The 116777-nt window shown below is 41.9% G+C and overlaps 11 protein-coding genes across 15 annotated transcripts; 6 read left to right on the top strand and 5 right to left on the bottom strand.

Moving 5' to 3' along the window:
• Window positions 1-1317: 1317 nt before the first annotated feature.
• On the top strand, window positions 1318-7922 carry patl2 (PAT1 homolog 2). Of its 3 annotated transcripts, none has more exons than XM_085283389.1 (19): window positions 1318-1424; window positions 1630-1780; window positions 2719-3005; window positions 3092-3154; window positions 3243-3296; window positions 3379-3543; window positions 3689-3763; window positions 3850-3989; window positions 4458-4535; window positions 4612-4735; window positions 4835-4952; window positions 5278-5384; window positions 5471-5524; window positions 5618-5760; window positions 5841-5997; window positions 6351-6491; window positions 6817-6914; window positions 6994-7134; window positions 7230-7922. In XM_085283389.1, the coding sequence occupies exons 1-19, from the start codon at window positions 1401-1403 to the stop codon at window positions 7261-7263; spliced, it is 2154 nt and encodes a 717-aa protein (XP_085139515.1). In that variant the 5' UTR covers window positions 1318-1400; the 3' UTR covers window positions 7264-7922. The 3 variants fall into 3 exon arrangements, with proteins under 3 accessions (XP_085139515.1, XP_085139516.1, XP_085139514.1); XM_085283390.1 differs by having other exon boundaries at window positions 3847-3989; window positions 4461-4535; XM_085283388.1 differs by having other exon boundaries at window positions 3847-3989.
• Window positions 7923-13475: 5553 nt separating this feature from the next.
• On the top strand, window positions 13476-30285 carry cmn (calymmin). Its single transcript, XM_085283387.1, has 44 exons — window positions 13476-13586; window positions 17571-17621; window positions 17722-17775; window positions 17862-17909; window positions 18147-18194; window positions 18275-18319; window positions 18402-18452; window positions 18637-18672; window positions 19421-19462; window positions 19556-19606; window positions 19701-19760; window positions 19839-19922; window positions 19997-20077; window positions 20175-20225; window positions 20332-20379; window positions 20457-20501; window positions 20988-21029; window positions 21140-21181; window positions 21520-21567; window positions 21662-21724; window positions 21837-21887; window positions 21982-22059; window positions 22191-22247; window positions 22501-22929; window positions 24493-24546; window positions 24891-24944; window positions 25190-25234; window positions 25613-25666; window positions 25822-25878; window positions 26084-26128; window positions 26218-26256; window positions 26943-27014; window positions 27099-27155; window positions 27553-27615; window positions 27740-27802; window positions 28537-28602; window positions 28691-28762; window positions 28861-28908; window positions 28996-29058; window positions 29163-29228; window positions 29309-29347; window positions 29466-29711; window positions 29968-30024; window positions 30113-30285. Exons 1-44 carry the CDS (start codon window positions 13520-13522, stop codon window positions 30115-30117), a joined length of 2937 nt encoding a protein of 978 aa, XP_085139513.1. The 5' UTR covers window positions 13476-13519; the 3' UTR covers window positions 30118-30285.
• A 558-nt stretch (window positions 30286-30843) lies between these two features.
• paqr4b (progestin and adipoQ receptor family member IVb) lies at window positions 30844-35404 on the top strand. The gene is made up of 3 exons (XM_085284510.1): window positions 30844-31151; window positions 32078-32296; window positions 33331-35404. The coding sequence occupies exons 1-3, from the start codon at window positions 30983-30985 to the stop codon at window positions 33762-33764; spliced, it is 822 nt and encodes a 273-aa protein (XP_085140636.1). The 5' UTR covers window positions 30844-30982; the 3' UTR covers window positions 33765-35404.
• Window positions 34764-44702, bottom strand: pelo (pelota mRNA surveillance and ribosome rescue factor). 2 transcript variants are annotated; one of them, XM_085284508.1, is made up of 13 exons: window positions 44435-44702; window positions 43909-44001; window positions 42913-43063; window positions 39684-39774; window positions 38592-38755; window positions 38072-38132; window positions 37519-37680; window positions 37388-37434; window positions 37117-37190; window positions 36979-37030; window positions 36505-36579; window positions 36294-36325; window positions 34764-35249 (listed from the first exon to the last, which is right to left on the bottom strand). In XM_085284508.1, the coding sequence occupies exons 1-12, from the start codon at window positions 44473-44475 to the stop codon at window positions 36296-36298; spliced, it is 1041 nt and encodes a 346-aa protein (XP_085140634.1). In that variant the 5' UTR covers window positions 44476-44702; the 3' UTR covers window positions 34764-35249; window positions 36294-36295. The 2 variants fall into 2 exon arrangements, with proteins under 2 accessions (XP_085140634.1, XP_085140633.1); XM_085284507.1 differs by having other exon boundaries at window positions 36959-37030; window positions 44435-44686.
• A 278-nt stretch (window positions 44703-44980) lies between these two features.
• On the top strand, window positions 44981-52527 carry ppp1cab (protein phosphatase 1, catalytic subunit, alpha isozyme b). Its single transcript, XM_085284509.1, has 7 exons — window positions 44981-45404; window positions 46369-46500; window positions 47118-47348; window positions 48191-48295; window positions 50385-50608; window positions 51355-51489; window positions 51581-52527. Exons 1-7 carry the CDS (start codon window positions 45350-45352, stop codon window positions 51674-51676), a joined length of 978 nt encoding a protein of 325 aa, XP_085140635.1. The 5' UTR covers window positions 44981-45349; the 3' UTR covers window positions 51677-52527.
• Window positions 52528-64675: 12148 nt separating this feature from the next.
• On the top strand, window positions 64676-76718 carry atp2a1l (ATPase sarcoplasmic/endoplasmic reticulum Ca2+ transporting 1, like). 2 transcript variants are annotated; one of them, XM_085284501.1, is made up of 24 exons: window positions 64677-64955; window positions 65895-65912; window positions 66234-66316; window positions 67459-67563; window positions 68403-68541; window positions 69384-69464; window positions 69553-69638; window positions 69737-70034; window positions 70122-70288; window positions 70383-70471; window positions 70567-70669; window positions 70764-70895; window positions 71029-71145; window positions 71773-71991; window positions 72080-72191; window positions 72351-72574; window positions 72691-72911; window positions 73004-73206; window positions 73296-73381; window positions 73464-73597; window positions 73706-73823; window positions 73934-74051; window positions 74331-74376; window positions 76399-76718. In XM_085284501.1, the coding sequence occupies exons 1-23, from the start codon at window positions 64838-64840 to the stop codon at window positions 74333-74335; spliced, it is 2976 nt and encodes a 991-aa protein (XP_085140627.1). In that variant the 5' UTR covers window positions 64677-64837; the 3' UTR covers window positions 74336-74376; window positions 76399-76718. The 2 variants fall into 2 exon arrangements, with proteins under 2 accessions (XP_085140626.1, XP_085140627.1); XM_085284500.1 differs by lacking the exon at window positions 74331-74376 and having other exon boundaries at window positions 64676-64955.
• LOC146568446 (sulfotransferase 1C1-like) lies at window positions 76496-85453 on the bottom strand. Its single transcript, XM_085284503.1, has 7 exons — window positions 84666-85453; window positions 83910-84038; window positions 82572-82669; window positions 82224-82350; window positions 80195-80289; window positions 78492-78672; window positions 76496-77432 (listed from the first exon to the last, which is right to left on the bottom strand). Exons 1-7 carry the CDS (start codon window positions 84850-84852, stop codon window positions 77320-77322), a joined length of 930 nt encoding a protein of 309 aa, XP_085140629.1. The 5' UTR covers window positions 84853-85453; the 3' UTR covers window positions 76496-77319.
• Window positions 85454-87400: 1947 nt separating this feature from the next.
• On the bottom strand, window positions 87401-93556 carry LOC146568445 (uncharacterized). The gene has a single exon (XM_085283524.1). The coding sequence runs from the start codon at window positions 93554-93556 to the stop codon at window positions 87890-87892; it is 5667 nt and encodes a 1888-aa protein (XP_085139650.1). The 3' UTR covers window positions 87401-87889.
• A 1633-nt stretch (window positions 93557-95189) lies between these two features.
• Window positions 95190-99798, top strand: LOC146568444 (sarcoplasmic/endoplasmic reticulum calcium ATPase 1-like). Its single transcript, XM_085284504.1, has 9 exons — window positions 95190-95264; window positions 95424-95647; window positions 95764-95984; window positions 96073-96269; window positions 96359-96444; window positions 96515-96648; window positions 96757-96874; window positions 96985-97102; window positions 99479-99798. The coding sequence occupies exons 1-9, from the start codon at window positions 95255-95257 to the stop codon at window positions 99496-99498; spliced, it is 1128 nt and encodes a 375-aa protein (XP_085140630.1). The 5' UTR covers window positions 95190-95254; the 3' UTR covers window positions 99499-99798.
• On the bottom strand, window positions 99576-108534 carry LOC146568443 (sulfotransferase 1C1-like). Its single transcript, XM_085284502.1, has 7 exons — window positions 107748-108534; window positions 106992-107120; window positions 105654-105751; window positions 105306-105432; window positions 103278-103372; window positions 101575-101755; window positions 99576-100515 (listed from the first exon to the last, which is right to left on the bottom strand). The coding sequence occupies exons 1-7, from the start codon at window positions 107932-107934 to the stop codon at window positions 100403-100405; spliced, it is 930 nt and encodes a 309-aa protein (XP_085140628.1). The 5' UTR covers window positions 107935-108534; the 3' UTR covers window positions 99576-100402.
• Window positions 108535-110482: 1948 nt separating this feature from the next.
• On the bottom strand, window positions 110483-116638 carry LOC146568442 (uncharacterized). Its single transcript, XM_085283521.1, has one exon. The coding sequence runs from the start codon at window positions 116636-116638 to the stop codon at window positions 110972-110974; it is 5667 nt and encodes a 1888-aa protein (XP_085139647.1). The 3' UTR covers window positions 110483-110971.
• Window positions 116639-116777: the final 139 nt, after the last annotated feature.

The raw sequence follows: 116777 nt of genomic DNA, 5'->3' as shown, positions 1-116777 counted from the left end.
ATGTTGAAAGGGCAGTTTGATAATTTTATTTTTATTTTTCAGTCATAAGTTTGTGTATGATAAGCAGTTGATTTATACAGAATTACTGTAAGTCATTTGCTGTGCAGGGTGAGACGGTAAATACTTTAGTTTTTGACTCCTTTACAATAAATAGAGGAGAAATATACACTCACCAGCTAAGTACACCTAGCTTTGTGAGATGGCACAATAACCAGCTGGAAGCAGAATGCAGAAGATGGTACACTGTGGTGATAAAAGGATGGAGATAGTCAGGAATGATACTCAGGTGGGCTGTGATGTTTAAACGATGCTCAATTTCTACTGAGACCTAACATGTTCCAAGATATCCACCACAACGTTACAACACCTGCATCACTTATGGAAGGCAGGATGGATCCACGCCTTCATGGTAGTTACACCAAATTCTGACCCTACCATCTGAATGTCACAGCAGAAATTTCACTATGTGTTATGCCTGTATAACTATGCATGTGACGAATAAAGAACCTTGAACCTTGAAAGTGAAGCTTCCTGTTCTTAGCTGACCAGACTGGGACCCAGTGTGGTCTTCTGCTGCTATAGCCCATCTGTTCACCTGCATACCTTAGTTGCAACAGCTGAACTCTGACATCAAAATAGGCATAAAGTTATTTTCACACAACAAGCGGCTCCTCACTGGAAATTTTCTCCTTTTCAAACTGTTCTCTGTGAGCCCTAAAGGCAGTTATGTGGGGAAAACCCAGTAGATCATCAGTTTCTGAAACACCCAGACGAACCCATTATGTTTAAAGTCACTTAAATCGTCTTTCTGATCCTCAGTTTGAGGGTTGAATATGTCTACATTCACAAAAGCATGTTGCCACATGATTGCTGGATATTTACGTTAATGAGCAGCTGTACAGCTGTACCTAATAAAATGGACACGGAGTAAATAAACGTTGCAGTCCTTTAAAATGTCTGCTGTGTGTGAGAAAATGTGCAAGGATTTTTTCCCCTCTTCTTCTGGACCATTAAGAGAAGCGAAGGGCGAATAAACGCTCCGTGTGTGAGGGAAATACTGACTTTGGCCACCAGAGGTCACTATTCGCTCACTGAGGATCGTGTGTAATTAATTGTAAAGTAGTTACAGGCAGGGTTTGAACACAAACGCTAAAAGAAACGAAGAAAAGACGAAAAAAAACCACCCAGACGACATGTGGGCGGCACGTGGGCGGAGGCGACTTGACAGCTGCTGGGAGCCGCGTGTGACGTGTCCACGCCTACGCGTCACCTCACAGGTGAGCTCGCTTAAAGGTTAATGAGCGTCACGCGCTGTCAAACGAGAGAACGCGGGTAACGCTGCGAAGGTGGTCGCGATCCGTCGACTTCATCAGGAGAGGAAAGAAGTTGTGAAATGAATTATGAGTGACTCAGAGCAGCAACACGTAAGTCTGCTTCAACATGCTGCTCTTTAATGTGTGTGCTTTAATCAGGCAGCCATCGCATGCCCGGAATGAACAGATGGTGAAAGTTGGATTGAAAACTCCACACGTGTTGTTGCGTGATTTATTTATTTGTTGGCCTATTTGCTGTTTAGAAACACTCTCTTCATTAATAAATCTTAAAAAGCACTCTGTCTCCACGCACCAGGATGTGGTGCAGGTGTGCGAGCCGCAGTGGCCTGAGAATGGAGAGGACTGGAGTGATGGAGAAGGTGGGACGGATATGGACTCGGGGCTGCAGGCCATGGCCGAGGAAGATGAGGAGATAAACGTCCACAATGAGGAGACGTTTGGGATGGGTGTGTAACTTGTGCTTACAGGTGTTCTTCTTTTAAACTTCTTTGCCCCCCCACGTGTCTGTGTGTTAAACGTGAGCTTTTACTATCAAAAAATAATGTAAGCATCCAGCATGATAATTTGGCATTCCAACTTAAAACTGAGGCTTAATAACACTAAAAATGTTTATCTTACAGGTCAGATTAAGGTTAAGTGGAAAGAAATTAGTCGTCTTCTTTCAGCTGCTCCTTTAGGTGTCACACCAACCTCCTTCACTACATCCAAAAACCTCTTTTGTTGTTTCTTCCTCGCTCCATCTTCAACATCCAAACCATCTCAGCGTCTCCTCTCTGCAACTTTGTCTCCAAACCGCTCAACCTGAGCTGTGAAGATCTTAAAATGTTCAGCTCCAGCTCAGCCTCCTTGATCCCTTTTTATTGTGCACAGTCCTCTTTGACGTAGCTTAAATGCACTTCTTAAATGCACGACGGCTCATAAGGTGCTGCCTTTAGGGTTGAATCGGGCTTTGTTGGGTAATGTGTGCTTGTTTGGCTGCTGTGCTCGAACCCAGGGTTGTGAAACATACGGTCCAGGGGCCTGAATAGACTCCGGTCCAATAAAAGTTGGGGAGCTTTACCTGTTCGCAAACCCTGCCATTTTTACTCATACGATACCTTAGAGTAATAGGCAAGGTTATTATAGTTAAACTGAAAAACAAAATGTGAAAAAACACTTGGTTGATTAAAAGAAAAAAAGGAAAAACTTGACTTTTGGGGCCAAAAGATTTCAGGAAACCTCTGCAGCCTTTAGAGGACTTTTCTGGTTCTGACCACTTAAAAGAAATATGTGAAGTTGCATTTTTGCATCGTTTTTACAGGGTTACTGGGAATCTAACCTGTTAACCTATCAGAAAGCAGAGTTTCCACATCTGTTTCTCTTTGTTCCCTGCCTGCATGTCTAGATTTGGATGCAAACGGGACCACAGAAAAGTCCAGCAGCAGCCTTCAGTTTGGAGAGGCTCCGCCTTCGCCGCCGCCGCCGCCACCTGCAACACCCCCTCCCCCACAGCCCAAACCTCGGTCTCCCCGCAGAGCCCCGTCGCCTCCCCGACAGAAGCTGCAGTATTTTCCGTGGGCTTCCTCGAGGCAGCGCGGCAGAAGTAGGGGACAGAGAGCAGCTCTGGGCAGGGGGCAGATGTTTGAAGACCCAGCTGTGATGAGAATAATCGAGGGCCGACCGAGCCTTAAGGTGACAAAGATGAATCTGTGTGTTGTCAGAAAATTGCACTAAAAACGTTAAAATCCTCCGTTTGATCCATTTTTTGCTCTTTTAAGAGTCTTGACAGTGCCATAGTGGACTGCGGGACCACCATGTACCAGCGTCCCTTTGAGGATGATGTAAGTGCCAACTTTTAATCCTTTTACTACACTTTGTTTTTCTTCTGTGGTGCTGATGCTTCTCTTCCATGTTTGTTTTCCATCCTAGATGATGATGCCCTCTTACAGAAAAACCAGAAGAACCTCAGGATCCATACTTGAGGTTATGATCACTTAAGAATGTGTTATACATATAATGACAAGTTCATTGTATTTTTATCTTTGTATCTTCCTGTGTTCTGTAGGACAGTGCTATAGTGTGTGTAATTGGGCACAGAGGTAGAGGTCAGACTCTGAACTCCAACTTTGTTGACTTGCCGTACTCCGCCGGGCCCCTTTATGGGGTCAGGCGAGGGGAATCCAGAGGATTGTACTCCAGAAGACAGTTTGGCCATCGAGGACCCACTCAGGTGGGCAACTGGCTTTTTACCACCTGGATATTTGTGTAACTGGATAGATGCTGTTGTGTCACTGCTTCTAAACAATCAGCTGACTCACTGTAAATTGTGGACTTCTTCCCTTTTTTAAGTTCTACTTTTTTTTTTTTTCATACAGGTGTACCCACCCATAGTACCAAGATCCCCCCTCTTCCCACGTCAGCCACTGACCCCACGCCAGCATTACAATCAGGTTGATTTCAGTATTGCTCACCCCTTCATTTCCGTGTTTTTGTGCAGATCTGATTTGATCTTGACTTTTATTTTGTACTAAAGCAGACCAGGGCATTCATGTTTCCTCCAACCCACCCCTGCCCCTCGACGCCTCAGACTCCCAAAATGATGCAACTTCGCTTCGGAGCCAACTCACCAAGGCCATCCCCTTTTTACAGCCCCTCTAATCCAGTACAGCCTTTCAGGTGCTTGACGTTAATGTTGCTGAAACAGGTTTGGTCAACAAAATGTATAGTCTGTTAAACTCTGACTATAAATTTTGAGTTCATGAAGTTTGAGATGCAAAAGTCCAAGACGAGCATCACGGTGGCTCACTGTTGGGTGTGACCTGGGCGGGGCCCTTTCTGTGTGAGGTTTGCACCAGAGAACATGTTAGTTTAAAGCTGCCTCTCATAGTTTAGGACTCTTTAAAAAAAACAAAGAGACTTTTAATCTGTTTAAATAAAAGTTTGAGTATTGTGTGTCATGCATAAATATCAGTGAGTGGTGCTAATGTTTATCTGCAAGGTACAGGCAGATGTTCTTGGATGTATAAGCCTTCTGGAAATGAAAGATGGAGATTTCATATATATAAATGCATCTTCTCTTTATGTGCTCATAACCAAGCACAGTCTGAGATTTCATGCATACTGATGAGACAGTTCTCTAACCAGTAGGTACCCTGGTCCAGCCACGCAGCTCCATCCCCAACACAAACGACTGCTTAGTCAAAAACAGCGGCTATTCCAAAGGTTGGTGCATGGAGTGAAGAGTTTGATCGTGTTGGGTCATTCGCTATACTTACGGCCAAATCTGACCTGCTTATAGAAAGCCAGAGGGCTGGGATCCGTACTGTAACCTTATGACGGCCAAAGAAAAGGAGTGGATCACCCGGCTGCAGATGATCCAGCTGCAAAGTGAGAATCCTTACCTTGAAGACTACTACTATCAGGTAGGAAATAAAAGCTTTGCTCTTTAATTTTTTGATGGGAGAGGGGAAGCGAAGAAGCATTTCATTTTTGATTGCCGGTGAACCTTTAAACTGTTACAGGAGTACTATCGTCGAATAGAATCAAAGATGGCCGAAGAGGAGTTGGGCATCAGGAGCAAGAGGGAGCCACCTAAGCTCACCACGCCTTACGTCAAAAAAACAGACTCCTACACACCGGGTTAGTGAGGCACAGGCTGCGTTTCTCATTGAATGTTGAGATGCTTGTACCAGAATTTGCCCGTGAGAGTAGGAGAGACATTATCTCCACGCTGCTTTGATTTAACAAACATTTTTCCCTCCAGCTGCTGTTGGACTCGTTTGAGTCGGTGAATAGTGCATGCAGGTAGTCCTGCCTTTTTGAATGTTTTTGGAGGTGCACGAGGCCTAAAATGCTTCCATCCTAAAACATTTGTCTCATAGATGCCTTATTTTTGATCCTTCTGAATGCATCTGTTTCTACAGGGGTTGCTCTGCTTATGTGTAAGAGTCTCTTGTTCTTGCAGTGGTGCACATTGAAGGCTCTTTGGGTCAAGTTGCAGTTTCCACGTGTTACTCTCCTCGCCGAGCCATCAGTGCTGTTCATGCAGTCCAGCCTCAGGGTCTGCTTGAGGTGATTGTGTATTTTGGAGGTTCCCTGTGTTTGAGTGTTTTCGGTCTGCCTTTCCTGCTACTGACCTTTATTTCCTCTCATTTAAGTATCAGAAAGACACCAGACTACAGCGATTAGACATCCTTAACAAAATAGAAAAGGTACCTGATTATGACTTGATTTGACACAGCAGTGAGGTTTTTTTTTTTCTTTTTTTTTTTTTGCCGCCTTGTAAAATGGCTTCTGTCCTGCAGTTGTTCATGGTTCTGTTAGAGGTGGAGGAAACTGAGAGGATGAAAACTCCATTGTTGTCCGAAGCAGAAGAAAGGAGGTTGGTGGAGAAGATTCAGAGGAAAGTGGAGCACATCTACTCCCAGCTGCAGCACCACAATCCCCTGTGAGTCATGCAGTTTGTCATTTAATGCATCCTAACACGTGACTTCATCGTTTTAAACACTTTAAAAAATTTTGATGCAGGGAATCGGAAGGGGACTTCATTCCTTTTCTGCTCGTCTCCAAAGGCAAAAAGCTCGTCGCCCGTCTGCTGCCGTTCTTGAAACACGATTCTGCACTAAAAATCTTGCGTGTTGTCACCACTAACCTACCAACACTGATGAGCAGAGACGCAGACGAGGTAGGGCAGCTTTAGCTGTGCAAAAGGAAATGTAAGCTGAATGGTCTGCTTAGCAACACCACTTGGTGATATATTTATTTTTGGTTCTTGTTTGGTTTCCTGATGTTACTCAGCCTCTACCAGTTACAGCTGGTTTTACAGTCTACACGGACGGGGTGAGATTGAAGAATATATTGAGCCTTGATATATTCCAGTTACAGGAGAGATTTGCAAATGGAAAAAAAACAATTGGTCTTCTACAGGCCTACTTGGCACAGCTCCACCTATAAACACACAAGGCTGGAGTTATGCACATAAATGACGAACATCAAGTGTCTTTATAAAAATGACTGGGCTTAATCTTGTCTTTTCAGACCCTTCCTGTGCTTTACCCACCTCTTCGAAATGTGATCGGTGGGCTGGCGTTCAGTCAGCTCATTGGCGTCCTCAAAGATCTGACCTCTTTGGAGTCTCTAACGACATACGAGTGTCTTGAGCTGGCATGTCAGAACAAGGTCTGTGCTTTTGTTTTTGTGTTCTGACCTACAAGGCCCTGAAAGTTCAACTTACCCAGGATGACATTCTATTTTCTGGCTTCACTTATCCTGACACGGTGGCTTAACTTAACTAGTTGATAGTTAAGTTAAGCCACGGTTCATCAGTGGCTATGAGCACATTTACATGAAGCATGGTGTTGTAGCATCTGACCAAGCACAATATCGTTAGTGTATATTTGAGTAAGCGAGGCTAACGGCAGTGAATCCAGGGTTAACCCTGAAGTTGCCTGGATAGTGGTACAGGTCTTTGTTCTAATTGGTGGATTTCTCTTCTCCCTTTCAGTTCGGCCTGTCCTTGCTGTACGCTCTGCTCTCCCAAGGAGAGAAGCTGCTGTCCTCGGGTGTTCCTCTAGAGCCCAGCATCGGGGACTTTGAGACCTGGTGGGAGTCTTTTAGGTTTTAATATCAAATGAAGTGACGGGTCTAAGCTTACTCCTGAGACTGATGTTTTCTCTTTTAGGACTGACATCATATTCCAGGTGGCAGGACAACTATCCCAGTGTTCGCTGGTGGAGCCGCTCCTTCTGCCCTCAAACCTGCTCACTCTCTTCTGCCGTTACCTGGACAAGCGTACGGTGCATCAGCTGAAAAGCAACATGGAGTAGGTTCTTTTTGCTTCAGAGGATGACAATTTAAATTGCTTTAATAGAACTATTGTGGACGTGGATGCAAACATCACCAAATATCTTCATTCAGGTCTGTTACTGGATGCCTGGCTCTTCCATCTTAAGGTGGACAGCGGTGGCTGGTGTTCTATTGATGACCAGGATGCTGTGAGCACTAGAGTGAAAGGAGGCGAGGCACAAACCCCCCTCGGTGCTCATTGAAACGGACGCTATATATGTGTATATTTAATCTCCTTTGACCTTTTTGATTCTTATTCCCTCCCCTCACCCGTTCCCTCACATTTTTTTTGCACTTGAACGGTTTCCCTGTTTTGTTTTCCTTTTATCTGATCATCTGACTTTCCTCACTTTGGTTTCCAGTAGGTTACATCAGCGTTACAATGAAATCACAACCCTCCCATTTTCCCGATTTAGACCATAAACCTCTACATTTAGATTCAGTCACTTCTAAATGTGCTGTTTCACACTTGGTGACCAGGGTGTGGATTGTATAGTAGTGTATGATTGTACAGCTGAACCAATATGTTGACCATTTGAAAACCATTTAAGGACGTTGTCGTGGCCCATCAATGTGCCGTGCAGTTTGGGGTTTTGTTGAAGGGCTTGCATTGTTTATACTAGTAATGAATGTAATAGGATACATTTGTAAATTTCTATCTGAAGGTTTATGTTATGAAGAGGGATTTTATTTATTCATTTGGAAACAGGAATAATTTAAACTGCACCTTTGTACAGCACTTGCAATATAAATAAAAAAACTTTGAAATTGCTCAAGTCTGTAGAAATGAAGTGAAATTATTTTATTTTTGTGCTCCTTGCAGTCTTAAAGGTTCCTGCTGCTCTCATCAGACCTCATCTTTGTGTTATCTTGGACTTCTTAAATGCTCCCTGGCTATGGTCCACTCATCACAGTGGACTGTCTGCTTCTCTCTGCATGTCACTTAACTACACCCATGAGTCTGTCTTCCTCTTTTCCTCCTGCCTGGCATCTCTGTGGGTCAGTATGTCCACTTTCCCTCCTGTGGACATGTCCAAACCACCTCAGCCTTACTTTTTTTTGTTTCTTTTCTTCCCAGTGGCACAGTATTCAAACCATACATTGCGGCATGTTTCGTTACACTCTTGTAAAGCTTCTTTCGCTCTTGCTGCGATCATTGTCAGAAATCGCCCCTGGCACGCCTCTTCACTCACTCCACCCTGCCTGCACTCCTTTTCACCTTTCTTGTGCACTGCCTGTTGCTTTGGATGGTTTGTTCCAGGTATTGAATGTCACCCACATTTGCTACTTCTGCTTCCTGCAGCTTTACTGTTACATACTCACACTGGAGATCAGTGTTTGCAAATATCAGCCCAGGGCCATTCCCACCTGACCTGTGTCAGCCTGTCCATCACCATGCATACACGAAGGGGCTCGGAGCCGATTCCTGATGTAATCCAGCCTCATCTGTCACTCCTGACTTCCTCATACCACACAGTTCCTCGCTTAACAGCCTGTCATGTCTTCTGGACAGCCTCTGTACTTTTACATTAACACATTCAAAGTAATTGTAACATCTGCATGTTTTATCAAAGACACTTTTAAAGAATCTGTTTTGTAGCAGCCTGATATGGCAAAACGGCGGATTTATGGAGTGAATTCAAATATATCACCTAAAGAAGTTTTAATAAAAAATTATTTAACAGCAGTGGGAGGAGATTCCCAGGCACAGTGATTGAGATGTGGTGTCAGCATCAATCAGGCAAACTAAGTGATTATAATGTGCATTACACGTTTTGCTGTTATTCCTGGTAATACTGTTTGCAAGTGGTTGCACTAGCTAAGTGCTAGACACAGTTTCCTGGAGGTGGAGGCCTGTTGACCGAGCACAGGTTTTCTCTAATTTAACTAGGATGGATGGGGGCAGGAAACATGAACGATGACTCACACTACAGCATTTATAGGCTAAGCTAATTTATCTTGCCTTTAGACATTTCTGCTGGCTCTGCATATCGTTGGGGATCTCACTGCCCCGTCCATCTCTACAGTCTTGAGTATGCAGATCACAGAGAAAGCTAAACTATTAAGACTGGCCCTAAAATTACACCTGAAGTGGACTGTTGCATATATTTTTGTTTTTAAGAGCGCATTTTATTTTATTTGATATCCATCGATCTAATTGAAGAAGCCTTCTAAAACTTTTTAAAAACTGGTTGTTTTCTTTTTTTTAAGTGCTTGAGTGTATTTCAAGTATTTCACATTTGATCTTTCCCTTAAACTCCTGCTCAGACCTCTCACAGCTGTTGCCAGTGATGTAGGGTGAGGCTGGATTACCAGCACCAACTCCTGTCAGATGCTCGTGTTCAAAGATTCCTCCTCCCTGGCTGTTAACCAAACGCTGACGTTGATCCTCGCTGGCCAGGCTGCCTCTACCAGCTGCAGGATCAACATCTGGACAGGAATGCATGTGGCAGACATGGGTGTGTGCAGTCAGAGAATCCCTGCTGAACAAAAGCTGCTCTGTGGTCCCGATCACAGTTGTTATTTTTTTTTAATGGCACACAGAGCAAGACGCCAACATCCTGACCGCCGTGTCAAACCAAAGTCCACCGCAGGAAGTGCAGTAAAGGCAGTTTAGGAATGAACTAGGGGTCGGCATCTGTGTTTAGAGGGATTTGTTTGCTGTGATGGTACAAGTGCTGAAACTGCAATCAATCAGGAGACTGAAGAAACTACTAAAAGAGTCTCTGACAGTTTTTTTTCCCCCCAAGTTTGTTGCTCTGTACGTTATCAGTGTGCAGGGATCTCCTTAATTTGGTCATTTTGAGCACACAGATCTGGTTGTGAGCAGAGAAGGGCTTTTGCCATCTTCTGTTTAAACCTTCTCTTTATGAGGGGCAGCCTATGAGAAGAAAGTTGGCGTTAATATGGAGAGGAGCGGAAACAGTTTCCAACAGTGGATGAACTGTGGCTCTGTATAAGGTAAATAAGGGTGATTCTGAGCTGTGAATAAGCTTTAGAAAACGTTGGGTCTAATAATCTAAAAAGCCTTCAGTTGATCCAAAATGATGCAGCGTTGGTACTGCCAGAGAAGAGAGAGAGAGAGATCGTATTTCCCCTATACTGGCTTCTCTTCACTGGGTCCCAGTTAAATCTAGAACTGATTTAAAAACCTTTCTCCTTACAACTAAAGTCTTGAATAATCAGTGAAAATAATGTCTTAAATGTTAGTTTGTAAAAGTAAAATGTGAGGCAGGTCCTTCAGCTTTCAGGTCTCCTGTCGAACCAGCTCCCAGTTTGGGATTCAGGAAACGGGCAGCTAAAAACATTCTGGCTGGCTCGGTGGCCCTGAACTATCCCGTAGTTATACCACTACAGGCTCAGACTGCTGCAGGACATCCCATCATCCACTGAGCATTTCTTCTGCATCATTAGTCACTCCTCAGCTGTTCATTTAGCTCTTCAGCATATCATTAATGTTTCTCTTCACTCTCACATGGTGTGTCTCCATAATCTCTAACATGATCTCTGGTAATCCCTGTTTCCCCAACAATACTGGGGAAACAGGGATTGATTCAGAAGACCCGATTTACTGCTGAACTCAAAAAAGGAGTACAAAAACTGGAGCCAGGAATCAGAATACAAGGAGTCATCAGGGAAACCGATAATTAATGAGACAACTCCAGATGGCTGCCGGTCCCTGACCCTGATTCCAGTGGATGCTTCTTCCTGTTAAAAGGGAGTTCTTCCTCCCCACTGTCCCCCAGGGCTTTATCATACAGAATCACTTAACCTGAAGTGACTTTTTTTTTTTTTTTTGTGAATCAGCACTATATGAATGAAATTGAATTAATTATTAACATCTTATGGTGGATAAAGTAAATAAATGTAAAAAAATAAATAAACTTGTGGATTAGCTGATAACTATAACAGTTATAAATTGTCTTAATACACAATATGTAAATAGGTATCATATAAGAACATATAAGGCCCTTGTTATTACTAATACTTATCACAAGAACCTACAGGTGAAGCTTTGGTAGCTGAGTGATCAGTGATGAACTGAAAGACACATTCATTACCAGGTGGTGAAAAGCTGGCTCAGTTTGTCCAGAAGCCAAGTATGTGAGAGGTCTGGGTGGGCTGGGAAGTGAGACATTAACCTCTTCTTGACCCCACAGGAAGAGGATTTGGACTTTAGGTGAGGAATCTGTGCGAAAGGTGAGAGATCTTTCTCTTTTTAGTCACTTTAAACACACATGAAGCCGCTCTGTGTGGAGGCCAGGACTGTGAAGACGTTCTAGGCTGAAAGAGATGTGGAAAAAAGCACCAAGCTCACTTCACTCAAGTTTCCATCATCATTATCTCTGCCAGCTGCCTACTCTGCATATGGAAGTGATGTCATTATTGTCCATTCAAAAATAAGGCTTCATTCAGAGGGGCTGCATGTTGAGCTTTCTGTTTGTGACTTATAGAAGTTTTGGTCTGTGGAAATATTTACCGAAGTAACCGTATTTTCTTTCTTTAATCTAAATACAGAGCTATAATGCTGCCTATTCATGTCACTGCATGCATAGCTTTAGTTTGGCTGTGTTCTGTCACTGTGGTGCAGCAATTTGAATGATGGATTATATTTACATTAATCAGTCCTTTCATAGTTGGCTGCACGGATGAGGCTCAGTTCCTGTCCATGGTTGTTTTTATGCTGTACGACGGTGCTTTTGTAATCCAAGAGTGACCGGTGTCGTCGTCTACCTGCTATTTTGACAAACCTTCAGGGAAACATCATTCATGCTATAGACACATAAGTAACTGCACTGACGACTGTTCACCCGTTTACATCGCAAAACTGCAGGCACTGTGGAAATAGAGCGACTTAAAGCCTACAGCTGAATGTTTGTCACTATTAAAGGATTAGATGTGGTTGAGAGTAGTTTTGGAAATGTCACTGATGTTAGTAGGAAAAAAGTTTCTAATCCTAATACATTTATAATTCATAAAAACATCCATCCATATAATTATGGAAAAAAGAAAGTGCACCTCTGTAAGTTCTAATATTTCACATATTAGGACATTAAATATCATGTTGTCCTAAGCAGGTCTTAACTCTCCAGATGAACATTGTGTTATTATTTAAATACATCCTCTCTGCTTCTAAAGAAATTCATGTTGCAGGCAGGTGCTGATAATCAAATGCATTTGATTAACTGATCATCAGTTTGTGTGGGCACCTCTGTGAAAGCAGAGGTTTTGACATTTTGCTCGTCTGGAGCATTCAGGTGCGTGTTAACACAGTGGAAAGGTGAAAAGACATTAGCAGCGATTGTTGGTGAAGTCCATCATTTTATAGTTAGAACAAGTAGTTTCAAGACGGCTGCCAATCTTTACAGGAGTGGACCCCCCCCCCCCCCCCAAAAAAAAACAAAAAAAACAAAAACAAAACTTCAAGGTCAGACTTGCAATACTCAGGGAAACTGGAAAAAACCAAGAGCTACAGCTCACATGTCTCAGGAAGCATGTTAAATGTTAAAGTTCCTGACAGTACAATTATAATAATTAAGTATGGCTTGTTTGGAAAGTGGAGGCCATAATGCACATGTTTGGCAAAGAAAAAAACACAAACAGCACATATTAACTGTCAGACACGGTGATGGAGGGGTGATGGTTTGGGCTTGTTTTGCAGCCACAGGATTTGGGCACCTTGTCGTCACTGAGTCAACCATGAACTCCTCTTTATACCAAAGTACTCTAGAGTTTAATGTGTCCATTAGCCTGAAAGCTTGGCTCATATTGGATCAGCAACAGGACAATAATCCAAACTACAGCAGCAAATCTACATCAGAATAACTGAAAAAGAACCAAATGAAGGCAAAAACGTTTCCCAGTGTACTTTTTTCAGTGTTTTTCACACACTGCTTCTCCATTTTGGTGTAGTTTGTATTAAATAAACGACACTGTCCTGAAACTGAGGGTTTCTTTACTCAAATTTCCTGCATACATCATTTCTGATTCTTTTCTTTCACTTTATACTTTTAAAAATGGTGTATACGTATAGTTTTCAAACTATCAGCTGGCCCAGCCTGTATGTGTAATGCACCCTCCACAGGTCATCAGTCAATGTCCAATCTGGTAATCTCCCTCTCTTTGCTTCTCTCTGTTAAGTGTTAATATACTTTAAGAGGCCAATTATTCAGTTAGTGTGTGCACACCTCTGGTGCATCTGCCAGTAAGTGGGGGAGGGTCCACCACAAACAGAGCTGGTGAGAGGAGGGACGCCTCAGAGCTGAGTGTATATTAGGCCCTCGTAATCAGGTTAGGTTCCCCACTTCGGAACATCTTCATCCTCCCGCTGGGTCTCAAAAACATTGTCTTTTAGGTCCAGCATGATGGGACAACTTCTTCTTCACAGTGCAGTGATCCTTTGGCTGGTGCAGGCAGCACACACAGGGGGTGAGTGTGCTGAAGCGCAGATTATCTGATAACATCTCGTTTGGATGTTTAACGCTTGATTTACATTTATTTGTGTGTGTCTGTTTTTGCCATGTGTTAGTTGTAACAATTCAAAATACAGTCACCAAATTGTTTTACAGGTAAACCATGTTAGGATAAATGTAAATGAATATAGGCTGCAGGAAATAGCCAGAGTAAGTGTAGTCGCTGGAAAATTTCCAGGGGTGTAGTTTAGTGTGAGGAAAACTGGGATTGAGTTATGAGCTGGTATATGGCCAAGGATGATGTAACTGGCACAGAGGAGCCGCTCTGTGTCTGTACATCCGACATGTCTCAGTTTGTATTCCATCATTTCCTTTCCTGCACCTGACGTCCATATTTCCTGATATCAAAGAAGGAAATTTAGTTTGAAAGTAAAAACCTGACAATCAGAATATTTATTCCTAATTTTGGTTTAATTAAATTACTTCTTCCTAAATCTAGAATTTGGCATTGCAGTCAATGACATGGCAGTAAAGCTTTAAGACAAGTCTCCTTTCACCAACAGGAAACTGCAGCTCTTAGAACAATACTGGAAAATGCACTCGCTCTGTTGCTATAGATGAACCGTACCTGTAACTGTATCTGTTCCTTAACTGCCGTGTCTCTGCATGAGTAAAACATAGACTGAACACCTTAATGAATGAAACATCCATGTTAAAAGTCTTTATTTACATACACTGTGTAGTTTGTTTCCATGGTCAGTGGAAACCATATTCTTTGTACTTTGCAATTGAACCTATATGTAATTTTAACCTATATTATTGTATTACCGGAATAAGCTTCCAGTTGATATTCGCATGTCTGAATTTATTCAATCCTTTAAATTACGTTTGTTAACTTATTTATTTAACTTAGCGTTGCAGATTAAAGTGCTCTGTGTTATCTGGTAATGTATTTTGCACTTTGTTATCACGTCCTTATGTCATTTTAATTTTATTTCATATTATTGTATTATTGAGAAGCACTTTGGTGTACCTGTGGTCTTTAAATGTGCTATATAAATAAAGTTGTATTGTATTGTATAAACATCAACCCTTTGAGGGCTGGATTCAAAATGACAGTGAAACCATGCCATGTGCTTCAATTTAATGCAAAATCAGTTAGAGAATTTAAGATTTCCTTTAACGATGTGAGAAGGAAATGCAGGAAAGACATTTTTTCAATTCTTTTAGAATAAATAAAAGTGTACATGTGGTTATGTTTTCTGCAAGACTCTCAAAATATCCTGGCTACACTCCCAAAAACCTCAGGAATCAAGTTATCCGGACTCCGAGGAGTCCTGAAATAACATAAAGTCGGTTATGTTAGTCGGGCTTGCCTGCCAAATTTCTAACAATCGTGTTAAACCAAAATCTGAGCAAGATGAGCCGTAAATCTCTTTCGTCTGGTCGACCCTCTACCAAGTATCCTTGTGATGATGTGAGGGAGCTCTGTATTTAGTTTTGTCTTTACTCGCAGACTCGGTTTGTGAAATCAAAGCTGCTGTGGCAGCAGCGGTCTAAATTTAACATCCCTCTGTGAGAAAGTAAGAGAATAGTTTTACCTCTGACACAGTCGGTTCTCCGTTCTTTTGTAGAGGGGCTAAACTGCAAATCAAATAAAAGTGAACAAGGAAAGACATCTAAACATTTTTGTTGTTATTTTGGATCCTTATACGCAAATTAAAGGAGGACGCTAATTTAATATGTGAACAAAAGCAACTAAAAGCATAAAAATACTTTTAACTAACAGCATCTAAGTGGAATTACACATTTTTACTATAAACACTAAAACATCTAATGTAACTGAATAATGTGAACTTTTCTGAAGCAAATGAAAAATGATCTGATTAAAAATTAAAATCTGCAGCAAAGATTTCTGGCACTTACAACGCAGGAACTCCAGCAACACTTAGCCGAAAATGCGCTGGCAAGTTAATAAAGAGGAACAACTTTATTAACTGACCAATGCGTTTGGGCTTGTGGCCTTCATCAGGGTCATAAAAATTTAAATCTGTCATGCGTGGAAAAACAACCCGCTCTTTAAAAACATGGAAAATACTAATTTCTTAATGTTGCTTACATTACATAGACTCCAAGATGATTTTACCGATTATATAACAGGGTAAAAATGTATTGTCTAACCGCTTCACTTGTCAGAGTTATGTTTGTTTTATATAACACCATTGCCAGATATCTTCTGTGATGTTTTCGATTCTTTTCTTTAAGTTATCATCAACGCGGTGACCATGATAGTGATGAAAGATGGAAACTGGTTTTATTTTGTTTTAATTGGAGTGTCCTTCATCTGAATTTGTAGTCTTAACTTTATCTGAAACACTTTAAGGATGCAAAATATTCAATTCAATTCAATTTTATTTATATAGCGCCAAATCACAACAAAAGTCGCCTCAAGGCGCTTTATATTGTACAGTAGATACAGAGAAAAGTCCAACAATCATATGACCCCCTATGAGCAAGCACTCTGGCGACAGTGGGAAGGAAAAACTCCCTTTTAACAGGAAGAAACCTCCAGCAGAACCAGGCTCAGGGAGGGGCGGGGCCATCTGCTGTGATTGGTTTGGGAGCCAGAGATGAATAATAACTAATGATTAAACGGAGAGAGGTCTATCAACACATAGTGAGTGAAGAAGAAACACTCAGCTTCAAATGTTGGCAGAAAATATAGTGGGTAAGAGCTGTAGGATGACAAATAGTAATCAATTATTGTAAATGTAAATGTTATCAGGAAATGATCAGACAGGAGAGGGTTTTCAGGAAACACTGTTAAATGTTCAGTTTCTATGCCGTATGTTAAAACAAGATCTAGAGTGTGATTAAAGTGGTGGGTGGGTTCTTTTACATTTTGAGAGAAGCCAATTGAGTCTAATAACAGATTAAATGCCATGTTGAGGCTGTCAATTTTAGCATCTACATGGATGTTAAAATCACCCACAATAATTATTTTATCTGAGCTGAGCACTAAATCAGATATAAAGTCTGAGAAATCAGACAGAAACTCTGTGTAAGGCCCAGGTGGACGATATATAATAACAAGTAAGACTGATTTCTGAGTTTTACAGCTGGGGTGGAGACGAGGTTAAGCATCAGGCTTTCAAATGAATTAAAAGTCTGTCTTGGTCTTTCGTTAATTAATAGGCTGGTGTGAAAAATTGCTGCCACACCACCCCCTCGGCCTGGGCTTCGAGGTTTCTGGTAGTTAGAATGACTCGGGGGTGTTGATTCATTTAAACTAACATAATCATCCTGCTGCAACCAGGTTTCTGTAAGGCAGAGTAAATCGATTTGTTGATCAATTATTAAGTCATGTACTAACAGAGACTTGGAGGAGAGAGAGCTAATATTTAATAATCCACATTTCACTGTTTTACTCTTTGGTTCAGATGTGGATACTGTATTGTTCTTTCTTTGTAATTGTTTATGTTTAAGTTGTTTGTTGCTGGTTTTTAGTTTGTTTTTTGTCTGTTTGGGAGCTGACACAGTCTCTATGGAGATGGGTTTTTGGGGGGTAGCAGGAGGAGAGAAGCTGCAGAGCGGCGTGTAAGACTGCAACTCTGCTTCCTGGTCCCAACTCTGGGTAGTCATATTTTGGGGGGTTTAATAAATTTGTCCATATTTCTAGAAATGAGAGCTGCTCCATCCAAGACCAGGTTTCCTCCAGAAGGTTTGCCAATTATCTATGAAGCCCACATCGTTTCTGGGACACCACTCAGACAGCCAGCAATTTAAGGAGAACATGCGACTAAACATGTCACTCCTGGTCTGATTGGGGAGGGGACCAGAGAAAACTACAGAGTCCGACATTGCAAAATAAATGGCTGAGACCAATGCTTTGTATTAGTGGGTTAAAATTTGGTGTGTTCAGAGGATATTTTTGCTAATCCAAATGTTTTTCTTACTATTATTAAACTGGTAGTCTTACACTCAGCGTCTTGTGTTTAAGGTTACGGTGCTGTGGCTGGAGTACATAATGGACAACTTCCACAGCCTAACGGTGAGTCCATCACATCCTGTCCATTTTGTGTCACCTTTGTTGCATTATGTCCATGTAAGTCACAAGCTTTTGTTCACCGGCTCACACTTTTTATTTCTAGGAAGGACACCGCAGAATGGTGGAGGTGTAGGAGCAGTGCTGATGCCATCAAAACGTAAATTATCTTCACAGATTCAAAAACCATGAAGTGAACTGTTTGCCTGATTTTGAGATTTATGTCCTCTTTACTCTTTTTGTAAGGTGTGGGGCCAAGAACTGGATATGCTGGCTATCCTACAAAAGGAGTCGGTCAGTGATAACACAGTTTCATTGCTGTTATTGAGGTTACAGATACAAACAGTAAATCTGTGTCCATACACCTACTGTGTACATTTACCAAATCTTTCTGCTGATGGTTACTCATATTCCTACAACAGATTTTTCTCTGATGCCGGTACTGAAGCACATTCAGTGGTTATGTTACATCTCAGAATCAGTCATTTGTTCTAACATTGGATCTCTGTTGGCACTGTGTTTCTAATTCAGGGGGATATCCTGCAGTTTTATCCCACCAAAATGGAGATAACTCCAATGGTAGACATTTCTCCATTTTTAAAATCCACTTAATGATCAATGGCACAATAAAAATCACTGTGTGAATTTTTTTGTTGCAGGATATCCTGTTAAAGCCAGTCCCACCAATAGACAACAAACTAAAGGTGCTATAACACATGTTTTATAACTAAGGCCTCACACATCTACACTAAATCACATTCGATTTTAACTTTGTTCTTTTTGCAGGTAATGGCGCTCAGGATGGCAGATATGGATGGCAAGGACCTAAAGGCAATGGTAACGAACATGTAAACCAATACAACAGCACTGCTCTACTTTAATAAAACTAGCATAGTTTCCATTTATGCTATTGTCTTGATTATTAAAGCCTTCTTGTGGTGGCTATGTGGCAGAATAACGAGCAAGATGATGATACTGGGACTAAAAAGGTTTCTGAATCTGTTGTGTTGCTAATTTGTAGGTAATGCAGCTGCTGCACATGGAACAAAAGGCAATGGTAAGACAGTTATATGAAAAAGGACTCTCACTTCACAGTCCTCAAAACTCAGAACACCCCATGATTCAGTAGTTTGTAGAACTGCCTCTAGCAGCTATAAACTCTATGAAGTCTCTCACATCTTTGTGGAGGAATTTTGGTCCTCCTTATGTCACTTTTGTTCTTTGAGATTTGAGGGTATTTGTGTTTATTCAAAGCTCTCTTAAGATCTTATGAGAGCATTTCAATCGGGTTGGGGTATGGACCATGCTGTTGCAGATTGGTTGGTGTCCCTGGGATCAAAATCTAAATCATCATCACGTCATGAACTTCAAAATCGAACATGCTAACTGAGAGATGCAGAGTCTGACAAGCAGCTCTTGGGTTTTCTGCAGATTCTCTGAGCATTGCATGATCTCATTTTGAGGTGAATTTGGTGGAACAGGAAGATGTTGAGTTGTGTCTACACACACATGAATGCTCCAGAGCAACAAACTGTCAAAATGTTTTAGAGTGCTGCTCACATTTGCTGCAGAACCTGCAGAAAGGGTGTTTTTAGTTTTTCAGGACTGTACAGAATCATGTGAATTTTTCTTTTTTAACATAACTATATTTTCTTTATGTTTTTATCGGTGGTTAGTGTTTTTGGTGTGTATTTGGTGTTAGTGAAGAACCTGGTTGCGAATTATAAAAACATAACAATGTTTTAAAACTGGGAGGGGTCATGATTAAGGTGTTAATTAAATTAAGAACCTCACATCTGTTGCAGGTTATGGTGCTGGTTCTACTGGAAATGTGCCTAACACCAAAGGTATTCTTTGCAAAACATGAAGTTCAATGCATGAAGATTAAAAAAAGGAAATTAAATAGTTTTACAATTTTGTATATTATCATCACTCTTTAGGTCAAGGAGCTGTAGCTGGTCCATCGACTGGCTATGGGACACGACCAAATGGTAAGAAAGTAAATGGGTCATTTGGGAGCAGGCAGCTGGACTCTTTGACTTTTAAAAGCACACATATATGTTAAATACTCAAAATATTTAACAGGCCAAGGAGGAGCTGGAAGTAAACCTATGAAAGGATATGGCCGACCACCTTATGGGGCAGGTAATGCAACTTCAGTTGCTTTGTTGTCCACAAAGGTGAAAACGGTGATGTAACATTGGTATATCTACATGAATAAAGGACCGGGTAAGGGAGCCTTCAAAGGTCTGGGAATGCCTCAGTTTGCTGGAAGTTATAAAGGTTATGGAGCTCAGCCCATGGCAGGTGAGTCATATAGATGTCACACGCTCAGTCCTACAGGTGTGTTTGGCTAATGTACTGGTTATCTGTGTTTTTAGGTTACAATGTTGGTTATGGCAGTGCTGGTTTGGGTCTGGGGCATCGGTATGGGAATGGGTGGATGAAGGGACCGAAGCCAGGTAGGACAATAACAACATGCTTCTCTGCTTTTCAACTTTATGTCTTCATCTATACACTCAACATAAATGAACTCATGTTGCAATGTTGAAACTGTAGGCTATGGTGCAGCAGCTGGTGCTTCCAATGGACAAGGAGCAAAACCCAACGGTAAAGATCACAGAGTGAATATTGGTGTATAATTGGTGTATAAATCAAAAGCTATAAAATAAAATTCATTATTCATTATTCATCATTGTTATTCATCATTGTAAAGGTTATGCTGGGGCCAGAGCACCTTTCAGCAATGGAGCCATGTCAAATGGTAGGTTAACATGGACAAATAAATATTATTGCCACATGGAAGTTAAATATTGAATTTCTGCTTGTGAAACTATTAAGGTTATGGATCCCAGAATGGTGGAGCTCCCAAGTCTGCAAAGCCAGGTAACTGTGCATCCACAATAAAATGTTATATTTCAACCTAAGTCAGTGTCAAGATAAGTATCAAGCTTTATTCTTAAAGGTGACTTATGCTAAACAACAACAGGATTTTCAAACAGGGTAGAAAACTTTTCCATGCCATTAGCATCAAGCTATCAATTGCCAACGATGCTATTCTTCCTCAAATATTATGTTTTTTTACACTCATGTGTGCATAGGCTGGCATTGTGTAGTGGTTTACACATTCGTCTAACAAAAAGAAGGCCCCTGGTTTGCAGGGAGTACTAATCTCTTTTTCTGCCAAATCAAAAATGTGAAATTACCCACCCCATATTTCCCAAATACTTGAGAGGGGGATTGGTTTCTGACTATTTTGATCCAGGTGCAAAAAAAAAAATCTTTAGCTTTAACTTGAATGAAAGGATCTATGAGTGAAACATGGATAGTGTTTCAGAACAACTGTCATTTTTCTCCTGTGTATTTCTTTAGTCTTCGGAAATGTTCCATACGGGTATGGTGCCAAACCCAACGGTGAGACCATTCCTTCTTTTTCAGATTTCAATTTACGATTCAAAACGTCGATGCACATCTTGAATATCGATTTGAACATTACTAATATTCCTTTTATGAACATTTGACAGGATATGGAGGCTACAGAGGAGGTGCAGTAAGACCACCACCAGGTAATACTTGTGTTGTACGCACATCACAAAATAAATGTGGTTAACTCTGTAAGGATAAGTATATCATACCTTACACATGGGTTTTTGTTGCTTCTGAAAAATCTGTGATTATTTTACCCTGAAAAACCTGAATAAATTACACAAAAATGTCAGATTTACTTAAAATCATAAAGATTAAAACTCATATAGTTTCTTTTCTTTACTTTCAACTTGTCAGAATGTTCAGTAAACATCCCAGTTTCAAAAACGTTTAATTGCCTGGCAGTCATTTCCTGTTTCAGGCTTTACAAGGTTAAATTAAGTTTTGAAGTTTCTTTAAGGAGTTTTTTGATCTCAAGGTTATGGGAAAGGACCTGCTGCCAATGGATATGGACCCAAACCCAGTGGTAACCAATTACTATTTTCTGTTCTGGTGCTCTATAGTAAATGTTTCTGGTTTAATGCCATTGGTGTATTTATATAACCTCATGTTTGACTAAGGTTATGGAGCTGCGGCAGGGCCTGGAGTTAATGCACTCAAAGGATACACAGCCAAACCCAATGGTGACAAGCTACTCTTTATTGTTTATCATTTGCTAATTTCTATTCACGTCAAAATTGTCATTTTTAAACATAAAAATCCGCCTCGAGAAATTATTATTCAATTCCGCACTAGGTCACGGAGTTAGAAATGGTGCATTGGGTGGATACAGAGGAAACCCGTACGGTAAGTTTGAGTTATGAGATGGCAAATTCATACTTGAAACTCCAGCAGCTAGGCCCAAGCTTCAATGCTGTTCTGATTCTGATGCCGTCTACAGGGTACGGAGGGTCAAAACCTCAGAAAACTGCTAAAGGACTTGGAGCACCAAGTGAAGGCGTGAAAACACTCGACAGTGGTACGAATTCTGCAGAACACATACAGCATTTGGGAACCAAACAACTGAGTTGTGGACAATCAATTGTTTTTTTCTTTTTGCATCTGTTGATGGCCCCTCATGTGTTTCTAATGTCTGCACTGTTTAAACAGGATATGGTGGTCCTGCTGGTGTAACTAAAGGGCAGTTGCCTAAAGCAGCCAATGCAGGTAAATGCTCCTATGCATGTGTTCGGTGCAAGGTTGAGATCCCATATCATTAGATAGCACTACAAAAATGCTTCTGTAAACTTAAGCAGACAAATGCTGGGTGTGTACATTTGAACATTTGTACATTTTAATTTATGGTCTTGGAGGTTTCTTCCTGTTAAAAGGGAGTTTTTCCTTCCCACTGTCGCCAAGTGTTTGATCACTGGGGCTCATCTGACTGTTAGGGTTTTAAATTTTTTTGTTTTTTTTTAAGGTTACAACATGCTGCCGAATACAAAAGGCCAAGATGGAAAGGGTGCAGGTGAATTTAGTGGAAAGAGCCTCAAAGGTGGAGTTCTTTCTCCTGAGCAGCCAAGTGTAGCACCGCTGGAGGGCCTTTCCCTCCGACAAGCAATAACTCGTGGCGCAGTGCCTTTTTCCCCGACAGGTGGTGTCCATGCTGAGGTGTCAAAAGAGAAATACCAAAAGCTTGTTTCCCCTTTGCCACAAGAAAAAAACTACAAGCAGACACCGCTGGTCCTTCAGGTTCCACCAGAACCAGCCCCAGCACTTCCTGCCAAACACTCAAAGTCTTCAACCACAGGTCCACAGATCAAGGGAGAGAAGGTCCCCATAGCCAGACCTCCACAGGGGGTTTCCCAGAGTAAACCAGCACCAGGCCCAGCAGCTATCTATCCAGAAGGCAAGTACCATTACCAGGGTTAATGCTAGCACCAATATGTCATATTACATATCGCTGTGGTGACCCTAATGAGAGAGAGAAAAGAAGATGTTTAAATGTAGTACTTTAACTTCAGGGGAAATCTTATCAAAGCTATCGCTGTTATTACTGGAACTGCAAGTGACCTTTTTCATGGAACTGGAAGTTTCATTATGGTTAACAAAACTGAGTAACAAAAAGTTTTTATAATTTAGTTTGGTTTGCATTAGTTTACACACACTGTGGATGCACAAAAACATAGATTTTCGACATTTTCTACACTACAAACGATAAGCTCATTGTCGCAGGTTTAGTCAATTAATCTGCATAAATGCTGATGACATTTATGACCTCTAGGTTATATGACTGGGAGTGCTGTGCCTGAGCAAAAAGCTGCAGAGGCAGAGGTTATTTTGGGGGTAGACAGCACCGGTGAGGGGAACGCTGCCCCTGAAAGCACCAAAGCTGTTCCCGAAACAGAGGCAGCTCAAATTACAGAAACCACCGCCGCCGCTCGGGAAACAGCGACTGTTGTTGTGCCTGAAGTCGCACCAGAAGAAGCCAACATCAAACATGAGGCTGAGGCAGAGATTGATAACCCCGGGGTCAAAGGTCACCCTGCAGGGGAAACTGGGGCAACGGGTAAACTAAGTCTCAAACTAAGTGGGTGTGATTACTAGACGTGGAATGCATGCGTAGATGTTTAATGAATGCTGTGTTTTTTCCTAACTCTCAGTATTCTGATGATATCATAGCTGTTATGATCTCACAGGGTTGACCGCACTGTTCACTCTGTACCATGTTAGTAGTTGAATTCAAACTAGGCTCAATGAACATTTACAGACCATCCAGACCCCTCAAGGTGACAAACACACAAATGCCAGTCGTTTGTTTGAGAGTGAATCGTTGCTGCTGGACCTGGTTCTGTTTCAAAAATGATTGTTGTCGTGTTGCATGTTTTCTTCAATGCTGACTTCAAAAAATTACCAACCTTTTTGTTTGGACTTTTTCTCTTTTTAATGCCAAACCCCTCACCTAAAAATTGATATCTAATGGTTTTAAAGTAATGTTTTGGGAAATTTGCGCCTAATTCAACTTTTAATAAAAACCTGTTTTGCTACAACTGAAAGCTTTCTGCTGAGGTGTGACATGCTGGTGAGGATTAGTGGGTTTTAGTTCCTTTGATTAGCTGTTAGGCTATATTTCTGGACTTTATGCTAAGCTAATTTTAACTAGCTGTACAGCTACAGGAGCAAATATACATATACAAATATACAATTATATGCTTTTATTGTTTGGAAGTACATGACTGAAAAGTTCACCAATATAAAATATGTCATTTAGATTAAAGGGTGTTTTGTGACATTTTAACTTTTGTTACGAATTTAATTACAGCATATTCAGTGCATGAGTTGAATTGCAAGTTTAACCCACTAATCTGATTTTTTTTTCCACTGCTAACTGTTGATGCCGCAACACCTGAAAGAGCGACTGTAGATGGAGCAATGCCAATCACACCCTGACCTTTTGGTTTCCTTTTTTCAGAGAGTGGAAGAGCTTCAGTCTCCAAGGGTCAAGGAGCTAAACCAACCAAACATGGTAAACATTTCTCTCTTTTCTTTGAGTAACAAAAAGAAAGCTTCCAGCTCTGTCAGAACTGCCTTAATTCCTCATGTTAGAGGTTCAATGAGGCACTGAAAGACATCAGTGTTTAATAATCAGTAAACTGTAATAATAATAATAATAATAATAATATAATCAGTTACTGATCAATAATAATAATAATCACCAACGTGATTACATTTAGCAGTCATTTAAGCTGCTGGTGTTACTACTGATCCTCTTTTACGAACACAAAGTCTGCCTGTTTGGTAGATTCCTCAAGTCTAAAGTTCATATATGTGTGGTGGTTGTTGTGCTTATGATACTACATGCTGTTACAGACTGTGGACCATCAGGAGTACCAAATGGGCAATGGATGAAAATCCCTAGACCTGGTAAACTGAGAGTCTCTTACTATAGTACCAGTGTGTCTTAATATGATTATCATGTACTATATTTAAAGCTCTAAAGCTCTCTGTTTGCTAAAATGTTTGCTAAAATTTCCACTGTTTCTCCATGTGAAACGTATGGCAAAAGGAAATTAAATAGTTACAGCAACCTCTTCACTCATAAATAAAAAAGTCAAAATATTAAAGGGAGTGAAAACAAGTCTTAACTTTGGTTTCTGATGTCATTTCAGATTATAACACAGGTGCTGGAGCATCTATGGGCACAAACACCAAAGGTATGTCTAATAATATATAATAATAATAAGACCATTTTGCACAGGTATAGCATTATTTTTGCTTGTTGTTCATATTGATTTCTTGAAGTTGCTTTGAGGTTATGAAGCAGGAGCAGATGCTCAAAAAGGAAATTTAACTGTCAACATTTTTTGACAATTATTGCATGGGTCAGGCTTTAACAGGTTAAATCTGTTAACAGTGATCTTAGTTTTTAGTTTCACAAAACAATGTCAGGAATCGTAGCTTTATTTTCAAGGCGTTTATTTTATAATTCCTCATTTACATGAATGTGTTTTCTTCCTTGGCGTACACACACACACACACACACACACACACACACACACACACACACAATTTGAATTTTCTTTTTCCAAAAGGTTTTATTGCAGGAAGCCAAATGTTCCCTGGACTTGGCAAGGGATATGGAGCAGGTAATATTTGCTAGCAGTAAATGTCTTGATCACAAACAGAAAAATTTTGATGTAATTTTTAAAGTACAATCTGATTTGTGTAGGATTTGGAGTATTTGTTTTGGGGGGGTTTTGTTCTCAGCTGAAGTGAGGATATTTTTCCTGTATTCACTCAGGTTTTGGACGAGGAGGCTACCTTGGAGGTGAATATAGGAACGGACATACTTTTGGAGGTGAACTTTTAAATGGAAACGCGTTAGATTTAGTGCATTGTATCAGTGTGTAAGATGATGAGTAGTTAGGCGTAAGGAAGTTTGCATCTTTAAAAATCTGCCATTGTAATTTTACTGAAATTGCTTTCTCTCTGGAACTGTTGGGCCATATTTTGACTGCCATTGTTGGATATTAACAGCTAACATAGTTTATGTTTTGCTGCAGGTTATGCAAATGGCTACGGTGCAGGTTTACAGCCTGACTATGCAAGTAAGAGCATTTTATGACATTTAGTTGAGAAATGTTGTTTTGCAGAAGTTAATTTTTGTGTAAACGGCAACATTTCCCTGTGTTTCCAGGCATTGGACAAGTTGTGCCTGTTCCTGATGGCAAATCAGGTATGGTAATGAGTAATAGATAAGGGTGGGTAGATAGTTATAGCTAAATATAAGATAATCGTGAAGTATATTAGGTAAATATGACACAAAAGGTAAATATATTCCAGTGATGCTGATTGGACAGGTAGGACAGGACAGATTCCATACAATGGAGCTCCAGTGGTTGCTGCTGGAGTAGATGGTAAGACCATGTCGCCATGGGAAAAACTGATCTAAGCACGTGTGAGCAGAATATCAGACAGAGAAGAAGTCTCCTTTCTCCCGTGGAGTAAAACTTTGGTTGAAATTGAAATATTTTTCATACATTTGTGCAGGGATGAGTCAGTTTGAGCATCAGTCGGCAGGTCTTGGTCCAAATGGAAAATTAGGCAATACATATGGTGCCTAGTAAAACTTAACATGTTCACATGTATTTTATTTTAACAAAATACAACTAATCTTTGTTTAAAATCCACAAAAATAAATAAATTTTAGAGACCTATAAACAGCAGAGTTTTTCCTGTTGTTATAGGAATGAGTGAATTTGCCCTTGGTGGACAGAAACTGGGTGCTGGGAAAGGGGGAAAAAAGAAAGCACACATCTAATAACGTGCCTTTCTGCAATGCACAACCTTCAACCTTCAACAGTATTTGTCTCTCATTACTTATGTCCCATCTGATCACGTGTTCTGCTTGCTCTGATTCAGGTATTGGCATCGGTGGGCTGCAGTTTTCTGGGCAGCCTGTTGGTACGGGAATTAATCGTGCAGGAAAATATGGTACGTCTGTCACCGTGCTGTGGCTTGGCTGAAATTGTGCTCAACAAAGAGGAAGTATAACCACACTTGTCCCATTTTTTCCAGGTTATGGATTTAGCCCCTATGGTGCTGCAGGTGACGGAAAGCCATTTGGAAAATATGGTGAGAACATATTTCTTTTAAGCAGTCTTTAAAACATACACTCACCAGATTTTAGGATTTGATTTCGTAAGTATTTGGACTTTCTGCAAAAACACTTGAAATTTAGCTCAGGCTCCAGTTTCTCTTCATCATTCCTGCGATTCAGAACATCCTCTGAATTATATAAATTCAACACACTTACTGGTGCTGTTAGTGCCAACTTACACATGGATCCTATACCTGGAGACTGGCTAATCATTCTTCTAATCCAACAGGAAACACTCTCTAGTCTATCCAGAAATGAACCAGGAACCCAAGGGGAGAGGAAAATAAATTCAAAACTTACACTTAGCTGTGAAAAGGCTTCCCGTAAAAAGGTTGTGGTCGTTTTAAAAAGTTTTCTTTCCATCTATGCCAGGATATGGAGGGTTCCCCAATGGTGGACAACTACTTGGCCTTGGCAACGCTGGAAATACAGCTGGTAAATATGGAGAGTAATGACAGTCACTAAGTTCTCTTCAGTTTGAATTACCTGGTAAACATCTAAACCTCAGTCACGATCCTCTAACCATTTTTGTTTTTCTGTTTCTTGTGTTCCGCTGAAGGTTATGGAAGGCTGCCTTATGAAGCTCAACCAGCTGGACTGGGCCTGGAAACAAAATCTACCGGTAAATATGATTAAAACAAATAAAATTAATTTAAAAAAAGCCTTTTAAAAATGCTGATTGGCTTGTCGTTAAGGTGAATTTAGTTGCCAAACAGATGGCTAACTAAAAGCTAACTAAACGGCATAATGTGTTCATTTGCATATGATACTAATGATACATTTTCCTCTACTTTTGAAATGACCTCATATCACCTCATCGCTTTTCTTACCGCAGTCATCTCCTATACTCGCGGCACGCCAACATCATAGAGCTCGTGCAGCTTACAAACACTGGGTGGTGCCCCTCAGCAAGCTTGCAGAAGTCAGCGAATCAGAAGAAAGTTTTTGTTGTTTTAGGGAATGGGGTCTTAAAGAGAGAGCAGGTAAATGGCTTCTCTCAAACACAAGTGCAAACCTATGAAACCTTCCTGTAAAACACAAGCGGAAAAATACAGGAATGAAAAGGATTATAATATATAATACAGTATTTTTAATGTAGGTGTTCCCCCTGTTTGAAATCTTTATGCTAAGCTGGGCTGAAGTTTGACTGTAGCTTAGACATGAAAGCAGCAGTGGTTTTCTAAATGTAGCTCTCAATGATGAGTCCACAAAAATGCAGACTACAATAAAGAATAAATAAACCAGAGCTGTGAAAACCACAGGGTGACAGGCTGTGCACAGAGAGAAACCACCGTACACAGCATCCATGCATTTGTTCTTTTATTGTATTTCACTTTTTATGATTTTTCTTTTCAGGTCTGGCTGTGTCACAATATCAACCTGACCCACTCGGGCTTGGACATAATGTGAAAGGAAAATATGGTGAGACTGAGCAAACATGGTGCCACCATGTACCTGTCAGCTTTTATCTGGTTTAATTATCACCTTCATGTTTTCATCTTTGTTTAAGGTGGCGCTGAGGGTCCCTATCTACCACAGGCTGTTGGTTTTGATGGTGAAGCTAAATCTTCTGGGAAATATGGTACATAATATCTGTTTTATGTGTTTTTTTCTTTTGCTTTCTGTTTTAACTGTTTAAAATAAGATCAACTTGATGATTTGGTGATAATTTCTTAACAGATAATCAGGGAGCTTACCAGTCACAGCCTCTTGAAACTGCAGCTGAAGGTAAAACTGGTCATAACTTGTCATTAATTACCCGACCAGTCAGGCTTGAAGTGTACAAATAATTTATCTTCATTTTGGCTTAAACAGGTGCAGCAGGTTTAACTTATGAGCCCCAGCCGCTTGAGTCCAATTCAGCTAGAAAATCCTACGGTGCGTCAGAAAAAGGATTTGATCTCTGAGAGATTCACAGAACATATGGACCCCAACATCACCTGCTTCATTCATCTTCTCTTTCTTTTCTTTTTTACTCACAGTGAAAGGAGAGCTGCCCACTCCAGGGCCTGCAGCTGAAGGCGTGGGGAGATTCATTGATGGATACGGTGGGCATAAAAGCTTATTCTGCATTGGTATCTGCTGTGGCTTCACTCTGCTCACGTCACTGTTCATCTGACAATTTCAGAAAACCTGGGCTACATAAATGGCCGAGTGCAACCACAAGGTAATAAAAATAAATAATAATACTGATATTTAGGTTTACATTTATATATTGTTTTCATGCATCTTTTCTGCCCCCCCCCTTTTATGGCACTGTCTCATAATTGCTGTGTTTCCTGCAGCCCCCACCCCAAGCCCGGCCTATTCGTCTGTCCACTCGCGTCTCCCTGCAGAGTCTTCATTCACAGCTGACGCGATGCCCGGTGATGTTCGGCACTTCCCCGATCTAGAAGGGACAGCCGGCCTCACGCTCGACTCAGCACCCGCTGCAGAATCAGAGGGTACGACTCAGGTGTCCGAGCAACCCGATGACCTGCCGCGTCAGATACACATCCAGCAGCATCTCAAACTGCATTTTCAGCCACAAGGTAAGGCCTGAAGGCTTTAGACACTTCTGCACAGACCATCCAGTCTATATTTCTGCTCTTGTCTTTCTCCCAAGTGTTGACATTTTGTCACCATGTCATCAAAAAAAGGGAGTGTGGAAGCTAATTGTAAAAGTACATTTCGTCATAGTTGTAGTCCTTCTGCATTCGATTGATTTAGTTCAGTATGTGTACCAGCTGCATGGCTGTTGAATTACTACATATTAAATAATAAAATTGAATATTTCTGTCTGTTTAGGAGCAAAGGACAACAAATATGAACTGAATGGCTTCTTTGGGGATACTGGGCATCAAGGTGAGAACAGACCTGTTTTTTCCTATGTGCTGTATTTATCTTAACCAGCCTGCTCACCTTTCTCCTGTATTCTTGTCCCCTCCCACAGGTTAGCTCTACTGAGACAACAAATTGAATCTCTCTTAATTGTTGTTGTATGTGATATAATATAATAGTGATAATTTGGTGTCTTGTTTAGTTTTGTCCTTCACATTTTTGTCCCATGTTTACTGTTATCCTTACAACTGAAATGTAATTTTGTTTAGCATTTTTAATAACCCCTCAAATTAGTTGAAATATTTCTAAAAACAATAACTCCATCTAATTTATTTTACATGAGAAATTCTTTTTTACTACTTGTGGCAATCATGTGTTGTTATTGTACAGTATTTGAGTTATTAAAACTACCAAAAGAACCTCAAAGTGGAAGTTGTTTCTTTACTGACCTGTGCATGTTTTACACACACTGCTGGCTCTGTAATTTGCAAACCTGTTTTCAAATAATAAGTGGACACAATAAGGAATCGTCAGTGCTGGTTAAGAGTCACGAAGAAAACAACCGCCCAGTAAGGATTTGTAATCCTTGAGCCTGGTGCAGCAAACGTGAGTGACAGAAGCACACATGCATTACTGTACATAAGGGAAGTACTTCTGTTTTGTTAAAGTGCGTTACGTAAACCATGAAGCTGGTTAGGTGTGAGTCAGTTACAAGGGAGGAGCAGCTGCAGAAGTGCACATGGCTTTTTCTGGGGGATTACCCAGCTTAGGAATAAAGGCCGTGCGCTGATTGGTCCAAGATCATGCCACTTAGCCAGCTCAACAGGTTGCTTGCATGGACTTATACCTGTCCAATGATGGGTTTTGAGGACCAGAGTTTCCGGCTGGTCGTGGTCAAGACCAGCCCGGGAGTCCCGAGTGCGCCCTTTTATGATCTAAATGGTGAGGAAGCTAAATGTGAGGGCACTGGCTGCAGGAAGTCATGATGGTGCTTTACAAAGGACCGCGGCTCTTGGACTTTGCAAAGGCTCCTGCTCACCTTCAGTTCAACAAATATGTCCTGACGGGTTACCGGCCGGTGTCCACAGCTGAAGAGTGCGTCAGGAGCCTCTTCTACATGCACAATGAGCTGGGGAACATCTACACACACGGTAAGTCCAGCAGTTATGCTTCTTTCAACTGGTGCATACATACCTAAACTAGAAAATGCCATTGCAGCCGTTCTTACTATACCTGAATCATCATTGAAATATATTTTTACACTTTATACGCAAAGCAAGTTTCTCTCACCTTGAATCGTATTAACCCGCAAACTAAACAAGCCACGCATGTCAACTCTCACTTATGGCCAGATACAAACACACTTGATAAGGATGGGTAATGAGGATATGGGGTATTAGCTGTAATCTGCCCTGGGAATCAGAGCCCTGACAGTGTCCACTGGTTAACTGGGCCGTTGAAGGTGACCGACACCTCTGATCTGTAAATGCCCATACGGATCTTGAGTGAAGCATCCAAAGACAACTTTGCACAGATTCTGAGCTGCTGTAGAATAAGATATGTGTTAAGAAATCTTTAAAAGTTCTGGTTTTAATGTGAAACTTTTCAAGGCTGGCTCATGGAAAAAAACTGCAAAAAAGGGAAATTGGTCCATGCACAAACTAGAAACTTCATAGCCTTGAACTTCAGTAGGCCTTGTCGTCTTCTTGCCCCATTTTCAACATGGCTATTCCATAAGTTCATTAAACCTAACACTCTTACTAAGGGGAAGTGAAGCATATTAGCATTAGAGTGCTGCTCGAGCTTCTCTATGTATGTAACCAACTACTCATTTCTAGTAAAAATTACAATTAGACAGAGGAACCGTTTCGGTCCATTGAATTCCTCATATTGTTCTGCAACAGGCGGTACTTCTATGTGTTGCACTAAGGTACTGTGATTAAAATGCCACTACAAATTAAGCTGACACTAACCTACAGCAGTGGCACATACCTCAAAATACTCAACAAATTATTTTTATATTCTGCAGATTTCAGAAAAATAATGATGTTCTTTTTCCATCTTCCTGTCATTTCAGGAATTCCTTTCTTCCTTTTCTTGGTGCTGCTACCTTTTAGTATCCCCTGGAAGGAGGTGGACAGCATCTGGATATGTGTTGTCCACTATCTGGCCTGCCTCTGTCCCACCATGGGATCAGTGGTCTACCATTTGTTCATGAACCACGTGGGAGGAGAACACGTGTACGACACGCTGCTCTCCCTGGACATGGTCGGCGTCTGCCTAGTTAACACCCTCGGTAGGTTGACGAAAGAAAGTAAATGTAACCGCAGAGATTGCTCCTGATGCTAAGACCGGGACCAGAGGGGCTTACTGGTCATAACTAAGATGTTTTCAAGTTTTAAGTTTTTGGAATTCAAGCCATTAACAAGCACTGATAAGTTACAACAAAATTTTAGAAATGCTGAATACTATGGTTTTGATACAATTCAGGGGTGCCCCTGCATCCACATTTCTTTCTTATCTTCTAATTCTTATCCAGGTCCAGGTTGCAGGGGTAGCAGTGTTAGTAGATACCCACCTCCTCCAGTTCTTCTTGGGAGACACCAGGGCATTCCCTAAGCCAACTAAGAGATAATCTTTTCTGGTCAGCCTCAGAGCTTCCTCACAGTGGGACATACCTGAATCACTTCACCAAGGAGGTCCCCAGGAGGCATGCTAGTCAAATACCTGACCCAAATCAACTGGCCTCTTTTGATGTGGAGTAGCAACTCTCTCTAGCAGTAGTCCCACCAACGACCGAGTTTTTAACCCTTTAGTCTAGATCTCGGAGTATTGAGGATTGTCTGATTAGCAGACCTCAAAGCTCTGACAGGAGTGTGAACGTGAATAAGAATGGACAAAATACTGTGGTGGTCTTAAAAACAACCAATTAAGTCTTCAGGCAGATTAAAGATATTGAACATTAAACAGTTCCTCCCAGAATCACTTAAGTCGGTCAATAAGCCTAAAAGTCTCATGTAAAGTCTTTTGCAAAGATAGTTCAAGCCTACCAAAAGTCAAAGTCAAGCCTCATTTAACAGTGCATGGGATTATCCACAACTTTAAGGCTAGACCTCAATAAATATCAGACTGATTGCCATAAAGTTTGTGTTTTTCAGAGGAACCCTGGATCACTCCTGATTTTTTTTCTTTAGTTCGACCTAATGGTTAACATTTGCTTCTGAAAAACAACAGCAAAAATAACAAGATACCAAACGATTTTTAGTGTTGACTAAAAATAACCATGCTGACAACAATGCCAGTAACAGCAACCTTGCATTATCTCTCCAGGGGCAATTCCTATCATTCATATCACCCTCCTCTGCTACCCAATCGTGCAACAGACTGCCTTGCTGGTCTATATCCTCCTGTCAGCCCACGGGATCTACTGTGCCACCACTGCCCGCACTAACGTCCGGCGCCTGCAATCGTTTGTCTGGCAGGCCTTGTTCCGTTTCAGCCTCTTCCTGTTTCGGGTTTATGGCAGCGGGGTAGGAAGCCCAAATTCCCTGCGTCTCTTTGTCATCATGGACTGTCTAGCTTTATTGGGAGGGCTTGTCAACATTGTCCAGATCCCTGAGCGCTTCAAACCAGGATTGTTTGACAACTGGGGCAACAGCCACCAGATAATGCATGTCATGGTTATCTGCTCAATTATCTACCTACACTGGGGCACACTGGAGGATTTAGCCTGGATTAAGAGCTACCAGTGTCCTGCTGAGTGATGCCAAGTGCAGCTAGTTCACGCATGCTTGCAGTCAAGGCTACATTTGAATTTAGCATTCAGTGAGGGAGGAGTATATGGAGGGCCGAAACTGCCAAAATCAATACTCTATAGATATATATATTAAAATATTAAAGAAATATGCCATTAACTGCCCAAAAATAACTACTGTAAATTAATATAGCCATTAATACGTTTATAAAATCGGATATAAAAATAAATGTTTTGATTTATTTCCATATTTACATTTGTATTCCCCCATTTATTTACCTTCCCATTTAATTTTCAATGTATAATTTCTCTAATTACCTAACTTATCAATTTATTTAATTTTCTAGCTAACTAGTTTAGCTAGCTTTAGATAACCCCACTCTAGGTAACGTAACTACGTTAGCTAACTTAGCTAGCCTATCTAAAGTAGCTAGCTTTAGTTAGAAGTTACATTCACACTTATTTAATCACAGCCCCTTATTCAGATAATGAAGCAGAAGTGCTTCAATAAATCTGACAATTAAATACTGATGTGTATAAAATAAGGTTGAAAAATGCAAAGGGGAAAAAAGTCCCCACAAAAAACCCCTATTCTTAAATGTAACGTTTACATAAAAAGCTAAATTAAAAGGGAAAGTCAATAAATATGAAGTTAATATACAGAAGCAAATTGTGTTTTTTTCTTAAAGTTACATTTAAAAAATGCACTTTAGTCCTAGCTGCTGAAATTCTTCACAGGGGAAGTTCATAATTTGACATTTTGCCAAAGAAGAATAAGAGGAACCTACAGTGTTCTAACTGTAAATCACATCATTGTATCTAATTGAAAATCCTGAACATACTTGATTTATAGAGGTCGATATGCAGTAGTTTGGGGGTGTAATGCCCTTAAATAGTTTTTTAAATGAAAGAAAAAAAATAACTGTGAGAAAGAAAATATCTATTTTTATATCTTGGTCCAATCTGTATTTAACCCATGAATGGTGATAAACGAGAGAAATAACAGGAGTAGTTGCATGCTTCTGCTGTTTAATTGCAAGAAAGATATATTGTATGTACACTTGACTCAAGAAGTCACTTATTTTGCTATTGCTATCATTTAAAATGAATGGGTTTTTGTGACTTGGCAAAAAAAAAAAATGTTAGATTCATCTTACTGCCCTTCTTGTGAATTGAGGATTTTCTGTCTTTAGCTTAAAAACCATCAAAACTGCATCAAAATTAAGTGAATTTATGGCCACTTTAGAAAATCAGGCATGTTCATTTGATTTGTAAAAGATGTGGCTGTTACAGGGGTGGAATTTCTCACGACTCGTTGTTTCATAACACATTGAACATTCCCATGTTTATCTGCAAAACTGAGGGCGGGTATCGGGAGAAGTCTGGGGTGTTTGTGTGGATCAGTCTTCATCTGAGCTACTGTTGTCCTCGGCGTCTGAAAGGTCGGCGATGGGAAACCGCAATATGGCAGCCACCCCGCTCAGCTGAGTCAGTTCTGGTGAGACAGTCCAGAATAAATCAAAAGGTGACACATCCTGTACTGCGGACTGGCTTTATATTTAATTATAAAAATCCAATCGGTGCAGTTGTAGCACAAATTCTTGACTTCTTATTTGAGTAAGACATCAATAAAGAGTGAGATTATCACTTTATGTGTGTGGCGTCATCAATTCACTGAGTCCAAATGACAGCGGTAAATTAATCCTACGCTTTATTTTTCATTATTTTACTCTTATTAGTGATTTCATGTTAAGTAACAAACCCTGCAGAAAAAAAGGTGCACAGAAATGCTCCCATTTGTTTCAGTGGTGCTCCGCCAGGGATGACCATACAGGCCAGATACAGTTTTTTGAGGCTTAAGTGATGTAGCTATACATCAACAAAACCAGTGCAGAAGAGGAGAACAAATTAGCAGACATGGATTTAAACCATGATGGTATCAGATTAAAAAAAAATCCTATGCAATCCACTGCAAATGTTCATGTGAAATCAAATCCAGACGAAAATGCTAAAAAAGTTAAGAGGCATTTTTTTAGAAGTTGCCTGATGTAGTTCAAAAACTGTATATTAACATCAACTGTAAGGTTCACATATGAACAACAAGAGCATTTTTAGGTTGTGGCCCAACCCTCCAATATATCCAGATCTGGGACCAGCAATAGAAGAAGACCAGATTGTCACCCCTAGGCGCAAGTAATTGCTAACAGTTAACCGACTAATGTTAACGTAATGACAGCAGTTCAATACTTTAGTGCTGTTGCAGTTTTCCTAAAGTCTTGTTCAGGTTCATGAACTTCAACTACTTCAGCTTTTAGCGAGGGACAGGACTGTGAGAAGTTACTTGTCAAACTGAGGAAGTAAGGATGGCACTGTTGGTATCAGTACTGTGGCTGTAGTGATAGTAATGGGAATCTATGGGGGATTTTTTTACGCATTGAAAACAAACGTGACAGGACATCAAGTTGAAAAACGACAGCTCCTTAGAGCCTGAGAGAGCTAAAGAGTTAACTTCAACTACATGAAGGGAGCAATAACTTACGTTCACCCGAAACGTGAAGGCTTGAGAATATTCTGCATGGAAAAGAGAGAAAAAGTCATTAGCCTGATGTTTTCCAAAGTACTTTAAACATGTTCTAGCCAGCATGTAAATCTACAGGAGCCTGCATTTCTACTTTTAACAAAATTGTCACATATAGTACATAACAAAAATTCAGTTTTTAAGTCTACAAACATAGTATTTACAAAGTTACCTGACAGTGCCACCATTGTCTCTCACATTGTCCACCAAGCGAACGTAGCGACTCCTGGTGGGGATATCCTGATGCCTGACAAAACAAATTAAGCATTGAAATTGGGAGAACTGTGGGCCCGTAATGACGATTTTAAGGATATCCTCTTTTTTTTATAACATAGAAGTCCCAGAAAGCTGTCATAAATCAAGTGTTTAAAGAAGAGCAGTCTAAAGACTGACTGCTCGGAGCGTATACATGTACATATGCTGACGTCATTATTTGATCTTGGCTGTGTTCAGTATGTGCATCCACCCTAGTAACGTTATACTGATATGACAAAAATAAAAACACAGAAAGGAAAAGTTCTTTGAACGTACTCATCAGTATGTTAGTGAACATGTTACACATAAACAACAGCAGCAACGAGGCAGAATAACACTGCCTGTCAAAAGCATCCCTCATGCACACCTACCTGAACAACTTGTCGCTTACCAACAAGGTGTCGACAGCGAGGGCCTCAGCAGCTTTCTCCACATGAGCGAGGCTGTGAGGATGCAAAGATATGCAGGTTGTTTATAATCAGTGTTAACAATATAAGTTAACTGTTACATTCCATCATCAAGCACGCACCCGTAGAAGGCTCGGTCAGGCTCATGCTGCAGCATTTTATAGAAGTCCTCCAGGGCTTTCACCTCTCCGGCTGCCTGAGGAGGAAGACACAAAACAACAGGTCAAAATTATTTATGTCTCCAGTGAAAATAATTCATAATTCCACACAGATTAATACAATTTATAATAAAAAAAAAAGTTTTTTGCTCAGAGTTTAAAAAGCTGTGTGCACAGTTTAGCAATCATATGCACAAATATGCACAAACTCTTAAATCACAGGATGCATAGTCACCTTCGTATCAGACAGCCTATTTGTCACAGTGGGGTCAGAAAGGACTTCTGCAAAACAACAGTTGTCTCAGTGAGTTTTCACCTTATGATGAGATCAATTTAACTTCGCTGTCAAGTAGCAGCAGCTCCTACCTTTGAGTGAGTACTTATGACCTGACGATGAGTGGACCAGCATGAATTTGGGCCGATTCTCCTGCAGGATCTTGTTGTCCTGCCGTACCGCCTCATTAAAGAGGTAGGTCGTAAACTGGTCCTTCACATAGCCTGGGCTGGCCACCAGGATGCACTTCACAACTGGCAGAAAGTAAGAAAGAAAAAAAATCTAAATCTCAACTCTTTTTAAATGATATCTTCTGTAAAGAGAAACTACCTGAACCAGCAGTTTACATCCACATCTGTCTAGATTTATATATGTAGTAAAACACAGAAGCAATTTAATAAAAGGTATTATGTTTACAGGAAAATAGAGGTTACTACTCTAAAACATGTATGATCCCACTGAAAAATATCCAGTGAGAGTGAAAAGTCTTCTTAAGTTATAACATTAATAAACAGTTTCAGGAACAAAACACAATGGTGCACATCACCATGAATGAAAGCTTCACAGCAAACATTAAACTGGAACTGTTACAATAAGTAAAAAAAAAAAAAGGCAGAAGTGTCTACGCGCACACAACAGCCTTACCATCAAAATTGATGTGACGGAGAATGGCTTGCATCACAGCTTCATAAAACTTCTCCAGTCCCTGCAAACAGACACTTTGACAGTAAGCACACAGGATGAAAAACTCTCTCAGTGTTACATCCCCAAAGAAAGGGGACAACCAAATTTTTTGTTACACTATCACAGAAATATCACAGAAAACAAACAAAAAAACTGAGGTTGACTTCCTGAGGCTAAAGAGAAATGTAATCCACTTGAACTCCACTCAATCCCATTTAAAAACATTTAAATATATTTGAATGTGTATATCTGCCTACTTTGTTTTAGTCAGTAAGCTCTTAACTCCCATGACATCTACACCAAAACACTCACGCAATATGAAAATTATAATTGGGTTGGCACACTGTGTACATTTTAGCTGTATCTTCATATTCAGATTTGACACTGTGCCCTTTTCAAAACGTCACTTCATTCCCGTTTGCTTGCTTTTAGAGCTCCCGATTCGCTAACAGCTGATCAGTTGCCTATAAATCATTTTTACCTTGTCGTGCTGTGTGCAGCTTCCTTTTCTCTTACGGGGAATGGTGACTTCCACTTTTGCACGAAGCAGCGTCATGGCAGGTGTCACGAGCACCAGGTTGGCCAGGCCTTCCTGCATTACCACAGCAGCCACATCTGCCCTCTGGGTCGGGTCACATGCCTGATCTAAAACGTAGACAATGATATAATGGAAACAAAAAGAAGAAGTTATATTTAAAACGTAATTGACAAAATTTCCAACATCTTCTACGGTGGTTTTCCTAATAAAGTGTTCGGTGATTTTATTCACTCAACTTACAATTTTTGCCATCTGGAAAAAGCTTTCACTGCTTGACCAGAATTTTAGAAAGAAAAGGTCTTTGTTTTGTTTATGACTGTTTATTTCAAGAATAAAAAAGGTTGATATAAAAATAGTAAAAGCTACTTTGAGCTGATCTTTTATTCGCCTGCTGAGATCGAACTGTGGACCCTTTTTGCGTGAATGTGTAAACCCCTACACTATTAACGATTAACTCAAAGTATATCTTATAAGAGAACTGTTGACAGCCTGTTGAATTTGAACAAATCTGAATAAAATGAGAAAACTAGCCAAACAGCTGCAGAAATTTTGAGAACAGTTACCAAAGCCAAGAAATTTCTATCTGCTATAATCAGTTCAATTTTATTTATTTAGTGTCAAATCACAACAACTGTCACCTTTATGTTGTAAGGTTAAGACCCTTCAATATCAGAGAGAAAACCCCCCCAAATCAGATAACCCCCTATGAGCAAGGACTTGGTGACAGTTGGAAGGAAAAACTCCCTTTTAACAGGAAGAAATCTGCAGCAGAACCAGGCTCAATGAGGGGCAGCCATCTTCATCAGAAAACAAGTAAGATGTTATTTATATATATATATATATATATATATATATATATATATATATATATATATATATAACTTGTATGTATGTATGTATTTATATACAGCTTAAGAGTCTTTGTGACTAGTTGTGGTAGGAAGTACATGCTTTAAAATAATTGACAGTCAGACATAGCAGTAAACAGTTTATAGTTGTTTTGGTGGTCGGAGTACTGAGGTAGCATCTGCTTACCAATTCTATCCAGCACGACGCTGTCCCAGTTCTTTTTAGCCAGAGTGAACTTCCTGTTGAGCTCAAGCTCAATAGTGTGATAAGCCCCCATCTGAAGAGCAAAAAAATACAACACAATCACAACTACTTTTCATTTCAAACACAAGTTAGCCTGCATCCCAGGGTTGGGTGGTACGTGAGATTAAATCGGTTAATTTCTGCTTTTGTGCAACATGACAAAGTCATAAAATCAGAGACCGTAAAAGACAGAAACATTGGTTCTTGAGACAGCTGTTGATGGGGGAGCTTTCTTGGTGAAAAGTAAACAGACAAACCTACGATGCTCTATAAAAGTAAAAAAAACAAACAATGTTCAACCTAAAAATCAGATAATGGATCTGGTGTCAAGAAGAAAACCACAGCAGAAAAGCAGCTGACATTAGTTGCTTCGTTTTGGTGTCACTTATTTTTTATAATTTTTTTGCCTGTCCCGTTTGGCTCTTTTGCCATCAGAATTATTGTCTGAAGGCAAAAAGAGAAGCCCAACAGAATTACTTTACCAAGTGGACCATCCCTGCCTTGCCGTATTGGTCCATTTGATTGACCTTTGTTGTTATTATTTGTTTATTTTATTTTATTTTCAGTTGTTACAGACAGGACAGACATGACTGGGGGGAGGGAGGGAAACAAAGACAGCGGGGAAGAGGAATAGTGATGAAGGGCAAAGAAAGGAGAAAAGAAAGGGGGGGGGGGGGGGGGGGGGCAAAAAAAATACATATCTCTATATATATATCATCTAAATAATATATCATAATAATATATCATTATTATGCAGCACATAAGATTTACAGCACACAGTGTTCTTTGAGATCGGAGCCAAAAAGGGTGTATTTTGTGTCTGTGAGCACCTGTGTGTACACCTGTGAGCATGAGCGCGCTTGTATTTAAAAGGTTCCTTCATGTAATGATCTGCTAGAGCAGGGGTGTCAAACTCAAATACACAGTGGGCCAAAATTCAAAACTGGAACAAAGTCGCGGGCTAACGCTAATATTTATTGAAATATATTTATTCCTCCAGATATAAGAATGAATCTTTTCTTATAGACTCAAACACGTTTTGCTGAAAAACTGAATATGGAACAAGCAAAGCTTAATACTAAACAATATATATATTAGCTGTATAATACCAGTAAGCCAGCTCTAATAGTAATTTGGTATGGCTTGGCCCGCGGGCCAGAGTTTGACACCTACAGTGGGGCAAAAAAGTATTTAGTCAGCCACCGATTGTGCAAGTTCCCCCACTTAAAATGATGACAGAGGTCAGTAATTTGCACCAGAGGTACACTTCAACTGTGAGAGACAGAATGTGAAAAAAAAAATCCATGAATTCACATGGTAGGATTTGTAAAGAATTTATTCGTAAATCAGGGTGGAAAATAAGTATTTGGTCACCTCAAACAAGGAAAATCTCTGGCTCTCACAGACATGTAACGTCTTCTGTAAGAAGCTTTTCTGTCCCCCACTCGTTACCTGTATGAATGGCACCTGTTTGAACTCATCATCTGTATAAAAGACACCTGTCCACAGCCTCAAACAGTCAGACTCCAAACTCCACCATGGCCAAGACCAAAGAGCTTTCGAAGGACACCAGGAAAAGTATTGTAGACCTGCACCAGACTGGGAAGAGTGAATCTACAATAGGCAAGCAGCTTGGTGTGAAAAACCAACTGTGGGAGCAATCATCAGAAAATGGATGACATACAAGACCACTGATAATCTCCCTCGATCTGGGGCTCCACGCAAGATCTCATCCCGTGGGGTCAAAATGATCATGAGAACGGTGAGCAAAGATCCCAGAACCACACGGGGGGACCTGGTGAATGACCTGCAGAGAGCTGGGACCAAAGTAACAAAGGTCACCATCAGTAACACACTACAACGGCAGGGAATCAAATCCCGCAGTGCCAGACGTGTTCCGCTGCTGAAGCCAGTGCATGTCCAGGCCCGTCTGAAGTTTGCCAGAGAGCACATGGATGATACAGCAGAGGATTGGGAGAATGTCATGTGGTCAGATGAAACCAAAGTAGAACTTTTTGGTATAAACTCAACTCGTCGTGTTTGGAGGAAGAAGAATACTGAGTTGCATCCCAAGAACACCATACCTACTGTGAAGCATGGGGGTGGAAACATCATGCTATGGGGCTGTTTTTCTGCCAAGGGGACAGGACGACTGATCCGTGTTAAGGACAGAATGAATGGGGCCATGTATCGTGAGATTTTGAGCCAAAACCTCCTTCCATCAGTGAGAACTTTGAAGATGAAACGAGGCTGGGTCTTCCAACATGACAATGATCCAAAACACACCGCCCGGGCAACAAAGGAGTGGCTCCGTAAGAAGCATTTGAAAGTCCTGGAGTGGCCTAGCCAGTCTCCAGACCTCAACCCCATAGAAAATCTGTGGCGGGAGTTGAAAGTCCGTGTTGCTCGGCGACAGCCCCAAAACATCACTGCTCTCGAGAAGATCTGCATGGAGGAATGGGCCAAAATACCAGCTACTGTGTGTGCAAACCTGGTAAAGACCTATAGTAAACGTTTGACCTCTGTTATTGTCAACAAAGGTTATGTTACAAAGTATTGAGTTGTATTGAATCCTACCATGTGGATTCATGGATTTTTTTTTCACATTCTGTCTCTCACAGTTGAAGTGTACCTCTGGTGCAAATTACTGACCTCTGTCATCATTTTAGGTGGGGGAACTTGCACAATCGGTGGCTGACTAAATACTTTTTTGCCCCACTGTATGTGCTAGAGGGTGTGGGGAGCCACAGCCCCGACCTCCAGGGCATGAAACAGGTATGGAGGAGCTCAAGGCTCCAGACATCTCCAGACATTTTGGTGTCACTTATAATAAAAGACAGACGATGCTTTTTATGTCAGTCCTGACATAACCACACTGACACAGTGGAACAACCAGTCTTCACTCAGATGCTGGAAAATAAGTATGGAGTGTGGTCTAAACCATTTTCCAAAGGCTGCATTGACTCCTGCTATTGCTAGCCAGCTGATCCTACTGTTCTTCACTACAGCGTGCAGAATATGTAAAAGGTGCCAATGATGTCGTTGTATTGTCCACAGACGGAGGGCAAGTGCATTTTTTTTTAATTTAAGACAGGTTCATATAGGAAACAGAAAATAAAAATAGTAAATATTTCACCCAGCCCATTTACAAGAGTGTTTATAAAACTCAGACCTTGACATATTGGTTCTCCTCTATGTTAGTTCCCTTTACTCTCAGCTGGCAGGCCTGGGTGTCGAAGTCGATAGTCTCCACACACAACGTCAGAGTAGTTCGGACTCTCGAGCTGCCCACGCTTCCTGTAGGGGACTCGGTCTGCACCTTTCTGTGGGAAAAGGACAGAAGCCGAAGCTTTAATTGCTGCACTGATGATGAGCTGTGTATTTTTCAGAACAAAACACTAAGGTAGAAGAGTAATGCTGAAAGCTATAACAATCCTTGAATAACACAGAATGACTATAATAAACACAACTTCACGCCGGTGTCAGAGCATCGCTCCACACACTGAGTCACAAAGAGGCATAAACTTGAGTTACAGCTACATCAAAGCTGCCCGAGGGATGTGGGTGTTTTTTTGTTTGTTTGTTTGTTTGCTTGAACATTCTGGTATATCAACTACAATGATCCCACCAACACTGAATGGAATACCGATACAAATACTCAAAAATGGAAACTTGCACTGCAGATATAACTAGAACTTTTATTAAAGATTATAGGTGGAGGGGAAAAATTGACGTGGTGATATTGTATTGTTACACGAAGACTAAATATGATATTTTATTGAATAAATTCCGATACTCTAGGAATACTACAAACAAGAGGCCTGATCCCATGCACCACCATCCTGAGACAATGTTAACTTAGTCTGACCGAGTGACTTACTATCATAATGGAGGACGTGTGGTCTAATTAATATCTACCTTAATTAGATAATATCAAAATTCATACAATAATCAGGATACATGAATACCATATATTTCTAAAGTATTTCTACAAAGCAGTCTTGCACACACAACCTTTCTTTTGCAACTTAATTGTTACAGTGAGTGTCTAATCTTTAACTTCTTTTGCCAGCATATTTTACAAACCCATGAAATGAAGAAAAAAATGAAGAAATCTGCATTATTACAGGGCTTCACCTGTGTCTTTGTGTAATATATTGATTATTACCTGATAGTCGAGGCTCTTAAGCTGTCCCCCACTTGGAGCAGGTTGTAGGTATGCCACATATCCTCCGCCTCCTCGGGCACCAGAGTCACCTGACTGAATTAAGCGTTGGTGATCAATAAGCCAGGATCTGCACTCGTGTGGTTTTGGTATACAATTTTTTTTTAAAATAGATATGCTCCCAATTTAAGATGCGAAGGTGGTAAAATGGCACAGGAATTCCCAAAGTACACAGTGTGTATTACTATATTTATTTACACAAGTTTGTTTGGTTTACTCCCTAAGGTGTGGTTTGTCAATTCAGTCTGTAAAGCTAAAGCTAAACCAGAAGTTGTAACATGTTAGTAAAGGTTCAGTTTTAACACATATTAAGACAAAATGGTCGGTTGGCTTATTATTACAAAACCCACACCTCTCCCGTTCTCTGAGTGTACACGGGAATGCAACTCACTACACTGACACATGTATAGTCAGCTACAACACAGCAAGCTGGTTAGCCTACTAGCATTAGCCATCAGCGCTCACTCACCCGGCATTATCTTTCTCAATATCTTTATGGAGCAACTTCATGGTTGGATGATTGTATGATACAAACCGAATTATTAGTGTAAAATATATAAGTTAGCAGCTGTCCGGCTAAGGGACATGTTTATCTCTTAGTGAAATAACAAATTAGCCAAGCCATCTCCCAACTTTACAATGAATCACTCGCTGCGTGTTGCCAGGCGCTGGGACATTGCGTCAGCGCCCAAATACGTCGCCTGTTCTTCCAATCATGGTCACTTCCGTGGGAGTAGCTTTTGCTGCGCAACAAATACGAAACGAATACAAACACACTGTTTGAGTAAATGCGAAAAATTTGCTTTTTTTCTTGTCTTCACTCATAAAGTCTTTAATTTACAGTAGCCTAAGCGTAACATAATCAAGAAACAGTGCCCTTTTTTACAAATTAGTTTGAGATAAGTAAATGCTGATAGACACGGAAAACAACCAATCAAGGAGTAGATAGGATGTCACAAACGCCGCCTATTTTTAAAGCTAACCAATGGGGGCACGACAGCGGTCAGCCCACTTCCGTTCAACACCGCTTTGAGCTAACGCTCGTCCAGCAGCTTTTTTTGTCGATGGCATGGTGCTAGTAGCTTCCGCACAATAACGTAGTCGAGAAAATACGAATAGACTAAACGAAATTCGGATGCCTAAATGGAATTAGTCGATTAATGTGATTTCCGAAGTACATCAGCCATCACATCGTTAACATTTCAAAATCTCGCCTCCAATATTGAGGTAGCCGATTCTTCCCCAAGGTTAGCTAGCTAGCGGGCTAACGATAGCCGATTAACACTAAACTAGTTCAGGTAACTATAATTCGGCAACCAGTTAATACCCAGTACCTCTTGAATTCGTAGAAGTTATTAGAAGTCGGCCGGAACAGGGGCAGAACATGGCAGAAGCCGACAAGTTGAACATCGACTCCATTATACAGCGTCTCCTCGAAGGTAAGACCAAGTATTTCGCTCGATATTTATTCAAAGAGGTAGCCATTTTAGCCAACTGCGGCTAGGGAACGGTAGCCGCCAACGCCGTAAAAACAAGTTCAGTTCATCCGGCGCTTCTTGCAAAGAAAGCATAGCACTTAAACGCTCAGTAAATTTAATTTGTTTGAATGTTGTCTTCGGAAATTGAATACAAGAGAGAGACGGGTTGAATATATATTTTTGAACACAGTTATATATTCGCACCATTTGTATTGTGAGAGTTGGTCTCGTTAAACTTGCATTGAAATATACTATGATGCAGAAATATGCATTATTTTATACTTGTGCAGACATCGTTTGGGTACACACTGAAGTGGTTATACGGTTAAATTTAAAAGGTCACTCCTGTATGCTAGCAGGGTGAGGTCATTTTATTTTGTTACTTGTAATCACATTTTTATTGTTTTGTAGGACAGAGAGCAAATGCTCCATAACACCAGTAAAATCATCCAGGGTGCTACTGAGTCTTGATTTGTTAACTATCACTGTTCACTATATATAGGTCGACCTCTGGATGCCTCTGAAAATGTCTTTGTCTTTATGTTTGGTTTGGCTGTATTTGGAGCCATACAAGATTCTTCACGAAAAAGTGTGACATTTGCAGATTATGATTATAAATGAGTGCTCTGATTACCACTGTAAAATGTGTAATCCACAGATTTGTTCTCCTTTATTTTGAGATATCTTATTCTAATTATGTTGCTTCTAATCAAGAACATAGCAGATTCACTGCTACAGTGTGCACAAAATGAAATGAGCCAACTGTCCATGGCAGTATGCCCTACAAATTACACTTTAAGCTGCATTTATGCAGAGAGAAATGAGAATAATCACCCAATAGCCACTTGTAATAATTTACCCCTTTCTTATTAAAAACAGTGTAAGAATTTGCTGTTGTTTTCTGACTCATTTTTTCCCCTTACAGTGAAAGGCTCCAGACCTGGCAAAAATGTTCAGCTGACAGAGAATGAAATCCGTGGTCTTTGCCTCAAATCCCGGGAGATCTTCCTCAGCCAGCCAATCCTGCTTGAACTTGAGGCGCCCCTCAAGATTTGTGGTGAGGCTTAAGTGGCGTTCTTTGGAGTCGAGGGAATTCTCGAGGGTGGTCAAACAACATAGCAAGCTGTTGAAGCTTAGAGTGCTGGACCATTATGAGTCAGCTTATGTGCATACTATGCTCTAGTATTCACATGACCAATGCTAAGTTATTATAGTTAATTAAAAACAGACTGGCTCTAAAAAAAAAAAAAGAAAGTGTTTAATTCTTCATGGCTGTAATCTTGCCACATAAACAACTCACGGGATAAAGTGGTACTGACTTGCTGGTTCAATTCTGTTTTGTACTTTAAGTTTCCCTGGAGTTTTCCGTTGAATGTTAGTTTAAGGAACAGGTTTCAGGAACTGGAACAGTCTGTACTGCAGTAGAAATCATAAGCATCCTTGTACTAAATGCAACCTCATAACAAAACACACACATAAGGTAACTCTGTAATAAGTGTTTATTTAAAATAACACTTTGTCAGTCATGGTATAAAGTGCTAATCTTCAAGGTCTCTAGTCATGTTGTACCTCCATCCAACTCCCTCAGCCTTTGTTGTGCACATATACTGAGCACGATAATCACACCTTTGAACAACATTGCTGTTTCCACTCTAACACTGCTTGTTTCTCTAGGTGATGTTCACGGGCAGTACTATGATCTGCTCAGGCTGTTTGAATATGGAGGCTTTCCACCAGAGAGCAACTACCTGTTCTTGGGCGACTACGTAGACAGAGGCAAGCAGTCCCTGGAGACCATCTGTCTGTTGCTGGCTTACAAGATCAAATACCCAGAAAACTTCTTTCTGCTGAGAGGAAACCACGAGTGCGCCTCTATTAACAGAATATACGGCTTCTACGATGAGTGTAAGTCATGATATATGCACACAGATACAGACAGTAATTTGGAAAGTTGTGCGACTGCTCTCTGTGGTTACCAGTTGAATAGAAAAGTGTAGGCCAACACAGCAGACCTCGGTGTGGTCAAGAGGACACCTTGGTTTTTCTTTTTTGTTTGTTGATACCGAAACTGTAAAAAGAGGAAACACATGTACACAACATCAAACTTATCATATATAGAAATATATAAAATATAGATAAATAGATGTAGGGTGAGAGAAATGGATGTATATGTGTCTATATCTTAATACATCAAAAGCTAAATAGAATAGAAATGAAAAATAGGAAAGTGTTTCAGCAGCAAAGTGACAGGCAGATGCAGATTTACACATTAAAAACAAGAAGGAAGAGACTGTACAGGGCAGATTTACACATAAGGAGGAAAAAACAAAAGAAACACCAAGTAATTAGTGAAGTAATGTTTATCAGCACTTGCAACAGGTGTGGTGGTTACAGTTTCTTTTTATTATTTTTTTAATTGCGATTAAGAAAATATGCCTGACACTTTGAAATCTGTCTGTAGATTATTAACTAATTAAGTATTCTTAGATTAACAGTGTACACAAGATATCTATTCCCTTGTGAGTTCCTTTAAATTGATGGAGAAACATGGGCAACACTCAGTACTCCGGGCTTCAGGCTAAGGAGCATGATCGGGCAGTGGGAACAGTGATTCAGTCACATGCTTTTTGTTCTATTTAGAGCTCAGCTTATGTAAAATGTGTTTTCAGCTTGAAACAAGTGGCGCTGCTGATTTTATAGCTCTTATGATGAGATTGTGACAGAGTAATTGTAATTTCCTCCCACAGGTAAAAGGCGATACAACATAAAACTGTGGAAGACCTTCACTGACTGCTTCAACTGTTTGCCTGTAGCAGCCATTGTTGATGAGAAGATCTTCTGTTGCCATGGAGGTATCCTCTTCAAACAGTTAATTTGGTTTCTATCCAGAGCGAACACACAAAGACTAGACTCTGCTCTGTTGTATCTGTCAACATATAATGGTCATGGTCTAGCAGGGACCATCTTAATTTGTTAGACTAATTCAATTTTATTTATATAGCACCAAATCACAACAACAGTCGCCTCAAGGCGCATTATATTGCACAGTAGATCATACAATAATAGACACAGAGAAAAACCCAACAATCATATGACCCCCTATGAGCAAGCACTTTGGCGACAGTGGGATGGAAAAACTCCTTTTTAACAGGAAGAAACCTCCAACAGAACCAGGCTCAGGGAGGGGCGGCCATCTGCTGCCACCGGTTGGGGTGACGGTGTTTGTAATTCCTTCTGGATCAGTACACAGATATAGCTAAAAACGGGTACAGCTTTAACAGACTGTCATTTAATACATCAATCCCTTTTGTAATAAGCGTGTACTGTGCAAAGGTCTTGAGCCACCTGTCATTTCTTTATATTTTGCATTAAAGGAGCCAGGATGTCCTGTGCTTTATAAAGTGGTCTTGAGAAACAGTTCTCCAGGCTTTGACAGTCTTTCAAAGTTTTTCTTTGGACACTTGCTGCTGCTTCACTCATTTTCAGTCCAGTCATTGTACCTGATCAATGTCAGAATTATTATTATTTATTAACACTATTATTTATTTAACAAACCTATTTATAATTCAAGCATTAAGAATAAGAACCTAACTCAAGGGATTAATCAAAGTATTTTTGCACCAAAAAGATGATTCCCAAAGAGCTTTTGGAAAAAACTTTGTACATCTTGGGATGGTGTGCAGTGTCTTTTAAAACTTTTCTACCACTCTCTGTGGTAGATTTTTTTTTTTTTTTTAATCATTTACCAAATGTTATTGATTAATTCAAGCACTTCTTTGTAATCTGTTTGCTGTCATATTTATGTTCAAAATGTGAAAAAAAAAAAAAGTTAAACACATTCTGACACTAGACATTTTCTTAAAACTTCGTATGAAACATTTTCTTATGGATGATTATCATGATGTGATACAGTTCTTAGTTATTACTGCAGTTTATTTTCTTAAACATCCAGACATCTTAGACACTAAATAATTCTTAATCTGTCAGGACCTGTCAATAGGTCCTCAAAGTCAGTGGTAACGAAGCGCCGTGTGCTGCGCTAACACCCAAGTTGAGCAGCCAGCGAAAAACCGCTGCAGTCTGCTTGTACTGCGTAATCTTTTGTGGCCACTCAAGGTCTTCATAGGTTCTGCATTTCCCCGCTCCCTGTCATTCTGCATTTCTGTACCCCCAGTGTACGTTTCATCGTGGCACATGCAAGCTCTCCCCAGTCAGTGCTCTTAGTTGACACAGCAGCAAACAATTTTTTTCCACCGCAAAAGCCGTAGAAAAGAATGGCTTTCAGAGCGTGTGCTGCTTTCTGTATTAAAGGGCCTGTAGGGAGACACTGATGTGCCAGCTGTGCTCTATTCACAAGAGAAATTAGGCTAATTATTGCAGCAGAGGCAGTCATGTCCTGTTGGCACTCTGTCAGATATCCACGGTTACATTCATTAAAAACATCCTACATTATTCAATAGAAAGTACTCATTTAAAAATTTCTTCTTCAGAAACCTAAGTTCTTTATCTTGTGAGGATGTTTCAGGTGGTGTTTGTGCGTTGAAACAGTCGGTGTGAGCAAAACTACCATGGAGTGTCGTGGCTTTGGATTGTAATTCCAGTGATGGGCTTTTCTTAAAAGGAAGCAATCCAGTCTACTTGCATGATGGCGCTATCTTATTAGCTGGGATATGGGTGAAGTTAACATCGGATGACCGGCCTCTCCGTTTTCTGTACCTTCTGATTTAAAAGTTGAGCACTAAATTTACCTTTAAACATCGCCAGAAATATCACAGGGTTTTTGCGGCATGTGATATTCATTTTCTTTTTATGGTTGCTCTTTGAATCTTTTCAGGATGCAAACATTTTTTACAAAAACAAATTCTAAAATCAGATGCTGATTTTTATTTATTTTTTTCCTTCACTACTGAAGTTTAATTCTTGGACATTTATATTTTCCAGGTCTGTCTCCAGACCTCCAGTCCATGGAGCAGGTGAGAAGGGTCATGCGTCCCACTGATGTTCCTGACCAGGGCCTACTGTGCGACCTGCTGTGGGCAGACCCCGATAAAGATGTGCTGGGCTGGGGTGAGAACGACCGCGGTGTCTCTTTCACTTTTGGTGCAGATGTGGTGACAAAGTTCCTCCACAAACATGACATGGACCTCATTTGTCGAGCCCATCAGGTCAGTACCAAAAAATGTAATTGAATGGTTCAGTTTCATGGTAGTAAAAATGAGTAACACAAGTGAAAGGGTTTGATAACTTACAGGATTTGGTTGAGCCTCATAGTTAAGTGTTTAACTGCTTGGAGTTGATTGGGGATTTTTTTTCCACCCTTGGTTGCCTTTAAAGATGCTGGAGGGTTGTCTGGTCTTTATTAGAAGTTGCAGCAGGGTACCAGGTATTGTTTTGATCTGACGAGGTGCGAGCTGTTCTATGTCATGTGGGTAAAGGAGCTATTAGCATTGAAGCGGCTCTTCCTTCAAGCTACAAGAAGGCTGCAACATTTATCAAACAATAATTTTACCGATGCTGTTGTGTATTTTAAGAAATGTCATGTGGAAGTGCTGCAGGGGGAAGTGTTTAGATAGTGGCAGTGACACAGCAGCTAAAAACCTTTTAACCATTTAAGCACAATTGGATTTCAGGCCAGCTTCAGCAGCTAAATTTTGATTTTAGTCTTAAGAATATCTTCAATGTGTTGATATTTAGAGTAGTTTCCAGCAGTACTGACGCTGACCTTACATGGCTGCAGTTATCGCTTAGTTTGTGTTCAGCAGTTAGATGTGTTAGCGTAATTTTCTTATTTGTCAAGCTGTGCTAGTAACGGGGCATTTATAATGTCATGTGTTATCATCCGTAGCAGAGTCTATTGTTCTGCTGTGTGCTTGATCCTGTGTGAGAGTTTGCTAACCTGTTTGTTTTTCAGGTGGTTGAGGATGGATATGAATTCTTTGCAAAGAGGCAGCTTGTGACTCTGTTCTCCGCCCCAAACTACTGCGGGGAGTTCGACAATGCCGGCGCTATGATGAGTGTAGATGAGACCCTCATGTGTTCATTCCAGGTAAACTAGAAACTGATTGAACTTGCTAATCTTAAAGGTTGTTGTCATTTTTAACTCATGGTTTTTCTTCTTCTTTATTTTCCTTGTGCAGATCCTCAAACCTGCAGATAAGAAGCTGTTCTATGGTGGGGGCGGGGGCATGGGCTCCGGTCGCCCAGTCACTCCACCTAGGAAAGCTAAGAAATGACACCAGTAGTTTGCCCTTGACCCTTGTCCTGCCCTCTCTACCTCTTCTTCTCCTTTCTTTCACCAAACAGCCAGAAATCAAACCTATACCCAGGGCTTTTATTTCCTTTTTTATCTGTACTTCTTAAAACATTTAATGTTACAGATGGTCTGAGTGAGTGTGCGCGTGTGCAGGCTTACAAACGTCTGCAGGTGAGCATTAAAATCATGTGTGCACGTGTATATTCTGTGTGAGAATATTAGAGATTTATAATCCCTGCTCTCCCCCCCCCTTTCTCTGACCACTCTTCCCACTGAAAGGCTGAAACCACATTGTCTGTACAGTAACTTGACTGAAACGACAGGGTTTGGGAGAAGGTGGGAGATTGCTGATGTAATGAATTTGGCAGCAAGCTCTTGTTAGCAGATGGTGTGTACGTACATACTTGTGGAAGGGGGATTTTTTTTTTTTTTTTTTTTAAATATATATTATTATTATTTTTTCCCCTGTCCTCTGTACTGTAAAATCGAAAACACAGGTGTGTGCGTGTGTGTGCATGCTGTGTCTTGCCTGTTGGAGTATGATCACAATATGCTTGAACAGGGAGGAGTTTGTCACCTTATCAGAGCGAGCGCACATTTGCACACGTGCCCACACACGTGCATATGACTCGTCAGATTCATATGAGCCAGAACTGTTTTAAAAAAAAAAAATAAAAAATAAAAAAGAAGGAAAAAACCCCCCACAAAAAAAAAACTACAAATAAAAAAAACAGTCCAGTTTAGGTTTGTACAGATTTGATTACTTGAAAGATTTTTTGTGAATTCGTTTTGTAGTCTTTCATCAAGTTGACCAATAAAGCGAGAATCTGAGCTGTACTGTCTCTCAGTCGTTTTTCTGTATCTGCTTCGGTATACAATAGTACTCTTAGTTGCTTGGGCGGTTATTTTAAAGGCTCTAAATGAATTGGGAGGTGACTTTTAATTTCAAACATGATAAATGCATGTATAGACAAATCTTATTAGAATTTTCCTTTTCTTAAGAATGAACAGATTATAAACTCATCTGTCAGTCTCATTTCTTTCTGGTCATATTCTATTTATTCTCTGGTGTAATGGGCTAACTGGTTGGCAGAGGGAGATACTTGTACCCGGAGATTATCTTAGACAATGCATTTCATCACAGAAAAGTTGCAAGTTTTGTTTTTTAAACATGTTCCTGTAAATGTTTCACAATAAAAGTCTTTTCCTAAAAGAGGTTTCTGTGCACTGAAATTCTGGAGGGCTTTTAATTTGAAACAGATATGTGAAGTGTTGTTAAAGAGTAAAGGCAGCAGAGGGTGAAAGTATTTAAATATTACCAGCAATAGCTATCAAACTGAGAATAGGAGAGGGCACAAGGTAATAGGGTAAAGGGCATGAGAAACAAAAGACAAGATAAACTATGTTTATGTTAATGGATATGAAAATATTTGTTAGACTTTAAATTTTCTTCCATTTAACTGTTCTAAAGGTTGATTCTTTATTAAGTCTTTATTATACTTCATCTACACCAGGGGAATATATCTTTTTTTTTTTTTTTATATTTTATTTACGAACAAAACAAGACAGCAACTTGGAGACAGATCCAGGACAAGGACATGGTCAACTTACAAACACAGACGATACAATAATCGAAACACGGGGCGAGTGGAGTGCGGATAATGTGCAAGGAACCTCCACATGGGAAGTGTTTCTAACCAAATCCCTCATGGATCGGGTGAAAGATAAAATAGGTGACAACAGCAGCAATAATTATATCAACACACTTACAGTGATACAATTATAGCAAATATAGATGCACATAAGAAAAGGAAGAAAATGACTATATAATATATATATATATATACACACGCATCTAAAAATTGATAAATGAAAGGGGGGAAGAGTAATCAAGCATATCTAATGAGAGCATGGATGATTCTTGGTATAGCAGGTTATTATTTTGACTTCTCAGGTTCTGAATCGCTCCCTGACCTGATCGGAGAGAGCTCTCCAGAACATATCATCGCCAAACAACACAAAATAACCCCCATACCCTAAAGAGAGAGCATATTTATCAGGTGGCCATTGGTTAATGACTGTTTAATCTGTATTAATTTACTAAGCGTGGTTTATAATGAAGACCTGCCAAAGGTGTGTATCCTACCCATTCTCCAACACATTTATTAGCTTGCTTTCCAAGTTGTCTGTTAGAACAGACGCTTATCTACAGCAGTTTAGAAGCGTTTGGTCGTCAGGAAGAACAGCTCTGTTCTAGGTTGCCCCCTCGACCCAGTGCAGGTGGTAGAAAATAGAAGAACTTTGGCAAAAATAACACAATTTTTGGACAATGTCTCCCACCAAATGCATGAAGCTGTTGCAGAACTGCAGAGCTCCTTTAATGACAGACTGTTGCGTCCTAGGTGCACAAAGGAGTGTTATCGCAGGTCCTTCCTCCCAGCAGCTGTTACACTTTAGACTTTAACCTTCACTGCTCCACAATAAATTATTTAAATCCCTGCTGTTATTGGTACACTTTTTTCATTTTCTGTAAATAGTCTGTGGTTGTTTTTAAAGCATAAGTATGCAGCACTTTTGGTACATTTAAAAAAAAAAATCAACCTACTCAGTTGCACATTTCTTTGAATCTGGTTAGGCTATTTTTATCAACTGTACAATACTTTTTTTTCTTATGTTGTACATTTGCCAGGTACAGTCACTTATTTCTTGTTTAGAGTTTTGCTTATAATCTTAATGTCCATATTTATGAGCACAGCATTAAAGTCACCTCCTATTATGTGTTCTGAGCCAGGTAGGTTATTAAGTATAGAGAAGAATTTATGTGAAATTCACTATTGTCAGGGGGGAATAAGTATTGACATTACAAAACATCCATCTGTGTCTGCGATTGTACTGTTGTGAGTGACTGTAATTGTATTATGAACGAGGACAGCAGTTCTTGTTTTCCTGGAGTTATAGTTGACAAAGATACATGGGAAACCCGAGGTGACTTCAGTGTTGTGATTTTCACACCAGTTAAATGGGTTTCTTGTCATAAACATGTCTGCTTGAAGTCTGCTGAGGTAGTCCATTATTTGAATGCTTTTTGCCTGATTTCCCATACCACAAATATTATATTCCAGCTGAGTAGTTTAAGTGATACCATTACTTAAAGGGAAGTGAGTATGTAGCATAGATATGTTTGTGTGAGAGGCACTATTACATTGTTTAAAGTTAGTTGCGTATACTTAAAAGTATCTATATCTTCATATCTATATGAACATCTTTTAGGGTAGAAATTTCAGCATTTTTAAACATAAGTAAACATAGTGAAGCAGTAAACCCTCCTTAATCATTTCTTTGCCAAATCAAAGAGCTCCCAGACCAAATGTAATCTGCATGTGGATTACTATTAACGTATCACCGTTGTGCGCATGCTCTACTCTGTGACGGTCATCTCGTCCATCCTTACAAATACTTCCAATTTAGTTAATTTAGAGGGTTTGTGTCGCTTTTTCCCCAACTTGTTTTTAACTGTAAATAATTTTAATGTGTAAATAAATGTTAACTGTTGTAAAGAAGTTACTCACAGCTTTTTCTATTAAGTAATCAATCAGGTGAGCGAGGTAAGTACTAGCTAGTGGGCTGGTTTCAGTTATTGTGCAAAGGTACTGTTTATAAGATTAGGGAAACCTGCAGTCAGCTGAAGAAGTCACATGGATGAGTGACGAAACGTTTCTCCCACTGGAAACACGTCCAGATGAACAGAATCAACTTTTTGGGGTAAGTACTAACTAATCTGTACTACCTAGCTTAAAGTTAATACAATTTGTTTTGCTTTGATGAACTCAGCAGCAGACAGTCAGCATAATTTTACCACAGAAAATAGAAATACCGTTAAAGAAAAAAACACAAATAAGACAAAATAAGCTAAATGCAGATTAAATTACACGTCAGTGTCTCTTTGTCAGATGCTGTGTTACTGTGTAATCTCTTATGTTGCTATTCTGAGATCAACTACTGTCAATATTCACTTTAATTTTAACATTTCCTAGAGCAAACCCCCCCCAAAAAACCTAGAAAAAAAGGGGGGAAAGTATATCATCTCTGTTTATCAATGCCATTTTCTCTTGTGTTGGCAAGTAATATTTAATAAAATCAATTTCTTGAAGTGCTTTAGTTTAAAAAAAAAAACCCATACACCACTATTCCTGTCTGGCCACTAATCTGCCATCTGGATGGAAAACCCACACCGCTCCTAACACCTCAGAAAACTGTTTTACTGCACAGTTTTCTAGTGCTTGATGTGTGATTTTGTTTTAGGGATATCTGGCCAAGAGAAGCCAAGTGGACTACATGAAATTACCAGGCTTTAAACTGATATTCACTCAGTGGTCGTAGTACGGGATTATCTTAAAGTATCTAAGTCTGAATAGTAGAGAGCTCTTTTTTAAAATCCTGTGATAATTTTACAAAAGCTGCAGGTGTTTTAACATTAACAGGCTAAACTCTAGTTTCTTTTTGAAAATCTTGGTAGCGCCTTTGTCGTCTGAAGTGAGGGCAGAAACTGACAAAAACTGTATTATTCACTGAAAATTATTGAAGATCAGACACCTTTTTTGTCCTATTTCTTGTAATTACTGTTGAAGTTACAGTGACTAAACACTGCCCGATTAAACAATGAGCATTAAACATTGTACATTATGTACAAGAAAACTGTGAGTTTCCAGGATTTGTGCATTAATCTCTCATAGAATTAAAGATAAACACAGTCTCACCAAACTAATAAGGCTGCACAGTTGTCTGCCCGTATCTTTACTGAATATGCTCAATAATCACTCACAGTGCTATTTACTTCTCCAAAAACTATTAAGGAGATGAGATTAGAGGCGTGGGTCATAAAGGTCACTCTTTATGTAAATAAAGGTGTACAAAGTCTCGTGGTCTTCTAGTATTGCATGAGAGGTTGTTTGTCTGTATCATAAATGTTTTTACACGAGCTTACAACTAATCATGACAGAGGTGTGTAAAGCTAGAAGATACTGCAGAAATGTTTTAAACACCCATGTGACAAAAGTAAAATTGTATTTGTATGATACCTTTTTAAAATAAATATCACAAAGTGCTTCACTACAAAATTACAGAACCTAAAAAGAAGACTAAAAAGATTTGTTTTATGTCTACAAAATCAGCAATTATCTCTCTGGGAGAAGGCATCATGTAAAAATGATACGAGGCAGATACCAGCGTGTAATCCTGAACCGAAATAACAAAACACCTGCAGCAAAAGGCCACTTGGATGTGGCGAAACAAATATGGGAAAATGTTCGGTGAATAAATGACACAAAAGTTCGACTTCCTGGTAAAGATCTGTGATTACCGGGGGAAAAAAATGATAACCTCGTGCTTTGGTGCCGGTTTGCTACCTCAGGACGAGATGTTTTCTCTCACTGAGGGAGCAGTGAATTCAAGCTTCTATCAAGAAATTCACTTACAAATCTTAACCCAGTTTGAATTAGTCTTAAAAGTGTTAAATTTAGCTTGTCACGTAGTCACAATGCAGAAATATTAAGTTAGGTTGCAAAAATGTATCTATCCATTTTTTTACATCTATATAAGCTGTGATAGACAGAAAAAAGCTAGTTATTCCATCTCTGTTCGAATCCTCTCCCATCAGTCAAGAATAGAATGTACCATTAGACAAAAATCAAAAGGCTTCAAACGTCACTCTCCTAGGTCAAAATCCTCTGCTTAGACATTGCATTCTACATTGATTCTTAACCGTCTTTATCCTATTCACCTAATCTTCTTTAAAAGGACCTGTGAAAGTCTCCTGCCACTTGGATTCTTTGTTTAAGGCCTGAAAAGATCCCAGGGGAGCTTTAGGAGTCTAGGTTTTTCTCGAATCGCTTGACTTTCAATATTCTGACAGGTTAGTATGAATTTGTTTGTTCAACTGTGCTGAAAACATTATGCCCAGCTTTAATCCCAGAGAATTAGTGATAACTTTAAGAAATAGTAAAAAAAAAATATTGCCCAGCTTCCTAAAACAAATTCATGCAGTAGTTGTATAACTGTAGCTTATAGTTCTGCGTTAGTTTATAATTGCATGGTAATATTTTTTATTTATATTGGGAAAGTAACTTATTACAACAAAAAACAAAGTCATACACAAAGGATAGTAGTATAGTGGCCCAATATTCCCACTTTTGCTTTCAAAAATAATGCGGTGTCATGTTCTGGTGCACAAATTGCTGCTATCACTCATTTTCCTGTGCATTTGTGTGGACATATCAGCTGTTACCCACAGGGAGGCAGTGTTAAGTTCCTCTGAGAGCAGACACAGCCACCCAGACACACAAAGACATATTACTGAGTGGTTAAAAAAATGCTTTACATTTCAACAAAGGGAAGTTTAGTAGCTCATTCCTGGTTTAGTTCAGTGCTCCTCATAGAAGGAAGCTGTGGTGGTTTGCAGTTTCTGTAGTAGGGGTATTGTGTTCTAAATGTGGTAACCATTAAATCATTTTTAATAACAGTAATATGTACCCTGTGTCTCAGGACAGAGGCTGTGTTAAACCGTATCTCCGTTGTCAGACCTCATTCTATATTTATCAAAAAAGGATCTTGTTTCTTACTTGGGCATTTCTCAGGATCTTTTTGCATTCATTCGTCTTCCTGTCATCAGCACCCTTCCTCAAGACGCTCTGTCCATTTTGCCTTCTTCGTACGTCGCAAGTGAGCTTAGGGGCAAAGGGCAAGTGTGAGGGGGTTCGGTTTGGACTTGAAAGAAAGAACCTTTTTAGTTTCAATTGACATCCTGTTATTTTGTTACATACTTAATCTTTTTCGTAACAGAAACAGAACAATTCAGTGAATTATTTCCAAACATTGCTTAAGAATTTAGACTATAAAAGGAATACATTTATATATTTTTTGTATTGAAAGAGAGTTGAACATTTTAAGATTGAGACTAAAGGATGTGCATATGGCTGAAATATATATCTTAAGTTTATCAAGTTCTCCGCCTGTAGAAAGTCTTCAGGAAAATCGTCCGTACATTTATAGCAGGATGATGGAGATTTAAGGTCACCCCTAATCGTCCTAATCTGTCAGTAGCTGTGTGGTCTCAGGTTCTAACTACTTTGCTTGTGTAGGATTATGTTTCCGAGTTCTCTGTTGGTCAATGAGCCCTGAGAACAGAATGTGACCTTGTTCCTGATGCGTGTTGGTTAAAATAAATAAATAAATAAATAAAAAAGCTAAAAAATACTCGTACATTATAGGTAAGGACTCTTTTTCTTTTTGGCTACAGTAGTCAACTCAAAAATAGTGTCTTGGTGAGATAAGAGTCCCCTCCTCAAAATAGACGAGATGTTGAAGGTGTTATGGATTTTAAGAGTTCATCTTTCAGATGATATCAAATACTGTACATACTCATTCATGCAGCTATGCTGGCCTGGAATACTAACCTGTTTAATTTATGGGTCCTACTATAAAACTCCAGAAGGATTTTGTTTACGAGACAGCAGTAAAACTCTGTTTAAACTGTTATGAAAATGAAAAGGAACTGCCATTTATAAAAGTATGCCTGTATAACTTACAAATTATGCTTCCTTAAATTGATAGTGGTCTTCACTTACATTGAAAAAGTGCCACTGTTTTAAACCCCCAAAATAATATTTTTTAAAGGGGACGTTACCGTTTTTTTTCCCTCTTAGTTGTTGTTATAATGTGCTTAACAACACAAAAATCTGTGAATAAAATTTTTTACTGAATTCACGTTTGTTTAACCCAAATTTAAGTCGGGAATTATACAAGGATTGCAGTTAACATGACATGCTTTACTATTTTCTTCTTCTTCATTTTTATTGGTAAAACAGTAAATCTGAAAATTGCTGAATAACGACATTAATTATATTTTAGCAATAAAAATGTTATTTTGATTAATGAGTCGGCATATATGCAAGTGAGCCAGAAGCTCAGTGCTCATTACGAGGACAGAGAGAGAGAGAGGGGACATATGCATAGTATGAACATCTCAAGCGCAAAGCTCTGGCTGGTAAAACAGAAGCCCCGCCCACCTGCAGCTTAAACTTGTTTGCCTGGGGCAGCCAATCAGAAGCAATCTGGCTAAAAGGAAAGGAAGCTGAAGCAGCTTCTTTCAGACAGTGGTCCAATTGAAACGCTGCACCGAGATTGAGTACAAGTTACATATGATTACTTTGAATTGTGAATCAGTAATAGTAGTTGTAGAAGTGCAGATCTGCAGCTCAGTTTTTTTTGAGTCACCACTAAAAACAGAATGAAGAGCTTGAAAAAGTATTGAAAGCTGTACGGTGGATTTTGGCTTGTATAAAATTAACATTAACTTGTTTTCTCCTCTATTGTATCAAGTTAAGAGGAAATGAAGTATTCTCCTATTAAACCAGTGTAGTTTAAAGCTTTGCATTCATGCTGTATATGATCTAACACAGAAAAGCGCGACAAGATTCTTACCCGAGGATAAACAGTGGATCACACTTAAACCCATTCCATATCATTATCAAGTTAAATCTGCAAAACTAATGGGGTCATGTGCTGGGTACTCCTAAATGTCCCAGTAAAATTGGGCCATTTGGCTTCTAAAAATGCATCACCAGCCATGTACGTGACTCCAGTAAAATGAAAGCCACTTTTGATCAACAGGCTCACTTTCCTGTTAGCTCCCCTGTGGCTTATATAGTACAGCCTTAAGTGTGTGGAATGGTGCGAACAACCGGGAACTCTTTGGCCCAGTTTACCTCATAGATACTGATCACACTGCAGAGTCGAAGTGTGTCCCCACACTCCCATTTTTCATGTTTTTCTCCTGCCAAAAATTTGATTAACAAGCCCAAATCGAAGATCCGGTGTTCTGAAATGAAAAAGCAGCAAAGCTGTAGTGGTGCCATGCTCAGCAGCACAGTGTCACCTGCTCTATTTATATCCCAAGAGGAATTCCGGATTCAGAGACTCAGCTGCCACTTCTATTATTACTATTAGCTAATGCTGTAACAAGTATCCACCTAACACCCACGCTGTAGCTCTTTTATCAAGAGTCTTATTGCTCAGCACTAATTATGTCCATGCTGTCAATACCACACATGCCCCGTACTATTACATTTTAAGTTGTCCAAAGAACTTCAGGGTACACTATAGTAAGTTATATAAAAAAAAAATCTCATTGATATTACCCTGCCTTTCCAGTCAGTCATTAAAGGATTGTTATGACGTCTGTGAAAATGTTTGGTTCACTTCGTTATGTCTCCCAGATGCATGATATTTATCAGCATACAGTGTGCACTCCACAGAATGTCGTGTTAATGGCAGTAACCTTCTTTAGGAAGCATGTCGGTGTCTCCTGGCTCCATATCTTTAGGTGACAAACATCACCTTGTCCCTTTCCCTTTGCTTGTGGCGTGCAAGTCAGCAGAGACAGACCTAGTTGCATAAGATGGCCAGCTGCACCACCCCGGTGCTTAACACTACAGATCTGGGAACATGTATAGAGTTCACAAGTGGAGGAGGTCAGAGGCAGGGGCTTGATGGTTTAAGCCTAGCACATGGTGATCCCTCAGCCTGGCACATGGGCGTGGCGTGCGAGCGCCACAGTGGGAGTCTGAGGTGATGGGTGTCCTAGCTGTAGTAGTCCCTGCACACGCAGTCGTGGACAGAGGCGGAAGATGGAAGGGAGCAAAGGAGAAACCTTATCCTTCTGGGATATTGAGTTAAATGTCACTGCTCTGCCTGAGGGAGACACTGACAGGCCGACCCTTATCGCAACCCCGAAATCTCAGAGGTCACGATGAGAATATGACAGCTGAGGCTCAGTGAAGGACTTGCTGAAGCGGATATAAGACGCTGGCAGATCCGAGCAAATACAATGTCTTTGAATATGTCCAGAAGCAAAACAAAATGTAATATGACATGAAAATAATCCCTCTGTTAGTTAGTTTAACTTCATTGGTAAGACTTTCCTTCTTCTCATTGGATTTTTCTACATGTCTAAACATAAGTTCTCATATTTATCATCACACTTTAGAAAATAAATATTATTATCATTTTAATTATGTGCACTCTGGGCAGCATATAAGAAGTCCACGTGGCAGGTGGCCACCAGAAGCTGATGGGAAACATGGATTCCAATTTCACAGGTTGTCTGTGAAGCAGCAACAGAAGCTAATGTTGTCCAATAAAAGGGGTTAATGCTGAAGACAGTACATATGACCTTGTGATTATGTCATACACAAACAGGAAGTTTTACTGACATTTAATTATAAAATCTATATAACTGTATTATATTTATATAAAGGGATTTATATATAATCCCAGCTCCAGAAACTTGGGACACTGTGTGATCTGGAAATAAAAATAGAATCCAATAATTTGCAGATATCTTAAACGCACATTTAATTCACAGTAGAACATAGAAAACGTATGAAACTTTAAACTGAGACGGTTTATTATTGTCTCCCTAAAAGTCGGGACGGGGGCAGCAAACTTACTGGAAAAGTTCACCAATATGCAAAACACTGTCTAAAAATGGTGGAATAATTTCAGAATAATGTTCATCAAAGTAAAATAGCCTTGAATGCTTGAATATTTTACCATCTACTGAACATAATATCACTGTGGAAGAAATGTCTGTGTGCAACAAAGATGGCAGAAGATGAAATTTGGATGCCCGTGATTTCCAGGCCTTTCCAGCTTATAATCAGCACTCAGTTCAAAACCTCTGATGGTATGAGGTGCATTGGTGTCTATGGAACGTGCAGCTAGCACATCTGGAAAGTCTATAACTGGTATCAGAGCAACATATGCTCCCATCTTATTTCGGGGAATGCCTTATGTATTTCAACAAGTCGATGATGAAAGACAGAAGACCCAGGACTGTTGAGCAGCTAAATTCCATTATCACAGCGTTCCCCAACCTTTTTTGCACCACGGACCAATTTATGTCCGAAAATATTGTCACGGACTGGCCTTTAAGGTGTCGTGGATAAATACAACAAAATAAAACCAGTACCAGTACCAAAAAAAGGAAGATTTCTTCAAAACACACAGCAAAACACCCAGAAAACCGAGTTAACGATAAAAACCCTGAAAACCATAAATTTCACACCCTAGCCTCAACTCTCACAGCCCGCTACCAAACGGCTTACGGACGGGTACCGCGGTTGGTTGCACTATCATCAAGAATGAGACAACACTTCTCTCCCAAAAGTCCAGCAACTTCTCTCCTCAGCTCCCAGATGTTTGCAGACTGTTGTTAAAGTGGCTGGGACGCTACGCAGTGCTAAACATGGCTGTGTCCCAACTTTTTTGAGATGTGTTGAGCTAATATTTTTCATGAAATAATACATCGTCTCAGTTTAAACATTTGAAATCTTTTCTATGTTTTAGTGCGAATGAAATGTGGGTTTATAAGATTTGCAAATGATTGGATTCTGTTTTATTTAAATGTAAATCAGCGAGGATGTTTTGTGTGTTTTGTAACTGAGGTAGCAAAATGCACGCACAAATACAGGAGTCAATTTGTGTCTTTGCATAGCGATAAAGAAATCATATGCAGAACTCATGAACATCTTTTAAAATATCAAACAAAACAAAAATCTTTTGGTTATTTTTGTTTACTCTAAAGCAGTTCTGCAGTAGCTGTTAAACATGTTGAGCAATGATTACTGCTGCTCGCACTCCAGCACCTGTCATTTTATTGATTATGAATAGCAGCACAGATTCCTGTCCACAGAGGACTCCACACCGCCCCGCAGTGTCTTTACTGCTGTTATAACAAACAGTAAATCAATAGATCCGTGCTCAGCATCGTAACACTCAGATTTATGGAAAAGGTTTTCATTATATAAAGACGTAGTGACGTGCTGTTTTCAGAGGCAGGCAAACAAATAATGAAAGAAATATATACACATCCTCATTTAACCTGCAGATTTATGGCTTAAAAATGTATGAGCTGATCTCCCACAACCATGAGGTGGGAAAAAGGAACATATTAGCTGTAATAAACTTGATGCTCTGCTTCCACCACAAGAGGCCATTGTGACTCACTGAATAACAGTTGTGGTGGGATCATCAGCCACACATCTACTTAAGCTGTGCCGTATCAACCTGCTGCCAACCATTGCTCATAAAAAAAGAGAAAATAAAACTCGATCCTCCTGTATCTGCAGCCGGGGCTTCTCCTCTGTGGCGGGATAGTATGACACACTGGCCGTCCTCTTGGCATTCAGCGCCCATTCCTCTACTACACGCTCACTTTCTTCATTCCACTATCGTTCCCATGTCTTACTCAACCAGGTCGATCATCAGGCTTGGTGTCTGTGTTATTTCACATGCTTGTGCACATGTTGGTGGCAGCAGATGATGCAGCTCTGGTGTACGGAGCTCACCCGGTGGAACTGTGAAGCGTAAATGCGCCAACTTGTCGGACTTTTATTCTGTTGGTAGAAATGCAAGCTAATTTTTGTACTAAATTATTTGTCTACCATCTCCCTTCTTCAATGTCTCAGCCTGTGTGTCTCTGGCTCGTCCACCTTCCTCAGCAAAAACCAGTTGAGCCGTCACTCAATGTGCACCCCCCCCCCCCCCCCCCCCTGCACCCCTCTGGATGATCTGCTGTCTCGCTCTCTCACCTTCTCCCTTCGTCTTATTCCACTGACCATGCATGTTCCAAAAACAGATCTCATTTTCATCCATGGTACAAATCGCCTCCACCCTCACCCCCACTCCCCCGCAAGCCCCTGCACCGTCTCTCTCTCTCTCTTGCACTGCCTCCTTTCCAGATCCAAGCCTTTTCCCGAGTTTCTGTCCAAGTCCACCATCTCACCTCCCCGTTGCTCCACCCCGAGCTCCACCCTCACACCCCTTACCATGAGCACACACGCTGGAATTTGGAGGCGTGTAATAACTGGGTCCTGACCAATCACCGGCCTTGTAGTCATATAAATCCCTGAACATACATGCACTTATTCGCTCTTTCTGTCAGTCCAGCACTCCTGAATTGGAGGGTGCCACACGTCTAGGTGAGGGTGGTGGAACAAGGGTGAAAACAGCAGAGAACAACAAAGAAGTCAAAGAGCGGGGCTAGACACGGTTAGTCGGCCAATCCCTTGTCTATCCAGAGAAGATGGAGAACGCACACGCGAAGACCTCGGTAGAATGCCTGGCCTACTTCTCGGTGAACGAGAACACTGGTCTCACTCCTGACCAGTTCAAGAAGAACCTGGACAAATATGGCTTCAATGGTGAGAGTTCGGGCATCGGGGATGGGTGGGAAGCCTACTGAAGGAAGAAAACCCCACGTAGTAACTGTCAATGAAACATCTCAGTGTTTGCATTCAGAATATTCCACAAAGCATCACAGCTTTTGCTAAGATAAGTTCTGGAAGTCTTCCTTAGTCAACACCAGTGGAGTTTCTTGCCTTGCTTGTAGTTAGCAGGGCTGGGTTAAAGCTTTTTTAGAGTGCAGTCGCAGCAGCTGATAAAAATGCAGAGACATTGAGAAGCAGAGACTTTGAGAGCTTTGAAGAGCTATTTAAAGATAGCCAGAGAAGATGACTGGAGAGCGAGAGAGACAGGTGACGGCTCAGGAAGCTTCCTGGGTGATATATGGTGTGGGCAATAGCAAGAGGTGTGGATGATTTTAGGCCGGATCAAATGGGGAGGTCCTCAGACGGCTTACGACTAAGTGATCGGGAATATGATTGCTAATCAATAACTACAAGGAAGGCAAATTCCATGGCAAGAGTTGCTTAATAATGTATTACAGTTATTTTAGCAGTCATGTTCCTGCACTCACTGTGACGTTGCTTTACAACACTTAGTAAGCAGTCATTACATTTTTATTAATTGAATTTTTGTGAAAACAGTCGAGCTTTCACAGAGGTTTTGCAGGCTTTGACTGGAAATCAAAGTAGGCTGGGTCCTCCTGAAATAATTAAGCAACACAATGTGTTTTTAATTAAGCCACTGAGTTGTAGAGCTTAAGTTATTAAGTGTGAAGCACACAGAGGATTTTGAAAAGGTGGATGTTTTTATAAACTAGAGGGCGCATTTATTGTATAATTCCATCATAGTGTTATGCTGATAATGTTTAATAACGATCGTGAGACACTTTAACTGACTGTCTTTTCGCCCCGCTCTCCTTCTGTCTCCACCTCCTTCACTTTGGTGTGCAACTCCAGAGCTGCCCGCTGAGGAGGGTAAGTGTTCCTTCAACACATTTACTGCATGTTTAAATGTGAACAAGAGCTTCCAGACACCTGATATCACCCAGAGAGAATGACTGGCGTGACTTCACTGAAGTCACGCTCATCCTCAAAAGGTCTTCAGTCAAAACAAGCAGGCAGCATTTTGATTGTGTAATTTAATCACCATAAGATAATTGCATCACACTTGCCACTGAAGATTGTTGGTCAATCACAAATCCAAACCATAGTGTGCAAACTTGTACCACACAAATACACTCTAATGCATGCTTAATGAGGTGATTATTATCCACTGATTGTGTCCTTGTCCTGCAGGTAAGAGCATCTGGGAGCTGGTCGTTGAGCAGTTTGAGGACTTGCTTGTCAGGATCCTGCTTCTGGCCGCTTGCATCTCCTTTGTAAGTAAACAAGCTATTCCTGTCATTTACATTTTAAGCTTAAGTGACAGGAGGAGTATTTGTAGTAGACATAATAGCAGCAGCAACAAATGAAGCAAGGCACTGACACTTGTGGACAGGTTCCAAGTTTAATAGCACTACTAACAAGAATACACTCTTCAGGTTTAAGATAACATCCAGCTAATCATTTCACATGTTTAGATGTAATCTCCGGCCCCTCACACATTCTTAAGAGTCAACTTAAAAGGTGATTGCATTTAGTTTAGTCCATCACACAAACCAGTCCACTAAAGCAAGCATGCTGCAGTTACTTGCACTACTTTATGGCCACTTTGTCAAGACAGCTTCCCATCCCCTCCGCCCCTCTATGTATTTTTGAGGACGACAACTTGAGAAGAGGGAGACCAATTGCGAAGTCTACTAGGAGGTGTATTAATTGCTATGGCCAGTTTCACCCTTTCGGGCAGCTGTCACGATGGCCTTAGAAGGCGAATATTGAGGAGCCAGTGAGAGATGGGGGGCTCGAGGAAGTATAGGGGGGCAGAGGGGTAAGGGTTTATTTTAAGAAAGCCCCAAGCTGAGGAGAGAAACTGAATCCTTCGGGAAAGGTCAGGCCTGAAGAAGGAACGAAGGGCCTCCTTAGAAAGACACTTTTAAGTCAGAAGGAGTGAAGAGCTATTAGGACACTGAGATTAATCTGAAATCATTTTTACACAGCTATTATCAAAATAAAAGCGTTAGTACAGGAAAAGAAAAGACCAAAATATGACTAAATGTAAATGATGAAAAGGTCTAAAAAATGTCTGTGTAGGTATATGTTTAAAATTATTGTGCTTTTCTTTCTTTTTTTTAAAATTGTTTACATGTTTTTTTTTAATCATGTAACTGATATAGATAAAAACACTGAATTCATACAAATATAAAAAGTCCCATAAGTACCTACCCCCCCTTCATGGCAATCTCTACAACCGCTAACACATTTGTACAAGCTTATATACTTGTTAGAGGTTTTTAGTTCAGCTTACAAGAAAAATTAATGAAAAGCATTTTGTTGTTAAGAGATATCGGCCCGCTGGTTCTCAGGAGCAGGATAGCCCATTGTCACTGTTGTCTCCACCGCACTAACCATGCTCTCACCACAGGTGCTGGCCTGGTTCGAGGAAGGTGAGGAGACCGTTACTGCCTTCGTGGAGCCCTTCGTCATCCTTCTTATCCTCATCGCTAACGCTGTTGTTGGCGTGTGGCAGGTCAGTAATGAGGCCCAGGTCGTTGAGCAATAAGCTGTATCCATTACACTGATGACCGAAAGTACACAGGTTCCAGTTACTGACCGAGTTGGTTTCTCAATTCGCATTTTCAAGCTCTTAAATCTGAAATGTACATCAGCGCTCACTCGATCTTATGTGCAAGTATGAAAACATTTATATAATATTATTACTGTATGACTTTTTAAAATATTTAACACGTTATATCTGGCGTTGTTTGGACTTCAGACATTTAGTCATGCTCTTCTTCATACATGCCAATAAGTGTGTGGCACTGCTGTCAGGCATCACTCAGAGAGGGAACATTGCTGTCATCATGTTCATGCCAAGTGTTGAAATCAGCTGCTTCCCTTCCCTTCTGTTTTCCGCATCTAAAGAACTGACATTAGCAACCCGCTAATCAAAGATCATCCCAGATTACATTTCCCTAAATGAGTTTATTTTCTTGCACTACTTTCCATACTGATTTAAAAAAAAAAAAATCTCTAAAAAGAAAACCCACCATAAAAATTCTACTGAAACCTAATATGGACCAGACCACATCAGATAACAGATGTGACCTACTCATGTGACATCAGTAACGGGTGTAATTGCTGTGGGTAATGACTCAAAGCCTCTTAGAGGACATGCCCAGTGCCAGACCAAGGACAAAATTAGTATAGTTTACATTCAAACGAGGATGAACAGGCATGTGGACATCCGTGTGGTGTCTCTGTATCCTCTGATACAAAGATTATACTTTTATTTGTCTGCAGTTTTTAAGCAGATCCCGTTTTCTTCTTTCAACTCTTAATGAGAGTTTGTGTCTGTGTTTGCCGCAGGAGCGTAATGCTGAAAGTGCCATCGAGGCTCTCAAGGAGTACGAGCCCGAGATGGGCAAAGTTTACCGCTCTGACAGAAAGAGTGTGCAGAGGATCAAGGCCAGGGAAATCGTCCCTGGAGACATTGTGGAAGTGTCTGGTAAGAGATGTCGAGCTTCCACATGGGGAGTCTGTGTTAATTATTTTTTTAAATGGTCTGTCGGGGGGCTCTGTATATATTTTCAACCGGGGAATACTCACAACCTGTTGTATCAAATACTCTTCGATGTCTAATTACAGTGAAGCTGTGAAGATGCTTTCACTGAGTTCCTTGCATTTCTATTCAGGGAGTGAAAGGCAGACACAAGTTTAGGATAGATGTGCCCGAGGAAGGCTGATGTCAGAGCCTTGTGTCTTTTTAAGGCGGCGTGAATGAGGCACGACAGAGTAACACCGCAGCGAAAACATGCTGACTGTAGGAAAACAAAATTATGAGTATAAATACCCCCACGAGCACCTGCCGCACCGCCTCTTCCCTCGCTGCCGTTGACACTCCTGTTAATTTGTCAGTGCACACCTGTTGCCACTCTAGCTGGTGGCCCTGCCCCCCTCACCATGTGTGCTTCACTCTGATTGGTCAGAGCATGTGTCATTTAGAGCTCTGCACTATTATGAAATCCGTGGATTAAGTATAGAAATTTAGCAAGTTGTCTGAGCATTTGGTGCCTATTTTAGGAGCTATTCATAGTATTAGCGGTGGTAGTATTATATTTCACTTTGATTGAATTCAGTTTTAATAAATGAGTGACATGAATTGAACTATTTGGCACTATTGCAGTCATTTGGATGTTATGGAGGTGCCAACATAATTAAGTAGGAAACGTTTTTCACACACAGTCCCCATGGTTGTTTTTAACTTCTTTCTAATGTCAGTAAGAAAGTTATTTATGTGTTCTCTAACAGTTCACTAAATGTTAATGATAACTTCTCTTCTTTGCACAGTTGGTGACAAAGTCCCCGCTGACATCAGGATTGTTTCTATTAAGTCCACCACCCTGCGTGTTGACCAGTCCATCCTTACTGGTAAGCTTTTAAGAAAATCAGCCACTACATCCTTTTCTGTCCTTTCTCCGTTGGCAGTTTTGAGTTAATTCTCTGATTTCACTCTCAGGCGAGTCTGTCAGTGTGATCAAGCACACTGACGCTGTTCCTGACCTCAGAGCTGTCAACCAGGACAAGAAGAACATGCTTTTCTCTGTCAGTATATCCTGTTACTATGATAATTATTTCTCTCACCTGTCCTTTCATTTCCTTAGCCTTACCAGGTTTCTCTTCCCCGTTTTTTTTCTCTGTAGGGTACCAACATTGCTGCCGGCAAGGCCGTTGGTGTGGCTGTCGCCACTGGAGTCTCCACTGAGATTGGCAAGATCCGTGACCAGATGGCTGCCACCGAGCAGGAGAAGACTCCTCTGCAGGCCAAGCTGGACGAGTTTGGCGAGCAGCTGTCCAAGGTCATCTCCCTGATCTGCGTTGCTGTCTGGGCCATCAACATCGGCCACTTCAATGACCCCGTCCACGGAGGCTCATGGATCCGTGGTGCTGTCTACTACTTCAAGATCGCTGTTGCTCTGGCTGTCGCTGCCATCCCTGAGGGTGAGGACAGGAAACACAGTGAAAGAACAACATGTTTCCACTCCGCTGCTTGTTTGTCACACTCAGTTTTTCACTAATGTCCCTCAGGTCTGCCCGCTGTCATTACCACCTGTCTGGCCCTTGGTACTCGCCGTATGGCCAAGAAGAATGCCATTGTCAGAAGCCTGCCCTCTGTGGAGACCCTGGGCTGCACCTCCGTCATTTGCTCCGACAAAACTGGCACCCTCACCACCAACCAGATGTGTGTGACCAAGGTGGGTTTTTAACCAATGAAGAAAAGTGTACTTTAGACAGCTTTCATGAACTCTCCTTCATGTGCAAAAACTGTCTTTGTTTCCTCCCCTGCAGATGTTTATTGTCAAGACTGTTGATGGGGACCACGTTGACCTCGATGCCTTTGATATCTCTGGCTCCAAGTATACCCCAGAGGGCGAGGTGTAAGTTGGCTTTTATTGCCATGTATCGTTGTTCGGTGTAGCCAATCAAATTCAGACAATCCAACTCTAATTTGTTTGCAATTTCCTCCTATCAGTACCCAGGGTGGTGCCAAGGTCAACTGCAGCTCACACGACGGTCTTGTTGAGCTGGCTACCATCTGCGCCCTGTGCAACGACTCCTCTCTGGACTACAACGAGGTAAAATCGGAAAGCCACACTTTTTATTTGCCACAATTCGACTTTACTACCTGCAGAGAAAGAAATTCTCTCCTTCATTTCTTGTTTTCTGTAGTCCAAGAAGATCTATGAGAAGGTCGGTGAGGCTACTGAGACCGCCCTGTGCTGCCTGGTTGAGAAGATGAACGTGTTCAACTCAAACGTGAAGAACCTGTCCAGAATTGAGAGAGCCAACGCATGCTGCTCAGTAAGTCAGCTCGTTTCATTTGTGGAGCAATGAAGGCGATTTACGTTTGCTGATGAAAACCATTGTAGTGAGCTGAAGTTACGCTTGAGAGTTTTTATTGCTTTATAGTAAAAACATATATATCGATCAATAGGTGATCAAGCAGCTCATGAAGAAGAACTTCACTCTGGAGTTCTCCCGTGACAGGAAGTCCATGTCTGTTTACTGCACTCCTGGTAAAGGTGATGGTGGTCCCAAGATGTTTGTTAAGGTCAGTTCACTCTTACCTGTTGTCATAGTGTTTGGGATAAAAGATGGACTAGGGTTCTGAAAACTGCAATCTTTCTAATGGCCAGCAGGGGGTGACTCATCTGATCCAGCTGTGTAAAGGTCTATGAGAAAGCACATCATCCATCACCATTAATCGCTTTTCTCATGACGTTATGGTCTCAAACCTTTAGTTTCTGATTTTACTGTATGCAACATAGCAATCATCTAATTATCTTATGAGCATTCAGTGTCCCCGGGTTTGTTAGTAGATTCACTCCCTGCTTGTGATGTCTGTTTTTACAACAAAGCTAAGCTGGCCTGTCAACACGCAACATACAACTAAAGATGATAAACGTAATAAAATTCTGGATTTAAAGTCACTCATATCTTTCATAAGTCATTTTTGTTCTACTACAAGTTGCACTGTTAAAATGATTTAGTTGAAATGTAGTAGCTTAAAGCTGACATCTTCAGCTTTTTGGTGTAGAAGTTCCTAAAAAATTAATTCTGTTGGTATTTGCATTTTTCCTTTAAAAAAAAAATTGTAGCAGATGGAATAAATATTAAAGAACAGGCCGAAATTGTTTGTCTCTGTGCCGCCTTTACAATCTTCCTGCTTCATGCCTAGGGTGCTCCTGAGGGTGTGATTGACAGGTGCGCCTATGTGCGTGTCGGCACCACCCGTGTGCCTCTGACCAACGCCATCAAGGAGAAGATTCTGGCTGTCATCAGGGACTGGGGTACTGGCCGTGACACCCTGCGTTGCCTGGCCCTGGCCACTCGTGACACCCCACTGAAGCTGGAGGAGATGAACCTTGAGGACTCCACCAAGTTTGCCGATTATGAGGTTAGACATCCTGACTGAACTGAAACCTGGAGATACAGCCATGACAACATGTAAAAACTTGGATTGATTTGTTTCCTTCTCCCCTAAGATGGACCTGACCTTCGTTGGCTGTGTGGGTATGCTGGATCCCCCTCGTAAGGAGGTCACTGGCTCAATTGAGCTGTGCAGAGATGCTGGAATCCGTGTCATTATGATCACTGGTTAGTGTCATGGAGAGCTTTTTTATTATACCATTCTTATCATCAGAAAATCGGATCTTTCTGTTCTGCTAATACACAATCATACAAAGTTGTTTTTATTCTCCGGAAACTGTCCTTTTTACAAGGTTTCCACTCATTTTCTCCTTCTCCATGTGTCAGGTGACAACAAGGGAACTGCTATCGCTATCTGCCGTCGCATTGGCATCTTCGGCGAGAACGAGGATGTCTCCGGCAGGGCCTACACCGGACGTGAGTTTGATGATCTGCCTCTCCACGAGCAGTCCGAGGCTGTGCGCAGGGCTTGCTGCTTTGCCCGTGTGGAGCCGTCCCACAAGTCCAAGATCGTTGAGTTCCTCCAGAGTTATGATGACATCACTGCCATGGTAAGAGCCCAGCAGTGCAGGATGCAAACTAAACCTGTTACCGACACAGAGGTTGTGTTAAAGTGTTGTCTGGTGGTTGGTTTGTCTAATGCATACTTCATCTCCTCCAACCGCAGACTGGTGATGGTGTGAACGATGCCCCTGCCCTGAAGAAGGCCGAGATCGGCATCGCCATGGGCTCTGGCACTGCCGTTGCCAAGTCTGCCTCTGAGATGGTCCTGGCTGACGACAACTTCTCTTCCATTGTGGCTGCTGTTGAGGAGGGCAGAGCTATCTACAACAACATGAAGCAGTTCATCCGCTACCTCATCTCCTCCAACGTTGGTGAGGTCGTCTGGTGAGTGACCTGTTTGACACACACTCTGTACAGCTACACATCTTTCTTTTTGTCTCTGGCTTAACTTCAGCTGTCCCATTACCCTCCCTCAGTATCTTCCTTACCGCTGCTCTGGGTCTGCCCGAAGCTCTGATCCCCGTCCAGCTGCTCTGGGTCAACTTGGTGACTGATGGTCTGCCCGCCACTGCTCTGGGCTTCAACCCACCTGACCTGGACATCATGGGCAAGCCCCCACGCTCCCCCAAGGAGCCTCTGATCTCTGGCTGGCTGTTCTTCAGATACATGGCTATTGGTGGTAAGTGGAACTGTGTGAGTTTGGATGGATTTTGATTGAAAGTAGGTACAACAGTTGTCTACACTGACACGATCCACCTACACTAACAGGATATGTCGGTGCTGCCACTGTTGGTGGTGCTGCCTGGTGGTTCATCTATGACCCCACTGGCCCCGGGGTCACCTACCATCAGCTGGTGAGTGTTTTTCTCTGTTTCCTGTTGCTTTCCACTAAACACAGATGTAGACATTTACTGATTTTACTTCCTATCCGTGCAGTCACACTTCATGCAGTGCCACGATGAGAACGAGGACTTTGAAGGCCTGGAATGTGAAATCTTTGAGGCTGCTCCTCCCATGACCATGGCCCTGTCTGTACTGGTCACCATTGAGATGTGCAATGCTCTTAACAGGTACTTCTTTGAATGTGATAGAGGAGGATGTAGCTTGTAAAAAAAGAGGTTTCTTCATGCAACAGATATATTCTGCTCTCACATCTCTTCTTCTTCTTCCTCTTCAAGCTTGTCTGAGAATCAGTCTCTGGTGCGCATGCCCCCATGGAGCAACTTCTGGCTGCTCTCTGCCATGACCCTGTCCATGTCCCTGCACTTCATGATCATCTATGTTGATCCTCTCCCTGTGAGTCAGAAGTTCAGTTTGAAAATGTTTTTTGTTTTAGAAGCTCTAGTTTATGTGGATTTCCTCCGTGGGGTTCAGCTTCATCTGACTTCCATTCTTTTCCTCTCCAGATGATCTTCAAGTTGACCCATCTGTCAGTGGAGCAGTGGCTGATGGTCCTGAAACTTTCCTTCCCCGTCATTCTCATTGATGAGGTGCTGAAGTTCTTCGCCCGCAACTACGTTGAAGGTAAGCAGCACTTTTATAAATCCACAAGAACAAAAATAAACAGAGATCTGTCCCAGTTCCTAAGATAACAGATAATAGTTTTACTTAATCATTCATGCATTACTACCATTATCATTTCAGAGTATTTATTAATATTTTAACTTATTAAAATTAACCTAGCCTTTATCTAATTTCATTTTAATTCAATCAGGTTTGATTCTGTGTTTTTAATCTGCCTGTTTTCACTTCTCTCCATTCATCATTAACTCACGTAACCCGTTTGTTTTTGTCCATTTCCAGTTTAAATTCAGCCAACCCATCACCATTAACCTGTAACTAAACCAAGGTATTCCAAGGCTCACACTGCAGTGTGTAGCGCTGTGTAGAGACTGTTTGTCTGTTTGTGTATTTGTTGCTATTTCAATGTGTTCAAGCTGTTATCAGACTCACTGTGACCTCCGGGGTCTCCTCACTACTCATTCATTGAAAATCAAATTGAAAAACATTGGGTATCATGACTTCTGTATGGGGAGACCCTCGAGTGTGTTGATCTGAGGTTTCTGTTTATTGGTTTTTGTTTTTTTCTTCGTGAGATCACCGTGAGCAGGTGAGTAGATCACTTTGTATCTCACCAAGGTTACCTTTTATAATCATTATATAAACATTAAACAAATGTTTTTTCTTAGCACTTTATGATATAGCTGTAAGCAGATAAAAGGTCTGTGTGAGTATTAATTGTTCCCTTTGTCAACAGATTTTACTCTTAATCTCTTTTACTGTTAGCATTATGTGTAGTTTTTTCCTCTAGAGCTGCAATAAACTCCAAAATAATTTATTACATGTTTATATGAAGCTTATAAATAATAACAGTGACTTTTTCATAAAGTAAGCCCCACATTTAAAATGCTCTCCCTTGTAAATAAAGGCTTAAATTGTCTTAAACTTCTTAAACTAGCTTATATTTCTGAAAGAAAGTCATACTGTGAAACTGTTCTTTGTTCTCCTTATGAAGACAAATCGGGGATGTAGCTTTTTTTATGTTTAAACCCTCAAACTCTGGAACCTACCTTCAAATATGAAGTCTAACAATAATTTCAAGCAGTTCTTAAAATACACCTTTTTAATGAGACATTTAGCTAATGTTTCCACTAAATAATAGATCGCTATACAGCCTACGAGTGAGCTCAGCCACATTTAGTGGTCTGGTAAATAAAGAGCATGTGCATTTTGTCTTTGTCAGTATCATGTTGGCCTCCTACTTCTGTCGTGTCAAAGTTTGTTTGTTTTCATATTTCTGTTTATATTCAACAGGATTTTGTGCAGAATTTAATTTTATGTATTGCTTACGGATAAAGTGCTTAAGAAATTTAAGAAAACACAACTATTTTACAAATCTGTAAAGTTTTTACATTTCTTTGGGGGGTTTAACCAAGTTCATGTTCTAATTTGAGCCAACACACCAGACCTGACTGAGAAGTCAAAAGCTAAGTGAGGGTAACTGTGGTTCAGGGGGTTGGGAAGCGCTTCTGTAACCGGAAGGTCGCTGGTTCGATCCCTGGGCTCTCCGTCCTGGTCGTTGTGTCCTTGGCCAAGACACTTTACCCTACTTGCCTACTGGTGTTGGCCAGGGGGGCCGATGGCGCGATATGTCAGCCTGTCCCAGGGCAGCTGTAGCTGCCTCCACCAGTGTGTGAATGAATAGTGGCATTGTAAAGCGCTTTGGGTGCCTTGAAAAGCGTTATATAAATCCAATCCATTATTATTAAACACTGAAGCTAATTTTCTGTTCAGCAATGTAAAAAAATAACTGTACTGGCAAAAAAGTAAGTAAAGTCCTCAGTAAGTAACTGGCATTTGAAGTAATAATGTGCTTTATTATTTTGTAAAACAGTAAATTTATAAATACACGAATGACAATATTTCTTTTTTAGCATCAAAAATATCATTTTGATTAAAGGGCTTGTGTATAAAGGCTGATTAACCAGACCAGAAATATTAAAAAATATTTTAGTAAACTAACAAAACTGTTAATTTAGGGCAGCTGACCACCCTTACCTTGGTGGTCTTATAAATTTTTAAGCACTGTGTGTGTGTGTGTGTGTGTGTGTGTGTGTGCGCGCGCGCAGGTGTCTGTTTATATGTATGTATTTCTGATGCATTGCTTGTATTTTGTAGTTTTAATATGTTTTTATGCTTGTGACGTCCTTTGATCCTCTGCATGCCATATTGAGCTGTACACAAACTGAATTTTGTGAAGCCCTGTCACTTTAAGTTTGAGAGACGCTATCAAAGTGTCATTCTTCTTATCACACGAGAAATCACGTAGTTTTCCTTTGTTTACCAAATCACGTGTCTCTGGTCTCTGCAGCAGGTACAGAAGTTAAATAGAGATGTAGAAGAAGAGGATCTTCAGGGCTGAAGAGAAAGAAGCGGAGGAGAGAGAAAGATCACAGCCAGAGAGGGGAGCCATAAAGAAGAAAAAGACTGAAAAAAGAAAACCTTATGGAAAAAAAACAAACAATAAAATTTGTTTAAAATCTGCAATAAAAATAGTCTCTGTATAAGGAAGGAGATTGAATTAAAATGAGGGGAAGTATCCTGATTAACCAGATAAAGCAGTAATATTTATGATTTTATTCTAAGAAGTAAAGTATGTATTAAAGGTGATTATTTTTTTTGTTAACCTTGGATATTCTCAGCTGTTGTGTTTTTGCGTCCTCTGTCCATTTTCATATGACTGACTTTCCAGCTCATTACTTTGATTCTAGTCTTCGTTGCTCGTGTCTTGTGCAGCCTCCCTGCTTTAGCTGGGCTCTGTACAGTGTGGTGTAGGGTTGTTTAAAATGACTTCATATGGGCAGAAAAACCACTTGCTTTCAGCCGCCAGCGCTCTCTATGACCATGCGGTCAGCGGACTCAGTTGGAGGTCTCGTGACATAAAATGGGCATGTCTACTCAGTCACAACACTTTTGGTCTTATATATTGTTTACTTGATAAGCTGCAATAAAGTGATGATTAAAAACTTGTGAATTTATTGTGGAGCATGTTTTTATTGGGAGTACATTTAGATGACCTCCTCTGGAAATGCCACGAGGATGAGTGATTACAGTGTTCAACATCCATACATATTAAATGTGAGTCAAACCATTTAAATTTTATAGCAACTATTTTGGTTTTTTTAGCCCATGACGGGTTTTTTTTGTTTTTCGCTTCTGCTGTTTAAGCATGGCTCAGCGACAGTCATCAGTCTTTGGTTTGCACAGCGAATTCCAGAAACCCCCGGATCCATTAGATGAGGGTCCTGAACGGTATGTCGACGTCCTTCATCTGCTTTTCATAGTCTTCATCAAACAGCTTTGATTGCTCAGCTGTGAAATGGTTTTTCCAGTCACCCACTTCACCTGCATATGAAAAGGAAGACAATTTTGTTAAGTTGGAAAATTTATGCTAAAGCCTCTATCAATGTTTTTGTTTTTTTTGTTTTTTTGCACAAATGAATAACTGACTGGTGCTTAAAAAATGTTTTCCAAAACAGTCATATGTAATGCCCACACAGTGTCTCATTTACCGCTAATACATTTATTAAATTATAACATGTAACATACAACATGCGTGTAAACACTGTTCACATTTTGTATCACTGTGGATTTTAAATCAAAAACTGCAAAGTGCAGAATTCCAGCTTGAACTGCTCCGGATGTTTTTCAGCCATTTTTATATGTAGTCATTAGATGATTGATTGACAAGCAGTTTCTTGAGGCCATGAAATTTCAGAACTTATCAAACAATCCTTTTATTTAAAATCATGTACGTTTGTTAAACTCATTTTAAGCCTGTGAAAATGTGAGGTTATCTGTATGACTAGCTGTAATGTTTAGCCCCATACTTTTTTAAAAACCTGGACGTCTGCATTTCAGTTACATCTTGACTGTTTGAGTTAAGATCCACTGTGATGTGTACAGAGGTAAAACTCCCAAAACTGTATCTTTGTTTATAGATGTAATTATATTGTGCTGATTAAATACTTAATGACTGGTTTGTTAAAAGTGAGGGGGAAAAACTGACCATATAATTGTTGCAGAAGCCCAGGCTAACGATGCCTTGTTTGAACTAAAAATCCTCCAAAACTTTAAATCGACTCTAGTTAATATCTGCCAACAGACTTATTCATTTGAGTGTTAAGTTGTTGTAATGTATAAATAAAATAGAAGCGAGAGCTCAAAATCCAGGGACCTCTAGGGGGTGCCCCTGCACTGAAGGACAGGTAGCAGAGCAGTAATTGCTGCCTTTGAGGAGCTCAGACTGTTCACAAGTTGATTTAACCTTGTGACATTATTACATGAAGATATTTGTGTGTCTGAGACAAATATAGGTGTTCATGACATTTTAACTGCCCTACGTAAGGCACTCACTGGCGACTGAGATTGACTTTCCTGCATATCTTTAATTTAATAGTGCACCTTTTCTCATGAAAGGAGAGATGGACTGGTCAAACACCGGAGATGGAATGCAGGAGTAGTTGGCCATCGGGTTCTCCTTCATGTTTTTAAAGGAGGTGAGCTCCACGATTTGGCTGACGACCTCATCGGAGACCGACAAGTCCAGGTACTTCATGATGCGCTCCACTTCACGCCGAGGATTCTGGGAAAATAAATGTGACAGAGTATGTGCGGAGATTATTAATTTTTAAAATTCATTACAGATGTTCAAACAGATAAAACAAGAGGGGGTGTCACCACATTACGACTGAAAACAGCAAATACCTGAAGGTAACGGAAAAAGTAAAATCATAAGAAGTGATAAACAAAACACTGCAAACCGGTGAGGAGAGATTACATAACGGAAATCAAATTGGGAGAAGCTGTTAAATGGGAGTTCTTCCTCCTCACTGTGGACAACTGTTCACAGCAGATCATTGCCCTGTTGGGTTTCTCTCTCTAACACTTCAGGGTATTTAGCTTACAATATAAAGTATGCTGATATTTATGAATTGACTGGTCATGTGAAAAAGGATGTTTATCACGGGATTCTGTGCAGTCCTGTGAAAAACTAAGTACACCTTTACTGCTTCAGTTGGTAGAAGCAAGCTAATTAAATGCGCTTGATTAACTGATCTTCAGGAAGTGTGAGCACCTCTATAAAAGGTTTGCAAATACAGCATATCAACAGAAAATGGTAAATGGCCTGCATTTATATAGCGCCTTACTAGTCCCTAAGGACCCCAAAGCGCTTTACATATCCAGTCATCCACCCATTCACGCACACATTCACACACTGGTGATGGCAAGCTACATTGTAGCCACAGCCACCCTGGGGCGCACTGACAGAGGCGAGGCTGCCGGACACTGCCGGACACTGGCGCCACCGGGCCCTCTGACCACCACCAGAAAACACCTCATACCAACTGTTAAGTAATCTACAGTTAAATGTGAAGCCATCTGTCCAATAGGTAAAGTTTCACTGAAATTTGATCATGCAAAAGGACAATGGCCACAAGCACAGCAGCAAATCTACCACAAAAGGGCTGGGAAAGAAAAGAATAAAGGTAAGCAATGGCCGATCAAAGTCCACACCTCAAACTAACTGAAACCTGGGTTTAAATAAAGGTCTGCAAACATCAATGAACTAAAGCAACGCTGTAAGAAGGGTCCAAAAGTCTTCCATAACGATGTGAGAGACCGATAAGGTCATACAGAAAACCTTCACTTCAGGTTATTGATGCTAAAGGTGCTTCTACAAGCAACTGAATCACTGGGTGTTTTCCACAGGACTGTGCAGTCCAACTTTCTCTGTCGTGCAACTAATACATATATACAGTTCTTTGAACAATATCTCAAAGTATTTTATTAATTTATATTGAATGTCTTTTAAGAGTATGGTACATTTGTTTTTAAATCTTCAGAAATAGGAGATTTGCCGGTAGTCACATTGTTTACAAAAAAATCTGCTCTTTCTTTTCAGCTGTATGTCAGACAGTTGGCATTACTTTTCTTTTTTTTCCTTTATACATGAAGCTGGTCTAAATCTGCGTCTATAACAAGGCTTCCTAATCATTCAATCTCAGCTTTACATATGAGATCAAAGGAATGCGCTGCGTTTATTACGTTTGCTTTGAAGAAGGTTGCGCAACATGCTTTGGTTATAATCCACGTGTTCTCCTCACCTCTTTCATGTCCTCGTAGAAGAGGTACAGAATATTCCTCTTTTCTCGCTCCAGCCAGTAACCTTTCACATGATCATACCAGGAGCCCCATGACACTGTAGAAGCAGAGCAAAGGCCATTCATTCAAGCAGCTTTGATGAAAACATTTCTCCTACTCCAGTCCAGGTTTATGCTGAGTGTATGTTTATATTTACGGCTATCGTAAAGCCTCATTAACAGCTTAACATCAACATTTATGACAGTAGGTATTTTAGTAACTGTCGGCTGATAAGAGACTGATAAACTTGACCACCTTTAATGACTTTACAGCTGTGTAACTGCAGAGCTGATGAATTATTGCAAAGTGATGAATTATGATTACATAATTCATCATTTCTTTATTTTATACTAGGAAAATTAAAAGTACGTACAGTGACTTATTGACAGATGTGTCATTCTGACTAGCTTTAATATCAATATTTGGTATGACCACCTTTATTCTACAATACAGGCAGCTTAATTTCTTTCAGTAGTTTTCAAAGATACTTCTCTTGCTTTTTGAAGGACATTTAAAGATGTTGGCTTCCTTTTGTTTGGTTCTCTGACCTTCAGAAAACCTGAAGAACTATTGCTCAAGACCACTTAAAGTTAAAGGGCTCCTTGAAAGCAAAGCATAAAGAAATAAGGGTTGGGTCAAAAGTTTACACATCAGTACACATTTGCATGAACGGTACATGTTTTCAGTTCCTGGCAAACTGACAAGCCTCTGATTCTTATGAACAAGTTTCATGTTTGTGCCTTGAGCAGTCGAGCGCAACCAGTGAGCCAAGGTGGAATATGAGTTTATGCATGTAATGTTTGAACTTTGCCAGATTTTAGATCTGATTTTACCTGATGAACCTGCACACCCACTCCAATCCCTGGAGGTTATCAAAAGTAGCAAATCAGTCAAAGACTGACTGAACCAAAGTGCAGTCTGAGCTCCTCGGGAGGTCCTTCATATCAGCTGCTGTAAGCCCATTTAATGCACAGTACTAATAATATGAGTTTTCCAAAATGTTTGCATATTTTCATGTTAGTTACTGGGTGTTTTATTTATTCATAAATTATTAACTTTATTAGGAATTAATATTGTTTATGTCAGTGTTTATGGCATGTAAATGGCAATGTAATTTCCTGCAAACAAAGGATCTATCTTTGAATCTGATTAACTGACGGACCATTAAATTTGTTAAATAAATCAAGCCCAACGAAACCTATTATGTACATTTCCACCATATTGTGTTTTATGAAAGGCCACCTTTTTGTTCCCTAATCTTCACCAAACTGGCACAGATGCTTTAATATGTTCCAGTCAAATCAGCAGCAAAGCAGCCAAACTGGTTATATGTCACCAAGATTTTGATTTCTATCACAACTAAACACTCTCCTCTCAACAAGCTGAGAGGAGTCAGGTAATAATTCACTTTGCATTACCCAACCCAGTGACTTCATTTATAGGTAGTTAACATATATCCAATTGTTAATATAAAGACATTTCAAAAAGTTATCATTTAATGACCCTACAGCAACCATTTAAGTCTTTTTCTAAGGAAATCATTTTTTTCCCATTCTGGAATGAATGCATTGAAATTTAATAAAGTTGTGTGATTGGTTTCATACTTACTTACAAAGCAAACTATGTTCCTAACAAGGCACATATGGTGGGAAAAAAAGCACAAAAGAAATAGCAGTAAAGAAGCAGCTTTTTTATGGCTGTCATGATGAAGAAATATTCCATTTATTTATATATTTTTAAAAAAAAAAGGTTACATTTTCATCCAGATCCTCCCAAGATATGCGCGCTACAGCCACTCAGGGTGCAACTAATCTTATCATGACCACTCAAGCATAAAAGGCAGTTACACAAGTTGTCATAGTTTCCATCCACCATCACGTATTTTGTTCACAAAAGCCTCCAGGCAACCAAAGACGCTGCTTTGGTGGGTAAACATATAGGGCTATTGATGGCTTAGAATAGGTATGAGGACACAGAGGGAAATATACTTACGCTCTCCTTGCATAAACTTGTGGATGTAGCCACCAAAGGGCCCTGGCTCAGGCTGGGTCTGATTCATAAGATCAAAGTAGTAGTAGCTCACCAGGTTGTCTTTGGCATTGCGTGCCACGTAGATCGACTTCCCACATAATCAGGAGGAACACAAAAAGATATTCACAGTACAGAGAACATGTTATTTGATGAGATTGTGTCTAGCATGGCATTCGTAACCTCCCACCTCATTTATGTGCCGTATCATGAACCTTTTACCTTCAAGCTGCATGAGTTTTCTGTCTAGTAAGAAGCAATAAAATGAGGAATTTCTACTCTCACTGAAGTCTGATAGACAAGAAGTCTCACCTTGCATTTGTTTTCCCAGAATCCAGGAGGCACCAGCTGAAAAGGAAGATGTGTCTTGATAACTCTCGGGGGATCCATTTTTTCCAGAAGATCAAGACCTGAGACATAAATCCAGGGAATTGGACACAGGAAAAACTTAACATGTGTATTCCATGATTTCTCATATATTCCAACCAATGGAAACTGCTTATTAGCATTGTTGAATTTACTTTTTTTTTTAACATGATTAAAATAACATTAAACAGGAGAAAAAGTTGACACGGCCATTTAACTTAAGGCAAATTTCCCAAAAAATGTGACAGCAGTATTCATTTAATTCAATTCAATTTTACTTAGCACCAAACCAGAGCAACTGTTGTCGTGATTTCTACTAAAATGACCGAATGACTCAGCATATTGTGAACTAATAGGATTTCACCTTATTCTGAGGTATTTGCAAGATCATTTGTAGTAGCCTACTACAAGAGAATGATATCATCCAGCTATTTTGATGTAATGTCATTTAGCTCAGTGTTTTGTTATACAACCGTTCGCATTAACATGGAGCCTTCCAGGTATCTGTTCTTTGAATAACCAACCTGAATTAGAAGAAGTATATTTAAGTCCTGTTTTTACTTTTTCCCAGATGACTGAAAATGAATAAATACAATATAAAAATGTACCTGACAAAAATAACAAACACAGTAGGGGACCAAGTCTGGATAATCAAGGTAAGAACACCTGAAGTGATTAGAGACTGATGAAACATAGGCATGTTTTGTTGAGTCAACAGTCCAGGGGAGAGAAAGGGTGGGAGGGTAAAGTTCATTATTTTCTTTCTTGTATCTAATGGTTTGGATATAGTGGTAAGTCTAGCACCCCAGTACATTTAAGATTTCCTTAGACAGTAGTAACACTGACTGTTGTGCCAAAACCCTGCAGCAAAACACTACAGCTACTTTTTTAGCTGTCTGTGACTTATTGTTATAAACCTGCCTGTTAGTTCACCGTGACATGCTTGAAAGTTGGCTTCATTGTAAAAATTCAACTGGCTGGTATTAAAGTTTAGTCAAACACAAATATGGCTAATCTGTGTTGGAAAAGCACAGCTGCGTTCACTGAAATGACCCAACTACAGTAACTTTTGTTGATCGCCTACAGAACTCCAGTTCAAGTCTTTTCTTTGGAGGGATATGCTTATGGGTTGAGAACTCATTGACTCTGATTGGGATGGGAAAAAAACGATCCGTTACAGAAACATTCCTCCTTGACTTGTTTTTGTGAGTTCTGACATGCTACAACTACATGTTAAACCTGCTGAGTCACAGTAGAGAATAAAAACATAGATAAAACACACACCTGAAGGGATGGGAGGTGGGGAGACGATCTCTAGGAATGGACTGCGGACAGGTGTGGGGGCTCGTTTGCAGGCCTCAGCATCTCCATTGTGAAGGAGCAGGTCAACAATTTCCTGGGTCCATGTAGTCCCTATGAGACAGAGACATCAAACGGTGTACTGCTAAATCTCACCACATTGAGTAAAAACATTAACAACAGTCCAACAAACGTCTTTTTTGACACCAGCTACTTAGTAGTGCCACATTACAGCAGATTCCACAGTCTAACAAATTAGTCCAGAGACTGAAGGGCAGGAAAAGTAGCCTGTCTTTGTTGTTTGTTTGCTTAAATTATAACTCTCACACTTCATGAAGGCGTAATTACAGGATTAGTCTAGAGTTACTGGTGTTTTCCTTTATTGCCTGCTTGTTTAAGCAGTTACACACACACAATGTTTTGGTAGACTTAGTGGAAAAACTACTTAACAATCAAGTAATGGAAGAAGAAGAAAGCATTAACACCACAATGGAAAAATATTTCCTCACAAGTTAAAGTGCTGCATTAAAGAGAAAAGGGAAAGTGTGCTTCATTTTCTATGCTGTTTTGGCAGTGCAGTCCTGCATATTTTCATGTAACATCTGAATTTGCAACAGATAAGGAAAATGCACAGTATTTTTCTCCATACCCGTGAGTGGAAGTGTAAAGTGTTAGAAATGTAAGAACGCAAATAAAGCTGCTTGAGATCAGTACTTTGTGTCTAACACTGTTTCTGAGTACCTGCTTTGGGGTAGGTGGCGATGAGGAGGTCCGATGGATCGGGACGAAAAGCCCAGATGCTGTCCCAGTTGTTGGCGATGTAGTTCATGAGAGGCACTCCTCTGACTGGGATGAGAGGGAAGCGTGTGATGGAGGAGCTGGCCTTATGAATAGCCTCGCTATAAGTCATTTCTTTCTCCTCTGACATTTTTTACACTGCCAAAAGCTGCCTCAAGGAAATCTAGAACAGAGAGCTAAAATCTGCCTCTTTTAAATTGAAGAGAAAAAAAAAACTTCAACAAACTCCCGAGGTCCTGCCTTCAGCTGTCTGTGTCAACCACTCACTGCTGATTTGCCAATGAGCCACATAAATCCCAGCTTCTAATGGTCCTGTTCTTCCTGATTGTCAGTCCCACAGTCAGCGTGTTTACTTCCTTTTTAAACTGTCATTATCTCCTCCTTGCATGATCCCGGCCAACAGCAGCGCTGCCTTGTTTCCTCTTGATTTCTTGTGGTCTGCAGCGTAAGTCGCCTCCCAGATCTGAATGCGGGAGCAGGAGTCTCTCAGCGGCCTCTCAGAAACAATGAACTCCCAGCTGAAGTCTGAGTGCCTCAGTCACTTTAAAACGTGTTTCTTTTTGCCCCTCTTTCTATCTTTGTAAGCTGGCTCCCTGAGTGCTTGTACCCAGGTTCTTATCAGTCTGCGATCACAGGAACTTGCACCAGCAGACCTACACTAAAGTGCCCTTATGTAACGTTCCTAGTTACGTATGAATTCCACTTTTCCTCACAATACTGTCTTGACTGCTTCCTCTGTAATCTGAGGAAGGAAAAAGGGAGGGTCGCGAAAAATCCTGCAACCCACAGAGAGGTGGACTTACATGTGGAGAGTACAAATGAAATGGATTTAAACTTCACAGTTAAATGTGTAACTCTGTGTAAAACACTCTGACCACTTGCGTTTCTTGGTCTTTTAACAGAGTTGTGTTCATTGATTCACACTTTTTAATCACAATCAGAAAATTAGTGGCCAATCTTTACAAAAGCACATTTGGACTTTGATCCTTCAAAGTAAACAAAATGTTGACCTAATTCCAGTAAAAGAGTGCATGGCAGGGGTCTCATTTCATATTGTATTGTCTTACAAGAAGAAAAATGTTCTTGTGTAGACACGCTGCTGGAGATTTATATGGACTTCATAGGTTATCTATTCAGCCAGATGAAAGTGTTTAGACTTTACATTCCAGGATTTTCAGAGTTAATATCCTGCCAGCGATAGAAACAATATTTTCACTATAAACAGGTTGAGCTGTCTCAGTGGAGTTCAAGAATGTTTTTATAAAAACTGTCTGGGAAAGTTGAGAAATTTATAACTTTAAAGCACCCTGAAGTGCACGGCTTCCTAACAATTCCTTTCCATCATATTTATATTACAAGTTCTAGTGTCTGTCTATACATGGAGGAAACATCAGATAAGTTACAGTTCCTTTATACTGTGCATCAGTACTATTGCACAAAGTTACAGTACTTTGCAAAAGTCTTGAGTTATTCTTCATTTTCACTTGTATTTTTAAGAAAATTGAAAATAGGTGCCGCAGTTAGTTATTAAAAAGTTTGCAAACATTCATTAAAATAAAGTATATAACACAAAAACAAAGCCTGAAAGCTAATATTGGGTGTGATCACCTTTATTTCTCAACAAAACCTGAACTCCCTCAGGCAGCTTTCTTGTCATTTCTTAAAGTCGTCTTCAGGAATAGTTCTCCAGGCTTCTTGAAGAATGTGATGGCATCAGCCACACAGGGGTAAATCAGTCCATTCTTTCACTTTATTAGTTTGCTTTGCAGTTTTTTCATTAATAAAATTTATTAATCATTTGGTTAAACCTAACACTGATATTATGAGGCGCACACATAGTAGCATTGTGTGGTTTTTCTAAAATGTTTTGTTATATTAATTATGTTTCTCTTTCTTTGAGTTACCTGGGTTTGGGCGGTGGCTGTTTCCTGTCTGGGCAAAAGGTGTGGCTGAGGACTCTGGGAACAAAATGCCTGCTCGGCAGGACCAACCATGGGCTTACCAGAAGCAGGGGTGTTTTAGGTTTAGTTAGGTTATTCTGTGCTTAGCTAATATTAGGCTGTGTCCCAATTCAGGGTCTGCACGCTTGAAGTACGCGCACTACGCGTACTACGTACGGTGCGTACTATAAGTACGAGTGCGGAAGTGAGAGGCTTGTGAAATGGGACGGTCTAGCCTTCGTCGCGCTGTTCAGGTTGCCTAGCAACCATGATACTAACCGCGATGTTACCGCGCCAGATCCGCGGCCCCGAACCGTAGTAAGGAAACCTCTGGCAGTTACTTGACTCGCAGCCGGCAACAGCTTACTATACAGGTCAACTCCGCTAGCAAGAAGATCGAGGGAGGCGTAGGAAACTGCTTTACCGAACCTTTATTTCTCCTCCAAGGCACGAACACCGCGTACAGTGGGCTGAAACAGTTTACTCACAGCGGGCATCGCCGATACAACTTTGGCTGCCGAGGGAGTTATTATATTCCTTTTATTTACTTTCTCTTCGTCTCTTCTGTAGTTAACCGTTACTTTTCTTTTCCTTCTCCGCTCACCCTCACACACCCGACAGGCAGTTCCACTACACACACCCGCATACATTTCCCATCAGGCTTCACCCTTAAAGGACCATGCCTGTAACACTACCCCCACTCTGGATGATAATTAAACCCTTAACATCATTCCAGCACATGAACCCCCCATTAACAAGGAAACATACAGCATTCGTGCCCCCAGTCCAAAAATGGCGATCCTTAGGATGGAACAATCTTGAAGTAGACAACTGTCCATATTTTAAGCACAAGAAAACATAGGATGTACAGGGTTCACTTTGAGGAGGGTGCAAGTCAATGTCCATATCCCGCCCTTCACATAGACAGTATTCATAAAGAAAGACATTAAGGCACTACAGCTGAACGTTTACCCCTATATCCAGCTTTACCTCATTAGTACAAACAGTTCAAACAATAACTTGCAGCCCGTCGACAGCCATGTTGCCAGGAAACAGCAAGACAAACAAGCCCAACAGTACACGTAAGAATAGCCCCCTGTAACAACTCAATTTACAACAGTCATATCCCTTAACATATGTAACATGAACAATTTTTTTTTTTTTTTTTTTAACTACTGAGCAGGGCAGCGATCCGCCTACACCCCGACTCAGTTAGGACATACTAGCCTAGTGACTGACCCAGTCACCAAACATGTCCGGCGCCCGCCGCACACGCTGTGGTCTGGAACGGGGTGTGGACCTGAAGGAAGGGTGCTGTTCTGGTCCTTCAGCCCCATCCATGTAAGGCTGAACAGGGCTGGCTGGCAACCCACTACCATCTCCTTGAGCAGGTGGCGGAGAGCCAGCTCTCAGGGAAGCACCAGTATCTGGTTGATCTGCCCCAGCTGGGGTCTCCCACAAGTCGAAGGGGCCGAAATCAATGTCAGAATCGCTTTCGTCGAGCGCTGGAGGAGGCACCTCGGTGGGTGCTGCCTGGTCGGAGTCTTGGAAGACCCAGCTGTTGTCCAGCGGCGTTCTTGAGTGATAAGGCTTGAGTCTGTCGTGATGAACCACTTTAGCCTTTGCTCGGGGCCCCTTTTTAATGCAGTAGACTAAATCATCCAACAGGCCCACTACGAAGTAGGGGCCCTCATAGGAAGGCAGAAACTTGCGAACCTTGTGCCGCACTCTCTTGGTCCCTTTGATCAGATGCCACACTGCAGCGCCGACTGGATACTGAACTTGGCAGATATTCTTATCGTACTGTTTCTTAGCGCGCTCAACAGATTTCCCGAGAGCCTCCCGTGCCAGTTGGTGGGAAAGCTCCAGCCTTTCCCTGAGTTGCACCACATACTGTGGTGTAGTGCAGTTGGGGGTGTCGTCGGCCGGCAGACCCGCGACCAGGTCAATAGGCTCGGTTATCTCTCGGCCCAGAAGCATCATGTTTGGGGTCAATCCTGTGGAACTGTGCTTAGTTGCCCGATAAGCCATGACAGCATAGGGGATCATTATATCCCAGTCCCAGTGGCAGCGCTCCGCGGTGGTGGCTAAGGCCTTCTGCAGGGTAGCATTAAAACGCTCTACCTGGCCATCGGACTGTGGATGAAAGGGCGTGGTGCGTGTCTTTTTGATTCCGAACAGTTCACACATCCCCTGGAACACAGCCGACTCAAAGTTGGTGCCCTGGTCGCTATGCAGAGACTGTGGGGCTCCATATCTACATACCCACTCCGCAACAACCTTTCCTGCCACCGTGGGCGCTTGTGCATCGGGGACTGGATAAGCCTCCACCCACTTGCTGAAGTAGTCTTGTACCACCAATATGAATCGGTTATGCCTTTCTGTTTCGTTCAACGGTCCCATCAGATCGACTGCAATCCTCTCCATGGGGGCGCCAACACGTACCGTGCCCATCGCTGCCTGGGGGGTTTTTGGGGGCCGCGCCCTTTCAGCACAACTGGTGCAAGTGCGGCACCACAGGGTCACATCATCTTTCATGTTGTACCAGTAGTACCTATTCTTCAAGCGTGCCAGGGTCCTTTCTGCCCCAAAGTGGCCACCCACTGGGCCATCGTGCATCTGCTGCATTACGGAGTGACGATAGGCGTGAGGCAGAAGGATTTGGGGGAAAAACACATTACTTTCTGTACAGTGGAATTTCCTCACCAGCACTCCATCTTTTAGGTACAGTCTCTTCCACTGCGCCCAGTAGGCTTTGGTTGCGGGGCTGCATGCCGCTACATCGGCCCAGACGGGCCGACCTTCCCCTTTTTCCTTCCATTCCCAAACTGGGCCTATATCCACATCGTTCTTCTGGCTAGCCAAGAGCTGTTCTGGGGTCCAGCCACTGAACAAGCTAGTGTGATGGGACTCATCCACCCGGTGGATATTTGGGCAGGTGTCGTGGCTACTACTGGAACAACAGTCCACTGCTGCTACGGGTGCACACTCTGGTTCTGCTACCCGGCTTTTCCCATCGGTACCATCAGGCCCCACTACCCCCACTGGGGGCTGCCCTGGGGGGGTCATGCTGGTACCACAGTCCTCTAAGTTACACTGCACACCTTTATGCTCGAACCGGTCGCTGTTGATGGTGGGCTCTGGGAGTGTGCACGGGCATGAAGCGCGGCAGGGTCTCCTGGAAAGTGCATCCGCATTCTGGTGGTTTTTCCCAGGTCGGTGCAGCACCTGGAAGTTATACTCTGCCAGCTTCTCCAACCAGCGGGCCAGCTGGCCCTCGGGCTCCCTCAGCCTGGTCAGCCAGCGGAGGCTGCTATGGTCAGTCCGGACAGTGAACGGCCTACCCAGCAGGTACTGTCTGAAGTGGGAAGTGAACGCCACAACCGCCAGAAGCTCTCGCCTGGTCGTACAATAGTTTTGTTCGGTAGCCGACAGCCGCCTGCTCCCATAGGCCAAGACCCGCTCTTCGCCCCCTTGCACTTGGGAGAGAATCGCTCCAATCCCACAATTGCTGGCATCAGTGTCGAGGAAGAAGTCACCCTGGTCCAGTGGGTAACCCAGGACAGGGGCTGCCGTAAGCCGTCTTTTTAATTCCTGGAATGCTCCCTGGCAGTCGGCAGTCCAGTTAAAACGGGCATACTTCTTAGTAAGTTCGTGGAGGGGTTTAGCCACTGTGGCAAAGTCCTCCATGAACCGGCGGTAGTATGAGGCTAAGCCAACAAACTGACGCACTTCTGTGACGGTCCGCGGTGCAGGCCAGTCCGTCACCTGCTGGACTTTCTGGGGGTCCGTGGAAATACCTCCAGCAGAGATGATATGGCCCAGATAGGCCACCTGCTCCCGAAACAGGCAGCATTTAGATGGCTTCAGTTTTAGGTTGGCTCCACGCAATCTGATGAACACTTGCTCGAGCCGCTCCAGCATCTGGGTGCTATCCTGGCCCAGGACAATGATGTCATCTAGGTACACTAGGCATGTCTCCCACTGCAGCCCAGCCAGGACTCTGTCCATAAGCCTTTGGAATGTGGCCGGTGCGTTGCACAGTCCAAACGGCATCACATTCCACTCGAACAATCCCTTACGGGTACAAAATGCAGCTGCTTTTCGGGCTCTGGGGGTCATCTCTACCTGCCAGTACCCTGAAGTCAGGTCTAGTGTACTGAAGTACTTGGCAGTAGAAAGCGTGTCAAGGGTGTCCTGGATGCGTGGCAGGGGATAAGCGTCTTTAAGGGTTCGCTCATTTAGTGGTCTATAGTCCACGCATAGTCTGGGACTCTGGTCCTTCTTCTTCACCATCACAATTGGAGCAGCCCAGCCGCTATTGCTAGGTTGAGCTAGCCCAGCCTCCAAGCTCTGCTGTACTTGCTGGTCGGCCGCTATTTGTTTGTCCCCTGCCATCCTGCGCGGCGGGTGCTTAACTGGTGGCCCTGGCGTGGTCAGGATGTCATGCTGGACAACACCAGTGCGACCAAGGTCATTCGGGCCAGTGGAGAAGACATCACTGTAGGACCTCAGCAGGCCTGCCAGATCGTAGCGGGCAACGTGAGTCAAACCGGGGCTGCTCTCGGCGTAAAGGGCCTGCAAATGGCTTGGTACAGAAGCAGGGGGAGTACCATTAAGTTCGAGGGCTGCCAGGACCCTTGGTGGGCGACCCCCCGACCCCTCCAGGACCTGCACGGGCTGAAGAACCCCTGCCACGGCACCACGCTTTAAGGTGACAGCTGCGGCCCCAGGGTTAAAGACTCTGATTGGGATGCTAGAGGGTTTACTAGGTTGCACAACTGCGTGAGCTACCAGTACTTGGTGCTTCTCCACAAAGCCCTTTGTAGGGCTTAGCATCATGTCTCTATGGGCGGCACAGTGGGAGCTGGAAAACCCGGGGACCACATACTCGCAGCCTGGTTCCAAAACCGTAGTGCGTGCCACCCTAACAACAAGCACCTGGGGTCGAGGGCCCACGCCAGAACATGGTATCTTTTCATTAAACAGGGTTATCTCTTGGCGGCCGTAGTCTAAGCAAGCGCACGATTGTTGCAGGAAAGGGTGCCCCAGAATAACTTCAGTGCCTTCAGCCATGTCGGCCAAAAGAAAGTCTACATTTTCAACACCGCTCCCCACCTGTACAGGCAGGATGACCTCGCCCAGAACGGCCAATCCCTCTGGACCAATGCCTTGTAGAGTCTGAGCAATGGATGCCTGCACCTGAGGTCTTGACTCTGCGGGGATGGTGTTAAAATAGTGGAGGGGCAGCACATTCCGCCGTGCACCAGAATCCAGCAAGGCCCGTATTTCCCGTCCCTGTATTGCTATCTGGACACACATCACATCTTGGCCTCCGTTGTGGAACACTGTGCCTGGGTCAGGGGCTGGGCCTCTAGCAGCTTTTACAGGCTTTTGGGCAGGTGAGCGAGGAGAGGGGCAGTTCCTCTGTAGATGTCCTATGCCGGAGCAGTTATGGCAAACAGCCTCCTTCCTGCTTGACCTGTTAGATGTGCTCCAGCTTTGGCGCCCACGCTGGATAGGTCTTTGGGCCCTCTCCGGTGGTTCATAACTTAGCATATGAACACTCTCCCGTAATGCAGCTGTTCGGGTCCCCTGTGCTGTAGAGACTCGTGGCCCTGGCTGCATAAGCTGTGTGACTGCCCTGGCGGCCCTTTTCGTTGTCTCGAACCTGTGGGCGATTTCATAGGCTCTTGCCAGGGTGCGTGGTTGTTCTTCCAACAATTTCTGGACCATTTCAGCATCTGCCAAAGCATTAGTGAAGATCTCTACAGCAATGCAGTCCTGCTCCAGCTCGGAGCGGTTGGCATACACAATGGAAACCTTCTCGTATATATCATCTCTGAGGGTGTGCAGGGCCTCACCTGGTTTCCGGATTCTCTGCCGTAGCTCAATGCCAATGGCTGCTGCATGCTCTGAACACGGCCCATAGGCAGCCTCCACCTCCTCCACAATCCTCTGGTAACTCCAGCGAGCAGATTTGGGGTTTTTGTGGATTATGGCTCCAGCTGCGCCCCTCAGGCTGAATCTCAGTTGGACAGCCATGGTGTTCTCCGTCCAGCAGTTGGCCTTTGCACAGGTCTCGAACTGATAGAGAAAGTCTTTCCATGACCCTGACCCATCGAAATGGTCTGGTTGTAATGTGGGAATTTTCTCCTTGCCCCTCGTCTGTCCATCAGCACTACAATCTGCAAAACCCCCGTCTTGCACTACACCAGGAAAACAGCCGCGTGGCCCTGGCATGGCTTGTTTTGAACTGTGACCCTGGTCATGCTTGCAAAGCCCACACCCCCCATCTGGTGCTGGTATTGCCATGCGAGTTGTTGGGGAAAAATAGCCCTGAGCTGGCATTTCATAGCTGTACTGCGCAGGTTGGGGTATACCCGGCATAATGTGTAGCTTCGCTGGCTCAGTAAACGCCGTTTTTCTAGGGACACTGCAGGTACAGTTCACGGCGGTGAATGGCTGGCTGCATGGCCGAGATGTAACAATCCGAGGTGGGTGATCATGCGAGCCATGCTGTCCCACTGTGAGCGGTGTAGATGCAGTGTTACCAGGGCCTCCGCAGTCTGAGCACTGCAACTGCTTAAACTCACTGCACACTGCATTCTGCTTCGCTATTGGTGTTAAGAAAGGGTTGGTGTGAGCTGAAGGTGGCGGGGTGAGATGCCATGCAGCCTCAAACTCCGTCGTATAGACTGCTGCTATGCTCGCCGCTGGCGTTAACTCTATGTCCGTGATGAAGGGGTTGCTGCTGTGGATTCTATTGTTTACATAAGTGGCACGGTCCACATTAGCTGTGCCACTCTCTGGGGTTTCTGGCAAAAATGGGTTGCTGCTCTTACTGAAGTACATTCCCATGCCATCCCCTTCAGCATCTCTCGGAGCCGCCATTTTCTCTGTCGTCCGAGGGAAAAGAGAAAAAGAAAGTTCGCTCCCTCTCTCTCGGCGCTTTGCGGAGTTTTATCCCGGAAAAGAGCCCCCAGTGTTACCGCGCCAGATCCGCGGCCCCGAACCGTAGTAAGGAAACCTCTGGCAGTTACTTGACTCGCAGCCGGCAACAGCTTACTATACAGGTCAACTCCGCTAGCAAGAAGATCGAGGGAGGCGTAGGAAACTGCTTTACCGAACCTTTATTTCTCCTCCAAGGCACGAACACCGCGTACAGTGGGCTGAAACAGTTTACTCACAGCGGGCATCGCCGATACAACTTTGGCTGCCGAGGGAGTTATTATATTCCTTTTATTTACTTTCTCTTCGTCTCTTCTGTAGTTAACCGTTACTTTTCTTTTCCTTCTCCGCTCACCCTCACACACCCGACAGGCAGTTCCGCTACACACACCCGCATACATTTCCCATCAGGCTTCACCCTTAAAGGACCATGCCTGTAACAGCGAGAAACGTTACATACAGCTTTGTGTAACAGAAATGAAGGAGAAAAAATGTTTTGTTGGTCATTCATTATTGTCATGACATCACTTTGATTAGTTGAGTATCTGAGGCTGAGACCACAGGACTGTAAAACATGATTGTTGGGCTTCATTTCTGTGCTGAACAGTTATTTCAAGATTAGTTAGTAAATAACAATTAGCTAATGTTGTTCATGAGACTAAAATCATCTCACTGTGGTAATGTAAATATAATATGGCCAATATTATAGTATTGTCAGATTATTATGATACATATATATATATATATATATAGATATATATCTATATATCTATATATCTATATATCTATATATCTATATATCTATATATAATGACGTAATGACGTAATCACACTTAAAATGCGTACTTCAAGCGTGCAGACCCTGAATTGGGACACAGCCTTAGTGTGTGTTTTTGTTCCCCCCCCCCCTATTGTGTGTAAATGGTTTGGCCAAATCATTATAAAAGCTACCCTCATGTGTCTTTGTAATTAGGTCAGTTTGTGAGTTAAGTTGTGTCTCACTTTGTTTTGTTTAAGCTTCTGTAAATTCCTTTTTGTAGAGTTATATTTAGTTGACCTCTTTTATGGGCCTGCTAAGTATGTTTTTGAATTTTGTTAATTTTGGACTTTTTGAGGGTTAAAATAAAGAAAACCCTTTTTGAAGATACTTTTTTGCCTGTGTCCTCTTTGCTTTGGCTGCTTGGTCCCTCACAAAGAACATTAAAAGCTCTTCTTTGGATGTTGGCTGACTTCTGTTCTCTGTCAAGGTGATCCCACACTGCTTCAATAATGTCGAGGTCCGGGCTCTGGAGGAATAAGGAAATATTTTGTTCTATCCCTGTCAAACTGTCATCATTGGCATTTTTCATAAATTCAGCAAAGAAATGTTTTTTAACCGTAAATTGATGGCACACTGTCATATCTTCATTAATAGTACCGTTCCTGACTTGAATACAACTAGCTTTTCTGCTTTACCACAACCAGTTATGCCTGAGGTGGATCTGAATCCTCCGTTGGACACAGTACAACGGTCTTTGTCCGCCTCTAGTGTGCACATAAATTTGTCTTTAGGCAGAAACATACTGATAAGAGCTGGATCCCCCTCGTAAGGAGGTCACTGGCTCAATTGAGCTGTGCAGAGATGCTGGAATCCGTGTCATTATGATCACTGGTTAGTGTCATGGAGAGCTTTTTTATTATACCATTCTTATAATCAGAAAATCGGATCTTTCTGTTCTGCTAATACACAATCATACAAAGTTGTTTTTATTCTCCGGAAACTGTCCTTTTTACAAGGTTTCCACTCATTTTCTCCTTCTCCATGTGTCAGGTGACAACAAGGGAACTGCTATCGCTATCTGCCGTCGCATTGGCATCTTCGGCGAGGACGAGGATGTCTCCGGCAGGGCCTACACCGGACGTGAGTTTGATGATCTGCCTCTCCACGAGCAGTCCGAGGCTGTGCGCAGGGCTTGCTGCTTTGCCCGTGTGGAGCCGTCCCACAAGTCCAAGATCGTTGAGTTCCTCCAGAGTTATGATGACATCACTGCCATGGTAAGAGCCCAGCAGTGCAGGATGCAAACTAAACCTGTTACCGACACAGAGGTTGTGTTAAAGTGTTGTCTGGTGGTTGGTTTGTCTAATGCATACTTCATCTCCTCCAACCGCAGACTGGTGATGGTGTGAACGATGCCCCTGCCCTGAAGAAGGCCGAGATCGGCATCGCCATGGGCTCTGGCACTGCCGTTGCCAAGTCTGCCTCTGAGATGGTCCTGGCTGACGACAACTTCTCTTCCATTGTGGCTGCTGTTGAGGAGGGCAGAGCTATCTACAACAACATGAAGCAGTTCATCCGCTACCTCATCTCCTCCAACGTCGGTGAGGTCGTCTGGTGAGTGACCTGTTTGACACACACTCTGTACAGCTACACATCTTTCTTTTTGTCTCTGGCTTAACTTCAGCCCATTACCCTCCCTCAGTATCTTCCTTACCGCTGCTCTGGGTCTGCCCGAAGCTCTGATCCCCGTCCAGCTGCTCTGGGTCAACTTGGTGACTGATGGTCTGCCCGCCACTGCTCTGGGCTTCAACCCACCTGATCTGGACATCATGGGCAAACCCCCACGCTCCCCCAAGGAGCCTCTGATCTGGCTGTTCTTCAGATACATGGCCATTGGTGGTAAGTGGAACTGGGTGAGTTTGTATGGATTTTGATTGAAAGTAGGTACAACAGTTGTCTACACTGACACGATCCACCTACACTAACAGGATATGTCGGTGCTGCCACTGTTGGTGGCGCTGCCTGGTGGTTCATCTACGACCCCACTGGCCCCGGGGTCACCTACTATCAGCTGGTGAGTGTTTTTCCTGTTGCTTTCCACTAAACACAGATGTAGAAATTTACTGATCTTCCTATCCGTGCAGTCACACTTCATGCAGTGCCAAGATGAGAACGAGGACTTTGAAGGCCTGGAATGTGAAATCTTTGAGGCTGCTCCTCCCATGACCATGGCCCTGTCTGTACTGGTCACCATTGAGATGTGCAATGCTCTTAACAGGTACTTCTTTGAATGTGATAGAGGAGGATGTAGCTTGTAAAAAAAGAGGTTTCTTCATGCAACAGATATATTCTGCTCTCACATCTCTTCTTCTTCTTCCTCTTCAAGCTTGTCTGAGAATCAGTCTCTGGTGCGCATGCCCCCATGGAGCAACTTCTGGCTGCTCTCTGCCATGACCCTGTCCATGTCCCTGCACTTCATGATCATCTATGTTGATCCTCTCCCTGTGAGTCAGAAGTTCAGTTTGAAAATCTTTTTTGTTTTAGAAGCTCTAGTTTATGTGGATTTCCTCCGTGGGGTTCAGCTTCATCTGACTTCCATTCTTTTCCTCTCAAGATGATCTTCAAGTTGACCCATCTGTCAGTGGAGCAGTGGCTGGTGGTCCTGAAACTTTCCTTCCCCGTCATTGCCATTGATGAGGTGCTGAAGTTCTTCGCCCGCAACTACGTTGAAGGTAAGCAGCACTTTTATAAATCCACAAGAACAAAAATAAACAGAGATCTGTCCCAGTTCCTAAGATAACAGATAATAGTTTTACTTAATCATTCATGCATTACTACCATCATCTTTTCAGACTATTTATTAATATTTTAACTTATTAAAATTAACCTAGCCTTTATCTAATTTCATTTTAATTCAATCAGGTTTGATTCTGTGTTTTTAATCTGCCTGTTTTCACTTCTCTCCATTCATCATTAACTCACGTAACCCGTTTGTTTTTGTCCATTTCCAGCTTAAATTCAGCCAACCCATCACCATTAACCTGTAACTAAACCAAGGTATTCCAAGGCTCACACTGCAGTGTGTAGCGCTGTGTAGAGACTGTTTGTCTGTTTGTGTATTTGTTGCTATTTCAATGTATTCAAGCTGTTATCAGACTCACTGTGACCTCCGGGGTCTCCTCACTACTCATTCATTGAAAATCAAATTGAAAAACATTGGGTATCATGACTTCTGTATGGGGAGACCCTCGAGTGTGTTGATCTGAGGTTTCTGTTTATTGGTTTTTGTTTTTTTCTTCATGAGATCACCGTGAGCAGGTGAGTAGATCACTTTGTATCTCACCAAGGTTACCTTTTATAATCATTATATAAACATTAAACAAATGTTTTTTCTTAGCACTTTATGATATAGCTGTAAGCAGATAAAAGGTCTGTGTGAGTATTAATTGTTCCCTTTGTCAACAGATTTTACTCTTAATCTCTTTTACTGTTAGCATTATGTGTAGTTTTTTCCTCTAGAGCTGCAATAAACTCCAAAATAATTTATTACATGTTTATATGAAGCTTATAAATAATAACAGTGACTTTTTCATAAAGTAAGCCCCACATTTAAAATGCTCTCCCTTGTAAATAAAGGCTTAAATTGTCTTAAACTTCTTAAACTAGCTTATATTTCTGAAAGAAAGTCATACTGTGAAACTGTTCTTTGTTCTCCTTATGAAGACAAATCGGGGATGTAGCTTTTTTTATGTTTAAACCCTCAAACTCTGGAACCTACCTTCAAATATGAAGTCTAACAATAATTTCAAGCAGTTCTTAAAATACACCTTTTTAATGAGACATTTAGCTAATGTTTCCACTAAATAATAGATCGCTATACAGCCTACGAGTGAGCTCAGCCACATTTAGTGGTCTGGTAAATAAAGAGCATGTGCATTTTGTCTTTGTCAGTATCATGTTGGCCTCCTACTTCTGTCGTGTCAAAGTTTGTTTGTTTTCATATTTCTGTTTATATTCGACAGGATTTTGTGCAGAATTTAATTTTATGTATTGCTTACGGATAAAGTGCTTAAGAAATTTAAGAAAACACAACTATTTTACAAATCTGTAAAGTTTTTACATTTCTTTGGGGGGTTTAACCAAGTTCATGTTCTAATTTGAGCCAACACACCAGACCTGACTGAGAAGTCAAAAGCTAAGTGAGGGTAACTGTGGTTCAGGGGATTGGGAAGCGCTTCTGTAACCGGAAGATCGCCAGTTCGATCCCTGGGCTCTCTGTCCTGGTTGTTGTGTCCTTGGGCAAGACACTTTACCCTACCGGTGTTGGCCAGAGGGGCCGATGGCGCGATATGGCAGCCTCGCTTCTGTCAGCCTGTCCCAGGGCAGCTGTGGCTACAACCGTAGCTGCCTCCACCAGTGTGTGAATGTGAGAGTGAATGAATAGTGGCATTGTAAAGCGCTTTGGGTGACTTGAAAAGCGTTATATAAATCCAATCCATTATTATTAAACACTGAAGCTAATTTTCTGTTCAGCAATGTAAAAAAATAACTGTACTGGCAAAAAAGTAAGTAAAGTCCTCAGTAAGTAACTGGCATTTGAAGTAATAATGTGCTTTATTATTTTGTAAAACAGTAAATTTATAAATACACGAATGACAATATTTCTTTTTTAGCATCAAAAATATCATTTTGATTAAAGGGCTTGTGTATAAAGGCTGATTAACCAGACCAGAAATATTAAAAAATATTTTAGTAAACTAACAAAACTGTTAATTTAGGGCAGCTGACCACCCTTACCTTGGTGGTCTTATAAATTTTTAAGCACTGTGTATTTGTGTGTCTGTGTGTCTGTGTGCGCGCGCGCAGGTGTCTGTTTATATGTATGTATTTCTGATGCATTGCTTGTATTTTGTAGTTTTAATATGTTTTTATGCTTGTGACGTCCTTTGATCCTCTGCATGCCATATTGAGCTGTACACAAACTGAATTTTGTGAAGCCCTGTCACTTTAAGTTTGAGAGACGCTATCAAAGTGTCATTCTTCTTATCACACGAGAAATCACGTAGTTTTCCTTTGTTTACCAAATCACGTGTCTCTGGTCTCTGCAGCAGGTACAGAAGTTAAATAGAGATGTAGAAGAAGAGGATCTTCAGGGCTGAAGAGAAAGAAGCGGAGGAGAGAGAAAGATCACAGCCAGAGAGGGGAGCCATAAAGAAGAAAAAGACTGAAAAAAGAAAACCTTATGGAAAAAAAACAAACAATAAAATTTGTTTAAAATCTGCAATAAAAATAGTCTCTGTATAAGGAAGGAGATTGAATTAAAATGAGGGGAAGTATCCTGATTAACCAGATAAAGCAGTAATATTTATGATTTTATTCTAAGAAGTAAAGTATGTATTAAAGGTGATTATTTTTTTTGTTAACCTTGGATATTCTCAGCTGTTGTGTTTTTGCGTCCTCTGTCCATTTTCATATGACTGACTTTCCAGCTCATTACTTTGATTCTAGTCTTCGTTGCTCGTGTCTTGTGCAGCCTCCCTGCTTTAGCTGGGCTCTGTACAGTGTGGTGTAGGGTTGTTTAAAATGACTTCATATGGGCAGAAAAACCACTTGCTTTCAGCCGCCAGCGCTCTCTATAGGCACCATGCGGTCAGCGGACTCAGTTGGAGGTCTCGTGACATAAAATGGGCATGTCTACTCAGTCACAACACTTTTGGTCTTATATATTGTTTACTTGATAAGCTGCAATAAAGTGATGATTAAAAACTTGTGAATTTATTGTGGAGCATGTTTTTATTGGGAGTACATTTAGATGACCTCCTCTGGAAATGCCACGAGGATGAGTGATTACAGTGTTCAACATCCATACATATTAAATGTGAGTCAAACCATTTTAATTTTATAGCAACTATTTTGGTTTTTTTAGCCCATGACGGGTTTTTTTTGTTTTTCGCTTCTGCTGTTTAAGCGTGGCTCAGCGACAGTCATCAGTCTTTGGTTTGCACAGCGAATTCCAGAAACCCCCGGATCCATTAGATGAGGGTCCTGAACGGTATGTCGACGTCCTTCATCTGCTTTTCATAGTCTTCATCAAACAGCTTTGATTGCTCAGCTGTGAAATGGTTTTTCCAGTCACCCACTTCACCTGCATATGAAAAGGAAGACAATTTTGTTAAGTTGGAAAATTTATGCTAAAGCCTCTATCAATGTTTTTGTTTTTTTTGTTTTTTTGCACAAATGAATAACTGACTGGTGCTTAAAAAATGTTTTCCAAAACAGTCATATGTAATGCCCACACAGTGTCTCATTTACCGCTAATACATTTATTAAATTATAACATGTAACATACAACATGCGTGTAAACACTGTTCACATTTTGTATCACTGTGGATTTTAAATCAAAAACTGCAAAGTGCAGAATTCCAGCTTGAACTGCTCCGGATGTTTTTCAGCCATTTTTATATGTAGTCATTAGATGATTGATTGACAAGCAGTTTCTTGAGGCCATGAAATTTCAGAACTTATCAAACAATCCTTTTATTTAAAATCATGTACGTTTGTTAAACTCATTTTAAGCCTGTGAAAATATGAGGTTATCTGTATGACTAGCTGTAATGTTTAGCCCCATACTTTTTTAAAAACCTGGACGTCTGCATTTCAGTTACATCTTGACTGTTTGAGTTAAGATCCACTGTGATGTGTACAGAGGTAAAACTCCCAAAACTGTATCTTTGTTTATAGATGTAATTATATTGTGCTGATTAAATACTTAATGACTGGTTTGTTAAAAGTGAGGGGGAAAAACTGACCATATAATTGTTGCAGAAGCCCAGGCTAACGATGCCTTGTTTGAACTAAAAATCCTCCAAAACTTTAAATCGATTCTAGTTAATATCTGCCAACAGACTTATTCATTTGAGTGTTAAGTTGTTGTAATGTATAAATAAAATAGAAGCGAGAGCTCAAAATCCAGGGACCTCTAGGGGGTGCCCCTGCACTGAAGGACAGGTAGCAGAGCAGTAATTGCTGCCTTTGAGGAGCTCAGACTGTTCACAAGTTGATTTAACCTTGTGACATTATTACATGAAGATATTTGTGTGTCTGAGACAAATATAGGTGTTCATGACATTTTAACTGCCCTACGTAAGGCACTCACTGGCGACTGAGATTGACTTTCCTGCATATCTTTAATTTAATAGTGCACCTTTTCTCATGAAAGGAGAGATGGACTGGTCAAACACCGGAGATGGAATGCAGGAGTAGTTGGCCATCGGGTTCTCCTTCATGTTTTTAAAGGAGGTGAGCTCCACGATTTGGCTGACGACCTCATCGGAGACCGACAAGTCCAGGTACTTCATGATGCGCTCCACTTCACGCCGAGGATTCTGGGAAAATAAATGTGACAGAGTATGTGCGGAGATTATTAATTTTTAAAATTCATTACAGATGTTCAAACAGATAAAACAAGAGGGGGTGTCACCACATTACGACTGAAAACAGCAAATACCTGAAGGTAACGGAAAAAGTAAAATCATAAGAAGTGATAAACAAAACACTGCAAACCGGTGAGGAGAGATTACATAACGGAAATCAAATTGGGAGAAGCTGTTAAATGGGAGTTCTTCCTCCTCACTGTGGACAACTGCTCACAGCAGATCATTGCCCTGTTGGGTTTCTCTCTCTAACACTTCAGGGTATTTAGCTTACAATATAAAGTATGCTGATATTTATGAATTGACTGGTCATGTGAAAAAGGATGTTTATCATGGGATTCTGTGCAGTCCTGTGAAAAACTAAGTACACCTTTACTGCTTCAGTTGGTAGAAGCAAGCTAATTAAATGCGCTTGATTAACTGATCTTCAGGAAGTGTGAGCACCTCTATAAAAGGTTTGCAAATACAGCATATCAACAGAAAATGGTAAATGGCCTGCATTTATATAGCGCCTTACTAGTCTCTAAGGACCCCAAAGCGCTTTACATATCCAGTCATCCACCCATTCACGCACACATTCACACACTGGTGACGGCAAGCTACATTGTAGCCACAGCCACCCTGGGGCGCACTGACAGAGGCGAGGCTGCCGGACACTGCCGGACACTGGCGCCACCGGGCCCTCTGACCACCACCAGAAAACACCTCATACCAACTGTTAAGTAATCTACAGTTAAATGTGAAGCCATCTGTCCAATAGGTAAAGTTTCACTGAAATTAGATCATGCAAAAGGACAATGGCCACAAGCACAGCAGCAAATCTACCACAAAAGGGCTGGGAAAGAAAAGAATAAAGGTAAGCAATGGCCGATCAAAGTCCACACCTCAAACTAACTGAAACCTGGGTTTAAATAAAGGTCTGCAAACATCAATGAACTAAAGCAACGCTGTAAGAAGGGTCCAAAAGTCTTCCATAACGATGTGAGAGACCGATAAGGTCATACAGAAAACCTTCACTTCAGGTTATTGATGCTAAAGGTGCTTCTACAAGCAACTGAATCACTGGGTGTTTTCCACAGGACTGTGCAGTCCAACTTTCTCTGTCGTGCAACTAATACATATATACAGTTCTTTGAACAATATCTCAAAGTATTTTTTTAATTTATATTGAATGTCTTTTAAGAGTATGGTACATTTGTTTTTAAATCTTCAGAAATAGGAGATTTGCCGGTAGTCACATTGTTTACAAAAAAATCTGCTCTTTCTTTTCAGCTGTATGTCAGACAGTTGGCATTACTTTTCTTTTTTTTCCTTTATACATGAAGCTGGTCTAAATCTGCGTCTATAACAAGGCTTCCTAATCATTCAATCTCAGCTTTACATATGAGATCAAAGGAATGCGCTGCGTTTATTACGTTTGCTTTGAAGAAGGTTGCGCAACATGCTTTGGTTATAATCCACGTGTTCTCCTCACCTCTTTCATGTCCTCGTAGAAGAGGTACAGAATATTCCTCTTTTCTCGCTCCAGCCAGTAACCTTTCACATGATCATACCAGGAGCCCCATGACACTGTAGAAGCAGAGCAAAGGCCATTCATTCAAGCAGCTTTGATGAAAACATTTCTCCTACTCCAGTCCAGGTTTATGCTGAGTGTATGTTTATATTTACGGCTATCGTAAAGCCTCATTAACAGCTTAACATCAACATTTATGACAGTAGGTATTTTAGTAACTGTCGGCTGATAAGAGACTGATAAACTTGACCACCTTTAATGACTTTACAGCTGTGTAACTGCAGAGCTGATGAATTATTGCAAAGTGATGAATTATGATTACATAATTCATCATTTCTTTATTTTATACTAGGAAAATTAAAAGTACGTACAGTGACTTATTGACAGATGTGTCATTCTGACTAGCTTTAATATCAATATTTGGTATGACCACCTTTATTCTACAATACAGGCAGCTTAATTTCTTTCAGTAGTTTTCAAAGATACTTCTCTTGCTTTTTGAAGGACATTTAAAGATGTTGGCTTCCTTTTGTTTGGTTCTCTGACCTTCAGAAAACCTGAAGAACTATTGCTCAAGACCACTTAAAGTTAAAGGGCTCCTTGAAAGCAAAGCATAAAGAAATAAGGGTTGGGTCAAAAGTTTACACATCAGTACACATTTGCATGAACGGTACATGTTTTCAGTTCCTGGCAAACTGACAAGCCTCTGATTCTTATGAACAAGTTTCATGTTTGTGCCTTGAGCAGTCGAGCGCAACCAGTGAGCCAAGGTGGAATATGAGTTTATGCATGTAATGTTTGAACTTTGCCAGATTTTAGATCTGATTTTACCTGATGAACCTGCACACCCACTCCAATCCCTGGAGGTTATCAAAAGTAGCAAATCAGTCAAAGACTGACTGAACCAAAGTGCAGTCTGAGCTCCTCGGGAGGTCCTTCATATCAGCTGCTGTAAGCCCATTTAATGCACAGTACTAATAATATGAGTTTTCCAAAATGTTTGCATATTTTCATGTTAGTTACTGGGTGTTTTATTTATTCATAAATTATTAACTTTATTAGGAATTAATATTGTTTATGTCAGTGTTTATGGCATGTAAATGGCAATGTAATTTCCTGCAAACAAAGGATCTATCTTTGAATCTGATTAACTGACGGACCATTAAATTTGTTAAATAAATCAAGCCCAACGAAACCTATTATGTACATTTCCACCATATTGTGTTTTATGAAAGGACACCTTTTTGTTCCCTAATCTTCACCAAACTGGCACAGATGCTTTAATATGTTCCAGTCAAATCAGCAGCAAAGCAGCCAAACTGGTTATATGTCACCAAGATTTTGATTTCTATCACAACTAAACACTCTCCTCTCAACAAGCTGAGAGGAGTCAGGTAATAATTCACTTTGCATTACCCAACCCAGTGACTTCATTTATAGGTAGTTAACATATATCCAATTGTTAATATAAAGACATTTCAAAAAGTTATCATTTAATGACCCTACAGCAACCATTTAAGTCTTTTTCTAAGGAAATCATTTTTTTCCCATTCTGGAATGAATGCATTGAAATTTAATAAAGTTGTGTGATTGGTTTCATACTTACTTACAAAGCAAACTATGTTCCTAACAAGGCACATATGGTGGGAAAAAAAGCACAAAAGAAATAGCAGTAAAGAAGCAGCTTTTTTATGGCTGTCATGATGAAGAAATATTCCATTTATTTATATATTTTTAAAAAAAAAGGTTACATTTTCATCCAGATCCTCCCAAGATATGCGCGCTACAGCCACTCAGGGTGCAACTAATCTTATCATGACCACTCAAGCATAAAAGGCAGTTACACAAGTTGTCATAGTTTCCATCCACCATCACGTATTTTGTTCACAAAAGCCTCCAGGCAACCAAAGACGCTGCTTTGGTGGGTAAACATATAGGGCTATTGATGGCTTAGAATAGGTATGAGGACACAGAGGGAAATATACTTACGCTCTCCTTGCATAAACTTGTGGATGTAGCCACCAAAGGGCCCTGGCTCAGGCTGGGTCTGATTCATAAGATCAAAGTAGTAGTAGCTCACCAGGTTGTCTTTGGCATTGCGTGCCACGTAGATCGACTTCCCACATAATCAGGAGGAACACAAAAAGATATTCACAGTACAGAGAACATGTTATTTGATGAGATTGTGTCTAGCATGGCATTCGTAACCTCCCACCTCATTTATGTGCCGTATCATGAACCTTTTACCTTCAAGCTGCATGAGTTTTCTGTCTAGTAAGAAGCAATAAAATGAGGAATTTCTACTCTCACTGAAGTCTGATAGACAAGAAGTCTCACCTTGCATTTGTTTTCCCAGAATCCAGGAGGCACCAGCTGAAAAGGAAGATGTGTCTTGATAACTCTCGGGGGATCCATTTTTTCCAGAAGATCAAGACCTGAGACATAAATCCAGGGAATTGGACACAGGAAAAACTTAACATGTGTATTCCATGATTTCTCATATATTCCAACCAATGGAAACTGCTTATTAGCATTGTTGAATTTACTTTTTTTTTTAACATGATTAAAATAACATTAAACAGGTGAAAAAGTTGACACGGCCATTTAACTTAAGGCAAATTTCCCAAAAAATGTGACAGCAGTATTCATTTAATTCAATTCAATTTTACTTAGCACCAAACCAGAGCAACTGTTGTCGTGATTTCTACTAAAATGACCGAATGACTCAGCATATTGTGAACTAATAGGATTTCACCTTATTCTGAGGTATTTGCAAGATCATTTGTAGTAGCCTACTACAAGAGAATGATATCATCCAGCTATTTTGATGTAATGTCATTTAGCTCAGTGTTTTGTTATACAACCGTTCGCATTAACATGGAGCCTTCCAGGTATCTGTTCTTTGAATAACCAACCTGAATTAGAAGAAGTATATTTAAGTCCTGTTTTTACTTTTTCCCAGATGACTGAAAATGAATAAATACAATATAAAAATGTACCTGACAAAAATAACAAACACAGTAGGGGACCAAGTCTGGATAATCAAGGTAAGAACACCTGAAGTGATTAGAGACTGATGAAACATAGGCATGTTTTGTTGAGTCAACAGTCCAGGGGAGAGAAAGGGTGGGAGGGTAAAGTTCATTATTTTCTTTCTTGTATCTAATGGTTTGGATATAGTGGTAAGTCTAGCACCCCAGTACATTTAAGATTTCCTTAGACAGTAGTAACACTGACTGTTGTGCCAAAACCCTGCAGCAAAACACTACAGCTACTTTTTTAGCTGTCTGTGACTTATTGTTATAAACCTGCCTGTTAGTTCACCGTGACATGCTTGAAAGTTGGCTTCATTGTAAAAATTCAACTGGCTGGTATTAAAGTTTAGTCAAACACAAATAGGGCTAATCTGTGTTGGAAAAGCACAGCTGCGTTCACTGAAATGACCCAACTACAGTAACTTTTGTTGATCGCCTACAGAACTCCAGTTCAAGTCTTTTCTTTGGAGGGATATGCTTATGGGTTGAGAACTCATTGACTCTGATTGGGATGGGAAAAAAACGATCCGTTACAGAAACATTCCTCCTTGACTTGTTTTTGTGAGTTCTGACATGCTACAACTACATGTTAAACCTGCTGAGTCACAGTAGAGAATAAAAACATAGATAAAACACACACCTGAAGGGATGGGAGGTGGGGAGACGATCTCTAGGAATGGACTGCGGACAGGTGTGGGGGCTCGTTTGCAGGCCTCAGCATCTCCATTGTGAAGGAGCAGGTCAACAATTTCCTGGGTCCATGTAGTCCCTATGAGACAGAGACATCAAACGGTGTACTGCTAAATCTCACCACATTGAGTAAAAACATTAACAACAGTCCAACAAACGTCTTTTTTGACACCAGCTACTTAGTAGTGCCACATTACAGCAGATTCCACAGTCTAACAAATTAGTCCAGAGACTGAAGGGCAGGAAAAGTAGCCTGTCTTTGTTGTTTGTTTGCTTAAATTATAACTCTCACACTTCATGAAGGCGTAATTACAGGATTAGTCTAGAGTTACTGGTGTTTTCCTTTATTGCCTGCTTGTTTAAGCAGTTACACACACACAATGTTTTGGTAGACTTAGTGGAAAAACTACTTAACAATCAAGTAATGGAAGAAGAAGAAAGCATTAACACCACAATGGAAAAATATTTCCTCACAAGTTAAAGTGCTGCATTAAAGAGAAAAGGGAAAGTGTGCTTCATTTTCTATGCTGTTTTGGCAGTGCAGTCCTGCATATTTTCATGTAACATCTGAATTTGCAACAGATAAGGAAAATGCACAGTATTTTTCTCCATACCCGTGAGTGGAAGTGTAAAGTGTTAGAAATGTAAGAACGCAAATAAAGCTGCTTGAGATCAGTACTTTGTGTCTAACACTGTTTCTGAGTACCTGCTTTGGGGTAGGTGGCGATGAGGAGGTCCGATGGATCGGGACGAAAAGCCCAGATGCTGTCCCAGTTGTTGGCGATGTAGTTCATGAGAGGCACTCCTCTGACTGGGATGAGAGGGAAGCGTGTGATGGAGGAGCTGGCCTTATGAATAGCCTCGCTATAAGTCATTTCTTTCTCCTCTGACATTTTTTACACTGCCAAAAGCTGCCTCAAGGAAATCTAGAACAGAGAGCTAAAATCTGCCTCTTTTAAATTGAAGAGAAAAAAAAAACTTCAACAAACTCCCGAGGTCCTGCCTTCAGCTGTCTGTGTCAACCACTCACTGCTGATTTGCCAATGAGCCACATAAATCCCAGCTTCTAATGGTCCTGTTCTTCCTGATTGTCAGTCCCACAGTCAGCGTGTTTACTTCCTTTTTAAACTGTCATTATCTCCTCCTTGCATGATCCCGGCCAACAGCAGCGCTGCCTTGTTTCCTCTTGATTTCTTGTGGTCTGCAGCGTAAGTCGCCTCCCAGATCTGAATGCGGGAGCAGGAGTCTCTCAGCGGCCTCTCAGAAACAATGAACTCCCAGCTGAAGTCTGAGTGCCTCAGTCACTTTAAAACGTGTTTCTTTTTGCCCCTCTTTCTATCTTTGTAAGCTGGCTCCCTGAGTGCTTGTACCCAGGTTCTTATCAGTCTGCGATCACAGGAACTTGCACCAGCAGACCTACACTAAAGTGCCCTTATGTAACGTTCCTAGTTACGTATGAATTCCACTTTTCCTCACAATACTGTCTTGACTGCTTCCTCTGTAATCTGAGGAAGGAAAAAGGGAGGGTCGCGAAAAATCCTGCAACCCACAGAGAGGTGGACTTACATGTGGAGAGTACAAATGAAATGGATTTAAACTTCACAGTTAAATGTGTAACTCTGTGTAAAACACTCTGACCACTTGCGTTTCTTGGTCTTTTAACAGAGTTGTGTTCATTGATTCACACTTTTTAATCACAATCAGAAAATTAGTGGCCAATCTTTACAAAAGCACATTTGGACTTTGATCCTTCAAAGTAAACAAAATGTTGACCTAATTCCAGTAAAAGAGTGCATGGCAGGGGTCTCATTTCATATTGTATTGTCTTACAAGAAGAAAAATGTTCTTGTGTAGACACGCTGCTGGAGATTTATATGGACTTCATAGGTTATCTATTCAGCCAGATGAAAGTGTTTAGACTTTACATTCCAGGATTTTCAGAGTTAATATCCTGCCAGCGATAGAAACAATATTTTCACTATAAACAGGTTGAGCTGTCTCAGTGGAGTTCAAGAATGTTTTTATAAAAACTGTCTGGGAAAGTTGAGAAATTTATAACTTTAAAGCACCCTGAAGTGCACGGCTTCCTAACAATTCCTTTCCATCATATTTATATTACAAGTTCTAGTGTCTGTCTATACATGGAGGAAACATCAGATAAGTTACAGTTCCTTTATACTGTGCATCAGTACTATTGCACAAAGTTACAGTACTTTGCAAAAGTCTTGAGTTATTCTTCATTTTCACTTGTATTTTTAAGAAAATTGAAAATAGGTGCCGCAGTTAGTTATTAAAAAGTTTGCAAACATTCATTAAAATAAAGTATATAACACAAAAACAAAGCCTGAAAGCTAATATTGGGTGTGATCACCTTTATTTCTCAACAAAACCTGAACTCCCTCAGGCAGCTTTCTTGTCATTTCTTAAAGTCGTCTTCAGGAATAGTTCTCCAGGCTTCTTGAAGAATGTGATGGCATCAGCCACACAGGGGTAAATCAGTCCATTCTTTCACTTTATTAGTTTGCTTTGCAGTTTTTTCATTAATAAAATTTATTAATCATTTGGTTAAACCTAACACTGATATTATGAGGCGCACACATAGTAGCATTGTGTGGTTTTTCTAAAATGTTTTGTTATATTAATTATGTTTCTCTTTCTTTGAGTTACCTGGGTTTGGGCGGTGGCTGTTTCCTGTCTGGGCAAAAGGTGTGGCTGAGGACTCTGGGAACAAAATGCCTGCTCGGCAGGACCAACCATGGGCTTACCAGAAGCAGGGGTGTTTTAGGTTTAGTTAGGTTATTCTGTGCTTAGCTAATATTAGGCTGTGTCCCAATTCAGGGTCTGCACGCTTGAAGTACGCGCACTACGCGTACTACGTACGGTGCGTACTATAAGTACGAGTGCGGAAGTGAGAGGCTTGTGAAATGGGACGGTCTAGCCTTCGTCGCGCTGTTCAGGTTGCCTAGCAACCATGATACTAACCGCGATGTTACCGCGCCAGATCCGCGGCCCCGAACCGTAGTAAGGAAACCTCTGGCAGTTACTTGACTCGCAGCCGGCAACAGCTTACTATACAGGTCAACTCCGCTAGCAAGAAGATCGAGGGAGGCGTAGGAAACTGCTTTACCGAACCTTTATTTCTCCTCCAAGGCACGAACACCGCGTACAGTGGGCTGAAACAGTTTACTCACAGCGGGCATCGCCGATACAACTTTGGCTGCCGAGGGAGTTATTATATTCCTTTTATTTACTTTCTCTTCGTCTCTTCTGTAGTTAACCGTTACTTTTCTTTTCCTTCTCCGCTCACCCTCACACACCCGACAGGCAGTTCCACTACACACACCCGCATACATTTCCCATCAGGCTTCACCCTTAAAGGACCATGCCTGTAACACTACCCCCACTCTGGATGATAATTAAACCCTTAACATCATTCCAGCACATGAACCCCCCATTAACAAGGAAACATACAGCATTCGTGCCCCCAGTCCAAAAATGGCGATCCTTAGGATGGAACAATCTTGAAGTAGACAACTGTCCATATTTTAAGCACAAGAAAACATAGGATGTACAGGGTTCACTTTGAGGAGGGTGCAAGTCAATGTCCATATCCCGCCCTTCACATAGACAGTATTCATAAAGAAAGACATTAAGGCACTACAGCTGAACGTTTACCCCTATATCCAGCTTTACCTCATTAGTACAAACAGTTCAAACAATAACTTGCAGCCCGTCGACAGCCATGTTGCCAGGAAACAGCAAGACAAACAAGCCCAACAGTACACGTAAGAATAGCCCCCTGTAACAACTCAATTTACAACAGTCATATCCCTTAACATATGTAACATGAACAATTTTTTTTTTTTTTTTTTTAACTACTGAGCAGGGCAGCGATCCGCCTACACCCCGACTCAGTTAGGACATACTAGCCTAGTGACTGACCCAGTCACCAAACATGTCCGGCGCCCGCCGCACACGCTGTGGTCTGGAACGGGGTGTGGACCTGAAGGAAGGGTGCTGTTCTGGTCCTTCAGCCCCATCCATGTAAGGCTGAACAGGGCTGGCTGGCAACCCACTACCATCTCCTTGAGCAGGTGGCGGAGAGCCAGCTCTCAGGGAAGCACCAGTATCTGGTTGATCTGCCCCAGCTGGGGTCTCCCACAAGTCGAAGGGGCCGAAATCAATGTCAGAATCGCTTTCGTCGAGCGCTGGAGGAGGCACCTCGGTGGGTGCTGCCTGGTCGGAGTCTTGGAAGACCCAGCTGTTGTCCAGCGGCGTTCTTGAGTGATAAGGCTTGAGTCTGTCGTGATGAACCACTTTAGCCTTTGCTCGGGGCCCCTTTTTAATGCAGTAGACTAAATCATCCAACAGGCCCACTACGAAGTAGGGGCCCTCATAGGAAGGCAGAAACTTGCGAACCTTGTGCCGCACTCTCTTGGTCCCTTTGATCAGATGCCACACTGCAGCGCCGACTGGATACTGAACTTGGCAGATATTCTTATCGTACTGTTTCTTAGCGCGCTCAACAGATTTCCCGAGAGCCTCCCGTGCCAGTTGGTGGGAAAGCTCCAGCCTTTCCCTGAGTTGCACCACATACTGTGGTGTAGTGCAGTTGGGGGTGTCGTCGGCCGGCAGACCCGCGACCAGGTCAATAGGCTCGGTTATCTCTCGGCCCAGAAGCATCATGTTTGGGGTCAATCCTGTGGAACTGTGCTTAGTTGCCCGATAAGCCATGACAGCATAGGGGATCATTATATCCCAGTCCCAGTGGCAGCGCTCCGCGGTGGTGGCTAAGGCCTTCTGCAGGGTAGCATTAAAACGCTCTACCTGGCCATCGGACTGTGGATGAAAGGGCGTGGTGCGTGTCTTTTTGATTCCGAACAGTTCACACATCCCCTGGAACACAGCCGACTCAAAGTTGGTGCCCTGGTCGCTATGCAGAGACTGTGGGGCTCCATATCTACATACCCACTCCGCAACAACCTTTCCTGCCACCGTGGGCGCTTGTGCATCGGGGACTGGATAAGCCTCCACCCACTTGCTGAAGTAGTCTTGTACCACCAATATGAATCGGTTATGCCTTTCTGTTTCGTTCAACGGTCCCATCAGATCGACTGCAATCCTCTCCATGGGGGCGCCAACACGTACCGTGCCCATCGCTGCCTGGGGGGTTTTTGGGGGCCGCGCCCTTTCAGCACAACTGGTGCAAGTGCGGCACCACAGGGTCACATCATCTTTCATGTTGTACCAGTAGTACCTATTCTTCAAGCGTGCCAGGGTCCTTTCTGCCCCAAAGTGGCCACCCACTGGGCCATCGTGCATCTGCTGCATTACGGAGTGACGATAGGCGTGAGGCAGAAGGATTTGGGGGAAAAACACATTACTTTCTGTACAGTGGAATTTCCTCACCAGCACTCCATCTTTTAGGTACAGTCTCTTCCACTGCGCCCAGTAGGCTTTGGTTGCGGGGCTGCATGCCGCTACATCGGCCCAGACGGGCCGACCTTCCCCTTTTTCCTTCCATTCCCAAACTGGGCCTATATCCACATCGTTCTTCTGGCTAGCCAAGAGCTGTTCTGGGGTCCAGCCACTGAACAAGCTAGTGTGATGGGACTCATCCACCCGGTGGATATTTGGGCAGGTGTCGTGGCTACTACTGGAACAACAGTCCACTGCTGCTACGGGTGCACACTCTGGTTCTGCTACCCGGCTTTTCCCATCGGTACCATCAGGCCCCACTACCCCCACTGGGGGCTGCCCTGGGGGGGTCATGCTGGTACCACAGTCCTCTAAGTTACACTGCACACCTTTATGCTCGAACCGGTCGCTGTTGATGGTGGGCTCTGGGAGTGTGCACGGGCATGAAGCGCGGCAGGGTCTCCTGGAAAGTGCATCCGCATTCTGGTGGTTTTTCCCAGGTCGGTGCAGCACCTGGAAGTTATACTCTGCCAGCTTCTCCAACCAGCGGGCCAGCTGGCCCTCGGGCTCCCTCAGCCTGGTCAGCCAGCGGAGGCTGCTATGGTCAGTCCGGACAGTGAACGGCCTACCCAGCAGGTACTGTCTGAAGTGGGAAGTGAACGCCACAACCGCCAGAAGCTCTCGCCTGGTCGTACAATAGTTTTGTTCGGTAGCCGACAGCCGCCTGCTCCCATAGGCCAAGACCCGCTCTTCGCCCCCTTGCACTTGGGAGAGAATCGCTCCAATCCCACAATTGCTGGCATCAGTGTCGAGGAAGAAGTCACCCTGGTCCAGTGGGTAACCCAGGACAGGGGCTGCCGTAAGCCGTCTTTTTAATTCCTGGAATGCTCCCTGGCAGTCGGCAGTCCAGTTAAAACGGGCATACTTCTTAGTAAGTTCGTGGAGGGGTTTAGCCACTGTGGCAAAGTCCTCCATGAACCGGCGGTAGTATGAGGCTAAGCCAACAAACTGACGCACTTCTGTGACGGTCCGCGGTGCAGGCCAGTCCGTCACCTGCTGGACTTTCTGGGGGTCCGTGGAAATACCTCCAGCAGAGATGATATGGCCCAGATAGGCCACCTGCTCCCGAAACAGGCAGCATTTAGATGGCTTCAGTTTTAGGTTGGCTCCACGCAATCTGATGAACACTTGCTCGAGCCGCTCCAGCATCTGGGTGCTATCCTGGCCCAGGACAATGATGTCATCTAGGTACACTAGGCATGTCTCCCACTGCAGCCCAGCCAGGACTCTGTCCATAAGCCTTTGGAATGTGGCCGGTGCGTTGCACAGTCCAAACGGCATCACATTCCACTCGAACAATCCCTTACGGGTACAAAATGCAGCTGCTTTTCGGGCTCTGGGGGTCATCTCTACCTGCCAGTACCCTGAAGTCAGGTCTAGTGTACTGAAGTACTTGGCAGTAGAAAGCGTGTCAAGGGTGTCCTGGATGCGTGGCAGGGGATAAGCGTCTTTAAGGGTTCGCTCATTTAGTGGTCTATAGTCCACGCATAGTCTGGGACTCTGGTCCTTCTTCTTCACCATCACAATTGGAGCAGCCCAGCCGCTATTGCTAGGTTGAGCTAGCCCAGCCTCCAAGCTCTGCTGTACTTGCTGGTCGGCCGCTATTTGTTTGTCCCCTGCCATCCTGCGCGGCGGGTGCTTAACTGGTGGCCCTGGCGTGGTCAGGATGTCATGCTGGACAACACCAGTGCGACCAAGGTCATTCGGGCCAGTGGAGAAGACATCACTGTAGGACCTCAGCAGGCCTGCCAGATCGTAGCGGGCAACGTGAGTCAAACCGGGGCTGCTCTCGGCGTAAAGGGCCTGCAAATGGCTTGGTACAGAAGCAGGGGGAGTACCATTAAGTTCGAGGGCTGCCAGGACCCTTGGTGGGCGACCCCCCGACCCCTCCAGGACCTGCACGGGCTGAAGAACCCCTGCCACGGCACCACGCTTTAAGGTGACAGCTGCGGCCCCAGGGTTAAAGACTCTGATTGGGATGCTAGAGGGTTTACTAGGTTGCACAACTGCGTGAGCTACCAGTACTTGGTGCTTCTCCACAAAGCCCTTTGTAGGGCTTAGCATCATGTCTCTATGGGCGGCACAGTGGGAGCTGGAAAACCCGGGGACCACATACTCGCAGCCTGGTTCCAAAACCGTAGTGCGTGCCACCCTAACAACAAGCACCTGGGGTCGAGGGCCCACGCCAGAACATGGTATCTTTTCATTAAACAGGGTTATCTCTTGGCGGCCGTAGTCTAAGCAAGCGCACGATTGTTGCAGGAAAGGGTGCCCCAGAATAACTTCAGTGCCTTCAGCCATGTCGGCCAAAAGAAAGTCTACATTTTCAACACCGCTCCCCACCTGTACAGGCAGGATGACCTCGCCCAGAACGGCCAATCCCTCTGGACCAATGCCTTGTAGAGTCTGAGCAATGGATGCCTGCACCTGAGGTCTTGACTCTGCGGGGATGGTGTTAAAATAGTGGAGGGGCAGCACATTCCGCCGTGCACCAGAATCCAGCAAGGCCCGTATTTCCCGTCCCTGTATTGCTATCTGGACACACATCACATCTTGGCCTCCGTTGTGGAACACTGTGCCTGGGTCAGGGGCTGGGCCTCTAGCAGCTTTTACAGGCTTTTGGGCAGGTGAGCGAGGAGAGGGGCAGTTCCTCTGTAGATGTCCTATGCCGGAGCAGTTATGGCAAACAGCCTCCTTCCTGCTTGACCTGTTAGATGTGCTCCAGCTTTGGCGCCCACGCTGGATAGGTCTTTGGGCCCTCTCCGGTGGTTCATAACTTAGCATATGAACACTCTCCCGTAATGCAGCTGTTCGGGTCCCCTGTGCTGTAGAGACTCGTGGCCCTGGCTGCATAAGCTGTGTGACTGCCCTGGCGGCCCTTTTCGTTGTCTCGAACCTGTGGGCGATTTCATAGGCTCTTGCCAGGGTGCGTGGTTGTTCTTCCAACAATTTCTGGACCATTTCAGCATCTGCCAAAGCATTAGTGAAGATCTCTACAGCAATGCAGTCCTGCTCCAGCTCGGAGCGGTTGGCATACACAATGGAAACCTTCTCGTATATATCATCTCTGAGGGTGTGCAGGGCCTCACCTGGTTTCCGGATTCTCTGCCGTAGCTCAATGCCAATGGCTGCTGCATGCTCTGAACACGGCCCATAGGCAGCCTCCACCTCCTCCACAATCCTCTGGTAACTCCAGCGAGCAGATTTGGGGTTTTTGTGGATTATGGCTCCAGCTGCGCCCCTCAGGCTGAATCTCAGTTGGACAGCCATGGTGTTCTCCGTCCAGCAGTTGGCCTTTGCACAGGTCTCGAACTGATAGAGAAAGTCTTTCCATGACCCTGACCCATCGAAATGGTCTGGTTGTAATGTGGGAATTTTCTCCTTGCCCCTCGTCTGTCCATCAGCACTACAATCTGCAAAACCCCCGTCTTGCACTACACCAGGAAAACAGCCGCGTGGCCCTGGCATGGCTTGTTTTGAACTGTGACCCTGGTCATGCTTGCAAAGCCCACACCCCCCATCTGGTGCTGGTATTGCCATGCGAGTTGTTGGGGAAAAATAGCCCTGAGCTGGCATTTCATAGCTGTACTGCGCAGGTTGGGGTATACCCGGCATAATGTGTAGCTTCGCTGGCTCAGTAAACGGCGTTTTTCTAGGGACACTGCAGGTACAGTTCACGGCGGTGAATGGCTGGCTGCATGGCCGAGATGTAACAATCCGAGGTGGGTGATCATGCGAGCCATGCTGTCCCACTGTGAGCGGTGTAGATGCAGTGTTACCAGGGCCTCCGCAGTCTGAGCACTGCAACTGCTTAAACTCACTGCACACTGCATTCTGCTTCGCTATTGGTGTTAAGAAAGGGTTGGTGTGAGCTGAAGGTGGCGGGGTGAGATGCCATGCAGCCTCAAACTCCGTCGTATAGACTGCTGCTATGCTCGCCGCTGGCGTTAACTCTATGTCCGTGATGAAGGGGTTGCTGCTGTGGATTCTATTGTTTACATAAGTGGCACGGTCCACATTAGCTGTGCCACTCTCTGGGGTTTCTGGCAAAAATGGGTTGCTGCTCTTACTGAAGTACATTCCCATGCCATCCCCTTCAGCATCTCTCGGAGCCGCCATTTTCTCTGTCGTCCGAGGGAAAAGAGAAAAAGAAAGTTCGCTCCCTCTCTCTCGGCGCTTTGCGGAGTTTTATCCCGGAAAAGAGCCCCCAGTGTTACCGCGCCAGATCCGCGGCCCCGAACCGTAGTAAGGAAACCTC

This window comes from Mchenga conophoros, linkage group LG8 (assembly GCF_057382185.1).
Source record: "Mchenga conophoros isolate Kocher_MC1m ecotype Shallow Benthic linkage group LG8, M_conophoros_male_GT1.1, whole genome shotgun sequence".
NCBI classification, from domain to species: Eukaryota; Metazoa; Chordata; class Actinopteri; order Cichliformes; family Cichlidae; genus Mchenga; species Mchenga conophoros.
This window is presented reverse-complemented; position numbering and strand designations above follow the sequence as displayed.

Excerpts from the sequence above, each read along its gene's own strand:
- patl2 (XM_085283388.1), top strand. The coding sequence starts at position 1,401 with ATGAGTGACTCAGAGCAGCAACAC. Across the intron at positions 1,781-2,718 it reads TGAGGAGACGTTTGGGATGG|ATTTGGATGCAAACGGGACC; the intron begins GTGTGTAACTTG and ends CTGCATGTCTAG. Across the intron at positions 3,006-3,091 it reads AGGGCCGACCGAGCCTTAAG|AGTCTTGACAGTGCCATAGT; the intron begins GTGACAAAGATG and ends TGCTCTTTTAAG.
- cmn (XM_085283387.1), top strand. The coding sequence starts at position 13,520 with ATGATGGGACAACTTCTTCTTCACAGTGCAGTGATCCTTTGGCTGGTG. Across the intron at positions 27,015-27,098 it reads TAATCGTGCAGGAAAATATG|GTTATGGATTTAGCCCCTAT; the intron begins GTACGTCTGTCA and ends CATTTTTTCCAG. Across the intron at positions 27,156-27,552 it reads AAAGCCATTTGGAAAATATG|GATATGGAGGGTTCCCCAAT; the intron begins GTGAGAACATAT and ends CATCTATGCCAG.
- paqr4b (XM_085284510.1), top strand. The coding sequence starts at position 30,983 with ATGATGGTGCTTTACAAAGGACCGCGGCTCTTGGACTTTGCAAAGGCT. Across the intron at positions 31,152-32,077 it reads GGGGAACATCTACACACACG|GAATTCCTTTCTTCCTTTTC; the intron begins GTAAGTCCAGCA and ends CTGTCATTTCAG. Across the intron at positions 32,297-33,330 it reads CTGCCTAGTTAACACCCTCG|GGGCAATTCCTATCATTCAT; the intron begins GTAGGTTGACGA and ends TTATCTCTCCAG.
- pelo (XM_085284507.1), bottom strand. The coding sequence starts at position 44,475 with ATGAAGTTGCTCCATAAAGATATTGAGAAAGATAATGCCGG. Across the intron at positions 43,064-43,908 it reads TTAAGAGCCTCGACTATCAG|AAAGGTGCAGACCGAGTCCC; the intron begins GTAATAATCAAT and ends CTTTTCCCACAG. Across the intron at positions 37,681-38,071 it reads CCGTCACATCAATTTTGATG|TTGTGAAGTGCATCCTGGTG; the intron begins GTAAGGCTGTTG and ends ACTTTCTGCCAG.
- ppp1cab (XM_085284509.1), top strand. The coding sequence starts at position 45,350 with ATGGCAGAAGCCGACAAGTTGAACATCGACTCCATTATACAGCGTCTC. Across the intron at positions 46,501-47,117 it reads GGCGCCCCTCAAGATTTGTG|GTGATGTTCACGGGCAGTAC; the intron begins GTGAGGCTTAAG and ends TTGTTTCTCTAG. Across the intron at positions 51,490-51,580 it reads CCCTCATGTGTTCATTCCAG|ATCCTCAAACCTGCAGATAA; the intron begins GTAAACTAGAAA and ends TTCCTTGTGCAG.
- atp2a1l (XM_085284500.1), top strand. The coding sequence starts at position 64,838 with ATGGAGAACGCACACGCGAAGACCTCGGTAGAATGCCTGGCCTACTTC. Across the intron at positions 67,564-68,402 it reads CTGTTGTTGGCGTGTGGCAG|GAGCGTAATGCTGAAAGTGC; the intron begins GTCAGTAATGAG and ends TGTTTGCCGCAG. Across the intron at positions 72,575-72,690 it reads ATGATGACATCACTGCCATG|ACTGGTGATGGTGTGAACGA; the intron begins GTAAGAGCCCAG and ends CTCCAACCGCAG.
- LOC146568446 (XM_085284503.1), bottom strand. The coding sequence starts at position 84,852 with ATGTCAGAGGAGAAAGAAATGACTTATAGCGAGGCTATTCATAAGGCC. Across the intron at positions 82,670-83,909 it reads CCCACCTCCCATCCCTTCAG|GTCTTGATCTTCTGGAAAAA; the intron begins GTGTGTGTTTTA and ends TTTATGTCTCAG. Across the intron at positions 80,290-82,223 it reads CAAGTTTATGCAAGGAGAGC|TGTCATGGGGCTCCTGGTAT; the intron begins GTAAGTATATTT and ends CTGCTTCTACAG.
- LOC146568445 (XM_085283524.1), bottom strand. The coding sequence starts at position 93,556 with ATGGCGGCTCCGAGAGATGCTGAAGGGGATGGCATGGGAATGTACTTC.
- LOC146568444 (XM_085284504.1), top strand. Across the intron at positions 95,985-96,072 it reads AACGTCGGTGAGGTCGTCTG|TATCTTCCTTACCGCTGCTC; the intron begins GTGAGTGACCTG and ends ACCCTCCCTCAG. Across the intron at positions 96,649-96,756 it reads ATGTGCAATGCTCTTAACAG|CTTGTCTGAGAATCAGTCTC; the intron begins GTACTTCTTTGA and ends TTCCTCTTCAAG.
- LOC146568443 (XM_085284502.1), bottom strand. The coding sequence starts at position 107,934 with ATGTCAGAGGAGAAAGAAATGACTTATAGCGAGGCTATTCATAAGGCC. Across the intron at positions 107,121-107,747 it reads CGCCACCTACCCCAAAGCAG|GGACTACATGGACCCAGGAA; the intron begins GTACTCAGAAAC and ends TCTGTCTCATAG. Across the intron at positions 100,516-101,574 it reads CTCTCCTTTCATGAGAAAAG|GTGAAGTGGGTGACTGGAAA; the intron begins GTGCACTATTAA and ends TTTCATATGCAG.
- LOC146568442 (XM_085283521.1), bottom strand. The coding sequence starts at position 116,638 with ATGGCGGCTCCGAGAGATGCTGAAGGGGATGGCATGGGAATGTACTTC.